The sequence below is a fragment of the Prorops nasuta genome, unplaced genomic scaffold (genome assembly GCF_024137725.1).
Source record: "Prorops nasuta isolate Cenicafe-Biocafe unplaced genomic scaffold, Cenicafe_Pnas_1.2 PNAS00024, whole genome shotgun sequence".
NCBI classification, from domain to species: domain Eukaryota; kingdom Metazoa; phylum Arthropoda; class Insecta; order Hymenoptera; family Bethylidae; genus Prorops; species Prorops nasuta.
The window spans coordinates 3,550,268-3,662,780 of record NW_027116821.1 but is presented as its reverse complement, the minus strand read 5'-3'; the positions used below and the strand labels follow the sequence as shown (position 1 = coordinate 3,662,780).

The 112,513-nt window shown below is 37.6% G+C and overlaps 15 protein-coding genes and 3 long non-coding RNA genes across 49 annotated transcripts; 6 read left to right on the top strand and 12 right to left on the bottom strand.

Moving 5' to 3' along the window:
* Window positions 1-7,556: 7,556 nt before the first annotated feature.
* On the top strand, window positions 7,557-15,871 carry Traf4 (TNF receptor associated factor 4). Its single transcript, XM_066740889.1, has 6 exons — window positions 7,557-8,074; window positions 13,861-13,965; window positions 14,041-14,202; window positions 14,304-14,621; window positions 14,703-14,963; window positions 15,058-15,871. Exons 1-6 carry the CDS (start codon window positions 7,829-7,831, stop codon window positions 15,409-15,411), a joined length of 1,446 nt encoding a protein of 481 aa, XP_066596986.1. The 5' UTR covers window positions 7,557-7,828; the 3' UTR covers window positions 15,412-15,871.
* On the bottom strand, window positions 10,765-12,267 carry LOC136781878 (uncharacterized). Its single transcript, XR_010824012.1, has 3 exons — window positions 12,063-12,267; window positions 11,836-11,984; window positions 10,765-11,762 (listed from the first exon to the last, which is right to left on the bottom strand). It is a non-coding gene; the product is annotated as an uncharacterized lncRNA (long non-coding RNA).
* LOC136781879 (uncharacterized) lies at window positions 12,286-14,143 on the bottom strand. Of its 2 annotated transcripts, none has more exons than XR_010824013.1 (3): window positions 14,047-14,143; window positions 13,843-13,986; window positions 12,286-13,734 (listed from the first exon to the last, which is right to left on the bottom strand). It is a non-coding gene; the product is annotated as an uncharacterized lncRNA (long non-coding RNA). The 2 variants fall into 2 exon arrangements; XR_010824014.1 differs by having other exon boundaries at window positions 14,065-14,087.
* Window positions 15,872-15,906: 35 nt separating the features above from the next.
* Psf2 (DNA replication complex GINS protein PSF2-like protein) lies at window positions 15,907-17,062 on the bottom strand. The gene is made up of 4 exons (XM_066740890.1): window positions 16,651-17,062; window positions 16,341-16,449; window positions 16,119-16,280; window positions 15,907-16,052 (listed from the first exon to the last, which is right to left on the bottom strand). The coding sequence occupies exons 1-4, from the start codon at window positions 16,893-16,895 to the stop codon at window positions 16,005-16,007; spliced, it is 564 nt and encodes a 187-aa protein (XP_066596987.1). The 5' UTR covers window positions 16,896-17,062; the 3' UTR covers window positions 15,907-16,004.
* A 460-nt stretch (window positions 17,063-17,522) lies between these two features.
* On the bottom strand, window positions 17,523-25,422 carry LOC136781662 (adenosine receptor A2b-like). Of its 6 annotated transcripts, none has more exons than XM_066740583.1 (5): window positions 24,650-25,422; window positions 23,071-23,855; window positions 21,304-21,515; window positions 18,362-18,844; window positions 17,523-18,294 (listed from the first exon to the last, which is right to left on the bottom strand). In XM_066740583.1, exons 2-5 carry the CDS (start codon window positions 23,504-23,506, stop codon window positions 17,905-17,907), a joined length of 1,521 nt encoding a protein of 506 aa, XP_066596680.1. In that variant the 5' UTR covers window positions 23,507-23,855; window positions 24,650-25,422; the 3' UTR covers window positions 17,523-17,904. The 6 variants fall into 6 exon arrangements, with proteins under 6 accessions (XP_066596680.1, XP_066596681.1, XP_066596682.1 ...); XM_066740584.1 differs by having other exon boundaries at window positions 25,051-25,422; XM_066740585.1 differs by having other exon boundaries at window positions 25,054-25,422.
* Window positions 25,423-27,131: 1,709 nt separating this feature from the next.
* LOC136781745 (sphingomyelin phosphodiesterase 4) lies at window positions 27,132-30,995 on the bottom strand. 2 transcript variants are annotated; one of them, XM_066740730.1, is made up of 11 exons: window positions 30,866-30,995; window positions 30,361-30,660; window positions 30,201-30,303; window positions 29,892-30,123; window positions 29,613-29,820; window positions 29,275-29,546; window positions 28,902-29,214; window positions 28,335-28,838; window positions 28,030-28,259; window positions 27,559-27,951; window positions 27,132-27,445 (listed from the first exon to the last, which is right to left on the bottom strand). In XM_066740730.1, the coding sequence occupies exons 1-10, from the start codon at window positions 30,929-30,931 to the stop codon at window positions 27,816-27,818; spliced, it is 2,364 nt and encodes a 787-aa protein (XP_066596827.1). In that variant the 5' UTR covers window positions 30,932-30,995; the 3' UTR covers window positions 27,132-27,445; window positions 27,559-27,815. The 2 variants fall into 2 exon arrangements, with proteins under 2 accessions (XP_066596827.1, XP_066596826.1); XM_066740729.1 differs by having other exon boundaries at window positions 27,133-27,445; window positions 29,613-29,826.
* Window positions 30,996-31,175: 180 nt separating this feature from the next.
* thoc6 (THO complex 6) lies at window positions 31,176-32,635 on the top strand. The gene is made up of 5 exons (XM_066740742.1): window positions 31,176-31,308; window positions 31,440-31,667; window positions 31,721-31,888; window positions 31,953-32,115; window positions 32,189-32,635. Exons 1-5 carry the CDS (start codon window positions 31,202-31,204, stop codon window positions 32,507-32,509), a joined length of 987 nt encoding a protein of 328 aa, XP_066596839.1. The 5' UTR covers window positions 31,176-31,201; the 3' UTR covers window positions 32,510-32,635.
* LOC136781746 (dynein axonemal intermediate chain 4-like) lies at window positions 32,507-45,694 on the bottom strand. Of its 9 annotated transcripts, none has more exons than XM_066740738.1 (7): window positions 42,427-43,217; window positions 40,808-40,859; window positions 34,590-34,702; window positions 33,882-34,110; window positions 33,632-33,795; window positions 33,345-33,569; window positions 32,507-33,275 (listed from the first exon to the last, which is right to left on the bottom strand). In XM_066740738.1, exons 2-7 carry the CDS (start codon window positions 40,839-40,841, stop codon window positions 32,649-32,651), a joined length of 1,392 nt encoding a protein of 463 aa, XP_066596835.1. In that variant the 5' UTR covers window positions 40,842-40,859; window positions 42,427-43,217; the 3' UTR covers window positions 32,507-32,648. The 9 variants fall into 9 exon arrangements, with proteins under 9 accessions (XP_066596835.1, XP_066596833.1, XP_066596836.1 ...); XM_066740736.1 differs by having other exon boundaries at window positions 42,814-43,217; XM_066740739.1 differs by having other exon boundaries at window positions 33,345-33,524; window positions 42,814-43,217.
* A 249-nt stretch (window positions 45,695-45,943) lies between these two features.
* Window positions 45,944-49,223, top strand: LOC136781660 (E3 ubiquitin-protein ligase RNF185-like). Its single transcript, XM_066740581.1, has 5 exons — window positions 45,944-46,237; window positions 46,814-46,979; window positions 47,044-47,175; window positions 47,252-47,424; window positions 47,482-49,223. The coding sequence occupies exons 2-5, from the start codon at window positions 46,834-46,836 to the stop codon at window positions 47,577-47,579; spliced, it is 549 nt and encodes a 182-aa protein (XP_066596678.1). The 5' UTR covers window positions 45,944-46,237; window positions 46,814-46,833; the 3' UTR covers window positions 47,580-49,223.
* A 359-nt stretch (window positions 49,224-49,582) lies between these two features.
* Window positions 49,583-51,006, bottom strand: LOC136781661 (selenoprotein M-like). The gene is made up of 4 exons (XM_066740582.1): window positions 50,556-51,006; window positions 50,400-50,470; window positions 50,256-50,325; window positions 49,583-50,198 (listed from the first exon to the last, which is right to left on the bottom strand). The coding sequence occupies exons 1-4, from the start codon at window positions 50,655-50,657 to the stop codon at window positions 50,091-50,093; spliced, it is 351 nt and encodes a 116-aa protein (XP_066596679.1). The 5' UTR covers window positions 50,658-51,006; the 3' UTR covers window positions 49,583-50,090.
* A 1,969-nt stretch (window positions 51,007-52,975) lies between these two features.
* Socs36E (Suppressor of cytokine signaling at 36E) lies at window positions 52,976-55,587 on the top strand. Its single transcript, XM_066740758.1, has 6 exons — window positions 52,976-53,195; window positions 53,525-54,154; window positions 54,229-54,545; window positions 54,616-54,855; window positions 54,940-55,206; window positions 55,294-55,587. Exons 2-6 carry the CDS (start codon window positions 53,686-53,688, stop codon window positions 55,582-55,584), a joined length of 1,584 nt encoding a protein of 527 aa, XP_066596855.1. The 5' UTR covers window positions 52,976-53,195; window positions 53,525-53,685; the 3' UTR covers window positions 55,585-55,587.
* LOC136781764 (uncharacterized) lies at window positions 55,079-55,682 on the bottom strand. Its single transcript, XR_010823988.1, has 3 exons — window positions 55,544-55,682; window positions 55,285-55,430; window positions 55,079-55,213 (listed from the first exon to the last, which is right to left on the bottom strand). It is a non-coding gene; the product is annotated as an uncharacterized lncRNA (long non-coding RNA).
* A 1,795-nt stretch (window positions 55,683-57,477) lies between these two features.
* On the top strand, window positions 57,478-64,502 carry LOC136781763 (THAP domain-containing protein 2-like). Of its 7 annotated transcripts, none has more exons than XR_010823987.1 (9): window positions 57,478-57,808; window positions 58,446-58,555; window positions 58,630-58,795; window positions 58,876-58,951; window positions 59,018-59,122; window positions 59,598-59,702; window positions 61,215-61,475; window positions 62,904-63,072; window positions 63,721-64,502. XR_010823987.1 is itself a non-coding variant. In XM_066740760.1 (9 exons), exons 3-9 carry the CDS (start codon window positions 58,446-58,448, stop codon window positions 62,933-62,935), a joined length of 855 nt encoding a protein of 284 aa, XP_066596857.1. In that variant the 5' UTR covers window positions 57,497-57,616; window positions 57,690-57,808; the 3' UTR covers window positions 62,936-64,502. The 7 variants fall into 7 exon arrangements, 4 of the variants coding, with proteins under 4 accessions (XP_066596859.1, XP_066596856.1, XP_066596857.1 ...); XR_010823986.1 differs by having other exon boundaries at window positions 63,131-64,502; XR_010823985.1 differs by having other exon boundaries at window positions 62,904-63,298.
* Window positions 64,503-65,005: 503 nt separating this feature from the next.
* Window positions 65,006-67,489, bottom strand: LOC136781698 (pyridoxal kinase-like). Of its 3 annotated transcripts, none has more exons than XM_066740659.1 (7): window positions 67,348-67,489; window positions 67,111-67,210; window positions 66,548-66,691; window positions 66,346-66,466; window positions 66,134-66,285; window positions 65,851-66,030; window positions 65,006-65,775 (listed from the first exon to the last, which is right to left on the bottom strand). In XM_066740659.1, exons 1-7 carry the CDS (start codon window positions 67,438-67,440, stop codon window positions 65,666-65,668), a joined length of 900 nt encoding a protein of 299 aa, XP_066596756.1. In that variant the 5' UTR covers window positions 67,441-67,489; the 3' UTR covers window positions 65,006-65,665. The 3 variants fall into 3 exon arrangements, with proteins under 3 accessions (XP_066596756.1, XP_066596757.1, XP_066596758.1); XM_066740660.1 differs by having other exon boundaries at window positions 65,006-65,771; XM_066740661.1 differs by lacking the exon at window positions 66,548-66,691.
* Window positions 67,490-68,606: 1,117 nt separating this feature from the next.
* Window positions 68,607-73,184, top strand: LOC136781697 (uncharacterized). 2 transcript variants are annotated; one of them, XM_066740657.1, is made up of 5 exons: window positions 68,607-69,129; window positions 69,513-69,736; window positions 70,080-70,362; window positions 70,611-70,794; window positions 70,863-73,184. In XM_066740657.1, exons 1-5 carry the CDS (start codon window positions 68,903-68,905, stop codon window positions 72,339-72,341), a joined length of 2,397 nt encoding a protein of 798 aa, XP_066596754.1. In that variant the 5' UTR covers window positions 68,607-68,902; the 3' UTR covers window positions 72,342-73,184. The 2 variants fall into 2 exon arrangements, with proteins under 2 accessions (XP_066596754.1, XP_066596753.1); XM_066740656.1 differs by having other exon boundaries at window positions 70,860-73,184.
* A 146-nt stretch (window positions 73,185-73,330) lies between these two features.
* ATPsyndelta (ATP synthase, delta subunit) lies at window positions 73,331-74,428 on the bottom strand. Of its 2 annotated transcripts, none has more exons than XM_066740664.1 (4): window positions 74,378-74,428; window positions 73,969-74,100; window positions 73,665-73,862; window positions 73,331-73,602 (listed from the first exon to the last, which is right to left on the bottom strand). In XM_066740664.1, the coding sequence occupies exons 2-4, from the start codon at window positions 74,089-74,091 to the stop codon at window positions 73,435-73,437; spliced, it is 489 nt and encodes a 162-aa protein (XP_066596761.1). In that variant the 5' UTR covers window positions 74,092-74,100; window positions 74,378-74,428; the 3' UTR covers window positions 73,331-73,434. The 2 variants fall into 2 exon arrangements, with proteins under 2 accessions (XP_066596761.1, XP_066596762.1); XM_066740665.1 differs by having other exon boundaries at window positions 74,306-74,400.
* Window positions 74,429-75,789: 1,361 nt separating this feature from the next.
* On the bottom strand, window positions 75,790-77,646 carry LOC136781855 (transcription factor hamlet-like). Its single transcript, XM_066740861.1, has 4 exons — window positions 77,440-77,646; window positions 77,084-77,333; window positions 76,266-76,938; window positions 75,790-76,191 (listed from the first exon to the last, which is right to left on the bottom strand). The coding sequence occupies exons 1-4, from the start codon at window positions 77,644-77,646 to the stop codon at window positions 75,957-75,959; spliced, it is 1,365 nt and encodes a 454-aa protein (XP_066596958.1). The 3' UTR covers window positions 75,790-75,956.
* A 5,722-nt stretch (window positions 77,647-83,368) lies between these two features.
* Rsph3 (Radial spoke head protein 3) lies at window positions 83,369-91,626 on the bottom strand. Of its 7 annotated transcripts, none has more exons than XM_066740667.1 (11): window positions 91,357-91,626; window positions 87,894-88,828; window positions 87,567-87,650; window positions 86,455-86,536; window positions 86,086-86,262; window positions 85,830-85,958; window positions 85,556-85,759; window positions 85,320-85,482; window positions 85,147-85,233; window positions 84,243-84,426; window positions 83,369-83,790 (listed from the first exon to the last, which is right to left on the bottom strand). In XM_066740667.1, exons 2-10 carry the CDS (start codon window positions 88,667-88,669, stop codon window positions 84,248-84,250), a joined length of 1,881 nt encoding a protein of 626 aa, XP_066596764.1. In that variant the 5' UTR covers window positions 88,670-88,828; window positions 91,357-91,626; the 3' UTR covers window positions 83,369-83,790; window positions 84,243-84,247. The 7 variants fall into 7 exon arrangements, with proteins under 7 accessions (XP_066596764.1, XP_066596769.1, XP_066596768.1 ...); XM_066740672.1 differs by lacking the exon at window positions 91,357-91,626 and adding an exon at window positions 91,019-91,145 and having other exon boundaries at window positions 87,894-88,761; XM_066740671.1 differs by lacking the exon at window positions 91,357-91,626 and adding an exon at window positions 91,015-91,091 and having other exon boundaries at window positions 87,894-88,761.
* Between the last annotated feature and the right edge of the window lie 20,887 nt (window positions 91,627-112,513).

The window sequence follows — 112,513 nt, the reverse complement described above, 5'->3', positions numbered from 1 at the left end:
TCCGAGAGATAATTTTAAATTAAAAAGAGGGTTCGTTGGAGCTAGAGGTTATAGAATCCCAATAACACTTCGACGTGCCAGAAAAAATAGACTCAATCTAAAAAGTTTAATTCCAAAAGACATAACAGAGTCTTCTGATAATTCCACACGACCTCGGACGGAGCAATCCCACTCCTCTCATGTTTCCGTAAGTTTGATAACAATTTCGGATGAAAAAATCAATTCGAAAAATTCTATGAAAAGCTTATTAGTAGAGGAAGCCTCCGTGGGTATGTCTTGTTGTGAAAATAATTATAAGGGTGAGATAAAAATGATAAAAGCAATTGATAAAACTGAATTTTTCATTAATATCATATGTTCTCAGGTCTGAAAGATTCGTCAGTACAAACATCGGCAAAATTGTTGAATGGCACGAAAAGAAAGAGGTCTAAGAAAAAAAAGATCTTAAAAGAGATAAGACCAACAAATAATCGAACCGAGGAAAAACATACGTTTTTTTCACGATTACTGGAACATTTCGATTATTGTACGATGAACGAAGAACTTGTTGAGACGAATTATCCGCAGGATAAGACTGCTGGAAGGGTACAGGAACCTTCCTTAAGTATTCAAGAGGAAACCCAACGAGTGCTGGCCTCTGCAACACGAGTTCCCATCACTGAAACAAATCCCACCTGCATTCCGTTTCTCGACAATATTTGGAGCATCTTGAATGATCTATTTGTTTAGTAAAAGATGATAAAAATAAATATTAGGATGATAGTAAAAAATGTATAAAATAAAAAAAGTATACAGTGAAAAATTAACGGACAAGATAATCTTAAATGAATATCAAAGTATTTTAAAAAAGGTTTCATGGAAGCCGTAGAACTAAACTGGTCAAAGGTGTATCGGTGCAGGTTTTTCTAAGACAAGAAGAGGTCAGAACTCAGAACTTGTCTCCACCGGAAGTCACTACGAGTACCGGATTACAGCTAGTTCATCACTGGGTTATGATTTATCACGTATCTATTCTCTGTAGAAAAACCATTGATGCCATTAAACTCATTATCCATTACAAATGAATAAAAAAAAAATATATTATACCTTTTCCAAAAATCTTAGAATTATTTTATAATGCAATTATTTAAAACAATTTTAAATAATGTTATGTCGCTGATAGTACGAATTTGAGGCAATTTGGCTAGTGGGATATTTGACATAAAATTACAAAGAGATCGGTGCTTAAGTATAGAGTATTGCTGAGGAAAAATATGCTAGATAATTTTCCTAGGATGCATCATTACGATACATTGGCTCGTTTCGCAGTCAACGACTCGGACTAGTACCGCCCCGGGGTACTGTTGCGTGACGTATCTACAACAGCCTATAAGTGCAAATAAAGAATAACCAATGAAAAATTACCATTACACGCTCCAATACAATCGATAGAATTACAACTTAATTTTACGATGAAAAACTTAAACATTCCAAAATCTCTGACTCTATCGAAAATCCAACTCCAATAATTTGTAGAGTCAGGAAGGAATATTTTGGTAATGAATGTTGATTTTCTTTGAGAATCATTTATAAGGAGAAGATGGGAGCGAGTTAAGTAGCACTGAGTAGTGTGGAAGTGAAGTTACTGGCTTTGGTTAGCTCGAACACGGCGTCCCCGCCTCGTTTCGCAGTCAACGACTCCTGCAATGGCGTTGCTGGTGTATTTTTCTAGAATCGAGAGCTCTGGTGGTGGTTGCAATGGTAGGGGGTATGCTATTCCTGTCTGAAGAACGACATAAGAACTTGCACTGGCTGGAATTCAGCGTTTCATAGACCAAAATCATCGGCATCCTCGCTGTCATCGACGTTATTTTCTTCTCCAATGAGTATTTATCTTAAAAGAATTTTACAATTAGTCATAAAAAAATTGACAAAGTACTCCTAAGAGGACCCACATAACACTATAATAGAAAACATAATAGGATCAAGTATAGCAACGGAATTTTTTCTCAAGCATCTCATTAGTTTTTATTAAATTCAAGGTGTATCATCATTTTCTCCCGACTATCCCCCATTCTTGGTAACACTTATATTACGCTACTCCCTCTCTTTTGCATGGATACCACGCGTCTGAGAGGTATTTGTACTTTCTACCTGTCTCTACCTTTTGTCTCTCTATCCCTCTCCTTCCTCTTCAGTTCCACGCGACCAGTAACAAGACTTCTTTGTCTTGTTTCTCCAGCCTCTTATCCTCTCTCAACTTTTTTTTCTCTCAAATTACGTGTTTTATATGTATTCCTATTGATACTTTTCTCACTTCCCTCTCACCAATGACAACATCCGTTTCGGGTCTCTCTGTCTCTCTCTCTCTCTCTTTCTCTCTCCAGTCAACTCTACTATCTTTACGAGACTTCACGTCTTTGTTTGGATACTTCCTGTGTTCCGATACGCTCACCTGCCACCACCTGCCTTCGTATCAAACGCACGTGAGTCCCTCGGGACTTGTTGCTTGGAGTCACCCACCATACATGCTCGGAGTCTAAGACCCCAGGTAGTAGTCAATGTTACGCTGTCGCACACACCGGTCGCACTTTCCTTTCGCTGCTGCTAATCATCAGCCACGTTGAGTCTTACATCAATTTATTAAAATTCCACATTTAACGTGAAATCATCGAGGCATTCTGGACATGGAGTAAGGGACCTCACGCTCTGACAACAAGATACTTTAGAATGTTCGCATCTTTCGGTGAGTTTTTGTTAGGTTTAGGTGTCCAGAAGATTGGGACAGTTGGGACCAGAAGACTGGCAACCTTTCAGGACCAGAGTTGGTGGCCAACTGAGTCCCAGCCCATTAGGCTACAGCTTTAGTAGCCTTAAACCAATTTGTGGTCAGCAGGAGCTATCCTCGGTATTTAACCAAGCTAATGCGATTGATCCTCCATGCCCTTTTCACGTTTCTCCTCATTTTTCATCCAACTCCTCCTGGGCTTATCTTATGATTGCATTCGTGCGCAACGTGACATTTTCCCTGTGTCAAAGGTGACTTTCTCTATCTAACCAGGAAGACTCGTAAACTGAAAAAATACACTCGCATTGTAAATTGGCTAGTTAGAAAGTATCTAGAAAGAAAATATACAGATTTTTGTTATGAAATTGCAATTTTAGGTTCGATTCAATCGACGTTAAAATGAAGTAATTGGATACTTATAATTTGGCTAGTTTCGAGTATGTGGAAAGTGTTGAGGGGCCTCGAAATCATTAAAGTTGACGCCGATGTGGTTGCAGCTGCTACGACAGCTGCAGTTTTTTCACTCCCCGCTTTAGATTCTATGCAGTTGCCACTGGACTGCAATTTATTTCTCAATGCCAGCAGAATGTGCACAGCAACTTGGTTCCAATTTGCGCTCCAATGCATCACTCCCATCCATGCGAGGCCTGAAAACAGGTTGGAAAAATGAGTTAAACGTGGCTATATCCTCCCTCTGTCGCTGGGGTAAGAATGAATCGGCTAGAAAGATGAAATGTTTTTAGTGAATAAAACGGCAAACTGGTTTACCATTTATAGCGTCACATCCGAACAGCCCGAGATGAACTCGTGCCTATCCTTTCACTTGCAGTCTCGCAATATGAGCGTATGCACGTGCAAGAATATCACACATAATATAAAACCGGTTGCTGTGTCGGACTTCTTATTTATCTTATGACTCCATGTTGAAGAAAGTTAATGCTAATCTATTTTAATGGAGTCGCCCGTTTATTTCGTGGCTCTCTTCAAATTCCTCGTTTGATATGCGGGGGTCGCTTGATTGATGGATCACCACCATTTCTGTATTCAGGGTCAATCCTGGAGATTGATACGACCGGAAACAAATTTTCTGCTCTATATTGATAATTCCAGCCGTAATCGCTGCACTTAACACAGACATCCAACTTGGCAGCCGTGATCTCTATGTAATTGCAACGTATAATTGACCACCTTGGAGCCGTTTTATAATGTTCCCCACTTCCGTTTCTCCCCGTTCTAGCCACTCCGCTAATGTCAGCCTCTTGTTTTCACCTTTTGTTACTAAATTACCAGTACACGAGGATGTATTAACCCTTTGGTCTACTCGAGAAAATTTCTGTCCGCACAATAAGGACTATAAGGATTTTATAGTTTCTCTGTGGCTACATTATGACTCTTCTTAGCTCGTTGAATTTGATTTTATCGCACGGTCTTCTTAACATTGTAACGACTGTTTTGGGTACAATGCCCTGAATAAAATGAAATAATTAGCAAGAATTTTGTGTGTTCTTCGATTCGCCATTTTTAATATATTCGGTGAAAAGGCCATAAGTAGCACTCTTTGTGTATAAGAAGGTAACGGTTTATCGAGAAAACGCAGCAGAAATGCTGGATCACTGCATAATATGGATAGCAGAAGGTCAGAATCTGTATTTTCTTTTCTACGAGTCCACAGAGACGGGTCCTATTGAAAAACCATCTGTTCCAATTCTCAGATTTCCTACCGAGCGCTTTCCACCCTCTCCTATCTACGTCACATCTAACGATAGTCCTGCTCGGGTTCCAAAGAGACTCCGAATTTTTAAATTGAAAAACTCTTTCTTTCTTCTTTCTGTGAATCCTCTCCCGCAATGCAGATTTTGTATTCCCACGTAAAGCTGGTATTTTTGGTCACGATTGGAAGTGCATTGTGTGGAAATTATCCATCGTTTTAGGAAAATTGTGTGTCATTACGAAACAGTGGTGGAAAAACTGTCACAACAGTAAAAGGCGTAATGAATGTGATCTGGTAAGCACAGCGTGACGGCAGATTTCAACGTGTAATAGCGAGGAAATCGTGCAGAAATGGAGACAGGTGTGCAGACGAGTTGAGTTAGGCCAAAAATTCTTCTTCAAGCGCACCTTCTGGGGCAGGTGTCTACCCCAACCCTCTAAATCTGCAAGATGAAATCCTCCACCATCCTTTCTAACCAGTTTCCTGCGGCATCTCACAATTCTGCTCCCTTAAAAAAGTACTACTTAAAAAAAATCCTTTTTATAGGTCAACTTTGCTCTTATATTAACTACTTTACTAATCAATTTATGAAGTTTCTTATACCTGATTTCAGTTATATCCTGTAATACCTGGAATGTTACTGAGTTTCATACACTATAAAATTTTACAATGTTGGAAAAGTGAAAATCGGGGACATCTATGTCGTAGGAGACTTTTTGGTTTTCCAGATTCGGTGCACGTGGGTTATCGCGTGCGGGTTTCTGGCAGCCAGACTTTGGAGCTAACAAAGAAAGTATCTGAGATACACGAAACACCTGGAGAGACGAGGTATTCGAGGATAGCCCGGAGAATATTGGGAAGCCTGCAGCTGTCACAGCAGCTGCAACCTTTCTTGCTCACAATCTGATCAGCCTTTTCTCCATCACCATCACCTCCTCCAACTCGTCCTCTTCCACCTCCACGACCACCACTGCTACATATTATGCAGTGTCAGGAAAAATTCCATCTTCCATTTTCAACTGGAAATCATTCAAATTCAGTTAACACATCCCACAGCCACATACTTAAATATTTTCCACTGTATACTTCTCCCCCTTCGCAATCACCACTGCTACACATTATGCAGTGTCAGGAAACACTATATCTTCCATTTTCCTCTGGAAATCTTTCAAATTCAGTTATCACGACCCTTAGCCATATGGTTCAATTTTTTCCACTACGTCCTTCGCCTCCTACACCATTATGTAGCGTCAGGAAATATTTATCTCCTCCAATTTCAGTCATAAATCTTCAAAGCTCAAGCTCTATTGATCAACAGTCACGTATTCACTCGCAATGGTATGCAATCCTTGAAAATGTTGAGGATCTGAAATAATGTAATTATGCGTTTAAAATGTCTTGCATAGTTCATAAATATCCAAGGAGGAGTTAATTAAAGTGGGAGAAATGCAGGAGCTGGGGAATAAAAAAGAATTGTATTAGAATACAATAGATTAGCAGCTAATTATTGTGGATAGTGAAAAAAACAGACATAACTGATGTAGATTGCTCGAAAGTAATACATAAAAGCGAGCAGGAAATGGTAAATGAAGAGCGTGCCCGTAGGTTTAATGAGCTGCTGTTAAGGGGGCCCTTCGTCTCCAGGCAATCACAAAACATGTGGGTGTATCTAGGATTAGCTTAGAGAAGAGCCATCATCCCCTTTCGAAATCAACCACCGAGACCATCCTCTCCTCTGGAAATGGAATGCTCGCCGGTCAGCTGCCCCTACTGTAAAACTAAACTTCCTGTGCCACGTGCACATCTGCTCTTTTCTCAAGAGAGCACCTCCCCTCGACAGTTTTATTTCTCTTCTCGAAACATTCTCCAAATTATTATCGAAAAAAGACTTTCAACGCTTTGCTCCAATCAGTACAAGACTGTTATAATATTTTCCGAAACTAGGAATAATACCTCTTGTCACTATGAACATGTTGTATACAGTTCTGCAAGAACCTTAACATAATTTTAAACTTAAAAATCTGTCTTTGGATTTCTTAGTATTCCAAATTAACAGATTTTGGTTGAAAGTCTCAGATGGCAAGTTTGATTCTGAAATTGGGAGCGTTGAAATGGGTGACCGAGGTGGTATAGGGGTGGGGGGAGGTACTTAAAGCGGTGTTACCGGTTGCTTCGGTAGAAGGTACACAAGAGAATTGTTGGTGGAGGTGGGGGGAAGGTCGAAGAAGGCCACAGCTGGCTAGATCCTGCAGCTGAATGCTCCATCTACCTGAATGTATACCGCTCCTCATCCACTCCCCCTCTTCTCCGCACCCACGCTTTGCCAATCACATGTCTCCATCATCGAATTCTTCACTCTCGACTAGTTAACTGAGTAGCTTTCGCTATACCAACTTATTGTATTTAGCTTTTCCACCAAACTTTCCAATTATTTTTCGATCCCTTCATTCCCCTTAAAATCTCTTCACGTTGTATTCCTTGAGACTTGCCATGAGAGTCTTGCGAATTGGAGTGAGATAATGAAAGATAAAAATTAACGAGAGTATCCTGTTACTTGCTGTTGAACAACTGTTTTCTTCCAGTTTTCCTTGAAGCATTTATAACTTCCAATTAAGGATCCAAAGTCTGTCTACGTGTATTCTTTTATATTATAATCTAAAATAGAGGATTTTTTAAATTAAAAGGAGCAAACGGAGACGATAATTTAAAAGATTATCATGTTGCTTACTGTTGAAGAATTATTTCTTTCCAATTTTCTCTTCAGAGTTATTATTTCTTTCTATCAGGAATCCAAAATCTAATTGAGATTCTTTTTTAAATTACGAAAGAGGATTTTGCGAGTTGTGGGCAGCAAAGAGAGACGAAAATTAACGAGAGTATCTCGATTCTTCTTGCTAAGTGGCTGTTTCTTTCCAACTCGAGGCAGGTTCGCCTCGACGTGGTCTTTATTGCTCCTCTCGACTGGATCGACCAATCAGGGCGCGAGGATCAAGAGACATGGCGCAGCTGTTTCCTGCAACTGCGGTTGCCTTGAGCTGGCCAGCCAGCAACACTCTTCGGTTTTAGTCTGCCAGCAAATCTCGTCTCGTGGGCTTCGCGCGCTCACGTAATACGGGACCATCGCTCATTTTCAAATTTTCTTTCTTTTTCCAATATTTCCACCAATCACGTGCTGTAAAATTTGTACAAGTCATAACATATTTTTTTTATCATTATTACGAAATAAAATAGATGCAGTGGTACTTGTGAATGGTCGACTCACGTGTCTACTTGTTCACTGTTAATTCTACTCAAAGTTTATACTTTGGTAGCAGGACTGAAGAAAATCTGATTGGATATTCGGCTGTTTTATGACAGAAGTGATTTTATGGAACGGTAAGAAGGGCAGTTTTCTCAGTGACTCCAAACTAACCAGGAAAATGGTTCGCGGATTGTCCCAATGGACGAAGACTCTGAGTTTTCCTGCGAGGGTTTCACCGCAAAGGAGTTCCAAGGATTCTTCCAAGGCTTTTCACGTGAGCCCCAGCGCGAGTCCTACCTCGCCACCAAGCCCGGTCAATGATACCATTGATAAAACTCCAATTATCACTGATGAGGTTAGATTAATTTGTGAATAATAAACATCATTTTAATCATCTACGTTAATAACAAAACCATATCATGCTATCTTCAATGTATCCATAAATAGTATTAACAAGCACAGATAAATCGTCGTAAATAACAAACCTTGGTATGATTTATCAAGTACACAGATTTGTCAATACAACTAGAAATACATCATATTTATTCATTTCCTGCAGAGTTATCTCCAAAGGAACTAATTTCTGAACAAAATTTCGGTTGCGTTCAACAGCAATTTAGTTTTATCGTCGTGCATATTTCAGATAACGGTCCCTCACTGTTCACTTGGGTTCACTCGTCTTTGACCAGCTTGCTCCTATCATACAAATATGAAACATAATACGATATTTTCAACCTTATCTCCTTCTTCGTAGAACATCCTTTCCAGGATATTAGTCATATTTCTCCTCCCATCAGATCGAACAGTGGGGCAAGAAACGTTACCACTCCAATCACGAGAGTTCCAGGGCGCTATTGTCGCCTTTCCATAGTCGATCTTCAATAGAAATAGCCAACCATGAGCTTTTCATCGTGCTCACTCGTAATTTCTTTGCACACCCAACAGCATTTGGTCATAAATTTAATTGTTAGCTCATGAAACAATCGCAATTTCTTCGATTGTACCCGTATGATGGTTGGAACTCGTCAAGTCTCATTTCCTGCATGCCACAGTCAAATTGTACTCGAGTCTGAATGGTTTTTAAAATGTTCAAGTATAAATCAGTAATTCAATGATCCACGTGAGACTGTAACTAGTTCTTCAGCCATTGAAAATAATCAATTCTTCTCTTTGTATCATCGATTGAATATCTGACCAGTTACATATGATTCATAAAATTCTACTTGAGTTTGAATGATTTTAAAAATGTTTAAGTATAAATCAGTAATTCATTGATTCACGTGAGACTTCAAGGAGTTTTCGATTGAAAATCATCGTTTCTTTTTCTTGATTTATCAATCGAATTCCTGGCCAGTTATGCCTGATTCTTAAAAGGGAAGATTCACGAATTCTAAATTTGATTAGTCATAGGAAATCTATCTCTCTCCCTTACAAGCACATTTACGATTCAAACTATGATCAGTTTGTTTTAATAAACTTGATGTAGTTTCGTTCATGCTATGCTCCCTCCCTTCTTCATCTATTCCCCTACATTTAACTTATCCCCTAACTCACGTCAGAAATGTTTGTTGATGCTTCACCAAAATTTATGGTGTTTGCTCAAATTTTTATCAGAAAGTACGAGCCGTTTCTGATTGGTTCTGTAGAACTTTTTGTGTAAAATATGTAGGGCCTTTAACACGAATCAGGTCAAACGTTATTTTCTGTGTTTGCGGTGGATTTTCATGATCTACAAACACGAGGGTCCCCCAGTGCTCGGGTCAAACATGCATGGTCCCATTGTGATATCTCTCGCTTTTAAAACTACTGCAAGCTGGTAAAGTGTGATATTTGCCAGTGAGAGAAATGAAGGCGCATCTGTAAACACTTTTTAGTATGGTTAACAATAGAAAACGTCATGGGGCGCGTGGCTGAAATTAAGAAGGGCTCCCCCTCCTCTGTTTGCCACCTATAACAAGTTTCTATGGAATCGCTTGGACTCAATGACATATGGCCACCCTTCGTAAAAGAACCAATGAATATAATCAGACTATTTATCTCGCTCGATTAACTTTTCCATTCAAAACTGGATCAATTTCCCCCAGTTTAATTAATTCGGGTATTCCCCTAACTTCGTCACGAATAAATTCACAACAATTGCAAAAATGGACTGAATTTCTCGAGGCTTGCTTTAATTCCACATTCGATACTGCAGCGGTGTTCCTTTTATGTGCTCATTCACTTTTTAGCCCATTGACCCACGTAAGCCAATTTACCATAATCGAATCAGTGAGTGAATACAGTTCGATAGTTTCACCTCTTTTTTCTTTCGAGCGCTGCAGTCGAGCTTTTCCGGATCTCCTAGCGGTTTAGGAAGGCCAACCACTTCCGACCTGCAGCGACAGGTTTCAACGTGATCTGGACCTGCAGGGATTTAGCCAGGGGCGTACCCAGACTGATTCTTCCATTTCACATAATTCACGAGTCTTCTTTCGGTAACGGGTGGAAGCTTTTTACGTTTTCTGCAATACATCTTATAGAATTTCAGTATTTGCAGCAAGGTTATTGAATTTTCAAATAACCTTAGAATATAGAAAAGAAGGTACATTAGGCTTTTTTTTCAAGTCTACAGCAAAGTTCTATTTGTGAGTTTTTTGACGTCCAATTCAGAGTGTCATGGGGGGTTTCTCCCAGTTTCATTCGTTATCCATACGTCCCTGCAACGAATAAGCGGAGTTTAGAGACAGCGGGTGTATAAAATAAAACGTGGTGAAGTGGGTGGGGAGTAAGGAAAGGAAAGGAAAGGAAAGGAAAGAAAAGAAGAGAAGAGACGTCTCGGCTGTCGGGCGGGGAAAGGCGACGGCGGAAGCGTGGGAACCACGGCGTAACAGATGGCCTCGGTTTATTCCGACGCAGATCGGTTTTCTTCGGCCTACCACGCTCACCCAACTATTTGCCAACGTTCAAAGCCCCTCTTCCTTCCTCTCTTTACTTTCCTTCGTTCAAGAAATTAGCATCAAAGCAACCTTTTCCTTAAATATATAACACACTTCAAACTGGCTATTCTTTTTTTTTTTGCAAAAATAACACCTTATCCGTTATCTTCCTATCGTATGGACACAGTTTATTTAACAATAAATTCTGTCCCGGCCCTGGATCTGGATTGAAGAATTGCTGGAAACGTTTCGGACAAACGTTTTGTTCAAATACAAGGTTTCAATAATCTGATTTTTTACCATTATAGCATCACTTGCTAGCTTGTTAAGTTTAAATAGTATTTCATTGCCCTATTCTATTTGGCAAAAGACTCTTTTAGGTTTCTAGAACATAAATGGAGAAGCTGACGAAAACTACAGGAAATGCTTGACATTTTACTGGGAAGATAATCTCTTGCAAATCTTTTGATCAAATACAAAATATTCCAGTAAACTTAATTATATCACAAGTTTTACCTTACATTCTAGCTCTTTAGCGTTTAGATATTTTTTTATTACTCTTTTCCATTAGCAAAAGATTCTATCCAGTTACTAGGTCCAGAATGAAGAAACTGACGAAAATTAAAGCAAATGTTTCGCGTCTCACTAGAAGATAATTTTCTGCAAATCTTTTGCTCAAATACAACACATTTTAATGGACTTGATTTTTTACAATAATTCTTTCACTGCTTTCTTGTATTTGGAGATCGAGTATCCAGTTTCTAGATCCTGAATGAAAGAGCTGAGGAAAACTACTAGAAATGTTCTCCTCTCGCTGATACATTTTCCTGCAAATGCTTTCCCGTACAATACAGGAAATTGATATGCGTGATCACCATATTTGGGCATGGTAAATAAATATTCGACTGGTTCTACCCAGTTCCATTTCCTTGTTCGCACGAAGCTTGCATATCTTCCAGTCACAAAGCCCATCTCTCTGGCAGTATCCCAGCTGAATCTGTTCAATTCCAACTGCTCGAGCACGTTCTCGCACTTCAGCTGAAAGTGCCAGCTGGAAGTCACACGCTGATCCAGGAAATCGTGTTGCGTAGTCTTTAAAGCTGGTATTACTCAAGATATCTAGGAGCCCTGGTAGGAAAAAATCGATCAATTATTTTTTGGTATACATACAAAACCATTAATAAAATTGAAATTAAATTGCCTATCAAAATCTCCCTATGATTACTTGGTCTCTTTGAAAATGGATAATTTTGTTCATCTTTATTGGAGTTGGTATCGATGGAATTTCTTTGGTATTCTGCTACTTCCGGAATTAATTATTTTTTGGTACATGTTAATTCCTTGTTAAAACTAAAATTAATTTACCTATCAGAATCTCTGCACGATTGCTCAGTCTCCTTAAGAATAGGTATCTTTTTTAAGCTTTACCGGAGTTCGAGTCGACGGAATTTCTGTGGTGTTCAGGTACTTCCGGTATGTGCGGGAAGAAGCAGAAGGGCGTCTGGTTTTAAATTAACGCAAGGTAATTACGAACTTATCTCGCATTCCTGAGCTGAGGTCAGGTGAGTATGCACACGCCTACGACTTGATAGATATTACTCTGATGATGCTTCTGGAATGGAATGGAACGCAGTTTTTTCCCAAGCTCGTATCTATGAAAAATTAAAAAGGAACGTAAACAAAGAAGGAGAGTATAAACTGTATAAAGGATTGACCGTAGCAGTAGTAGAATACAATAAAGTCGAATGGAAATTTTACCAAACGAAACCGTTAAGCAGGTAAAATATTCGGGACCAGGCCATTATAGCCATGCATCACTAATGGCTACTTTGTGAAAACTGTCACTGGAATCTCACGGATCGTTAAGGTCACTTTTGAAAGGTGACTAAAAATGAGGACAAAATTAGGAGATACCCCTTGATCCATGGGTTGACAAAAATTCCTCCGGTTAAATATGTGATATTTATTGTTAAAAAAAATTACGTAATCAATTTCAAGATTTCTGGGAAAGCACCGTTTGCGACACTCGTTAAAAGCAACGAAATTGGAGTGTCGTCTTATACGCAAAAATGGTCCAGCCGATGACGTCACAAAATAACGGACACTACACGTTCCACTTATGCTTACAGCTATGCAAGATGTGAGGTTCAAATTGAACTTGGAAAATTACTCCAATTTTCTCTCGGTACAAATTGAATGAGCAGCGACAATTTCAAATAATTAAGGGGTCGTTGGATCTGATGGTTTTTTGCACGATCACTGCGATTTTGCAATGATCAGAGGTAATTGATACAGCGATTTTTATCTTGCGTTAAGAAATCATTTGAAGCTGAGGTAGTACTCGCAGTGTTTATATCTGCAAGTTCGTGTTGCGTTAGGTTCTTCGACCTTGCTGGTCGTGCAGGTTTCAACTCGCAGCTCTCCAACACATGGGTCCAAGTGTTTACGTGACTCACCAATACTGACAAAGTAGGAGTGTACTCCAATACGCTCTCCCATCATTCTCAGAAATGTCCAAGGCACCGAAAGTGCCCTGGGAGCGATTTCGATCACGTTTTCTATGGAAGATTCATGTCTCTCGTCAAAACAACTGCGAAGATTAAATTATTTCTATCTCACGAGGATTGTTTAACTCGTGTGAGAAACTAAAGTTTCCATTCGAAATATCCAAAGTATTCTGGAGTTGATTTCTATCGCGTCTCCATGGAAAATCGTGAGCTCCTACCAAAAATAGCAATGAAAATCAAAATATTTCTGGCTCGTGAACACAGTTGAGCTCTTGTGAGACGCCAGCAGTTTCTGTCTTTCACTCCCACGTGGATTCTTTGCACGAGATCTCTCCCACGTGGAGAGTTTTGCCTTAAAATAATTCGTCGTTCTTTCTAAGAATGGCAAGACATTTGAAAGGAATAGAAAAATTCGTTGCCAAATATGATTCTTAGGCATAAAATAGTCGAGACTCGCTGTTGCTACGTGAAACTTGGGTGGCGACTACCTGTTGCTCAATTAATCTACCCACGTTCGAAGGCATCCAGTCCCAAGTAGTAAAAACAACTAATGGAACAGCTTTCAAATTCCTACATTGTTTATCCACACGAATCTGAAATTAAAAATTTTGTAATATCAACCAAAATATTTTACACTTAATTTCTATTCTCTACAAAATCTTATTATTCTTCTCATGAAAATAAGGATCTGAGAGACTTACGTGAGTTTTTTGTTTCAGAACTTTCAAGACTTGGAAGCGGAAAAGGCAATAATGGGCTCGATCGTTTACTGTATTCATCACAAAGACGGCTGTAAATGGTCCGACGAGCTCAGGAAATTAAAGGTAATTTTCTAATTCTGTAGCCTAAAAAAACAAAATTATTAGTATAAAAGCGTGACCAAAAGGAATGATTTTCAGGCCCACTTGAATACGTGCAAGCACGATGCAATTCCTTGTAGTAACAAATGCGGTGCTATGATACCCAGGGTCCTGATGGAGGACCATCTGAAATATACCTGCGCCCAGAGGAGGGCGAGATGCGATTTCTGTGCCAAAGAATTCACAGGTCAAACCTTAGAGGTAATTATCTACTATGTTGATTCCCTTTAAATTTTACATCACAATCGAATAGTATTCCTTTTAAATCAAGAGCCCTGAAACTAATGAGATTTATGTAACAGAAACACACAGGGACCTGTGGTTACGAGCCTTTATACTGTGAGAACAAATGTGGAATGAAAGTACAGAGGAGGCATTTGGGCCAGCATAAATTGGGCGAGTGTGCAAAACGTTTAGTGGCTTGTCGTTACTGCAGCAAAGAATTTGTCTTCGACACTCTGGGCGCTCACCATGCAAAATGTGGACGTTTCCCCGTTGCTTGTCCTCACAGATGCGAGACTGCAGTTCTCCCCAGAGAAGATCTTGAAGTTCATCTTAAAGACCACTGTACTACGCACTTGCTATCCTGTACCTTTAAGGATGCTGGATGTCGTTTTAAGGTAAACATTCACAGCTAAATTACTTTTCCTATCTTCCATTGAATGCATAATCCTTTAATTTCATACTTCTCTTTTCTGTAGGGTAATCGGTTTTGTCTGGAAAAGCATTTGGAAGAATCAGCTAAGATGCATTTGAGTTTAATGTGTAGTGTTGTTACAAAGCAACAACACCAAATTACAAGTCTCAAGTCAGCCATCAGTAAACTGTCTTTAAATTATACTGGCACCCTCATATGGAAGATCACAGATTATACTGTGAAAATGTCAGAGGCAAAAGCTAAAGAGGGTATGGAACTTATCAGTCCGCCTTTTTATACTAGTCAATATGGATATAAGTTACAGGTAAGGTTTTGTTTTCTATTGAGTTAGTTGGTCTTACTAATTCTTGCTTGTACCAATATAACAGTTTTATCATTTACATTTTTCTTCCTCATAGGCCTCTGTATTTCTAAATGGAAATGGAACGGGGGAAGGCAGCCATATTTCAATCTATATAAAAATTCTGCCAGGAGAATATGATGCACTTCTGAGATGGCCATTTTCTCACAGTGTCTCTTTCACCATGTTTGATCAAACTGTTGTGGCAGAAAAAGCCTGTAATATTGTTGAAAGTTTCATCCCAGATCCAACTTGGAAAAATTTCCAAAGACCCAGCCGGGAGCCTGATTCCCTTGGCTTTGGCTTTCCCAGATTTGTCTCCCATGAGATGGTAAAGAAACGACATTTTGTCAAGGATGACACAATGTTTATCAGGGTCAAAGTTGATCCAAGCAAAATTGTTGCTGTTTAAAAAACAAATGTTAACATTTGAATTAATATAGCTGTCAAGAATATTTGTGTGATATAAAATACTTTCATGCTAATAGTACTTATATATTTGAGTTGTAAAACTTACAACACAAGCATTTTTATACAAAATAACTCTTAAAGCTCTTAGGCAGCTTTTGATATTTGACAATAGATTAGTAATAATTTATTAATAATGTCGTATCACCACAATGCATTTCAATGAAAAAGTATTTGCAAACTTTACTATGAATGAATAAAGTTTTTCTCTCTCATTCTCTATAATAAAATCAAAGATTATTAAGGGACTGTGTATATTTAGGATTTGTAAATATTATGAAACATTATTAGAAATTGTACGAATGGTTTGAGAGGAGCAATTTACCAATGTATATACACTTTTTGTAATAATAGAGATAAGGAGAAAATGTGATTGAGATGCTAGTGACTGTATGTAATGAGTTAAAATCTAAAAAGGATAATAAAAAATTTCCATAAGTATTTCAAAATAAAATTGTATATTCTTCTCCAACCATAAACTCAAATACCTTTAAAGATTATCTATTTACATACAACTTTATTCTAAACTATTTAATCCTACTGAGTTCCACCTGAGCTTTGGGATCCAGATGGTCTCTCATTTTCCTGAAAAAAGATTATTAATATAAATGTTAATAATCAATGATGAAACCAGTTTTAAAAATTATTTACAGTTAGAATCCTTTTCATTTGATCCAAGGAATGTGGTAGCAGTGGTCGTACACTGTTAATTTCCATTTGAGTAAGGTGATCTAATCTTGCATGGACACCCTCGTTTTTCAAAAATGCATTTATTGATGTTCTTAACTTAGACATTCTCAAATCCCAAATATCCTTTAATTTTAAAAGATTATAATCCATTTAAAGAGAAAAAATAAAACCATTTTTACTTACCTTAATGGCTGTCCTAATTGTATCACCTTCTGGTATATCATCACTGCCAATGCTTAGAAGAAGATGAGCCTCATCCATATAGTGATTGCTTGGCATTTTGGTAAATAATCTGATAAAATATATTTTTAAAAAATCGACTTCTACACATCTTAGTTAGTTAATACTAATTAAAAATTACTTTTTCTGATAATTTAGCAAACTAGTTTAACAGATAAAACTAATCATTTATAAATATATGATTAATAAAAAAGATGTGGAAGTCAACAAAAAAAAATGTAAGAAATTGAGCTAAATAATTAATTAAGTTTACTTAGATAATTTTTCATCTTCTTTGGCTTCGTTCAATTCTTCAATTTTCATCCATTCTTGGCTGATAATTCGGCATTTTAACTGTTGTTTTAAATTCACTGCTAGCCAAATTGGAACTTTGAGGGGTATTCCGGCGCGAAAAGGTCCAATGGAACCAGAAATTAAATGAATCGTATCAAAATTGAAATTTGGAATGATCGTAACCAATTCCTTTTCACCCAAGAACTCTACTTCACTCGGATCCATTTTTATTTTCAATAATTAATACAAAAAACTTAAAGAAAAACTACTTTAGCAAAGAAACTATCCACTGCTTTCCACAGCCATCTGTGGCCATCTGCCTGCCTGTGCGGCACTGAGCGGTGCTGTGCGGTGTGTGTGTGTGGCACTGTGCGGACTGTGCCTGCCTGCCTGCGGCGGGCGGCCTCGGGCCTGCCCATGCAGCCCATGCCGCATTGCCGCCCCATGCCTGCCTAGCTATAGTAGCTAGGGTGCGTTCACGGAGACGCTATCAACGCTACTGCGCACGTATTTCTCTGCGCAGTAGCACAAATAGCGCTAAATAGCGTCTCCGTGAACGCACCCCTAGTGTCGGTTAAAACGCCATATTGGATTAATTCCGCGCCAAAACTAACGCGCATGCACAGATTAAGAGAGGGAAAGTTCAAAGTACTTTAAGCTGAAGTTAATTTTCAATCCTTTTATACGAATCTAAACAACTGATAAAAATGTAGAAACCCCGTCGTACTTTACTTGTTATTAAATGACTAATTAGAAAATATTAAAGAAATTGACATAAAAAATACAATACCTTAATGATTAACACAACAAAAGAATTAATATATCAATGAAATGACATAAATATTATTCGGTACACACATCAATATCTATTTTATTATTCTCCAATTTGCATACCACGTGCAGAATACAAATAAAGATGATATATGTTTAATACATCACATTCAGTTTCTTATTTCATAAAGATACGCACGAGCTTGACAGCGTGGAAAAGGAAAATAACTTGTCGATTTTAGTTGTTGCAAACAATAAATCACATCTCGCGCAGTATAGCCAAGAAGTATGTTGAGCCAAATGCGAATCCCCCGCAAGCGTTGAGGGAGTTGAAGGAGTGTGGGATAAAAATTCACAAAGATTATCTTTGAGCCATAAGACTCGCGCCAGCCAGTTTGGCGAACTGAAAAAACTGCCTCGGCGGATTTAATATTTTCGACCAGTCAGGATCAACAAAATTTGTCTAACCACCCTCGTCCTGGCGCTCTTTGGGCTCTTCGTCCAGTGAAAGTTTCTCCCGAGAATTTTCAGCCCTGCTGACGTCAGCTTCGATAATAAAAATCGATTCTGGTGTAAATTCCTCCAGTTTGAATTCTTCTTTTCGCAAAAAGGTCGTTAGAGGATAAGTCGTTAATTCCATAGCTGGATCTTGCGAGGCAAAAGTCTCGTTACTTTTCGTCATCGACAGACCATCCTCGTTTTGATGATTTTCGCTACTGGCATTCTCACTATCAAACTCCATTTCCGGTTTCTCACTCGAAGATGAATCGGAAATCGTCACGTTTCTCTCTTCACGGTTGCGTAAAGATGTGCTCCTAGTTAACGAAAAGGCAGGTTTAGGTCTATCGGTTACCTGGAAAGCGGTATAAATGAAATAAAAGACAATTCGGTTAAACAAAAAAAGGATAAACTTAAGTCACCTGACGAAGAAGGTTCGTCCTTTGCGTTCTGGTAGCCAAATTGGTTCCAGAGTGTCTCTGTAAGTTTCTTTGGGATCCAACTAAAGAGCCTCGGTCGTGTATGACGCTAACAACGCTGGCCTTAACATCGTTGTTAGGGAATAGTAAGCGCCACATAAAATTCTTCAAGGCAGCCCGGAAGTCCTTAAGGTGATAAGCGTAGAGAAGAGGGTTACCGGCTGAGTTAAGGTGAGAGAGGATGATGCAAAAATTCAGGAGATACTCGTGCACCTCGCAACGTGGACAGAATGCCATGACACAGTTGATTGTGTAAAGAGGAAACCAGCAGATGATAAAGAAGACTACGATTATCGACAGATTCTGTGTTGCCTTAACTTCCCTCTTCTGTGCTGCTCCCAGAAGCCTCAGCATCGTTCCTGTTGATTGATTGTTTGACCTTTTGTCAGGATTCATCGTCACTATTTGCTGCAACTTTTCCCACAACTAATATCAATAATTATTATCAATCGCTTTGAAATGAGTTCTTTGAGCTTTTTTTAATCAATAAGAAAACAAAATAAAGGGGAACATATAAGGTCTTTCAACAAGGGGTGTCATTTTAATTTTCACGCAATTTTTGAATTCTCAATACAAACCTGTCATTGCGACGATATTTAACAAGTATATATAAGCTAAGAGGTGTTTATACTATGGATTGATACACACTCGCATAATGCAATGAAATAATAAAGACTCCTTAGAAAAATAGTAAAAATATTACAGACATTGTTCATAAAGTTTCAAACTACTTTTGATTAGATTTGGCCAACATCTATAAACGTAACTTAAGCTTAGCACGGCCTTAACTAAGACCAACTATCTCATTCTAACCTTTAATACAATGCTTAGCTCGGTTCTCGCCTTAAGTAATTGCTAAACTGAAATTCGAGCTTATTTTCATTTATAGATTCGAGCCTTTTGCCATCATCAAAAGACATCTCAGATGCACAGATGTAGTAGATTCCCAAGCAGTGCACAATATCCAAATTGCATCTAATGCATATATCTACAAAACGTATGGATATCCTCAAAATGTTTCAAGAATGTTCTTAGAGTGTTTATGTTATTAGGAGTTTAATCAATAAATGTAGCCGTTTTGGACAAGCAATGACGTGGAGATGTTAGATCCCGTGTTCTATAACTTTTATAACAATTTTTAATATCGTAAAAACCAAAAACGGTATTATAGGGCATTTTTCTAATGGCGGAGTATTGTGTTCGAATTGTTTGAGACTGGAGCACTTTCTACTATCACATTTAATGACATCTTAGGGTTTATTCAAACCAGAGCGTTTGTGTACGCACGAAACCAATCATGCACTAATCACTAGTTTGCACAGGTATTCACTTTATGCATAAAAGAGGAAAGAATACTAGAATATTAATATGCAAATAGTACTCGTACGTACACAAATACCGTAGTCGTGAATCCACCCTTTAAAAAACGAATTTTCAATCAAATTAATTCAATAATCTTCAGTATTTATTACAAGAACTATTTTCCATTAATTAATCGCGAACGAAATATAAATTACTGATGTGCTATAGTCAAGCAACATGAAGTCAAACACTACCCACACAGCACACATATGAAAAAGCAGAAATTTTCACATCTCTGCAACATCCCTGATATATAAAAGATAGGCTCGAATCTACAAACTAAACTAAACTCGAGAGAGAATTTCCGCTTAGCAGACACTTAAGACGAAGAGTGAATTGATCATTGTATTGAAGGTTAAAGTGAGAAACAATTGATCTTAGCTTAAGACCGTACTAAGCTTAAATTCCGTTTATACAGGGTCTTTTCCTAACGGCGGGACATAGGATTGTGTTATTTGACTATAGCATTGAAGCACTTACTATACATTAATATAATTAATAAAAGCGTAGATAGTTAAGTTTTAATGGTTACTTTAGTTTAATTGCTTCTATTATTTATTATAAATATCATTTTACTTAATTAATCTTGGTGACTTCCATTAATACTTAAATTAAACGGAAAATAGTAATTTGACTATAGTAAAAAGTACTATAGTCAAATAACACGAAATCTCCTATGTCCCGCCGTTAGGAAAAGACCCTGTAGATTCGGTCCATGGTGTTATATATCAGAGACGTTCCAGAGATCTACAATTGTCCGCTTTTTCATATTTATACTGTGTTGGGTTCTTCTACCGTTAGAAACACGCTCTGTGTAGTTAAAAATTTCGTATTACATTTTGGAATATTCGCCTTTAAAGCGTTGAATACTACTCTAGTTTTAAAAGGATTGCCCGTGGCACGATGATCAATTATTATGTGTACGTAAATTGTTAAAATATTATCTATAACAAATAGATTTGGGTGTATAATTATGATTAATAATTTTTTCTTATCGAGGTCACCGATATCCCCCGTGGAACTCAACGTTTGAACTATAATTAACGATATCGAAATCTATTGGTAAGAAATAACAGAATATTTCTACAAATTGCCAGAAATTGTTCTTTTACTGCTAAAACAGAATCACATATCCCATGTTTATGCATATAATACGTTATTATATTTTTATTAAATTTGGCTGTAAAAGGGCAATTTCTGGCAACTCCGTCTACAGGTGGTGTTCGTTCGGCTAGTTTTCGCTAAAGCTGCTGATGACCAAGAGCAATTTGAAATTTATTAAACTACATCCATGATTCTTCTGCCGCCTTCGTATTGAATTTTATCTTAACAGGCTCTGCGTGTTTCTATCGAAGCATGTCTAAAACCTCTCGAGTTTATATTAATTCCAAATGTCATTGCAATGATAGGTCATGTTGAGAGTTCAAAAATGACGTAAAAATTGAAATGACGTCTCTTTGAAAGCCATAACCTATATACAATCCTCAATACTCACAGGTGGATTTACGTCACGAGTTACTGACCTGCTTCACAACAACCCTATAAATGTGAGCGTAGAAAGCTGCAATGATAAGCGCGGGAAATATGATGGTGGCGAAGTAAAGAAATACCAAATAGTCGTAATCCATTACTTCTGTGAAAATACACTTCCCATCCGACTTTTTCCCGGCGTGCCATCCGAATAATGGTAGAAATCCCACCAGGGTGCCTGCTATCCAGCAGACGCAAATTATTCCTGAAAAATATTATGTAATGTTAATATAAAAGTGAAACATGAGATAAATAAAAACGTAAATGAGAGAAAGCAGGTTACTCGATGGCTCATGATGAACTTTTAAAATCAATGTCAGATATTATTGCATGCATATGCCGCTCTACAAATCTGTGTCTCAAATAGATGACTCGAATTCCAATTTAGCTATTAATAAGAGCGATGGTCGAAAAATATATAAGCTTTTGAAGAGAGTTATTGCAACTGGCTGGATGGTGATCCATAAATTATTCCCACTACACAGACAGTCCCATCAACATTCCGGAATGGGCAGGTGGCCGGTGTCACGTGACTGCGGAGAAAAAGAGATGCTCGAGAAAAATTTTCATCCGCAACTCTAGCGTAAATTGGTAATTGGACTTGTTTCGTAATAACGTGTCGCTTTCGGTGAATCTACCACGTTGGCCATTATCATATACGGAAAACTACACGCGTTTATGTCATCGCGTCGAATAGTCCTGGATCGAATTACCAGCAGAACGGGTGAATCGAAGGGCGGGAAACGCCCGCTGGGAAATCGGATAGATGGCAGATCGTGCATCAGCGTTCGATTTTTTTAAGTCATCTTAGATTTCCTGAGACGTCGATGGAGGACAATTCGTCGATCTTTCATTAAGAAATTTTATATAGCAAAAAAGGTGGATTCCTGGCTCAATGATATATTTCGAGTATTTGAAACGATCTTTCCAACGATCATCTCACGGAGGTTAGAAGCTGAATAGGTTATATCAGTGTAAGCATGGATATAGCAGCACTGTTGAGACTGAGCAGTGTGGTAAGGTCGAGCTGCTACAATGGATGACAACACTCGACAATGCTTGGTAATGACCAGTAAAGCACACAGTCTATCCAATTTTGGCCAAAATCGTGCCGCGAGTATCATATTTCATCCTTCACTAGTAGGCGAGTCAAGATATCCATCTAATTTTTTGTTTACCAGTCTGAGGAATTACTTGGTTTTACTACTTGGAATAATAAAGCACTATACCCTGGCATAGTAATAAGCATTAGATTAAAGCACGAAACAATTCTGCACTCGAAATGAATACTGAAAGTTTATATTTTAATTTGTATAGAAATTCAGTACTTGCTTTAAAGAACGAAAGCAGGTCATATATGGGATGTCCAATATAAAAGTGGCAACCCAAAAAATCTAGATTGAAGAATAGATTTTAAGAGAGAAACTTTTATAAAATTTTAAGGTATATATAAATATATTTTTTTTAAGATTTTAAATTATAAAAATTCTTTTTATTGGAAGCTTTCGATTGGTCGAACAATTCGGTAAACTGATTCTAACGACTAAGTATCGTAAGAATAAACTATTTACAAATAGAATTTCTCCAATGAAAAATGTTTACACAATGCTTGATAACTTTTTAATTAAAGGTTATACATAAAAATTGTATAAAGATTTTTTTCTCAAAATTTTCTTCCCTTTGTAGATTCGTCTCGGTTTGACAATTTTAAACAAAACACCCTGTACTATAGCATTACCGTATTTATTGGGAGTTCTGACCTATGGCAGTTTTAGTTCTGACGTTCCTGGAGTATCCCATTGGATGCAGAATGGCCCAGTAACGATCAACGGAAACGGCGACCAAGCAGAAGATGCTGATGGTGCATAGAACGACCAGAACGGACACCGTGAAGAGGCAGGCGTGAAGATTTGTGGGTAAACCGATGCTGGCCAAAATTGCAAAGGGGATGGCAAAGAGCCCTACCAGTAGATCCGCAGTTGCCAGGGAAATAATGTAATAATTAGTCCTTCTCCGTAGCTTTCTCTCCTTACTAAACACCAAAATCACCAAACCGTTTCCAAACACGGCACATACCGCCACCAGAATCTCGCTCACAGTGTACAAAACATTTAATTCCACTCCCCCAACAGGTGTATTCACCGCGGTCACACTGTAATTCACTGTAAACTCAGTCGAATTCAATGGCTGTTCCATCACGTTCCAGAAAAATTCCTCCAAAACCCACCAGGATTTCGCGAAGCAATGCTAAATAATAATATTGCTCGGATGTATCGTTCCTGGAAATGTTTTTGTAGAATAAGTGCTCGAGATAAGATTGTTGAATAGAGGAAATCCGATTTCAGTATCGTTTCCGGGAATACGAGCCTATTGGACTGTTTATAAGCTTCCCTGTGTCAATATTTGACCATTCTACTTGGAATCCCCTTTTTTGCCTTCCTCACGCTCGATTACTCTCACAAAAAATCGTCCTTGACCTTTTTCAACATCATGGCACAAATTTCCAATCACACAGTTCTCATTTTTACTGCGGTAAAATCAACGGCTATAATCAGATAGGCGTTAAAGTGTGTGCGAAACGGGATCGATCACGGCGTTTATTTCTAATTGATTCCTAATGGCTGTTTTATTGGCTAGGTGCAATAGTGATAAAGCCTTATCAGCGACCTGGATCAGCAAGGATCAGGGGAGTGATGCGTTCTCGCAAGAAAAACACCGTCGGATTATCCGAACGACAGGGTAAACGTGTAAATTTCAGTTGCACTCTTCTACTTTTTCCGGCTCTCAGCAACCAATGAAATCACCCGAATGAAACACACGGAAAGAGTGAAAAGTTACTCTCTGCGGGAACTCATAAGAAAAGTTTTACCGTAGGGTGAAGCAAAGGGAGGATTATCGGAATCGATTACTCGCCATCCATTATCTAACTTTCTTCCAGTTGCCGATGAAAGCTCTCGTATATTATCAGCTGTGGACGAGTCGCAAGATCTTGATGTCTCGATATCTACATATTACATAGCCCGGATACTTAACAGATCTCTCAACAGAAAGAGAACGGTTTTTTTGTGACCACGGTGACTCTAGACGGATGCTGGGTTTTTATATATATTTTTATATATATAGACCGGATATAAAAAATTTTTATAAATCTACTAGATTGCTCATCAGACTAAGGGACGCAAAAATGAATCACGCGAGAGAGAAAAAAGCTATTTTCAGTGTCTACACGTGCCGTTATGAGCCCTCGCGCATTTACGGGGAATAAATCCGTCGTTACACCACGTGAATGTGGCGTGTATGCGCCAGCCGATATCAAAATATTGAAGAAAAACATTTTACGTTTTGCCATGGATGCGTTGCTATATTTATTTATACTTTTGGCATGAGTCTTCCAGTTAATCGTCGCTCTTAGCACTCTCCTTGACATAAATTTTTCTCATGGAGCGCGAATTGTACTACAATAACGCGTTGAAACACTACTTCCATCTACAAAGTGCAACTTATATCACTTCGGACTTTGATAGAAGTAGGGAATAACGCTGTAGTTGCGAATAAACACGTGAAGACTCGCCGGTTAACCGATTTCCAATACTAATTAGAGCAGTGAGAAACGAGAGCAAGGTTTAATCAAGCAAATTGCAGTATGAATCGCTGTTTATATAGGGTTCGTAACTTCCGATTTCACATAGAACAGCCAATAGGAATTGGTGACGGATCGACCAATCGGAACGATTATTCACAACCAATCATCGCTGTTTCTCACGGGAAGCCATTACGGCTTTTTGACTCGATTTTCAGTTTCTTTACGAGGATTTCCCACTTCCTTCATCGCGATACAAAGAGGACGTGCGGCGTCTCAACCCCGTTGCTTGTAACTGACTGCTCCTCGTGACACGGGTATCCCGTTGAAGAACTGGACGAGGTGGGACGCGGGCGGCTTGGAGAGGTTATGTCTGTGTGGAGAAGATACCGTTCACAGGGACGAGAAACACTGCCCACAACCTTCGCTTTACATTTGCAATCAACGGTCTCTCATATATATATAGCCATTTTTGCTTCGATTAGCATAGTTTTCTCTCATTAAGCTGATAAAATTTCTTCGATCCTTTCGCTTGTACAAGACTTACTTCTGCGTATAAGCGAATCTAACTTAACTTGAATCCAGCCATCCAACCAACGACGTAATCAACTTGTTGAAGTTCCTTTCGCACTTGTGCAATTTCTCCCAACTTTTATTCGCGTCCACTGTTATCATTAAAGTGGCGAATCGTGCTTCGAGAAATTATGGCACCTACGCGCCGTCTGAAATTAAACTGAAATTAAGTGGTTGCGCGAACAATACGGAAACGCTTGTTTTCGTTTACAAATAAAAGTCTTTGACCCTTTCGTAATAAAGTTGGCTTCCTGGTAGTAGAATCTAATAATGTAATTGCTTAAATGCCCTGGGGAACAAATGCTGTTAATTACCTTCTTTCGATCGATAAAATACTACCACGAAATTTCTTCAACAGCCATCTTCACTTTTTGTCTTAAACAACTATATAACCTCTTCAAGTTTACATGCTCTTCGATAGTATTTTCCGTTCAAGCGTCATCTTGTTTAGCTTTCTTAAGAATTCCTTCAGTCGAGTATCGACATTAAGTAATATTTACAGATAAGTCTTGGCATCTCTGTCGTCATCATTGAAATGGAGAAAAAGATCGATGTAAGAGTTAGTAGGCACGCGACACCGTTGATGTTCCAGTTATCTCGTGATAATCAGAGTCAAGACACGCGACTATATGGGATAATGAGGTTCTTCTCCATTAACTTAAACATGCCTGTCGTTGTAACGAGAAGTTACGTTTTGTCGTCGAATCTAAGGGATTGTATCATTTCCACTGTACATTTACGCGTACACGAAACTCTTTTTTCTTGGGAGACTTATAACCTTTTTCAGATCATTCTTGGAACGTCGGTCATATTGAAATGGAACGATACCATGGCCGGAAGTTCATTCATACTTCTAACGCGATTAGAGCCTTTATGCAATATCAAACGTCCTGTTATGCCTCAGTTAGGGACAATGAGGCTGCTTGAATTATCCGGAACGGGCTCGTTGACCACTTATTAAGGCGATGATATTATATATATATATATATATATATATATATATACACATTCGTAGGAAAAAGTATCATAAATATTCATTCTGAAAAAACGGTTAGCTGATGTATTTTTTCATATTTAATGCTTACCCTTCTAAAATATTCATGCTAATGCAGTTTTTCATTCATCAGATTATACCGCTAATTTCATTACCATCGATCTCCCTCGAAGAGCTTTTGCCGATCAATTTTCCAGTACGACACGACGTTGAGCCTGCTGGAAGAATTTCTGCAAAGAGATAATTGTGAGATATCTGAGAGAGGCATGACAGTTACTGAGGTGGTAGAATAAAAAGGTCGCGTTAATCCAAGACGGTCACGCATAACACGAGGAAAGAACCTTTTAATTGGATCCCACTTCGCGTCACCAGATCCCCCGTCTTTAATACGGTTCTCCCCAGATGGCAGCTCCCTGAATTTATTACCCATAGCATAACTGCTGCTCATGTTACTTTTTGTATACCACGCGTAGACTACTAGGGTTACCTTCTGACAAATGTTTTTCCTCCCTTCCAGATTTTCCCTGTTTTTTCCTCCTCTCGCACTATATCAGTTGCTCTTGAAAATATAGTACATAACATTTTAACGGCCTTTCGTGTTTTAATGCGATGGCAAATATTCAAGAACTATCGATGATTTATGAAGGGCAATTGGGAGAGTAAAAATGCTTTTAACAGTCCTTCAATCATGCTAGTCAAATAGATTTCTGGCAGCATTTACGAGAAGCCAAACATTTGTGGTGGATAAAAGACGTACTTAGGGTCGATAACCTTATACTGATTGTGAAAATCTTTTTAAAATCGTTGTGGCTCAATGGAAAGAAGCCACGTACTTCACCGTACCCAATTATTCAATTATCGATTGAATATCGTGGATGAACGGGACTGCTAATTATGATTTTCCACACATCCTTCTAACTGGACTTCGTTAACGTCCGTATTGTTGGAAAAAGTGAAACCTCCCATCGAGAAAAAAATTACTGGGCATCTGCAAAACGAAGTCACGTAATATAATATTCTTTTTGTATCTGCATTGAATGTTACCATTATTTATTCTTTTTTCTTTTTTCAAATAATTTACATTACAAATTTAGAACTCACCAGGTTTCATTGTCTTTTAATAAAGAAGCAGTTGTAAATCCTACAAGTCTGACCAAGTAGTGATAAAGTAGAAACAAACATTATTTTTAGATAATTGGGTGTTGGTAATGCCTTATCGATGTGGTAAGATCGGTAAGAAAAATCTCCTAGGAAAATTAGTAGCTTAATATTTTAGGATTTTTTTTTGTTTTTTATTTGACATAATAAAATTTTTGTCATATTATGATTGTATAAGGTCCACGATGCTATAATTCTCATCAATTAATTCTCTCGAAAGAATTATTGGATCTGAATATTTGATTTTGTTGAAACCAGGGTTCGACAGTCGCTCGTGCTATTATGTTAACAAACCAAAACATGAAAAGTAGCAACAGGAAATAGAAGATACCAAAACTGAAAATAAATAAAATTAAAAATGCACAAAAATTGCTCGTCTCGTTAATTATAAATAAACGCATATAACTATCTTACTTTGAGGCCCACGAGACAAATATCCCAAAACCTAATGTAGAAAGCAAAGATTTGTTCGCGAGTAAACGTAAACTAAGCCTTGGTTGAAGTCGTTTTTCTCCTCCTGGTGAAATACCATTTGGCGTCCGTTTCGGAAGCTTAACAACTGTGGTTGGTGGTATCAAAATTTGCCGACAGATCTTTCCAATGAAACCAGGTCTGTAGAACGCTGCTCCAATTTCAGTCTCATACTGAAAGACGTCATCAAATAAAAATGTATGCTCAAGTGTTTAAATAAGCGCGCTTATTTACAGAGAAACTTTTACTTGTTCATTGATGTAGGTGGATAATTTAAAAAGGTATCTAGCTAGTAAGGCACACTCATTGCTTCGAATCGGTAATAGTTCAGGGTCCCCCAGGTACTCGATGTATTTGCTGGTTTGTCTTCCGTCCTTTTGTATATCAAACGATCTCGGAACAAAAACGCCAGGTCTACTAGCGTCCAGACTAAAATCCATTTGCGATTGATGGTGAAATGAGGTTGAAAGGATGCTCTCATGATATTCTTGATCCGCTGTCATACTATCCGCTTCTTGAGGAAAGTCCTCTAGCTGGAAAATATTTCTAAGTTGTTGTTGAGCATTTGCGAGAAATACAGGAACTTTCCGCCTGTCCTCCATATTAACATCATCTGACGAACTTTCTTCACCATTGAAAAATTCCCATAACAAATATAAAAATCTTCTACCACTTCGCCTTGTTTCCAAAGCTTCTATCAAACTGGTTGCTGTTAAATGAGCCTGCTTTATCGAGCTTAAGAAACAAGATACCTAAAATAATATTTGCTATTAATTCATTTTATAAATAAAAAATATTTAAATGAATTATAATACCTGAGATAAAGTTGTTGGCGAGAACAAGGGTACGTATTGATAATTTTGTCCTTCTAAATCGATGATTTGCTGACGAACGATTGGAGTCCATTGGCTTTCAATGGATTTTATCATGTTAGCCAAGTGTGGCTGGTCAAACACCTTAGTCACTCTGAATAACATTAAAGCGTTTTTAGGTGCGACCAAATCTGTTCTCATAAACCTGGGTAGTAATTGTTGGAAGATAGCAGTATACGCTAGTAAATTATTTGCGACAAATGAAATCCATCGAGTCTCATCTTGAATTTTCCCTTTTTCTTCATCTTCTGATTTACTGTTTAAAAGAAATTATGAAAGTAGGGTATGTGATACATTATAATTTTTCTTATTATACCTATGCTTGATGTATTCTAAATTTGGCACATATCTCCAAGGTTGAATAAAGCTTAGCCAGGCTTCTAAAATTAATCTAAATGAACTGTCCAAAGGCCAGTGATGTATCGCTTTTCTAAGGAAGGAATAAATCTTTCCTTGAACTGATGGTAGGATTATCCTCTTCAATTCATCCATGGCACTTTTGTCTCCAATTGTACTATTGGCGAATTCATGTAAAGTTTTTATAAATGCTCGCACTAATCTTATATGCTCCCCAGAATGAATGCTATGCTGTAATAAAGTTTTTCTTAATATTTTGTTATACTTTATTAATTACTTCGAATTATCCATTCTTACTCTTTGCGGTAACGAGGTGGCGTAAGTGGTATTTAATTGGGATGGTGATTGATCTTCTGTGTATTCCAGCCAGAAATCTAAAAAAACTTGGACCACAGTCTCACTTCTCCAAACTTGAGGAAGACACTGCTGCTGAGATACTCCCGTTTGAGGAGTTTGAGAAGCTGGATTCAATATCGAGGATCTTAGTAGCCTTGGCATCTGTAACCTATGACTAAAATCAGAGAGAAGGAAATTAAAATGAAACAGATCATAAATATGACGGAAAAAGATATTTACCTTTTAGAATCTGGTGATTGCAATAATTTTCTTTGTGGAGTTTTTTTAACATAAGGGCCAATAATTGGTAGAACTGGTGAATGGTCTCTTGGCAAAAAATGATACAAGTAGCTGTGAGCCAGCTGTACATAAACTGTTTCCCAATTGATCCAAACATTTTCTTGCTGCTGCAACTGCAGCCATGGATTAGTCAGATGATAAGCGAAATGAAAGATATAGTACTCAAAGGGATCTGTTTCTTAAGTTTAAAAAAAATATGTTTTAAAAAAGTAAAAAAAGGAAGGTACTTATGTTTTTTCAAAAGGATACTCATGCATAAAGCTGATGGAGCACGTGTGGATTGTTCATCTCTGATTTTATCAAAATAAAATGGAGGAATTATTCCTTCTTCCAGCATGGACCTTATTTTACCCTAGAGCATAAAATTAATGAATCTATTAAAAACACAATTTTTTAATTTATTACTCACTGGCAAAAAAGATACTGGGAAATTATATTTTAAATAGCAGTCTGGCAATAACTTATAGCACAATGAAAAGACTGGTCCTTGTGGACTGAGAAAAACACAGAGAGCTTCGTATTCTTGTGGATACTTTTTCAGACTAATATTGTGCAGACCCCAGCCCATATTGTCTGTGATTCCAAACAGTGAATCGATAAGTGCAGGAAATACATGCTGCAGCTCAGTAGTACTTGACTCATCAATTAGGAGAGCTATCTCTTTACAGCGCTGCACTAGTGGCAGATTTAAATAAGTTTGTAATCTAACCTAAAAATTAAAATTCGATTATTAATAATACGTCTTGCATTTTACGAAGAAAAACTGATAAATATAACACATAAATGAGTAGTTGTAACTATGACTAATTATTTTTATCACAATGTAACAGATATTCTTATATTAATATTTACAAGTTTTAAGGTTAAGTATGGGTAATGCATTATGTAAAATTCGTTAGATAAATAAGAATTACCGTAGCAACATCTGTGGAAGTAGCCATTTTTTTATCTTTGTATTTGTGTGCGTGGTTGAGAACCATTCATAAAATTAAAAATTATAAGAAGATACTTTTCTGTGTACACATTAAAACATTGTATACAAACAAAGCAGTCACCCGGGCTGCAAGCCTGCAACTTGCAAGCTGCAATCTGCAATTCCACATTAATCCATATTTCCACACAGCCCGGCTACACTATACATAACCTGCGTACCCTGCACTGTTATCTACTTTTCAAGTCAAATAATAAGCTAGCCGGCAGCCGGCATAACCATTGATCATTGAATCAGTTTACAAGTTGAAAAGTTTAAAATGCAAGAGCACAAATTATTTTATAATACTGTTCTCTCACAAACCTTTTCCAATGATGGGAAATATCTCCTTGCAGGAAATATCTACGGGGACATTTCGGTTTATGAGTAAATACCTTTTATTTTTACCAATAACTACATTTTTAGGTTATAATCAGGCAGGTTATGTTTACTTTCCTTAACATATAATAATTTTCTCAATCTAACTTTTTATCTTTGTGTATAAATGAATCTACCAGTTTGTCTAAAGTCCTTGGTCCACACAAAAATGATGATAATGAGCTACAAGGACCCAGTTACAAGTTTACTGCTTATCCAGATCAATACATTGAAAGTATGCTGGCCACAGAAAATTTTCTCTTAATTGGAACTTCTGGAGAAATTTCTGGCTGGAATTGGAAAACAGTTACCTCCAGCAAAGCTCCAAAAAGCAAAGTGTCATGGACCATACAAATTCCTGTTAATAGGTAAGTTAATAAGAAACTAATTATTATTATTACTAAATTTAAAGTTTTTCCAGGGATGATTTTGATAAGCCAACAGTAAATTATATGGCATATTCCAATCAGGATCATATGCTATATGCAGGATGTGGAGACAATAAAATTTATGTGATAGATTTGGAAGAAGGAAAAATTCTGAGGCACTATAAAGGTCATACAGACTATATTCATTGCTTGTCTTTAATGTAAGTATAGTTGATAAAGTAAAGTAAAACTGAATTGACTAATTATTAATAACTATTTTTTCAGGGGTAATAAGCTTGCATCTAGTAGCGAAGATGGAACTGTAAGATTATGGGATTTGAGAAAAAAAGAAAATACCACTATATTAACTCCTAATTTAGTTGAGAAAGTAGCTAGACCAAAATTGGGAAAATGGATAGGGGCCGTTGATTTTACAGAAGATTGGCTGGTACTAAAAATGAAATAATTAACAAATTACAAAAAAAAATTTCGCTATCACTCAACAATATTTTACATCCTAGCTTTGTGGGGGAGGTCCAAAATTATCATTGTGGCACACTCGCACAATGGAAGCAGCCACAGTATTCGATCTTCAGGACCAAGGCATTCATGTGGCAAAAATATATGAAGAAAGAATAATAGCAGCAGGAGCTTCTAACCAAGTGCACCATATGAATTATCAAGGAGAAACCCTTGCTAAAGTGCAAACCTCCAGTAATACCGTGTACAGTATAATCTATCAGGAGGCAGCTCAAAAAGTACTTAGTATAGCCGGAACGTCTAATAACATAGACATCTGTACAAACTTTAATTATCGCGGACTGACATTAAAATTTGCATAATAACAATATTTATTGTTTTCACAAATATTGAAATAAATATACACGATCGTTAATTATATTAAGTAGACGAAGGACTTGTGCAAATTTGCTGTAATTAGTGAGCAATAATTTTATAATTTTATACAAAAATATACATGAATCACAAAAAGCAATGGCCAGCAATAACAGCTGGGATAAAACCTTCCCTGCCATCGCGAGACCTGACGAAGAACCAGTCATTGACGTGATCGCTGAGGAGAGCTACCACGTCGCCTTTGGAGACGCTAAGGACGTTTCCATTTTGACCTTCGTAATCCTTTCTGATCACGAGTAACGTGTGTCTGTATCCTTTAGTTTTAGCGTTTATTGCTGCTCTCAAATACAATCTATCAACGCTCCTTTCTCCACAGGCTGATATCGCATCCTTGGAACTCCTCCTCATTCTAGAATTCCTCCCTCTGGACCCACACTCAGAACGAGTATCTCTAAGCTTTTCAGTATCTGTCATATTACCAAGTGGTCTTGGAAAGACGTCAGTGGAGTCTTCCCAGCAAGGACCTGTGGTGGGTTGAGGAAGAATTCCCAGAGGAAGACACGCGGAATAACTCACATATCCTTCCTGACCATGTGGAGTTTGAACATACAGCCAACCTTGATTTTTAAACACTGCATTAACTACTGTGCCTAGGGGTAGAGCTATTTCGTCCTGTGTTCCTCCCTGAGTTTGATACAAAACTGAGGGAAACGATAGGACCACTGGAATATTTGCTGGTTTCTCTATAGAAGCCTGTTGAATAAGAATGATATTAAGTTAATTAATATAATTATAAAATTATTTTTTTTATAATTTTCACACCTTTGTCAGGAAAGCATCAAGGTCATTAATTTCATATCCAAATCTGTTGGGTGGTCTGGTCTTGTGTGACCGTTTCGTTCTTCTGTGCTTGTGTTTTTCACGAGCGCCAGGTGTTAAAGTGAACTCTCGACAGACCAGGGAAGGTTCAGAAACTGCTTTCTTCACCTTCTCCTTCACATCCTTCAAAGGATAATTATTTTCTATTGCGTTATCCTTTACAGCAGTCTATATTACATCAAATGAAATTAGAGATTATTATTTAATAATAAATGCAGTAGATGACTCACCTTTTCTATTCTCTCAAAATTTTCAATAGTTTGCAGGATTCTTTTTTCTTTCTTTTCCAGATTTACATTTTCTTTGCTTCTATCCTTTTCTTTTGTGCTTTTCACGCTTCTTCTGGATGATCTCTCCTTGTCTCTGGGTAAATGACCAGGATTGGTGGAAGGACCTATGGATGTATACTGGTTAACTGTGGTACTAGCTGAATTTATAAATAAAAGAAAACAAGATTTTAGATTGTATAGGATATTAGACCATAGTTTAAATTGTTGGGTGTATTTGAGTGGGAGACTGGATGTCCAGTGACGTTTGGATGTTGTTGATTGCGTAGAACCCAAGTGAGGGAAATTTTGGGACGAAGGATGTTGCTAGGACGTTGCCCCATAATCTTAGACGGGCTCGGAGACCTCGACGAGGTTGACGTCACCAGCTGACTTGGACAATCCGCCACCAGGTCCACCGTTTGCACCGCACAGCCATTTTCCTTCAATTTTAAAATTACACACTAAAGTAACAATCACTGATAATAAAAATAAAGAAGAAACCTAAAAAGGAAGAACGATTCATAAAAACGACGGTGGTTGATTAGACGTTTTCCAGGAACTTGTGCAGGGATAAAATCCACAAAAGACTAAACGTTTCTCAAAATCCTTTTTTCCCACAAATCATGGTTATGCGAATTCTCATCCAATCTTCCATCATTTTATTTATTTCCTCTTTACAGCAATAACTAATTTTCCCAAACTTTAAAGTTTTTTTCACTTAATAGTACAGCAAGTCTTTGATTTGCTTTATGCAAAATTCCAATGTTTTCTCGGTAGTCGAGGAATATGCTCGACGAGAAGATTGAAGAAACGAGTGGAGGGTAGAGAAAATTGCACGAAGTTCCTGAGGTTTTACGGTCAGTTAAGTTTTGTGGTAGTAAAAGGAAGCGCTGAATGTACTTTTTGTTATATCTTTTACCTTGTAGGAGTGCCTGTCCTCGTCCTGCCCGGCAGCCTCACCCGAGGTTCCCTCAACTTCCGGTTCTGCTTGGTCCACGCCGCTGCTCCACGAGTAACGTCTCTTCAGCTCGCCTGAAAATTTATTCCATCTCAGTAATGCGATACGATAGAATCTAATTAATATAATTCAGTGTATATAGCGCGGACCGAAAGTCCATCACGAGACCTAATTCGTAGAATCGTTCGACTAATTAAGATAATTGGAACTCGATTTGCGGAGATCCTTGGACTGTGAAAGCAAACAAATGGAATTGGCTTAATTAATTTGATTGACTTGAGAAGATTAAACAATCGGTTAGGGGAAAAATTTAGGTTAACAGATATCCTATAGATTTCATTGGTGGTCGAGAATTATCCTTTGCAATTAATGGCGAGCAACATACAGCAAGATTCCGCTAATGCGTCAGTCAGGAAATCACGAGGTTCATAACAGAACACGCATGTCGCGTTGTAAGAAGAGAAATCTAAAGGAAAAATCTTCCTCTAAAGTTTCTCACTGCTTTTTGTTCGTCTTCTGCATGACTAAACGCGGTAAATCGTCAGTTAGATAGCCGTAGTGACAATTCTAATGACGTTTAAATCCTTCATTCCGCTCGTATTAATTAAGACAACTATTTTCCCCCTCTCTCTTATTTCTTTTCTCCTTTTTTCTTAGTGTCCCTCCTTTTTTTCTATTCATCGGACTCGCTTCATCTGATATTCCAGTAGATAATTCCTTCCGTCATGATGCCTAATTATACAAATCCTTCCCATTCCGAGAAGCAACTCTGCAGGATCTATGCGTTCATTTTAATTAATTCCTCGTCCTTGAACTTATGGAGAGATGCAGAGAGATGCAATCGTAACGTTTAGATTTATATGACTTTTAGCTACTATTTTGGAATTGTCTCTGCAGGTGCGAAAGATAAGAAAGGGGGGAGGGAAGAAGGAGAGGAGTTGGCGTAGGGGGAGGGGGTAATGGAGAGGAGTCAGCCCCGAGGATAAACACAGTATTCCCCTCGTGACTTATGGGATTCGATCAGGTACAGGGGGCGAGCATTCTACCTACAAATTTACTCGTTTACTCGCTTCGTGGAATGCCAACGGCTCTCTCACGGACAGCAACAGAAATAAGAACAACGCCAGCTTCTTCAAATGCAACTCAAAGGGGAACCTCCAAACTATATATTCCTAAACCCACTTCTATTATTCCATTCATCCTACCTGTTATTGTTATCAAAATTTTTCCTTCGTACGGAATCGATGGAATAAAAAACCTGCAATATTCATGAGGATAATTAATTTGTATCTTATTGTTTAAGTATACACGAATATTAAATGTGAAATTTTCTTCCGATCGCAAAGATAAATGTAGATTTTAATGGACAGTAGTTACCATCGAATGAGGATAAGTCTGACGTGTATAAATATATCGAGTGAGATCAAGCAGGAAGATAAGTTTTCTATTGGCGATAAATCTAGTTTTTCTTGAATCCAAATGTAATCTCGCGGGAACTCATTAACATTTAACGTATAATCACCGTCGGATTAGATTAAGTGTGCTTGAAAAGTTGACTTTTCACATTTTTCTCTTGACCAGTCTGGAACATTCGCTTATCTCCAATTTATCCATAAGCTTATGTGCTGCGCCCCCCATGCCTTTGTTCCCATTCCCAGAAGCAGATGTATGGATATTACCAATGAAAGCCGGGTCCGATGTTGTTTATCAACACTCACATTTCGAAGAAAAAATGAAAACACGTTTCAACTGCAAAAGAGAAACTTTCTCAAAACACAGACAGTACCAAAAAGGTTTTTCCAGCTGATTTCAGATTGTGTGAAGTAAATACCGTCGTGTGTAATTCTTTAAATAATATAAAAAGAAAGATTGAGATTTGGTAGAGGCTCACCGTGGAGCTGCTCTGACTAGACTAAATGTGGGACTGGGAAGTAGGAACGTGTTTGTTCGATCTAGAAGACCTCGAGTGGCTCGAGTGAATCCTAGCGGGGGTGAAAGGGGCTGGTGGGGGTTGGGTGAAGAGAAACCCATTCGCGCGGGGGTGATAAGGGAAGGGGAGGAGAACCGATTGGCCGGTGGTTCCCGCGAAAACCATCCGGCCAATCACCATCACTGCCTCCCGTAATTGTTGGGTACCTCGCGATATTCGCAAAAAACCTTTTGCGTTCTTTTACCTCCTCCCATTCTTCTCCTTACTTCCATTCGTACCCCCTCTCTACCCCCCTGCATCAAGAGATCACCTCATTTTTTAAATAAATCAAGAAAAAAACAAATGCTACGAAAGAGGCTACAAATTTATTTCTTAAAGTTCTGATAAAATTTGTTCTCAATCGTTACCAAGGTATGGGAAAAGGAGGTCAAAGTTGAAGTAAAGTACTGTGAAGTGTGTTGCTTTTGAATGGGGTGGGAGGAGGGATGGAGGGGAAAGGGATAAAGGTTACTTTGTGGCGGTTCAGGGTCACTTTACCGGTAACGTAAACGTAAATCACGCGAGTGTGAGTGGGCGGGCATCGCAAACGCGAGCTATAAATTTCATTCGCGTATGCAGCTTCATCCTCGACCAACTGAGATCCTAACGATTTCACGAAAAATTCTCCCACCCCGGGAAAAGCCGCTTGAAGTTGCCGCTGGTTTTCCACTAGTGGACCAATGAAAACGCTCCATTCCTAGGGAATTTCTTTTTCTTTTTGCCGTGATTATTTTCCCTTTATCTATCTTTCCCTTCGCGAGCAGCGTAAATTTTGATTAAGCGAGGCATTCGAAATTTTTATCGAGCACTTTGCCTGTTCCGAGGATTTAAGATCCAGGCAGAGAGCGTGTAATGGTGATTGAATGCGGCTAATGGTCTTTGGTAGAACGTGGAGAAGGTTATGGGGGTGGGGAAAGAGCCAACAGATATATTCGTGAGACTTCCTCCAATATTTTTTCAAGCTCTGGTACTGTCAAAATCCACGATCCTACCGCGATTACATCGGTAATTGCATAATAGGCCGAAATTATCCTCCTTTACCATGCAGAATCCCACCGTTTTATTAAGTAGAAGCTTGAAAATTCCTTCATGAGCGACCTTTAAAGTCTAGCGAATATTCCATATAAGTGTGTGGATCAAAGAGGTTGAGTTTAATGAAAAATTTGTAGGTTAGAAGTTTCGGGGTGGGCCGACAAAAATTCTTTAGGTTCGTTCTTTGCCCTGAGTTCCCAAGGGGGTCAGAGGTCGCGGAACCCTCCTTTGCCTTATTCCTTCCCCTCCATCTCTCTCTCTCTCTCTCTCTTTCTTTAATGTTTTATTTCTTTCTCCCATCCCGTTCGGAGGAGCGTCCGCCCAGACTCAAACTTGCTTACCTTCTCCCCGAAACAATCTTTAATTCGCGCTTTTGTTCTTCGTGCACTGTGATAACTTCTCAGCTTCTCGCTTCCATTTTCTTTTCGAAAAGTATCTAACGTTCGAAAAAAAAATAGCTGTTCGGCGTATACCATCTGGCGAATATCCGTAGACAGATCAAGCAAACGCCTTTAAGATGAATTAAAGAAGAGGGGAAATCCAACTGGGTCAAGTGGATATATTAATTTGCACATAAATTTACCGACGAAGGACTCAAATTTATATATTTATTATAAAGTCGATAATATGGCTGCGACTGGTTTCCAACGAACGCCTTATGACTCTCGTATTTTAAAGGAACGTGCAAAGTTTACACTGACGCAAATGGCAAATATATTTTATTTACAACTATTCTAAGGGCTAACTTAAAAATATTGATTGAAGTGAATGATGAGTGTTTCACTGGACTTGAAACATGAATTATTTAAATACTGAAAGGTTAGCGTTAATCAGGAAAATACACGAAAAGCGTACGCGTATTAATTATATCGTCGTGGTAGGATAATTGGTAATGGGGAGGTTTTAGGACCGCCTCCCATCTTAATCTGAATAGAGGAAGGTATACACGCGTGGACACGCGGGCCTCACGCTCGCGTATTAATTACAATCATTTCCCGCCACTTACTCCCCGGAGAGATTCAAATTATAGATATCCAGAACTAAAGAAGAAAAAAGAAAGAGAGAGAGACCTGATTACAGGGGTCGGGTTTGTCAGGAATCGGATTTACGTCTCGTTAATTTTTTGGCTCACAAGTCAATCTGATCCATAGATCATAAAAATCTTCCAATCAATTTTGATTGTAATATTCAGTAATATAGGAAAAAAAAGCTCACCTCCTCAAATTCGATCGGTAAGAAACTTTTATCGGTCGATAAGAAAGATTTTCGACGATTTTATCGACGGAGAACGGACAAAAAATTAAACCCTTTTGACACACGATGATCGATCTAGGAGAAGAGCCTAAGAACGATTTATGATGCAGGTTGAAAACCAAGGTCATTTTGCGATTTGCTAGAACGCCCATCTATGATCTATCGTATAAGTGGCTGGTTAGGAATCGCTGTTCTTGCTCGTTTATCATTCGGACTCGCATCTTCAATGTTGCCGAAGCCTAAAAGCTCCATCGCTATACGAGTATCGTGAAGTCCTCTCTTGTATTTTGCTTTTGAATAATTTATCACGATCGATGATAGGAGATAAAAAGACACTTTTCCGGTCTCGAAATACTTGAATAGAAACTGCGATGAATCTAGCTTTATTTAAATGGGTTAAACGGTTTCTTCTCCTACGATGACTACGTCAATTCTAAAAAGAAAAAATCATGTCGATAAAACAGACACGAAAGCTGTATAACAGTTATATCAACTTACTTTTCAATTTAATGATTAATTCATTAAAAATTCTATACATGTGTTATCAGATGTATTTTATATTACCCTTCCTATCTCACGGTGAATCACTTCCTGTTTAATATTCTAATGAAATCTCAACTGAACCATCGATCTCCTCTTTACGCTTCACAAACTGGGTCGATGAAAAAGAGGAATCATAGAGCGTTACAAATTGCGCATGCAGCACTCCTCAACGTCTGAACATTGTTTTCCTTTCTACTTATGTGAAATCGTACTTATCGACAGAGCAAAACTCTTCCTTTAGCATAATAATATAATGGTTAGTATATCTTTTGTGTGTGCTTAGGGATCGAAAACTATGTTACGAGTGTTTGTGAACGTTTTAATAGGCCTTACGCACTTTTGGCCAGAGAACGAAAGGATTACAGGGTTGAAGCCGAGTTCGCGTGCCGTGGCGTGGGAAAAGAAACGTTCTGCGTTCATTTTGAAGCCGCGAATTAGCTCTTTTTTGTTTCTCGCGCTTTTCGACGATGAAATTACCCTCTCAGTCTCGGGTTACACGTATGCAGCTCCTTCATGGGACGAGTCAATGTTTATCATTTTTTCATCAGGAATCTCTAGGGTAATTTCATTCTTCTCTGGTGGACATAATAAAAAACATTTATTCACTTTCCAAACTTATCTTGCAATTTAATCAAATAAAAAAGATTGTTATTGCTTCTAAAGAGGACTTTACACTTTATTTAAGGAGCCATTCAAAATCATTAATAGGACTATAATTCTTACGGGAGAGACAGTTAAGCCGCTTAATTTAATTCACTTATTCTGCATCAGAGCTGAATATGTATCCTCTCTTATTTTCCTTATTAACGAGTGGCTTTATTCGTTCACCAAATCCAAAATTAGTGCCTCAATTAATACGGCTTTCTCCTTCAACTGGAGGTCTCTTAGAAATACCGTGAGACGTATACTATAGCGGGAAGTTATGTCTACACAATCGAATAACATAATTATTAAAAGCTTTGGTTAAAAGTTTAATCAGATAAATTGGCTTATAGATTGGAAAATATTTGGAATTCCACAGTTGAGCGTAAAAACGATTTTTATGAGAAATGTGGAGGGAGAGGGGTCACGTGGTATGACCTTAAAAAAGTATCCTCCTCAAAGGGCTCGGCACCGCTTAATTATCATGCTAATTAGCCAGTCGCAAACGACGTGCAAGAAGCCCCTCTCTTTATCTTCCTTCCTTTATCTTGAATGCTGAGCACGATTCGAGCACGCAGTCAATTATTTGATTAACGCAAGAACCCTGTTAACAGTTTGTTTAATATTTATGCCTTCCAAATTTTTCCCTAACCTAAAAATATTTAATTTTTCAACGGAAATCGCTTTTTTTCATTAAAATTAAATGTTTATAAAAAGAAAATTAATGGACTTAGCTCACCTTGGTGACTGTGACGACAAAGCCTGGCTAGCATGTTTGTGAAATACCTAACCTGAAAACAAAGATGTGTATGAATAAAGTGACGAGAATCGAAATGACAGCGTCGATTTAAAGAGTGCTTAAAGATTGCGGAGGTCAGGATCAATTTCTGAGAGAATATAGGTGGAGGAAGGCGTCCTTGCCCGAAGCGAACAGGTTACGTCAAATAGACCCTAACCAGCTTTCGGGTTCGCACGGCCTCTAAATGCCTTTTTCATCCTCCTTCCGCCTAACCTATCATTCCCATCCATTTCCGGGAGCCAAAGAACATCTCGTTTCCCCCCATTCCATTCTAGTCTCATTTTATTCTAGCATTAAATTCCGTTCAGGTTATGTCATTTCATTCAGTCAATTTGACTGCAGAAATATCACTTCTCTTCTTTTTTCTCTCCTTTTGTTGGTTTGCTCATCTTGCAGGTGAGGTTAGGTTACGGCACGAAACGAAACGTGACCGCACTGAGCACTCGGCAAATAGTATATCTCAACATTCTCAACTGCCTGGACACCGGATACTGGCACCGCTGCTTTTACACCGGAAGTGGCCCTTCGAAACCCCCAAGATCAACGACTTTTATGATTTTTTAATATTTTTCAACACAAACCATCTTTTCCTCTACTCTCAAAAGCTAATATTTTATGTTAGAAGATCTGTGGCTTAAAAATGGCAATTGCAAAGAGAGAAGAAACATCTTCGCGGAGTCCGATCAATCTCAGTCAGGTTCATCGGCCAACAAAGAACCGGATTTGCGTTTAAAGAAAAAATAAGGAAACAGAAAGTGGACCCCTCCTCCGCTTTATGTACGCGTCCTCAGAGAGCTTGTCAATTTTTTCTCCTGTTTCTTTATTGCAAAATTACGCTGGAAAATTTAATTAAGACCTTCAGAAGAAAATAACGGAGAAGACTAGTTTACTGGACTTGGTTCATTAACATATGATTCTTTATATCTGTATATATTTGCAAAGGTCGCCCAGTTGCTCAAACTACTTCTCTTATCCCCCCCCCCCCCCCCACTCTTTCCTCTTATTTTACTATTTATTACCATAGTCACAACCCGCTTTAATTTTATTTTATTTAGAAGACTCCTATCTGCTCTAGCGATTCGCAAAAAACGTCTGTTTCCCATTTAAACGATTTAAACTTATACAAACGGCTGATCATTTTTATTTAGTATTTTTGGCTCGAAATTTTTCAATAATATTTTTTCCAACAGCAATGGAAAAATTAATGGCGACCGTCGAGACTTATCCGGGATAACCGGAAGTGGTCGGTACTGGTACCGCATGAGGTTTTTTGATTTTATGACACGTGTTTATCTCGAGATTATGCCAATAACTTCTCGGTAAATGCACTTAACGTAAATTGGACGAGTGCCAGGGTCCCATTCTAACCAAAGTCATTATTTTCCTCGCTTTAATTAGTTTTTCTTTTCCTCTCTCAACCACTCTTTAAAAACGTCATAATTCTTATTCATTCTTCGTCTTTCATTCTCTATGTTTATGCTATTGTTTAAAAAAATGTTGATTCGCAAGTTACAATTTAATTGGAATTGCATTAATACATTTCTAAACAGGCCACTTACTTGTTTAACCGTTACAACCAGCTCCAGTGATGCTCATAGCACACTCAATCTTCTCTCTCTTTCTCTCTCTCAAAGCTCTCTCTCTCTCTCTCCTCTCTTATAACTCCTCGCAAAGTGGTCCCTTCAAGATTTATGTTACCTATCATTTTCCACATCGATTATAATGAAATTCTCGCTGAATTAACACTCCTCGAACAAACCCCCTGATTACATTCCTCTATGAACAATTTTTATTTGTTTACATACTATACTAGTCGATAAAGAGAAAATTCCAAATCTGTGTATCTTTATTGTAAAGATATGAATTACATGGATTTAATGATCACATTTGTTAATTTAAGGAGGTGCAATTTATGGATGATTTTGATTTAATTCGCGAGTAATGACCTTAAGGCTCGTTGAGGTCATGAAGGGACCCCTTGGCGGTCTTCGTGGAGAACCCGCGTGGACGTAATCCGCGTAGTTGACGATGCGGGCGTAATAAGACTGCTTGCTGACGGCGGTAGCAGCGATTCGTGGCCGCTCAAGGCGATGGCAGCAGCTTGGGAGCCCTCCCCCACCTTTAGGAACTCCCCCGGGCACTCTTCCTGTTTTTTTCCTCTTGCATTGCCACGCTCCTTGCTTCAGCAAGACCCAGGGCCTCCAGTCAATCCAATCCCGCCAGGGGTCCCCACGTAACGGCCTCTCGATGATAACTTCTTACTGAATCGATAAAGAAATTTCCTCCTAGTCGAATCGATTAATAAAACGTTTCGAACATTTTCAATTAATCGATAAAAGAGTTATCAATATTCCACTTTGGTCATCATGTACCAAATGGTACACCCAGCTTTTTCAATTTTTTTAATAAATCTTGTTTGATAATCAATGCTTTCTCTATGCACTCCATGAGAACTTCTATTGGAGCTTCAGAAGAAGGAGGCATTCCCTCCAAATGATAAAGATAAACCTGGCCAGCGATGTCGGCAGCTACCAGCTGATTGCCATTGGCAGTGAAAGAAATTTTTGTTAGAATTGCATCGCTCTGGGATTTTGTGACGGATACAGGTTCGTAGACTTTTCTTCTTAGGTCCCAAATCGAAATTTCATTATTAGCGATAGTGGCGATTATAGCTGGATCTGTTGGTGACCATGTAGCACACCTAACACAAGCCATGACAGTGGACAAATTAATAAGGGGCTCTGTAAGACCATCTGCCCAAATTCTTGTGCACCAATCAGCACCACAAGTAAGAAATATTTTGGGACAGAATGGAGAAAATTCCATGGAGTACAAAAGACCATCATGGGCTAGAAAGCTATCAATGTGATGGTGGAGATAATTAGTAGAGCATCTATGAATGCAACCTTCATCCGATGCGACAAAATAAAAATTACTCTTAGGATGTTTGCAAAGCAATACAGCACCAGGATTTACACAGATTGGGACATCCTGCCTTTTGCAGGGCTCTATCCTATTGATTCCTGGTATCTTTCCTTCTACTCTTTTGATTCTCATGATTTCAGTTGCCAGAAAATCCTCTCCACCTCTGAAATGATAAACTCCACCATTCTGATTACTTGTGTAAAGCTGTTCGTGGTAGCCAAATTGTTCATCTCCTGGCCACCACTGAACCTGCCAATGGGGTCCCGCAGTAGGTGCATCTTCTCTGTTACTCACTCTTATAATGTTTGTAATTTCACTACTGACATCTAAAACTTTTACAGTTCCATTGTAAAATCCAATTCCCAATAAGTTTGTTCTTGTTTTACTCCAATCCAAATCTGAAATACTACTTGGAAATACAAATTTTCTACCTGGCTCACTTGGGTTTTTCATGCACCAAATCAGTACAACACCAGTCATTCTCTCTGCAAACTCTTCATGGCTGTATGCAACAGCCAGAAGATCTACATTGCTATAACTCCATCTCAAGGATACAACAGGCATATCCTTAACAAAATCACAAGAATGCTCCCACAATAAATTTAAATTATATGTGAATCCTGAGTCTAAGTTGTTAGGATCCTGTTTTATTATTCCTTTAAACATTTTTTGTGGAGTTATATATAGATTGCTTGCTATTATGCGTTCCACAACTCGTACAATGTTCTTAAAAGAGTCTTGTTGACCAATCTCAGACAACTGATCCTCATAGCTTTTGCCTTGATTAGTGTTTAACAATCTGTATTCCTAAAAAATGACTGGTTTTTAAGGGATAATGGTAAAAATTTAATGATAAATATTTAATATTTACCTGAGGTTTTTCATCTTTTTGATATTCAATTTGCAACCCATTAACCTCAATTAACATTTCTGGATGCTCGTAGGTATCGTATATAATCCAATTGTTGACCAAAGTGCCTTGGTTCTTTCTAATTTTTTGGGGCAAATATGTACCACGCGTTTTGGTCAACGGCTGAATCGTCTGAGTTTCAGAGTCCACCAATTTCCTTAAAGATCCAGGGCCGATTGTGATATAATCGTATCTCTCATTTTCTTCCTTTATCATTATTCCTTCAGGTGTATGTAGATCTGCGATAAGCTGTGGAAGTTCGAATAAAATCATTGTGTCGGTTTCCGTTAAGGTTATGTTAACCGTGGGTGGGGGTTGGTGGAAAATGTCCTCCTCCCTAAAAATAAAATAGTTTTTAAAGATACGAAAAAAATGGCAAAACATTTATAATTACAGATCGAAATAAAATTCTGATGGTGGTTTTTCGTCATCATTGATAGGAATATCATCGATTTGGGTGCTAAAAAAACTTTCTGTAGGGAGATCCTCCCCAGATTGAATCCCAATTACAATAGAAGACGATCTTGACAAACTTATAGAGCTCATTTTAAAAACAGGATGTGATACAGTGTGGGTCAGTGGCGGCTGATTGTTGCCATGGAGACTATTGTTGCTTAACTGAATCAATCCTATGTTTTCAAGAGCGGTCAGTTCGGAATCCATAATGCTTTCAAAAATGTCGTGATTTAAAGGTTTTGGTGTTACGTCCATATCATTTTCAATTACTCGCAAACTCTGTCGTTTCCGCAGGATCTCCGACGTTATGTTTCTCAACGGTACCGCTTTACGACTATGTCCTGTTAATTCCTGGTGAGTTATTAAATTGGAGGAACCAATACTGGATTCGCGTGAAACTAATTTTCGCGGCAAATTATTTTCCTTCATTATTATAGTTGTCCAGTCAATTTTTTAATCTTTGAAATCTTTTTCTATAAACACACAGTTATTGTTAGATGGTACATTGTAACTGAACTAAATGCGAAAGGGCCGAATGTTTGATCAATTTACCCCTGTTCCTATGGAGATTAAAATTTTTTTGCTGAAAACGGCCGATGACGTCATAACGCACCTGTTGCTTTATAGGAATAAAGGGGGGGGGGGGGTGGCGACCGAAACGTTTATCATTGGTAGCTGAGAGAGGGCAGCGCACGCCATTACCGACTCGCGAATGATTGTGTTACTCGATCGGTAACAGCACTTCCCGTAAACCCCCCTATATACTACGTTAATCAGCTAATCTTCTTCTAGAAAGATAATAATTATTTCACGAATCCCGTCAGAGCTCTCAAAAGGCCACGTAAGGAAAATAAAACGCATATGTTGTCATTGTGATCGTCTCGTAAAAGAGTTTTAAATTGATAAGTTTACCTTGCGATTGACGAGATACCATCATTGGCAGCCAGTTGACATCCTGTTGTCGTAAAATCATGAAAATCATCTCTGCTAACTTGCGCAATTTTTTCGGGGTTTGACCAAAAAGTTTTTTGGGATCTCGTGTCAAAGGAAATTGTCACGGCTCGTTCGAAAACATTAAAGTGAGTAATGTGAAATTGCCAATTATTCATTTAACTCGATAAGGCTATTGACTGTATTTTATATTATACACGTTTCGGAAAGAACTCTTATCTAGAGCAACGCAATTGACAATTGACACTAGCCTGAAATTATTTGGTAATTGCTATTCCAATCTTCCAAGACTGGCATTTAATTCCGTTTGTATTGGTATAAGGAAAGAATCAATTGCAATGATATCTTTTTGTACTATTTTGTTCCCCTTGCTTTATCCTTATATGTCTTGTTATCAAACTTGGCCTTGGACCCTAACAATTGGAGTCTGCATCCTGGAAAAACGAAATATGTTGCCAATTGAGGAATTTATTGGGTCTTAGAAAAGTTAACCTTTGACCTTGTTTTTGAGAAATGATTATTTGATACAAGGAAATTCTTAGTATTGACCAATTTATATGATTTCAGTGGACAATATTTTAATAGTTTCTGCTTTCTTATCATAGATTTGGAATTATTTTGTTTGCATAAACCAAAAACATCTAAGCCCCTTTCCCATGAGCTATAACAAAGCTATTATCATATTATATGTTTTTGTTTATTAGTTTGCAGGTTTATTTATGACATGAATATGGCAAAGGAGCAGGCAGGACCATCTAGATCATCTGGGACAACTGAAGAGAAAGAAAAGGATGACCGAATGTTTGAATGCAATATTTGTCTAGATACTGCAAAAGATGCAGTTGTCAGTATGTGCGGACATTTGTTTTGGTATGTGAAGTGTTTTCCTACATTTTCTATATATCATATTTTTAATAATTTATCTGTTTAATAGCTGGCCATGTCTTCACCAATGGCTAGAAACAAGACCTACCAAGCAGGTTTGTCCAGTTTGCAAGGCTGCCATCAGTAAAGAAAAAGTTATCCCACTGTATGGAAGGGGAGCAACCAAGCATGAAGATCCTAGGTAAAATAAAATTTCAAAAATATAAATGTGTTAGAATTTTAAACGAATATTACCATTTATCTTAATCATTTTTTAGAAATAACGTACCACCACGTCCACCTGGTCAAAGGTCTGAACATGAGCCAAATGTAGGATTTCCAGGTTTTGGATTTGGAGATGGTTCATACCTATCATTTGGCATAGGTACATTTCCATTTGCATTCTTCACTTCAACTTTCAATTTACATCCGGAAGCTAGACCTACCACAGGTAAGTTTAAAAATATTTATTTTGAAGTCATGAAACTTAACAAGCTAAATTTTCCAGCCGCTAGAGGTACTGCTCAGTACGAGGAGGAACAGTTTCTCTCAAAGGTGTTTCTCTGGATGGCATTAATATTCATCTGTTGGCTGTTGGTGGCATAACATTCTTCACAGATTGCTCATTGCTCCAAAACATGTAATCGTACCCTTCTATGCAAGCAGTCTATACATGTATCAATACATCAAACTTTTCCCATTCTAAGTATTCTTTTTTAATAATTTTTGTCACTGTTTCCCTGCTTGTATGTTATAAAGATAGTTACTACACAAACAATAGTATGTCACATCTCTACAATTTTAAAGTTTGAAAATTAACACCTGAGAAATAAGATTTTAATATGCAAGCAGGATAAATTTTGATTTTGGTTTTGGATGCTATGTTATAAACATGTATATATTCTACCTAAAGTAAGCTGCTCTTAGTGTATAAAAAATAATATCTTAAGTTTCGTCAAAATAAGTTTGTCAGATAATCAAAGCTTGCACAGTTCACACAGAACTGTATATTTCAACAGTGTATATATTTTAGACATTAAGTTAAATTACTTTTATGAATATATAGTATATGGTAATTTATGTCGTCTAATAACATGTAATATTGTAACATATATTATCACGTGTGGGGCTTTATAGTCGGACGATAATTTGTAGAATAAAAGTTCTCATTATGAGATGAAAGACTTTTTAAAAGTGACAAATCTCTAATTGAGTTGGTTCGTTTAATGCTTTTGAAATTTTTGTTTTGACGTGTATAAAATAAACGATTTGTCTTTTAAGAATATCCACTTACATTCCGGAAAAAAGGATCAATTTATCATAAGACTAAACAGTCAAGTTGCTTCTACAAACTTTATATTATGTATTATACATTGGTTTAAAAAAAACTTTAGGTATAATAAATTATATAACACAGAACGTTATTTTCTTTGTTTAACTTGATAAAGATAATGGCTAATATTAGCGTTTATGGAGTATTATTTATGATACAATACAAAGTACTACTGTAGGTTATTAAATAATATTATTTCATAGATATATTAGAGCACTATAATTATGATAGATTTATCATTAATAGGAATTGCTTCTACATGAATACAAGAAAATGACGAAAACCAATTTAGAAAAAGTGACTTTAGGTCAGTCTATTTGTATATGTTAAACAACGCAGTTTAAACATTGCCAGAAACATATTTTTTTATTAATTTTTAGAGGTCCAAACTAGTCCGAAGTTGCTACACGTGGCCAACAACAATGGTAACAAACTCTCAGTTTGCATTGATCATAGACTGCATTCCGAGTCATGCATATTCGCGCTTAACACGCGCTCAAATTCTATGACATACAAACGTAATGTAAATTATATGCTGCACTTTATACGCGATTCAGAATGCAACCATATAGACTACAATCGCTACAATATTTGTATAACTTATATTTGAAAAAATTGGTAAATTTGTATGAAAAAATGTGCTGGTCCTCTACAGGTAATTACAACTGTTTCAAACAAGAGCGTTTTTTTAAATTTGTTATTAATTTTTCAAATAAAACTTGATATACAGATTCTGCCACTTCATACGCCCTTGAGTATAGATGCAAGACGTGAATTTCCATAAATATAAGAGATGTACAAGCTTTTTATATAACTTATTATAGTCTCATATATATGTATTCATAGAAGCCTTAAGTATAATGTTAATATCTTTAATAACTGCTGACTTAAATATAAATGTTTTCTTAAGTCCATGATTCGGGGCGTTTTAAAAGCGGACCCTCAATATGTATAAAATATAAGAAATAATTATGCCCACAAACTTCTGAGACAAGTTCGACGATAACGAAGGCAGATACTACTTTTTACCTACTTTATTTTAATTGCAAATAATTGTCAAATTTGTAGAATAATTTTTAAATCGTAGCACTTAATGAAAAAAAATCTCTTGCTAAATTTCTGATACATGACCCTAGTAAATTGACTGACGTAAAATAACTTTTTGTTTAAATAGTTGTCATTCATTAGTCTGAAATGTATGTAACATTTGAATGCATCTACTTATTTTTACCCTCAAATATATTGAATATTGAAAGAGAGAGAGAGAGAGAAGAAACTGTATGAAGTAGTACTTTTATTTTGGTAGAAGAGTGATAAGAATATTACTCTATGCAATGTTCAGATTTTTTATGAAATTGCTTTTAAAGTAGCTCAAGCACACTATAATCAACAAGAAAGTTGCATCAAGTGTCTAGTGATTATATCACAGATTGTAGCTCCAAGGAGAAAAGCAAGTATGTTTCCTTTTCTACTTATTAATGAAAAGCTGACTTGTGCATTCATAGAGTGGTAGGTAATTTGTGCAATCTTTGAAAAATACATATATGTTTTAAATTTCAGAAGTTATTAAACATGATTTTTCTATAAGATTTGTATCTTTCTTATAATAAAAAGATGTGCTTGAAATTAATAAGTATAAACCCTGTATAAGGCCATCAGATTACAATTAAGTATAATTTGCTTGATAAATAATAATAAAAATAAAATTATGATAAAAATACTAAGAAACCAGTATATTTTTAAAAATCAACATTTTCTTGTCATAATTTTAAATTATGACTTTTTTAAATTTCATCTTTGGTGGTTCTTTCTTTTTTCTTAAAACCTTTAGATACTAGCAATTCATTACACTCCTCCCTAGTCAATCTGGAGAGCTGCAATCTTTCCACTTCCTAAAATGTTATTAGAGAATTATAAACTTGTCACATTTATTAATTAAGATTGCTCACCTCATCATTATTATTGAATAGCACTAATTCTGGGACAGCACCTTGTATATGTTTAAACTCTACATTTTCACTGCAGTTTTTGTTGAAGAAAATATGAAATAAGTGAAACATAATACTTATAAATATAATAAATTAAAAGGATACTAATCAGGCAGGTCTTGAAAAATAAATTGTTTGACATCTGGTAGACGGTTAAGGGAGCAACCACTACAACTCTGAAATATTTTGATTTAGTATTAGATGTTAAAAGCTAAAAGTATCATTTAAGACACATTTTTGTTATTAAAAAAAATTTTTTACCTCCACTCTGGCAGACGAATAATAATTTTTACTAGTGTTTCCTTCATAAATCACAGTGATTAACAATAAAATAAAAGGAACTGTTATTGACTTATGTGCCATTTTAAATCTAATTAATTTCAATTTATGCAAAATAACAGTTTATTAGACTCTTCTAAAAAAATTGATTTCAAAGTTAGATTTAGAATTTTTAGAAATCAAATACCGAATATAATACGTTTTCAAAAACTTTATTTATTGACGGACGTTAAGATTCGAGTGAATAGTAATAAAATGCAATAAAATGTCTTTAACGGTTACTTTCGCACTTTATTTGTGCCCTATCTTATTATTTAAAGTTCTCTGTACAGTTCTTGTATGCAGTATGTATGTACATAGTACGTGCACAGAATAGGTTGAGGTTAATTGTTATTCCCTGGTGTGTGTTCGTGTTCTGCTGTAGTGTAGTGATGCGATTAGCGATTAAAAATAAAATCTCAAAAAAGAATTTTTGAGGAACATGGAATTCATGGAAACTATTCACAAATTTTGCTATAGTTTACACGGCACTTCTTGTATTATGTAATGGGCGTCCACAACCACAACCCTTCACTTTATTCTTTTTTTATACTTTTGTTAAAAATAAGCCTTAACGGGATCCCTCAAGCCCTCTGTAGCCAACATTACGGAACAAAAAACGAAGGAGAAGTGTCCAGCGCTATTTTTCAACCGATTTCAATGTTTTTGGGCTTGTTGGAGTCGTTAGGACTCGCACCGTGTCATACATAAAGCCGTATTTTCCAAAAAACGTAAAAAAATAAAATTGTTTAAAAAATCGCATTAATAATATTTAAACGCAAAACAAATCGAAAAATCGGGCTTCTTTATGACGAGGTGCCAGACCAAACGATTCCAACAAGCCCAAAAACATTGAAATCGGTTGAGAAATAGAGCCTACCATTGTCCCGCGTTTTTGAGGTGGACGAAAACCAAAAATTTTTAGAAAGAAAGCTAGGCTTCCTCCCCTCTCGCGGCTCACGCTAACGTGTTCCCCCACTCCAGCATCGAAACTTACTGCAAAGCTTTCCTCATATTTACGCTATTCCCCTATCTGTAGCTATACACATATAAATACCGCTAAAATAATGTTGAGAACATTTCATTTCGCCGATATAATGAAATTGCTAAAAATGCAATTATCATTTTGAAATAAAATTGTAGAAAAGGAGATTTCGTAATGCTTGAAATATAAGGCATACGGCGAAACGCGGGACAATGGTACATGCGTATTTCTCAATAGAATTTCATGAGACTAGTCATAACTAAAGCCATTCTTCATGTAGATTGTCCTAAAGAGCTCGCATTTTCGATAAAGCTTATAGTTTTCCAGTTATGAGCGATTGAGGATGGACGTGCGCAACAGCTGATCTAAGCGGGAGAGGAAATATGTATTTGTGCGCCGTGCAACTTCAATCGTTCATAGCTGAAAAACTATAAGCTTTACCGAAAATGCGAGCTCTTTAGGACAATCTACATGAAGAATGGCTTTAATTATTACTAGTTTCATCAAATTATGTTGAAAAATACGACTTTACCATTGTCCCGCGTTTCGCCGTATGCCCTATATTTCAAGCATTACGAAATCTCCTTTTCTACAATTTTATTTCAAAATGATAATTGCATTTTTAGCAATTTCATTATATCGGAAAGATGAAATGTTCTCAACATTATTTTAGCAGTATTTATATATGTATAGCTACAGATAGGAGAATAGCGTAAATATGAGGAAAGCTTTGCAGTAAGTTTCGATGCTGGAGTGGGGGAACACGTTAGCGTGAGCCGCGAGAGGGGAGGAAGCCTAGCTTTCTTTCTAAAAATTTTTGGTTTTCGTCCACCTCAAAAACGCGGGACAATGGTACGGCTCTATTTCTCAACCGATTTCAATGTTTTTGGGCTCGTTGGAATCGTTAGGTTTGGCACCTCGTCATAAAGAAGCTCGATTTTTCAATTTGTTTTGCGTTTAAATATTATTAATGCAAATTTTTAAACAATTTTATTTTTTTTACGTTTTTTGGAAAATACTGCTTTATTTATGACACGGTGCGAGTCCTAACAATTCCAACAAGCCAAAAAACATTGAAATCGGTCGAAAAATAGCGCTGGACAATTCTCTCTCGTTTTTCGTTCCGTAATGTTGGCTACAGAGGGCTTGAGGGATCCCGTTAAGTTTGGAATTATATTTAAATAAAAATTAAAAAATGTAGTAAAATTGGTAAGCAATCGTCGCCCTACTCTTACATTCTTACGCAATTATAATATATAAAACACCATTGCAAATGTTTGTTAAGAAAGAAAAGATTCTTTTTGAAAATATGCCTTTAGATATAACTTCAATTAAACTGTAGTACTTTTTAAGAAACTGTAGACAAGTGAAGCAGACTGAAGCCACTGAAGGGATGTTGCCTGACAGAGTGAAAAAGCTGAAAGTGCATGCGTGAGTAATCTCCATCTTTATCTCTGTTTCTCAAGTAGATGCCATCAGTGAATGTAACATTGCAAATGCACCATTTGGCAATCGTGGGAGAATGGCAAACAATAAGAGAGTTTTATCTACTGTGCAAAAGTGAATAAGCGAAGTGAACGAATGACAGCTGTAAGACAGTAAGTTTTATTCATATAAATTTACCTTTGGCTACCATACACACCAAAATATTTTTATTCCTTTCCCAATGATAATGCTAAAAAATATTTTGTAAACATACAGTTTATCATGTGTTTCTTTTCCAAATCAATTTTCCTTGATCAGTTTTGTTGAGCTTGATAAATTCCAGTCCCATTGCATCACCAGACGTAAGATTTGCTCTCATTGAGCCACAAAGATGAGTCATATTTAGTGACCCCCAACACATCAAAATATTCCTATTTTATTTTTTAATTTATTAACATACTGTTAAGCAATTTATAAATATCAATTTAATTGTTTCTTACAGGTTTACATGGAGATAGTACAAGCTATTTAAAGTTTACTGTGCTTTTTTGGAAAAAAGCATCAGATGATACCATAATGGTATAAAATTAATAAGAGATTTGTACTGATAGAACATAATTAAATCTGGTTGAAACGATAAAATGCCTGTCAATTTAATTAATAATGGGACAGCATTTTGCTAGTCTCAGAGAATTTTTCAGAATGGATGGGGAAAAACAACTTACTGAAATATGTACTAATAGTAATCAAAGGCCCAGCCTAGATTTGGTGAATATTGATGACATAGAAAATCTGCAGGATCTTGAAGCTAATGGAAATGTACCTGCTTTAAACTCTAATGTACTTCCAAATAGAAATGGAAAGTTGGAAAGAAACCTAGACAACGATCATTTAAATTTAGATGTAGATAATCATAATTCAAGATTTGAATCCTTGTATAGTCAACCTGTGGAGAATCAGGATATTAAGCAAATTTGTAGTAATGGAAATATTAACAGTTCTGAATCATTTGCTCAGCAAGAAAATTGTGGAAGCTCTGGAGGTAGCAATAGCAGTGGTAGCTCTGATGACAGCCCTTTAAATCCTCCATTAAGAAGATCTTCCAAAACCTTGTCATTTGGCAAAAGAAAATGTGAGAAATATTTTGATTGATGTAGAGATTATAATTTAAAGATTTCATTAATTACCTATGACTTTAATGTTTAGCGAGTAAACAGCGAAGTAAAGACCAAAGTCCAGTATGTAATCACATTGTGTCTTCTAAGAAGAAACGCAGTAACTGGGTGCTGAAATTCAATTGTGCTAAGAGTAAAGGTTCTAAGAATGTGGATATTATTCCTGGTCAAGCAAACAATAGTTCAGATTGCGTTTGCACAGGATACAGAAGAACTGAGGAACATCCTATGGGAGCAGGAGTAGTTTTCAATAGTCAATCAGCACCACAAAGCCCTGTTCTAGGACCACTGCCACCTAGCCCTGTCATAGATTTATCTAAGTTTAACCCTGAAGAATTTCCAATGGAGGTAATGCATTTAACTATAAAGAGTAGTTTTCCTATGTATTTTATTGTGATTATTCCCATTTTGTCAACAGGACTGTGATGAAAGAGCACGTTTACAGCGTGCACGGGAAATGGAAGAGGGAGTTGAACCTCCCCCAGGATATAGGCCTAATTATCCTTCTGGAATTCAGGTTCATCCAAATGGTCTCACGGTCAATAATCTGGCTGCTTTGTTTCAGGCCCATGCTAGCATTCATGCTGCTGCTTTGACAGCTCTTTCTCAGTTAGACTTTACAATAATACCAAATATTGAAAGACCTGCTCATACGCAAGTAAGAAGAGCAAATCATAAATAAAGTCCAATTGAAATTAAAAAAGTCTTCATCTAACAAATTGATAAATAATTCTCTTTTTAGGTTGATTATGTACATTGTTTAGTGCCCGATTTAAGATCCATTACAGCTTGTTCATTTTATTGGGGTAAGATGGATCGTTACGAAGCTGAACGTCTCCTAGAAGGTAAACAGGAAGGCACTTTTCTACTCCGTGATTCTGCTCAGGAGGAGTTTCTATTTTCCGTCAGTTTTCGAAAATACGGCCGCTCCCTCCATGCAAGGATAGAACAATGGAATCACAAATTCAGTTTTGATTCTCATGATCCGGGAGTGTACGCCTCGGAAACGGTATGATCTTAAAATTTCAATCATTGCCATTTGAATTTGTAGAATTGACTTAACTTTAGTTAAAAACTATAAGAATACATTTTATAGGTTTGCGGTTTGATAGAGCATTACAAGGATCCATCCTGTTGTATGTTTTTCGAGCCAATGCTGACGATTCCATTACACCGTAATTTTGCCTTCCCACTTCAGCATTTGTGTCGTGCAGTGATAGCAACAAGAACCACCTATGATGGGATAAACAAGTTAAAATTGCCAAAGATACTTAAAAGCTATCTAAAAGAGTATCATTATAAGCAGAGAGTTAGGGTAAGAAGATTAGACACTGAAAACGACTTACAAACAGATGGACGATCCATATCGTATTTGCCAGTAATCTGAGTACCGTCCTAAGTATTAAAGTTTTTCTCATTGATTTGTCCTCTTCAAATATTTTCCTAATTATATTTTCCAATGCTGAATTTTTAGCCAGATCTTGGTTTTTTACTGAATTAATGCAATATTAGTAGTTAATATATACGTATGTGTTTAGTGACTTATTCACGGTAGCAGAAGCAACAGATATTACTCTAATAGCTCTGTTAAGTTATGATATTGAGTTAATTAATAATAGTCGATTAGTCAAAATTGTAAATAGACTGTAACAAAAGAGCTTAAGATGCACAACTTATCCTTGTATCTGTAAAAACTTTGTGCTGAAATCCAGTCTTTTTCCTTTCTACCAGAAGAATATAGACCTGGGAATAATCGAGTTATTTGGCTTAATGAAATTTTGTTTATCTGAATTGTTGTAACAATCGAAAAACGTATCAGCGAGTGCGAGGATTAGCCTCGCTCAAGTTTAAATCCAAGTGATGTGTTGTCACTTTTGCACAGATTTATAGGAACTCGGTCGTTGATAAGGATCTGGTCTATTATATTATTCCTGTTGTGCCTATTTCTACTGTCGAATATTTACATACTAAGTATGATTATAATTATGTTCGTAATTGTTACGAAAACCTTTTAAGTTACAAAAATTTTTTAAAGTATATTCATATATATTAACAAATCTTAAATTTGTATATTGTTATCTTTAATTAAATTAAGGTGAATAGTGAATTTTTACTCTTCTTTTTTTGGTAACTTTCATACAGCTGATTTATTTCTATTAACACAGTGTAAAATGAAATTGTTAATCGCATTGACTGATGATTAATCGTGTAATCTATCACTCTTAAGGATAAAAATTCAATATTTATTAATTGTATATATTTTACTGATGTATTAATATCTAATATATTAATTGTTTGAAAAACTGTAGTACTAAACAAGAAATTACAGAGTACATTAGATGAAATTTGTAAGAATATTAAACATTTTTTAAAAAATCGTGATGAAGCTTTTGAAAAAATAAATCTCTCTTCTTTATTAACTGTGAACAACATTAACTTATTGTTGGTTATCAGCATTATTGGATTTTCAGTATTATTATTAACACAAATATGGAATGTGAAACAACATTTTTTGTGAGGGATTAGTTGCGTATAAAACGTTGAACTGTAGGCAGTAGCATCTTGTAGTTGAAGAAGAAGAATGATATAAACATAGTAATGAAGAAAATATCTAAATCGTGTTCAGGGAAATAGATATTCATAAATTGTACCTAAAAATAGATTCTCTAACAATATTAGATTTTGTAGCATAATAAAAAATAGTTAATTAAGCATAACCTAAAATTTACTAAAAGTTTTCTGACTATACTATTATTGAAAGGATACGTATAAAGTTTCTTTCCCATTTTTCAACCATGTAAAGTTCTGTAACTAGTGTATATCTGAAGTACCAATATTTTATAAACGATACAAGTTTTTCCATAAAATTTGCCATAATTGAATTTTGGTTTAAAGCGCCAAATAAAAAATTTTCTTGCAACAAGGCACTGGCAGTGGCACAGTAACACTGTCGAAATTTGGTGATACTGTTAATATAATTAATTATTCTTGAATAGGAGCAATAAAGGAATTTACAATTATTAGTCGTTAATGTAAAGCTATAAATAAAAAAATTCAAAAAAATTGCTCATGCTGGATTTCTGCTGGGTATCGTTTTCACACCATAATACCCATAATACAAATACGGAAAGCAGCGTTGCCAACTCTGGAATGTTGAATTGCTACATTCATCTACATTACATTACATGTCACACAAACTATATATAAATTTGTGTCTGCGACAGCTGTGTGTGTCATGTGTGTCGATTTTCAAGCTATAGCTGGAAAACGGTAAAAAAAATGTGGGCAAATTTATAGGAATAAAATAAACTTCAATAAACACGCTCGCGCTTCCAAATCAAAAGAAAAATATACCCATTGATCAAAAGCTAAGCAATCCAAGAAATCCAAGTATGCATGATGTAGACGACAAGAGTTTGGTAAATAGCGGGAATGGTGTAAAGAAATGAAAAAGCTGAACGTAGTTAAAATATGTAATATTGTAATACAAAGGCCCAGTAAAGGACAACCTGGACAACGTAGTTGTTACAGGCTACAGCGGGATAGTACAAGGACGGTTAAATTGGGACCAGCAACGGACAATTAACGAGTTATTCTATACATTTTTTAAGGTAGTTGGAACCATTTAATTTAAAAAGGAAATCATATTTAAGAATCTAAGTTTGAAGAAATTTTATGTTAAAATTCCAAAAAATTTTAGTTATGTAAATGTATAGAAATATAAAGTTTCTTAGCATGAATCATTGAATAGCTCAAAAACAAAATCTTCGTAATTCATTGACAAACTTTACAGTTTTGAAAAATTGTTAGAATTAAAACAAAAAAAGCAATAGCGAACATAAACATCAAAAGTAGTTCAAGACAGGCGAAAACAGTGTCAGCAAATAGTAAGCACGTTCGTTTCTCACTGCTGGCGCTTCCTTTTTGTGTATATATATGGATTGAATAACATTACGCTTACTTACATCCGCTATGTCGTTTCGTCGTCTGCTATCATCTTTAAGAAGTAATATCGAATTTTTATATATCTCTTTATTCATTTTTAATGTAATCATTAAAATTATTCTAATTGTTACACTTTTATATGAAAATTCTATCTTAAATTTGATATGCAATAATTTTAAAATTATCTAAACGTGATTTTTTATCAAAATATTCTTTTTTTTCTATTAAGATCTGCTTATTTATGATTTTAAACATCATAAGTACAAATTTTTAATATTTTTTGGTCCTAACAATTACCTTCAGATGCGTGACTGCATGGCCAAGAACTGCATGTCTAGAAGAGGTAGCAGTAGAAAAAATATGAAGCAGTTAGAGTGGGAAAGAAAAAATAAAGTTGCCATCACATTTCACAGGTAAATTATAATCACCTGTTTTATTTATAAGTCATTAAATTAGCAAAATTTATAAACCATATTATAATATTCAGATTTCCCAAAGATCCTTTGAGAAGGGAAACCTGGCAAAACATAATGGGCCTAACAGACCAAGTACTTCCTGCTAAAGCTGCTCTTTGTTCTATGCATTTTCGTGCAAATCATATGGACCGCACATCTCTGAGCTGTGTCAGGTTAAAAGCTAATGCAGAGCCTTTTGTAAATATATGTAAAATATTAAAATGTGAAGAATTATTAAAAAAATTCAAATAAATAATTTGCTTTTATCTTTTTAATAGAACGATATTCAAGGTATGAGTGAGTATCCAAGGGAGGGAATGGAAATACCTCATGAGACAGCAAATATAGTAAAAGGTATATACAAACTTTATAGATCCAAAATAAATATATATAAAGTGATAAATTATTTTAATCATAAAGACAATCTAGAGGAGCAGATAAAAACTGATGGAGCATCATCAATGGAAAATAGACCATATTCTCCAGTTAAAACAGAAAAGGATGTGCAATGTGTTTCGGATGAAAGTATGTGTATCTAAGTTTTTTTATTTTAACTCTTTTGATATCTCTATTTTATAGTATTTTCTATTTCTTTATATACAAAGTTAGCCAGATAAAATGACTCAGACCATGGACATAAAATGCTTCTTAATTTTGTAACTATAAGAGATAGTAATTTTTATTATAAGACCTTTTTGAATGCAAATCATCAGACACTTCAAAAAGGTTTTATAACAAAAATTGCTATCTTTTATAGTTATGAACTTAAGAAGCATTTTATGTCCATGGTTTGAATCATTTTATCTACTTAACTTTGTATATAAAAAAGTAAATAATAATTTATATTATTTGTTCTATGTAACATTTAAGCTATAATGTTTTACATAGTTTTTAAGTCACATTTGGATTTAAGTTCTAATCATTTTTGTTATTATAGTACTAAATAAGAATTTGTCTGAAATGAATGTATAATAACAAATTATTTTAATCATATATAAAGGCAATCAACAGGAAGAGATAAGTACTTATACAGCATCACAGTTATATGATGAGCACTCTTATGCAGGTGAGCAGGAAGTGAGTGAACCTCATGTTTTGGGTAAAGGTTAGTACCAAATTTTTTTTCTTTAATTTTTTAAATATTAATTGCAGATTCAGACTTTAAATTTAATTACTAACCATTTGAGTCCCAGGGGCTCTTGAAGAAACCCTGTTAAAGAATCCCAAACAGTGCAACCGTGCCTTCTCTAAATTATGAGAGAAAATCTACACAGTGTTATTACGCTCGAAATATGCTGGGTTATCTAAGATATAACATCTGAGTAGTGCGATCGCACTGCTTGGGATTTTAACAGTTAAGCAAGTAATGTTGCTTTTACACATACATATTTTTAGATTGTTTATTCATTGGACTCATTGCCAGTAACATTAGACTAAAATGTTATAAATTCTGTAAGGATCTTAAAGAGTGGTTTAAAAATAAGAAATTTTACTTTATTTACTAATAGCAAATTATTTCTAGAAGATGCGATTCACATTCTATCGCGTTACCGTTTATAGCAGTACACGAAATTAGTTGCCTTTTTCAATAACTTTGTAGAATAGAACCGCTGTGTTCTGATAGTAATGGAAGTTCGACTTTACAGAGTTATTAAAAAGAAAAACTAATTCTGAGCACTAATTTATCAATACTAATTTTAATAATTAATATTTATACACAAAAATATACAGTGGTTCATTCCATTGAATTTAACAGTTTTCAATCAATTACTAAAGTGAAGCTTGTTAGTGCACTAAACATTGACTCCAGAGGGTGATAGGGATTGAGAATAGTTCCATTTAACAAACTTGAGCAGTTGGACTATTTTCCAACTTGAAAAAATTCGATTTTTTACATTTTTCAATAGTTTAACATGTCTATGTTTGTTTAGTAAATTAAATACTTTAATTTAATCATAATATGTTAATTTCACTTTATTTAGTGTATTAACATTTGGATTTATTTAAATTTTTAAGTAATTGTATAAAAAAATCACGATAAGCAAACATATCATGTTTCTTTAATATAGAAAGTTGAGGTATTATAGGGAAAATACTATAATGATTGGAAATAATTATTAAACAACTGAAAATAAAAGAAAATTTCAAATTAAAGATAATTATAATTTCTCGGGACTACTTATCTTAAACATGTCTACAAAATTATAAAAGCCGTGTGTAACTTGTCGAACTATTACGGATTGAGTACAAAAAGATTTCTGTATGTTCCTAAATAAAGAAAATCTTTGCATTCGAGCAGGGATCACGTGTCTCTCGACGCCAGGAAACCGTTAGGCAATATCTCGTGTATGGCAGTCGCTGCTTGCGTCTAAAAAAATGTAGCACTAATTATATATTTTATTTTGTGTAAATAGATTCATAAATTGTTTTTAATTTATTTTAATAATTTATGTATTTTATTTTCCATTGTAATATTACTTCTCGTAATTTGAATTCACAAGAAAAATTTTATTGTAATTGTCGCATTCACTAATTTCAATCACGTATATAAAAATAATTTCTGTATATTATTTTATTGATATTTAAGGGAACTATTTATTGATTGATGTCTTTTTAGGTTCTCCAGTCACTGTAAAGAAGACGACCGAAGATAAAGGTGTTAACGTTTCACCTCATTTATCTGAAAATACACCACGAAAAGTGTTCTTAAGAACAGTTTTGAAAAATACCAAGTTGAATTTAACTAAGAAAATAAAAACACTTCAACAAAAACAAAGGAGATTGGTAAAACGTTTAGCTAAAGCAAAGGAAGTTTCGAGATCTCTGAAGCAGAGCAATCTTATCAATATCCAACAATTGGAGAATATGATAGACTTGGGTAGGTTCTACAATTATGTATTAAAGTGAACACTTATAAAACAACAGAAAATCTCTACATAAGCAATATTAAGGACACATTAAGATTTCGCGTATACTTTTTTTTTTCAAAACGGACGTATGCAATCGTAAGCAAGAAATTTAATACCTACCTATCTCTCCTAAAAATGATAAGAAACGGTATAAATATATCAGGAGCGGGCCTGGTTTCAGTCAGGTGTCATTACATACAATAAAACAATGTGCAAATCTTTTAAATTATTCATTACTATACTACGTTCATTAATTTTTGATGAAATAGCAATCAGTACATAGAATACATGAATAAAAAATTTAATAGTTATGTATAAATTTAGATGATAAAATTAATAACGATTATGAAATTATTGCTAGTAATACACTTGATGTTTTAGTTAATTGTACTAATGCAACATTGAAAATTCTAATAGGCTGTTTTGTAATTGTTAATGATTTGTTAAATAAAAAATTAATTTAGTCCAATAAGCATTAACAGCTTTGTTCGAGCATAATATTGAGACTCTTGGATGTAGTTTTTATTCAAATAATTTTCGCACAAACTTTTTACGCCTCATCATATAGGAAAAGGTGACCGTTTTTCTTAATTCGTGCTACACGTACTGAAATTAACACAGAGAACGCCACGGAGCTTACTAATGAACTAAAAATAAATTCATCAGTTGTGATTATACACCATAACTTATCTGTTATAGATAATATTTCAACATATATATGTAAACATAATAAAAAATTAATTATGGCTTCACTGGCGATCTTTATAAAACTAGCGTGGCATTCAATGTATTAATGCGCAATTGTCAAGGAGAATATAAAACAATCATTAATGATAATTGCAAAATGAGACAATTAGTATTATTAGTATTTGTATGGAGAATTTGAACGTGCAAGGCTTAAAACTAAAATAAATTGACATTGAAACTAGTAGCCGCGTGCTCTGATACAGGGGCAGAAAATACTGGTGATAACTGCCAGAAATTTTTGCAAAATTCAATCAAAATCGGTTTATTCTCTAAGGAAGATTTAGCAATAGCTCCAAAAAGGTAAAATCGTAAACTGTTGATTTTTTTTTTATTTATATAAGTAAATTTATCTTGGTATTACTTTTAATAACTAATAATGGGGCTTTTTAAAGATTAACTCTACTTTTAATAAACTTTACAATTTGTATGGCTCTCGTCTTACTACTGTTCTACCTTTAAATCTGATTGAACAACTGCTTGTTTTGACTACTAATTTGTGTCGTGTATTTCAGTTTTATAATTGTTTTTCTTTAAACTATCCATAGTTTTTAAATAAATTAGGTACAGTTTAAAATAAATTTGCACAGACCTAAAACAATTAATTAATACGTTAGGTTATACTCATAATTAATTTAAATGTATTCATTTAGGGACTGAATCTCATACCGATGAAGAAAACTGAAGCGAACTTGCGAAAACCGGTGAAGATTTGGCAGAAGAGAGGAAGTATGAGCTATTAAGGAAAATTCTAAATGCCAATGATCCTACCAAATACCAACCTGTAAAAAGATGATCTTATGATATGGAAGAGAATTCTGAGTAAATATTATTATCGCTTTTATAGTTTACTCGTATTTGGATCTTTTATTTTAAACAGTTTTGAAAAGGGTCCATCATAAAGAATTCCAACTGCCAACTCTTCTTGCCAGGATCTTATTAGTTGCAACCTATTATGATGATAAATTATGTTTTTTGGTCAATAATGTGTTGGGTTATACATTATTGAAAACCAGTGAAAATAATTTTTTATGTTTTTCCATGCAGGGTATGTATCTTCTCTTTTTGATCTAATATGGCGTTGTAATGGGAAAAAAGTTTGTAAAATTTCTGTTAGTTTCGCTGCTATGGTCTTGTAGAAAGAAATTAAGCTTCGATGTCACAAATTAAAAGACACAGTCTCGAAGTCCATAATATCGAACGAAAATTCTGAAGCATCGAATATATTTTAGTATTTATATAGTTTTGAGCAACTTCACCCCCCCCCCCCCCTCTCTTTACATTGATGAAATGAATACATCTATTAATTTGGAGCTGTGGATTTTCGCAGATTCTATCCCTACATGTTTTATGATATGATTCCAATTTGTTACCAAATATTAGTCACTGATGAAGGAAATAACATCATTTTTATTTAAATATTTATTGAATTGCCTTGAATGCTCGTTGTAATCAAGATTGTTTTTGCAGAAATTCAGAATTGCTTGATGCTGTCCTTGCAGTAGCTAGCAGAATAAGAAGCGAATAAGACTTATGTAAATATGTACAAGATGAATGAGGTTGTAATAATTGAGAAATATAGTATCAATAGGCACAAACATAATATTTTTTATATTTTACGGGGCTGCAGTGTGTTTGGAAATAAAAATACCATCTTGTTAGTATTCTTAATTAAGTAGAATACAAATTTGAGCAGATTTTTAAACTTATCTTTATTGCAAACATAAACTGTGTATACTAGAATTTGTACATTTTATTAGGATATATATTAAAATACTAGACTTGGCAGTAGGTTTCTTTTGCACTTTATATTTGTATTTCATAACATACGAAAAAACGAGAACAGTAAAGTGAGTTTGGTATATTGAATATATTTTATAGAAATATTCTAATTCTCATGTCAGTCTCTCTTGAGTGTGATCTGTATGGAAAATTTTGCAATTGTAAAGAATTCTCATATAGTGCCCGTCTATTCCTGATTGTTTCAATCTAACTTTGGTTTGTGCTGATATTATCTAGGATAACTGTACAGTTTAAAAAAAAGGCCTTAATATATATAACTAAGATATTTTTTTATAGATTTACATAAATCATTAATTACCTATTTATACAGGGTGACACACACACACCCTGTATATTGTGAGTATTATTGGTATAAATATATCAATAATAATATTCACCCAATCTTACTTTTGTAATGTTGGTATATATTATTAAATTGTAAATTTATAATGAAACGATTAATTTAAAATTGACAGAAATTAAATTCATATATATTTTTAAATAAATTGTTTACTAATAAAAGTTATAAAAAAAATTTATCATTTTTTTATATTCCTAAAATGTATATAGAAACAAGTCATTTGCTTTTCGTTTTCTATAGTTTTTGTTTCATTTTTTATTTCCACTTTCTGTTAAATATTATGGAACTTCTTGTAGAATTTCATCTCGTGTTGCACTTGTAAGTTTTCTGGATTCAAAATAAATACAAACAAATGATATATGAAATAAAGTTATTACCAAATTTATATAGCCATGTATATGTATATGCATATACATATGCCGCCGTTAGGTATATGGCATTTGTGATACATAAAGTTATGAAAGCACAGTAAGATAGAAAATTAGTTGACCATAGAAACTACTACAATAATAAGAAATAGAGTTGACTGATTCTTTATTATCATTGATGTTCAAGGATGTTTTTAAAAGATTTAACTAGGAAGTAAGTAATAATCTTTATACTTAATTTTTATTTGAAAAATTTTATTGTATTTTTTGATTTCTGTTTTACATTATAAACTATAACATTTTCTGCAATAATAATATATTAATAAACAAACAAAGAAAACTAGCTCTATATAAAACCATTATTTCAATGGCAGCATCCAGTAGAGGTAACAGCTATGGGGCTTTTATTTCTCTCATAACTAATATATATATATATATACACACACATAACAAGTGAAAATTTCAAATTTTCAATGTACCTTTTCCTATTATTTTTTCAGGGAGCCCATAAAACTTTGTTAAGTAAAATGGTTATGCAATATATTTAGAAATGCTGCAGACAACCTTTAAATGAATTTAGCACTTGGAATGTTTTCACTGGGCTGTTGGTCTTGGCACATAGAAAACGTTTAGGAAAAATCACTCTTAAGGGAATTTGCACTTAGAAAGTTTGAAATTACTACTTTTAATTTTTTATATATGTAAGTTATATATACCCAGATAGCAATTTTATAAAGCTTTTGGTACTAGATTTAAGCTGTCATAATGACAGTATTTGATCAAAGCGCGTTAGTGGCTTAGGCTTACAATATTTCGCATTCATAGAATATTAGTACATAATAACAAAGTGTTGATTCAACATGCTTAGCTATTTGATTATAGGTAAATTTTCATATTGTTCGTATCACAATGGTTGTGCTATTAAATGTCTAGGTGGATTTTCAATTTCTTTCTTACTTTGTATCAAATGTAACTCAATTTTTTGTGCTAATTGTTCACCTGTTTCTTTCCTTGCTAAAACAATAATAGTTTTTCAATATATATTGCTTTGAAATGACTGTTTATTTGTACTGTAATTTGTTTACTTACATTCATAATGCTTGAATGTTTTAAGAAGTACAGCTCGCAAAGTATTTATAGTTTTTTCAATTGCATCTTTGATATTTCCCTCCAAATGTATATGAGCAAGAAATAATGCAGCAAATAAATCACCTGAGCCTGTGTAGCTAACTGGTATAAGTGGTATATCAATTTTTAAAATTGATTCATCTGAAAAAGAACAGTGGAGAAACTCAATATACGCATTATAGAGTAGTATTTAATATTCAAGCTTCCTTAAATACTAATATATTACTCAAAGTATTAATAATACCTTTTACAGAGCTAACGATTCCCATTAGTTTATCATTCTGGTCCAAAACTTTGGTGGAGGATATAGCGATAATTTCAGGTCCTTTTTCATGCAATTCTTTCACACCCTTTAGAAGTTCTTCAATGCTATCAGTTTTCCTTCCTGTCAATAATCTGTAAAGTATTGTTTATTAATCATTGATGGAAAAATACATAAAGAATTGATATACTTACTCTAATTCAAAATAATTTGGTGTCAGTATATCAGCGAGAGGCACGATTTCATTTTTAAAAATATCTGTTAACTCTTCAGGTACATACATTTTTCCATTATCACCCATTACAGGATCACATACTAAAAATCAAGTATTATGATAATTTTATATTAATACATGCAATGTATTATTTCAATATAAATTTTTAATGTTTAATATACCATATATTAAATTAGGATTTTTTGCTTTTAAATCATTGACGAGTGATGCTACTCGTTTAAGAAAAGAAACGGATCCTATATATCCAGTCAATAAATGTGTATAATTATCTAAATTATTTTCGGATAACCCAGTCACTAAATTTTCTGTAAAATAACTGAATTTAAATAAATGAAAATATATTACCCCTGTAGCAAAATGAGTCCCAGTGTCATCAAAATGACAAGATTTTTGGTCATAATAATATTAAAATTACAATTTTTGCTATTGGAGTATATATATTATTAACGCATTGACTACCAACTAGGAGATAAGTCATAGTTTATGTTATTATTCAGAACACCTATTATGATGAATCATTTCAGACTCTATCCAGGAAGGAAAACTAAAAATTAAGGTTGGCTTACATCAACAGATATTCTTTTTAATCAATAAGAAAATATAAATGTGCAGAGTTTATAGTAAAAATTAAAAAACAAAATAATATTTGTATTGTTTATGATCCTTAAGAGTACTGTGGCAGTCAATGTGTTAAAGATAACTGTGCAAAAGTAATAATCTTTACCTAGATCGCTATCATCCAATACTTGGCCTTTAAAAACTTTATAGCCAGTATGATTTGATAGTTGTACAGAATTAATAGCATCAACTTCGAAACCTAAAAGCTAAAACAATCTATCAATAAGAAATTTTACTGAATTTGACAAATGTCATTAAGTAAAACTAAAGAATGTTAAATAAATAAATTATACGAATATTAATATATAATCATATTGCTTTTAACATAATTAAATAAACTTACCTGAAGGGGGAATGTGGCACTTTTATTTCCTACGTAACCCGAGACAACATGACTTTGAATAGAAAGGACACGTGGATTTTTTGAACAAGACATTTTGTTCCGTCACTGTAATAGCACCAGTCAATATCTATATCTATTTAAGACCGTTTCGAAGTTCTTTTTATTCTTCGTACAAATCACAAACACCGTAAAAGTGAAGTTAATATACAACTGCCAAACTGTTCTGTTAGTTTATTTATAGAGATGTGCATAATATGTATATTACATGGCCTAATTCCAGAATAATTAACAATTGTCCCTTGGATTCTGTATAATTAAACAATGTTGTCTGTTAACGTTATCTAATTACAATGTATGAAACTATCATATATGTACGTACATACTTAGGTCACATCACATGGAGGTACATACTACAATAACCATATAATAATATGAAATTGCACAGGGGCAAATGTTCATCGTTCATTGTTATTCACTGTTTTTCAGTGTTAGAGGCGCCCTCACGGTAACATTATCTGGTAATGTACAACTGTATAGGCTTAGCCGGCTTAGCTAATGTAGGTAATGTGTGTTATCACTGATTTTCGAAATTACTTGAAAGGGTACATTATTCTCTTTTTAGAAGCCGTGTATATTTCTTCTATACAAAATTTTCTAACTCTAACTTGTCGTGAGATATTTGCCAGGCCATTTATAGATGCACATCCTGTATAAGCCTCTCTTTCTCTCTCTCTCTCTCACTCAAAAGCTTTTCAAAACCCTCCTTTTCATTTTTTAAATTCATCCCGTCGTTTACGAGATACTTCGATTTAAAAGAAAACGTGTATAGTATACTGTAATAATTTCTTACGTAATGTAAAGATAACAAGATATCACAAATTCTAGATAACATATCATATTGATTAATTACGGTAGCATTGATAATAAATTAAGGCAAAGTTCAAGATATTATTGATACTAAAAGCGCTGTTAAACATAACAAGCTCTTTAAATTATTATAAATATACCAAATAAATTAATTCGAATAAATTCTATAACATTATCTATAATAGCATAAGATTTCAAAGTCATTTAGAAGATATAAAGTATAAATTGTCTCAATCGTTTCATTAACAGAAATTACTTTTAACTTTAATATTTTCCCGTACAGTACATGCATGTAAGAAAAAGTACACATGTTCTGTAAAGGTTTTTATTAATTGTGTAGTAATTTTCTACAAATGCTTAGGGGGGTCAATATAACTTTTATTCTCACTTCAAATTATACAATTACAGACTTAAATTTTTATAACGTTAGTTCATTCATGTGATTGATTAATTTCAAGTGAAAATTGAAATTTTTTATGTATAAATACATATTTGGTAGTGAATCGAGAGATCATCTCGAGATCGTTCTAATAGTAATCTGTTTTACCCTTCGACTTTATCCATTTTACCGTTAAAGCAGTGCTCAACGTTGAAGTTATTCTCAATGACGTTATTTTAGTTATTTTATACTAGTGATGTTTCTTAAATTGCATGTGGCGTAAGTGGCGTTTCTGCTAGATGGAAAAGTATGGCGACGTGGGTCAACGAAAGGTTTCATCGTGAAGAAAATACCGACAGTACCAATGGAAATTTTGATAATATTCTTGTGACACATGATTTGCAAGATTGCATAGATGACAGTTTGGATTTACCCAGTTTTGGCAAAGTTTATCAACAAACAAATGATTTTGATTATAAAAAGTGTGTGGAAGATAATTCTTCTATGAAAGAGAGGCTACTTGATGACAACACTGGGTATGCTTATTTCAATATCTTTCTATATTTAAACTTCAATTAATTAGTAATAAATATTTTTACACCGCTTTAAAATTGTATTTTATTATTGAAAAATTCTATACATCATTCAGCTTTACTCAACAGAAAATTATATTCCGTTTGTGGTGGCCTTTCCTTATAAGGACATTACATATTTTGAAATTGGACCTTTAAATCCTATATCTTTATCAACCCATCGTCAATGTTTAAAATAAATATTTTTACAATGTATTTAAGTTTTTTTATTATATTATTTTATTTGAAACATTATCATAAATTTCAAATCTGATGACATTCAAACTTTATTAATTTTGTAACAAAAGCAGTTTGGAGAAGCTATGTAAGAAACTAATTTTTCTCAGATACATTCATCATACTATTAGCCATGATCAGATCTATATGCGAATACATCCTGGGCAAAATAATTCTATGCCAGATGATCCATCTCATGCAATTATTACCATTGAAAGCACTGATCCAGATACAAATCAAAAACATATTAGTCGATATACCTGTGAATATGATGGTTGTACTCGTTCATATAGTACAGTTGGAAATTTACGCACTCACATGAAAACTCACAAAGGTAATGTAACACTTAGCTTATTCTAATTGTATGTTATTTCTATACAATTAACTATGTTTCTTACTATAATGTTTTACTGTAACAATTAAAATGTTTACTAATTTACTTATTTGTCACAATAACAAGCATTTCTAACTAGTTGCTTCTTCAGGATTAATTGAAGGTAGGAAACTAGTGCTGTTTTAAAAATTAAATGAATAATTAAATATAATTGCAGTTACTAACTATATTTAAAACTATTATTATCATAAGAGGACTATTGCCTTAAATTGCATGATTTACCCAACATAATCAAATAGGGCATACAGCATTTTTAAGAGTAGGGAATTCTCCAAAATTTCAGGCGAATATCGGTTTAAATGTACAGAGCCTGGTTGTGGCAAGGCATTTCTTACATCGTACAGCCTAAAGATCCATATTAGAGTACACACAAAAGTTAAACCATTTGAATGCAATCATAATGGATGTGAGAAGGCATTCAATACCCTTTACAGACTGAGAGCTCACCAAAGACTTCACAGTGGCAACACCTTTAATTGCGAAGAGACAGGCTGTGTTAAGTTCTTCACTACTTTAAGCGATCTCAAGAAACATATTCGTACTCACACTCAAGAAAGACCTTACAAGTATGTTCCTCTGTACTCCATTTACTCTACCCCGCAGACTTGTTTTTTGCACTTCTAGAAGTTAATACAAAACAAAGTGAAAAGATTGCACATGCAGATATTTTCCACATGTAATTTTTTTCAAAATGGAAACAAACAAAAAATAATTATTAGTATTCTAGGAATATATTTTAATATCTAAAGTTTATTTGATAAATAAATAATAAAGATAATCATATTTTAATCAGCTTTACATTATTTTTTTGAAGGTGTAGAGAAAAGGGATGTGGAAAAGCTTTTACAGCCTCTCATCACTTAAAAACTCACAAAAGGATACATACTGGAGAGCGTCCATATTTGTGTACACAAAATGATTGTAAAAGATCATTTACTACAACTCATAGTTTAAAAAGCCACTTAAAGACTCATAAAAAATTAAGCAATGAAAGAATCGTAAGTATTTTAGCAATAAGGAAATATCCTTTCTGAATAGTTTTAAAAATATGTATTTTTTTTAGCAGCAGAAAGAATCAATATTTATTAAATCTAAGAACCAAAGACATAATATGCTGGGAATAGCAGCAGCAAGTGAAGATAATGATAAAAATGCAGCTGTGACATCTATTACTATAATGCCCATTAATTCTGGTAACGATCAGAATAATAGTAGTTTAGATTATATGGCACCTGAAAGTGAAGATACTGCTATACCAACAGGAGCCTTTAGCATTTTAAACAAAACATCAGTTAACAAAGAATTACAATACAGCTCGGATAAGGATGAAGAAAGGAAATCAAAATTAACAGATGTACCATATATTTCTATGATAGATACTATTGGTGAAGAAAATTATAATGGGCAATCTATTATTGATGAATATAATCCGAAAAAATTTAATGCTGTTGATAATATAAATATTGTACAAAAAAACTTGATGAATGTTGAAAATACTGAAAATATTCAATATTCTTCAATGTCTACAAATAATATGTTGAATAATTCAACTGTAGATCAGCTTGAAACTAATTCAATGAATCTAGAGCAAAATATTTTACAGCATGGTTTACAGAAAACTATTGCACATATTGCTGAAAACACAGAATTTATAAACAATTCAGAATCATACAGTATTGAATCTATTATTTCTGATAAAGACACCTCGAAAACTAATCAAGAGCCAACTATTATAGTAACACATAACAGACAAGAATTATTTAATAATAGATTAGAAGGAATTCCATATACCAATGAAGAATTGGGTCAAAATAATAACATGAAAAATTCGGCATTATTAAATTCTGTTATCAATGGACAATCTGAAGCTCTTGAATTGGCAATAGCATCCGAAGAAGAATTTCCTTCACCATGGATGGATGTAATGGAATTAGCTAGTTCACCTACTTTAAAGACACAGCCTTGGCCGGAAATAAATGCATTTCCAATAGCAGTTCAGTCTTTCGTTGATTTGATAGGACCAGAACCCTATCCGCTAGAGGTAGGGAATCCACTACAGTCAGCTTCACTGTCTCCAGAAATTTTTGATAATATAGATATAGGGAATATTGTAATAAGCGAAGAAAGTATTAGTTTGGAAAATACTGAAAATTCTTTGAAAAAAGAAAATGGAAAGATTAAAAAACGAAATATACTACAAGAAATTACAGCTGAGGCAGATATTTGTAATTGTGAAAATTGTCAATGCAACCATTTGCAAGATTGCCAAAAAAGTTCAACCAATGAATGTACAATTAATAATCCGAAAAAGGAAGTACAGAAAAAAATTGTTAGTGATTTTGTCTCATCATTAAAAAAAGATTGTTGCTGCAATGAAGAAACATCTGCCAGTTGTAATACATGTTGTGTGGTGATCTGTTTAAAAACTTTGCAGCAAATGCAAGAAATTTTTTATCGTGCTTGTTGCAAGAGTAATACTAATTCTTGTGATAAAGAAAAGCTTTTAACATCTTTAATGAAAAGTGCCTTGACCAAAAATAAATGAAGCTACACTTTTACAATTACCTAGTCACATAAAGCAATACAATTTTTTAGTAAGAAAACGTGATTTACAACGTACCTTACTAGATGTTTTATAAAATATAAATCGCCTCTGTAGCAAGTTGAAGCATAAACAAGATAATTAATATCCTTTAATGGTATTATACTATAAAGTGCCATATATTTTTGACTTGGCTATTGTTAAAAACGTATTTCTATTAAAATTTAACCATTGTTAATATAATTAAAAGATTTATAGTATCTTGTCAAAAATTTGCATAAATTTTTTTATGCTAATTTTAATTCAGCAACGTTTTATTTATTCACTTTAAAATGATAGAAACCTCTAGTGTATTGGAGTGCATACAATTAAAAAATTATAATATTTAATGAACATTGCGCTCAAATATTTGTATAGTAGTATTTGACATTAATTAATTAATATGTTTACAAGAAAATTGTATGATTACACCATTCTGTATTTTGTGAAAACAATGTTTTGTCTTGTCATTATTTAGACAGTTATGTTTTTAAAGTTTTTACACATTTTACATTGATCATGTTGTTTTAGCGTGCAATTTATACAATTTAGTCAATCATAAACCATGAAAGCTTTTGTGTATTTTACTGTAATATTGAAACAACAAATTAGAAATAATAAATAATTTATCAAATTTTGTAATTCTTATTTCTCTTTAACTTGCATATGTATACAGGATTTCTCATTCTAATTAATTCAGTTAAATATCTTGAAAAAGTATAAGAAAAAAATGCAAACTTTTAAAGTCATAAATCCCATAAATTTTTGGATTAATTATAATACATTTATATAGTGCTTTGGAAAGTTTTTGGAATTTTTACAAAATAATTTTGCTTTCCTTCCAAGCTTCTTGAGATATTTGGTTGGACGAATTAAAATAGGGGAAACCCTGCATAGGTATAATAGAATTTTGTATTGAAAGTGTTTTATTTTATAAATAAAATCCATATAAAAACAGATTAATATTTTTTATTACTGCATTGTTATACAGTGACAATTTATATAAGATTTCTAGGACTTACCGACAGTTTAAATTATTTTTTATGACTTCATTAACTTATGCAGTAGCTAGTACAAGAGCTTCTGCTACTTCAACGGCTATCGCAGCAGATGCTTTGTCCTCCTCTGATGATGCAGAGGCAAGTTGTTGCTGAGCTTTGCTCAAAATATCTCTAGCAGCAGAGCCATCCAAATGCTCTACCGGATGAGCTTCTTCGGCTAAAATCTATGAATCAAAATTGTTTATCAGAGCTTATGCAATTGTAACAAAAATATTGTGAAATTTACCTGTACGCTGTTATCTTCATTAATTGTGATGGAACCTGATGAGACAAATACTTTTTTTGTTTCACCACTTTCTTCGTATACAGTAACAACTCCTGGCTTGAGGACAGCTAACGTTGGTACATGTTTAGGCAAGATACCAAAGGAGCCAGAAAACGATGGTACATCTACTTGTCGAATTACACTTTGATCATAGAACACCTAATGCCAATTTTTAATTATAAATATTGACTTTGATTAAAATTCATTAAGTTTTCAGTTAATTTGTTATTGACTAATCTTTATGAATTAATAATTGCTAGTTTACCTGATTTGCTCCAGCAAATGTAAATTTCATCTTATCACTAACTGCAGGAGCATCAGCATAGGATCTTGTTTGTGTACAAGAATACCTTAAAACAGGTCGCAACGATCGCAGAAAGGTATTCATGTTGATGTTCTAAAACAACATTTTTGCAATTATAAGAACATTAGCTAGTCAAAGAGTGGACATTAAGGCTGTTACATCACAAGAAATCTATGTATAACCTCAATCACTGTCTTTTCATAAGTTTATAGTGCTTACACGAAAGTTATGTGGATAAAGGGACTTGCATTAACTGAATAATTTAAATATAATCAATGGAAAATATTATTAGACTTACTGTCGGCTTAATTAAACGCTTTATATGTTAAAACTAGGTGAAAAATGATAATTCTAGCCAAACTATACTTACGTATAGAACTGGTTAATTTAAAGTCGTCTGACTGAAGGTAGATGGTTGCGTGCGTGTTGCGTTGCGTTTGTGTTGCGGTTGAAAAGAGCAGCGGAAAGCACGTCTACCACTACGTGGGCGCGCGTTTCCCCACTACAATCACAAATATTATCAGTGTTACCAGATACAGTAATGAAGGCGCGCTCATTCAAACGGCTAAAATTAATGTAATCAAATACAATTTATTCTTAAAGAATGAATACATTTCATTTTATCGATTGATTGTTAGTCGTATTTCGCTTTGAAATGTCTTTTTCTATAACAGTGCACGCTTTCACATGAGCAGTAAATTTTTATTGATATATAACTAAATTTAGTCATTATTATTGTATTAGGCAAGAGAAAAATTATTTTATTCAAGTTTTATTAGTATTTTTAGAGCACTTAAACTATATAATCGCTGAAATTTTCAAATTTAACTATAGCAATTTTTTAGATTTGTATCGTATTAAGGCATGACTTTGTATACATATACACTTGCATGGACGTGCACTTTCAAAATGCAAGCGAGGTGTAATGCTGATCCACTATTCATTACTTCAAGATATTCATTAGTCATCTAATTTCTGAAGGTTTTCTCACTTTAGCTTATCAAAACTAAATGCAAATTGGATTTGTGATCTTTGTGGATTTATGTGTTTGTGTGTGCGTGAAATTTGTACAATCTTTAAAAGGAAATAATTATTATCAATATGAATCCATTATTTCTCTAATATGTATTAAATAACCATTAAAAAAATAACAAAGAACGGATTAATTTAATTTTCAGTTAAATTTATTTCTCCATGATTTTCACTTGCAATCCAAAGATCCAAATTTGGATTGTAACCCCCCCCCCTTTTAGCCATCCAATTATTCTTCTTAAATCAAAGAAATTTGACTGAGCAGATTTACAATTTGATCTAATATAACTTGAAAGGCAAGTAGCCAATGCGCGTAATAAACGTTTATGGCAGTATGCGTAATCATATTTTGTATAAAGGTTATAAGTACTTAAGAAGACATGTCCAAAGGTACTTGCGAAGTCTCCATTAGTACTAAACATGGGTTTTACTGCCAATATAAAAAAAAACAATGTAAAGTAAAACAAATGTTGTAAAATATTAATAATTAATAATGAAATAAGCATATTCTCATTGTTTATCTTTATTACTTCAAGCAGCAACAATTTTTATTTTAATATTTTTTTAAATTACATACTAAGATAACAATTATAAAGTCTTATATAATTTGATATATAAAAATGATTACTTTTTATATGTTTAATTGAATGTTTGTAGATTTTAATTACAGCACAGCTGTAGGACTTTTACGAAGAATTCTTGCATAAATTATCCATATAACACAGAAAATTGTACCGTCTATATGAAAATGTAGAGCAACTCACAGCCTCTTGTAGCATCGAATAGAACTATATGACTAAAAACTAGATGGAAAAGAAATAATCGCATTAATTTTGAACTAACGGCAATACAATGTTCGTGCTTTCTTCCATTTGTTGCAGAAAATTGAGAAATGGAAAAATAGACTCGAGGAAGAATTAGGCATCGATTCCGTCGGACGATGTATCCGACATATGTTCCATATGATTCTGATGCCTCGATTTGATGTGCCTCTCCAAATCCCTTCGCCTTACCAAAACTTTCCCGCAAAGTTCACACCTATAAGGCGTATCACCATCGGCATGCAAACGAACATGCTTATTTAAATTGCTTGGATCTCCGAACGGCCTAAGGCAGAATTTGCATTTTAAGGGTTTGTACCCCGTATGCGTCCTTGAAAAAAGAATCATTGAAGATGACGCGAATATTATCAATGCTGTTTAACTAGAATAATTCTCTTTACATACCTTATGTGAATTTTTAGTCCATATTTTCTGGAGTAAACCTTTCCACAATAAAGGCACAGGTGACCTCCTTTGGATTTGCCAAGGTTACTGACGATGCTCTCCATCTGAGCCGCGTGCACATCCGTTCTTGTCGGGGCTGGAGGGGGTGGTGGTGGTGGTGGTGGTTGTACATGATAGAGGGCGGTCTCTCTCAAAGCGATATCTTCTCTCATCGCGACAGTACTACATTGAAAAGGATGCGCTTGATTCATATAAGGCTTGAAGGCTGAGTGCCTCTGGCTCAAGGTTTTCCTTATAGGCGATAAAGGGGTAGGCGATTTGGGTGAAACGTGCGTGGAGGATGATTTTGGGGAGGGATTGTTGGAGGAGGATGGTGATTCTTGATTGGAGGACGCGGGTGAATTATTCGTTACCGAGGCACTCGAATCCATCGTTTCAACCAAAACAGGTGATATCCTGTTTAGCGAATGATTCAATTCGAATTTGAATGGTGGCCGGGAGGGGAAGAAACTTAGGGATATGCCAGTTTTCAGCGGTGAAAGAAATTCTTTTGCCAAAACGGTCCACAGGTGATTGCTGTCTAGTCTATTGCACTTGAGTGCTAAATGGATCTTTAAAGGATTAGGATTTTCGAAAAGATTATTGCACACGTGACAGATGTAGCGATTTTGACCTACAAATGGAGGGTTTCGATTAGACTTTTGTTTCTTTTCATTATATATATATGTATATATATATATATATATATATATATATATAGATATCTTGTTACAAAACGAATAAGCTATACGTGCCACGGTATTTCTATCGTTTCTTACCTTGAATGTTGGAAGGTGTCAGGAAGGGCATGTTTAGCATCGCAAGGATATTCTCGGTGAACCACATAAGCAATGGCTCCCCTGGTGCGATGCTTCGTATAGTTTTAAGGATCACTCCTTTATCCGTTGTCATGAGCAGTACATTACAGCTGTGACAATCCTTGGCCAAAGTTACGATTTTCAGCCAATAATGCGTGCTCACCAAACCATCGACGCAGTATAGCTTGCCTCCGGCTTCGGCCACTTCGACCTTTGTCAAAAAGTATCGATCAATTATCGGTAGAAAAGAAGTAAACAATAAACAAACAAAAAAACAGAAAAGACACAAGAATATGAAAGATGTTTCGTATACTTACATACTGAATGATGGAGGTGTTTTTTTGCGATAGTTTATTGACATCGATGATCTCGGTAGAAGCGTCCCTTCGGAGGACTCCCGCTGCCCGGACGGAAGGTCGACCGAGTCTTCTTTGGGACAAGGTCGTTCTCTCGAGGGCCTGGATACTCATGGCGAGTGAGCTATCCGCTAAGATTGGGTACATAACTGAACACGCAGCCTCCATTCGCTACTGCGCGCCGAGGTGTGTATGTGTGTGTGTGTATAGGCGTGTGTGTATTTGATCTTGCAAGGTAAACTCGGTACAAGGATCCAAACGCGCCTAAGTACACCTCGCCAGGTGCAAAGAGCGCGAGATCTCGAGTCGCGCGCGAAACGAGATGAAGAAAAATCCAGGCTTTTTCGCCGTCACTGCACAAATTGGAAGCTCTTTGCCCAAGCACACTTGGCAATGTTGGCGCTGAAGCGCGTGGTTCGACCTGTAACGCCACCGATACTCGATCTTGAAGCGGAGCTCCGATCTTCCGAACTGTACGATTCGTATACTCTACGTTGCTTAAATAGATTCGAGGGCGGTCTCCTCTCCGGCGAATAGACTGTTGCCCCCTTCCCCTTAAACGCCGCCATCCCATTGCTTTTCCGACTCCACAGTATACGCGTAATTGTATTTAAAGAGCTATCTAGGGGATAGTCCAACTTTTGCTTTGTGATTTTACTATTGTGGCTCCGGTGGCAGGATCGCTTCTGCCCAATCTCATTGGCGAGGGTTGTTTGGGGGCGGTCGCGCGCGCCTACCGTAAGGTGCATCTAATTTTGTGGTGGGGATTCGAGATTCTCTCTTATCGCGCACTCATCCCCCCATCCAACCCTCGCTTTTATTATTAACAACGATTAACGCAACAATTATTCTCTCGCGTTCTGTCGCAACGATCAAATTCAACAATTTTCCTTTCGTTCATTGATTTCCTCGAGAGTCGTCGCTGTTCGAAATATTTTTCGTTAATTTCAACGATAATTCCATTCAACTTTGCAAACTATGACTATTGTTGTAAAGTTACATTGGAATGCAGCAAAAAATTTAAATAGCTATTATGAAAAAAATTGTTGCGAAATTGAACATTTCAATTGTCGTGGTTTACCAAGTTATTCACGATTGTCGCTGTAAATTTAACATAAACAAAAGAATCATTTCGCCTCGATATTCATTCATTTCCTCTAACTTGAGCCGTTCTTCGGCAAGGGTTTCGCTTTGAATTAACTCGGAGCGTGCATGTCCCTTTGTTAAGTTACCGGTTTTCCACTAACAAATAGAATAGTACCGGTTCTAATTCGGTATATATATACGAATATAAATAAGATGGTAAATCTCGTGTGTTGGAAGAACCAGGAAAATGTGTCATTGGTGGCGACAGGGCGTCTGTCTGGCTATTCGCATCAACTTAATGACATTTTACCTCAAATATTGCTAATCTATTTGACCTGCCAAGAGTTAAAGTCTCGGAATCTACGAAGCAGGTATAAAGTAGGTGCCACGTCGAACTGTTGAGAAATCACATTCTCCGAGGATCTTTGCGAGAGCAAAAAGTATAATACTGCGTGCGCGTAATATATTTTGTAGCTGTACACACGTATATAGTCGTACGGGTGCTCGCAAGGTCTTCCGCGCGAGGATGGAGAATTTTGCTGGGCGTCCCGCGTCACCAACTTACCGGGACGAGATGCTGAAGATTCGATAGGGCTGTAGGGCTGTAGGGCTATAAAAGCTTCATGTGAAAGGACATTGTTTGGCTCAGCTGCAATCCAATGGGCGTCTCGTTGAGTACGGGGGGTGGGGGGATCCTGTCGAAAGGTGCATCTGAATCAACGCTTGATTAGGAAATTAAGTGGTTCATTCTTCTCGCACGCGTGCGCGCGATTACAGGAGCGCGATGTCATCTGAATTTTCCTAATCGCCCACCGATCTATCCACTCTTCGGCCCCACTCGACATAACTGTAATAATGAGTATCCGAAACTTTTTATGAACTCTCTGCTCCCGCGAGTCAAGGATCAGTCGCGCGAGAATATATAAGCACGAAATAAAAAACGACCAATGCCTTTGACGACTTCAATATTCGTGATCCGGCCCGATCGATCTTCAGCCTCGCCGTAGGACATTATGTTTATACCTCGCTAATATTTAGCGAAAGACTGTGCGTAATGACGCAGTACTTATACCGATGGAAAGTTTGGTGTTTAAAACTACAGCCCGCAGGTATCTGAACTAATTGCTAGTACCTACCGTTATTGCTGCAAGTTTTTCATTTGCTATATTACCCGCGATCTTTATCAATTTCTGGTTAGGCGGATTACTTATATTAGTGCTGTTTGGATTTATCTTTCAAAAGTATCTGAAGAACTTTCCCTCAAATCGTAAACTCGTTAACGAAAATGTTATTGCATTAAATATAATAGCGAGTGAGTCAAAGCAATTTGTTGGTATCCTCTTTGTTTAAATGAATAATATTGAAAGAGGGGGGGGGGAGGGATGGAGTTGAAAAGATTGTAATTATTGCCACCCCCTGGAAGCGGACCAGAAGAGAGGCAGGCTATGGTTTCTTATTGGTGGTGAAAATCTTGCATGCCTGACATGATTCATCCCTGGTATATGGTGTTGGACCAGGGAGTGACACGAGTGTTCACAAGCCGTATACCATCCCTAGGACCAACCCCTATCTCTGGTCCCTCAAAACTCTGCTATGAGTGCCCACTGTCTCGCCTGTCTGCGTTTTCTGCCCCCTCCCCACCCTCCCAACCCAACCCAACCCAACCCAATCTCTGTAGCAGGGCCAAGCGACAAGTGCTATGCGGCCTACGACCCCTCACGGTTCACCGGCAGTAAACGGAAGACGCGAGACGGCTGGAAGAGAGAGAGAGAGAGAACTCGAAAGAATTTAATGCGAACCATCAACAACATCAACAATCGAGCATTACCCTCTTGTTTGTTTAAATGAAAAATATCATTAGCCGCGATGACTCTCCAAGTTATTATTATCCGACAGTAGCATGCAACAATATTCTTCATAAAAAATATCGCTCGTTGAATAAAATGTACAAAAGTTTTATCGTATTTTCATAATGTTTTATAGAATATTTTATAAGAATGATTAATTCAGGGGTTCCACCGCGGCACTTGTATCATATACCGGTAAGTTTCCTCCTGGCGAATATTTTGAAACGAGAAGGGTGGTTATTTTGGCGTGTGTGTGGTTGGTTCTCTTTCTAAAATCAGGGTGCATTGAAAGAACCGCGAGGCTACACGAGCAAACGAGCAAGTGTTCCGCCGTGGCCAATGGGTTCTTGCACGCATGTGTGCGCTTCCCAATGCGATATTAATATCGCGATTATCATCTACGAATTATCGCTGGCATGGTCCCCTGTTCTCCGCATGAAATAAGCTTACTGCCTGTGCCCTGTCTCTCCCTCCCTCCCCATTTCTCCTCTTCTTTGCCCAAATCACTATGACTAGCGCGCCCACTACTTTTGTGCAATTGTGCAGCCTGCGCCAAACCACAAATCATTCGGGCCCGGCCAAAACTCTTATCGCTTCATCCGTATTCCAAGCTTGCATGGAAAATAAAATGAGAAACAGCAACATTCGTTTTATTCCATAGAAACTCCATTTGTTTTCACTGTAAACTATATACGTGATTATTCGTTAATGGAGGAGGTTGAGCGAGATTGGGGTAGGAAGAGGAAGACTTGTGTGGATGTAGCAGCATAGTTACATGCTTTTGTCATTAGCTAGAGGGTGGTTTGCGATTATTAAAATACAGGCAGGCAGGCGGGAAGCTGGAAAGCTGATGCAGTTTTGGGTGGTAGCTGCGAGCATTGATTGAGAGTCCGGTGACTCGCACGCATGGAACAAATCTTATTGTCTGAGTTCCCTCCTCGAGGATGCGTATAGCGCAATACTATATATATATAGTGGATGCTGGGGATGCTGCGGGGAGAAGGCTGAGTTATGGTTACTCGTGTAGTGGGGAGGTGGTCGTAAAGGTGATTCGTCTCGGTTCTGCAAGTGTCAAAAGTTTGGCCTTAATGCTACTGTCCGATACGAAACACCGCCTTATGTATTATTAATATTGCCTATATGTATATATATACCATTCGTGTCATTTCATTATTTTTATAAATCAGACTTTCGTCCCATCGACTTTTCAGAATTGTCAAAAAGAGGATAAGCAAAAGCTTCGTAGCTTTTGTTGCATAAAAAGTAATTTATAAGTTGGAGAACAAAAAGATTGGTATAAAATTGAAGGAAGTAATCTTCTTTCAATGTTTGTGTGATAAAGATGTAGAAAAATGCGATAATCCGATGAGTTACATCTTGATTTGGAAGTGTCGGTGTTTGGTTCCTGTGGTCGCGTGCGCGGCTGGAGCAGCATATTGCTGGCACCCGCGCGACCGAAACGAGTGGCATGTAACACGACACGTGACCACTGAATCCCCAACCTTTACCATCCTCAATCCCACATCCATAGCTGTGTTTAACCATTAGTAGCTGTTTGCTTGATTTTAAGAGTCAATTCAATCATCGAGCATCCATATATATATATATATATGTATGCAATACGCCACATGTTCCATCGTTCAAATGATCCAAATCATAGTTTGACAAGACTTTGGCCTTAAAAATGTTTATTATTCATCTCGGACTATGCAAAAATCTCCTGACCAATAAAAACTTAATAAAATAAGAGATGAATTTCAATGTTTAATCGAATATTGGTATTCCTATTTTTCCTGAAAAAAAAAAAAAGTGGTTAGAAATTTTTGGTAATGGCGAGATACTTGTCCATGGTGAAAGGGAAATCGCACGTGGTGCAGGTGACACGGGTCACATGACGAAATAATATTGGGGGCCCCCCACCTCCTTCCCCCCATTGATAGGTTAAAGGGCAGTGGATGGCTCGGTAGGCCACCCTTAAGCACGACTCACTTGGTACACAAGTTTCGCGCGGATCATGTGCGGTACGAGGACGAGCCCCCTGCTTAATTTAATCCAATACAATATGTGACCCCTTCCAATTGCAAAGGGCTATCTTAAAGAGGGGTGTGGGGTGGGTGGCTTTTTAAAACTCTGCTGACCTCAATTCACCGTAAAACCTCATCCTATTATGATTGATCTAATCCTGATTGGGTCGGACAGGTTTTTTTCATCCGCGTTGCTACCACCACTGATCTTTGTGTTTCGATTTAAATAAAAAAACCTCCGAGTTTGTCAAAGACGAAAAATTATTGCGTAACGTGTGACAATAAGACGTTTCATTAAGTAAAAGGTGGGAAATCGGGTTGTGTCGAGCAAAATCAAGTAAGTGTATACAGTACTTGGTAACCCGTAATTGCTGATTTCGTCATGACGTTTGAAACTGTGAGTAGCTAGACTTATTGGCGGCATGTTTGCCCGCCCGTTCGCCCGCCTTATTGGCCCTAAGTCGTAGATTTTCAAAGTAAATCCATTGCTGCCTGAAGATCCTACACCTGTATTCCGGCCAAAGCAGGTACGCACAGGTATAAGGCAATCTAATGAAACCTCATTCCACGCGTTGCTCACAGGTCAAAGGTGTGGCAAAGATAATTCAATATATAATTCTTCATTTCTAAATACACGAATGAAATAATGACAAGTGCTGCACCTTACATTAGCGATTGAAAAATTGCTCACTCTTTCCTATCGTTTATTCATCAATTATGCTTTCTTTGATTTTCGACGACAGTTGATAAGTATATTTGCTTAATGTTGTATTATAAAAGTACTTTTTACGCACGTATGTAATGGGTCGTGTATTTTGATCTTTACGTTTCATTTGCTTCCCGGAAAGATTAACAGGATCTCCAAAGGTTTTGAGAAAACTGTTTTAATGAGCATTGAACGTTAGGGTTTAGTCAAAATGTAATTAACGCGCAAGCGAAAGTTGGAAGGCTGTGAAGGTATATCGTTCCGGTTTCGGGTAGGATCACTATTCTCTTCGAAATTTTTATTATATTTCCTTACCGTACCTTAAAAGCTGACACTTTGCAGGCCTTGATGAAAGATAAGAGCCATTTATAAGATAAAATGGGAGGTACAAACTATGGTACCGCAATTTAGTAAACGGTTATTTCCTCAGATGGTTAATATCAAAATTAACATAAATAATATTAATTGAAATAAACAGTTCTCTATAAATTAAGTACTTCTAGCTTAGTACTTCATCTCATATGGAATATCTCATTTTTATTCATCATCGTAAAGCATGATTATTGCACTGCGTGGGCTTTGGATCTTGAAAGGAATCGATCGAAGTTGAAAAATCTTCTGCTGGTTCATTTCTGGAGTGACGTCGAATCTGAAATGAAAAATATGTAAGTATTGGTCGTGAGATATGTAATTTGTGTTCTATTGCATATAATTTCGGGATAGATCGGGAGGATCGATAATTAACTTTTGATGAATCCTATTCTCCGGTGATGGTCGATGGAGCGGTGAATGTTTGCTGTAGGGATCGCGCGCGCGTACGATGGTGACCTGTCATGGGGTAGAACGAAAGGAGATGGATTTGTCGCGCAGCTGTGTACACCGCTTAAATGGAAAGAAACGAGAGAGGAGGTCGGTCTACTACTGGTCGATGTATCCTTAAATACAAAAGCTAACTATTCTGCCGCACTTTTTTTAGTCAAAATGAACAATCAATGAGGATTAAACTAATGCTCAAATTATTTCGTTTGTACACCAAGTGTCGATAATCTATAATACCGAATATAAATGAGGGGGAAGAATAAATTTTACCGATTATCTTACTTTAGCTAAACATTTGAATCAGGATCTTGCAAAATGGGTGGTGTGTAATTCAGAAAGTTGCAGTCTGTAATGCCACCTCCTTCTTCATCCAGGTCCTGCTCATTTAACTCCCTCGAAGCATCGTATTCTTCCCCCAGTCTTCTGTACGTCTCGGCTCGATTCTCCAAGATTTCTCGCATAATTTCTGAATTGTGGAAGAAAATGTTATTAGTGCGTTATACATATATACAAAAGGTCGATTATAAAGATAAAATGGTAGAAGTAATTTCACACTGGTGATTAAATCAAGCAACAAGCACTGGTGTCTCTTTCCCAAAGCTTGTATTGATGAAGGAATTATTGCAGAAAAGTAGGAGAGAAACACATTTATTTATACTTTTCATCGATGTAGCAATTGAACGACAGATTCGTTTGGTTCATCCTGCAGAGTCGTTAATCCGAATAATTTATGATGGCTATGGGGTCTTGCGGTGGTCTGGGTGGCTCCAAAAATCATCGAGTGTCGCGACAAACTGGCACCCAATAGTTGCCGCCGCCACTGGCCGTACCTGAAGCTTATGAGTCTTACCCTGGCTTAAATCGTCATGATTTTCCTAAAGTTGCTTGTTACTGATCTCTGTGTGCCTCCTATTATTATTTTCTTAGCCAAATGACCAACACTTGCCCTTTGACAAAGCTGTCATTAGCACGAAGGTAGCAGGAAAACGGAAGGAAACTTCCTTTTCTCCTATCATTGATATCACCATAAATGAAATCCGTGACCTCACCTTTTAAGCCCCTGGGTTTAGACTTTTATAAGTCTATAGATCTAATAAATCTACCTTTGCAATAAACCAGTGCTTTTTCTTGACTGAATACTAGTATTACCAGTTACCCAATTTTAGTCAATGTCTTAAGAGCATACCCGTCAATAATTTCTTGTTTTCGCTTATGCTACCCATTTCCTTCTTTACTTCCTGCATTAGCCATGGCATGAAACCTCCTTCGACATCTGTGTTTACAACGAGATTGTAAGGAAAGATTAATAAATTGTGCTTAAATTTCATTTCAATATAGTATAGTGAACGAAGAACCTACCATCTTTGATTTCGTCCAGTAACAATCCTGACATTTGAAGACCTTCTATTACGGATGGTAAGAGCTCCGCTATGTATCCAGTTAATAAACTAGCAGCTGCCATACGTTCCTCGGTTTCTCTTTGGAGCTTCATTGCTTCTTCGTGTTCCCTTTTGCTCCTCTCCTATTTATTTTAATTATATATTTATTATTTAATAATAGATTTAATGCTAACGACATTGATTGAAGAAGCAAACCTTTTCTTCCCGTATCTTCCTATCCTGTTCTATCAATCTTTGCAGCTCAGCTTTTTCCGCATCTCGAATTTCATAAAATCTTCTTTGCTGTTCTCTCAAGGCTGCTATTTCTTCTTCTTCCAATACTTCGGTAAGAGCTTGTTCGATCGTTTTTCCCACCAATATTTCTAGTATGGGTTGTACCTCTCTATCGTAATCGAAAAGCTGAAACGCAAATCCATCATGTTTTCCTTCGTTCTACATAACACGAAATAGGAAAGAGAATAATATTTACGTCTCCCGGCTCGATCTGTGTGCAGACATTTTCGCCAACTTTGGCAGGAATGAAAACTGGCGTAGGAGGACTCTCGAGGTAATAATCCGTTTGAGTGGAGGCTTCGTATTCCAGTGGTTTGTCAAAAAGCTGTCAAAAAAAAAAAAAAAAAAAAAAAAAAAAAAAAAAAAAAAAAATGAAATTAGAGAAAGAATCTATATAGGCGGATTTTAATATATGGATAAGAAGGCAGCTCTGCCACGATGTAGTATATTACCTCTTCAAGATAAGGCTCGGTTTGTACCGGCTCGTGTTTCCTCCCAAAGACTGGTGGCGGAGATCCTGGTCTCGTTAGAATACGGCTACAAGTTAAAGCTTGGATTCGCTTTTTAGCCACGAATCTTCTTCTAGCTTCCGCATGTCTAGCCGCTGTCGATTGATCTCCTGCACCAATCTACGATTCGTACAAATTTTACATTATCATTGTCAACAAACACTTGTTGACGATCGATACGATCAGTTTATTTGCATTTTCCGTAATAGCACAGGTTTGCCATTTATTTATTGTAAAAGTTTGCACCGTAAACAAAATAAGAAAAGTGTAAAAGCAACAGTTAAATCGAACGATAAAAACTTTTCAACTTACAACCGCAGGTGCAGATGTTAGAATACATCCACAAATAACTCGTCGATCGAGCATCATGTTGTCAGTCGAAACAGCCTGCTCGCTGAAAAACAAAATAAGACGGAATTATTTCTTCAAAGGTATATTTCCATTAATTTATAAAAACCTGGTAGAACCTACGCTGTCGCTCCGCTTAGGCTAATAGATCAATAGATCGAAATCAATTGAACTCGAAACGAAGTATCTTGCTTTGATCGTACAGGTTATTCAATATCATTATTTCATACAATTTTTGTTATCGAGACAAACCAGGATTTAAAAATTTCCGAGAATCGTGGATGTATAGCGCTTTTGATTGATCAGGTCTTAGAGGAGCACGTGGCAAAACGGGTTATAGTGAAATACAAAGGAACCATGTAAATATAACCGCAAGACTGATCGAACTGAACGAACGATAGTACCCGAAAGAGGCGCTATACGTTTTCTTTTATTTCCAAGTATGCATTATGCAGATACCTTCAGCTAAAGGTGCCTATGACCCTGCAACACGCAACTTTTTACCGGTAAATGTTGCCGAGAATAATTTACAGTTTTGTGAAACCTTTCTCTTACATCTATATGTTTTTTTTCTCTTTAAATTAAATTTTGTGAGACAGTTTGTAAAACATAATATGAATAGCGATAATTATTATAGTTTTATTACACTGTTTACATTGAAAATTTAATTTTTTTTTTTTTTTTTTTTTTAGCAAAAATGCCAATTTCAGTCGAGTGTTGTTTAACGGAATATTGAGTTGGGATTTTATTTTACACCGACACGAGAGCTGTAGAGAACTATTAACTATTGAAAACACGCTTTTCTACGTTCATTAGTTGTCTTGGTACTACGTGTATAACATTTTATGGGTAAAAAGTAAACGAAATACAGAATGGAATGAGAAATGAGTTTAATATCGATTTGCAACGTGGTAATCGAAAAGCCGAAAGAACGCGACAGTGATCTGAAAAGTTTGCGAATATTACACATATAAGGCTAAAAAGGAATATTTGGAAAACGAGCGAAATAATCGACCGGATCTAACTATTTGGCTATAATTAACAGGTGAATTTATGATATGGGTACTAGTTTTTACCAGCGTAGTTTTGGCTCCATTAACGTCGTGCTGTCGATTGGTTCCAGCTTTTTTGGTAGCACTCTATGTGTCCGTGGATACGAGCTAGAAAAAAAGAATTAATTTCCGCTCTGTATTTCTTCCATGATGGCTAGATTTCGATATGATTGTGTACGAAAGATTAAGGGCGGAGTTTAGTATATTTCGATGGGAGATGGGGAACAGATCCAGCTAAAGTATGTACTTGCGTTAGGACGATGAAGCGCTGCAGATTGTAGGAAATGGGTAATCGGCATTGATAGTGTACAGATATCTATAATAAATACTGCAGGAAAACGACGAGCTTACGTGGAGAAGGTAGTTTTTGATCTTGCATTGTGATCTTGTACGGCGGAGGCCGCCAAGGATGTGGCATTGGTCGTTCCGAGGGAGAAGTCGATGGTGGCCTTGAGCGCGACCTGGCATCGTGCATTATGGATACTGTGACGAACTTCCGGTCTTTTTCCACCGAGGGAGACCAGTGGTTTGAAGCGGGACCTTAAAACACAGGAGTCAGTGTCGTCAGTGTCGGCGCTTGGTACCGTTATACCCAAGAGGGCAGCCACTTCCGGTGGTGGCATTAGAAATTCGCCAGTCTTCACGGTCGTAATGAACGGCTTCCTCTCCGAAAGCACGCTACTCTTCTTTATCACCTTACGACCTTGGCTGATCTCCTCCTGTTCTTGAATCCTCCTCAACTTCGCGTTTAGTACCTCGTTGAAGTTTTCAGTCGACAATGACATACTCGACTTGCTGTGGTACGATTTATCGTTCTCCTTCAAATTTTCATGGCTCCTGCTGTACGCTTTCTTCTCCAGTGGATTTATCTGGTTGGACTGCAAGCTGGCGACGAGCAGATGGTCGTTGGATTTGCTTATTCGCCTCCGACTGTAAAAATTGTTCTTAGCGTTCTCCGTTTTGATCGTCGAGTCTTCTAGGTCGTCATCCCCGTCGATGTGAAGCAGGGGTAAACTGCAGTCCAGGCCATCCCTTTGGATGATCGTGAAGGCTGGTGGATCCTTCTCGTCGAACTTGAAGGCCCCGCTCTCCGTGCAAGGGGCTAGACTCGAAATTCCCGCTGGCATCCCGCTAATTTCTATCGAGATTCGCACTTCTCACCAGTTCATTGTCGATCAAATCAGCCTCTCTCGCGCGAGGTGTTTAACATCGAAACTCTCTTCAAGTAAGAAGAAAACACACAAATTTCAATACTCGAGTTTAATACGCTTCTTTCTTGAATATTTCTGGAATCAACGTTTTACACGCTCTATACACGTAGGATAAAAATATATTTAGCTCGTAGAATTTGGTGCAAGTGGGAAGAAAGGAATAAGGAGCGTTGGAAGAAAGAGAAAGAGACGCGGCAGTAAGGTTCGCAAGTCGCAACCGGCCGATGCAAGTTCAAAAAGTGGCCAATGTCCTGGAATCGAGCGATACACGCGGTAGACACGGAGGATATATTTTTACCGGCTAGCCACTCAATACCGCTGACCAGTGAGCGTTTGCGTTGCGCATGCCTCGGCCCTTGGTCATCGGGCAATCCTAACGCGAGCCATGCGGAGTAACGTATATAGAGTTCCCCGTATGCATGCATCGCCTTATACCTGGCCTACAACAAGGGTCATAGAACTATCCCCCGGCATATACGTCCTATATAGCTCGATCCCACCTACTTGCGAAACTTTCAACCATGCATTGCATCCCTGTACACGATTCAAGGTGAATTAAAAATCTCAAGATCGCTCGAAATAAATTTCTATTTAGACACACTTGCGCGACACCTTATTATATATTCTCACGCGTCACTCCACCAACCTATTGCGAGGAACAAAGCTCGAGTCGCGAGTCCTTATAACGAATTTCCCTAGCGATGAGATGAGAAATTATATATAGATTTGCTAGAATACTTACTATGTATATGGTTAATCTCGGTCATTGTTTCGATCATTATTCAGAATCTCGTAATAACATGGTTTTGCTCTCGAAACGATAAAAAGTGGAACAGCACGCACCTGTTTACCTTAGGCCCGCTTTTTACCTTCGCACGAGTGTCGCTTGGGAGTCGCAAGCTTTCTAAGAAATGCAGGGCTGGTGGTTCATGACTCGGCAGAATATTTTCTATCTACATAATGTATCAAAAGCTTTTATCTATTGCTTTTTTCGCATTCTATTGCGTGATTGATAGGGGCCACCTCTTATCGCGCAACTTCCTACCGAACAACAACGTTTCTCATTTTCGAACCTCACACTTTCTTTGTACACAATAAACGATCGATAAAAACATTTTCATCTAGGTCGTTCTCACCGATATGAATTCGATGAAATCTCGTTTTAACTGCAGGCTTCTCATATTTTAATGTTTTGTTAATTATATATACACGTACTTGCAAAATTTATTCGCGTTAAAATCTAAAAATACTCCTCGCTCACTATTCATCTTGCGTATAGAAGCAATATCTGACCTTTCGTGACCGCGCTAATTTTCGTCTTATTCACAAGTAGTGGCCAATATATAGTAGCTTGAAATAGACGATAAAATCTACATACGTTGCTCGGTATATATATATCTCTCTTATTTATCTTTTCTGTGTTTAGTCTCTACAATCCATGTGTACTTACGTACTATCGATATTCCTGTTTTTCCATGAACGTATGGATTTCGATTTATTTCGCGTTTTAATGGTGAAACATGCACCCCCGGCAATCACTTTAAAGTAAAAAACTAAGTAACGCTAGGGACTGGCATTTTTTTAAATTGCTTCCTTTAAAAAAAAATAGCATGTCTCCGGAAATTTATTTGAGCCTAAAACACAAACAACACGAATATTGATAACGATATAGGATAAAGAAACAGTTAATTCTATACAGCACCTAAATTTTCATATTTCTTAACAACAAATCTACTTGGATCGTGCCAAATGACCATTTGTAAATTAAGCGCACGTGTTTAGGAAACTAGCGATAGATTTTGCATCGGACACAAAAGAATAAAATTAACATGAATTATCTGAGCTGATAGTAGTGTACAATGCAGCAAACATGGAATATTAATTTACAATTATCAATTTCTACGAATTCGTGTAATAGCTACTGTGTACAGTAGAATCGATCCGATCCGCGCAAATATCAGCTGTATGTACAATTGGGAAATCTCGACGGCTCTAACAATCATTACATTTTCATTTATAATCTCGATAGTTTTAATAGAACATTTCTATGACCTAGATGCATACGAATCAAACACTTTTTGGCATTTCAAGTTTTGAGGAACAATTATAATCTTAACATATGAAAGCAGAGTCATTTGTCATGCATTAATTTTCATACGAATACCACTAAATATTTTCCAAATACTCTTTCCCACTATAATGACTATGAACCAGTAGATTCTACACTGTTTTTACACACTAGTTAGATAAACATTACGTACTTACGTAAGAGGGAGCCTGTATCTTTTCTGAATGTGTAAAGTCGCCTTTGAACTTTGGATATTATAGTAAAGGGTCTTTGCTCTTTCTCCATTTCCGGCAGGAAAATTGTTCGATTGTCTCCTCGGATTGGACATTTTGTCACAAGTTTTGTCACCCGAACGCTTATTATTCTTCCTCTTAAATTAAATCTCGCGACGTGCTTAAACAAAAAAAAAAAAAAAAAAAAAAAAAAAAAAAAAGAAAGAAAGAAAAAAGGAAAAACTACCCCTAATACTACTTGTTTTTTCTATCACAACTGCTCAGCTTGTTTTGCTGCATTGAAACACTGCTTTTAGTCATACCATTTTCATAGTTGGATTTTTACAAGAATGAGTAATTCTTATTTCATTCAGGTACAACAAAGGGCGAAAAAGTTTATTGCGCTTATCGTTTGACAAAATGATCAAACAATATTTGTCATATGCAATTCGTATGCATAAATTCTCTATCAAGTGTTGCCACAATCACACTAAAATAATGCGATGTTAGGTTGTTGCTATCCCCACCGCTTTACGCGGTAGTGCCGACGTTGCTGCACGAATCTCCCTGCACCTAAAAGACAATGTAAATCAGCGTAGATGTCAGCAGTCTAGTTGGTACAATTTTCAGTACAGTAATTAGAAGATTAGGATTTTAAATAAACTATTAATTATACTCCGTTTACCTAAACTCATTGAAAATCAAAATACGTTATGGTGTAAACTTTATTTTGTTGTACTAATAACTTTAATAAAAATATATAAACATATTAACTTAAAACAAAATGCGGAAACGTCAAAAAACAGTAGAAGAAAATCTTATTAGATCCTCCTGAGAATGCGTGTATATAAGTTCATAGAAAGTTATTAACGTAAAATGAATATTTTATTTTATTTTAATAAATTGATACTGTAATTAGGTTGACATGTAACATATTACATATAATATGCTTGTATATTAAAAACACGCTTATTATTGATTTAATGCAGCGTTTAATTAATAATGTATAAATTACTTGGTTTAATTTTGCGAAAGTGCATATTATATTTGAGCAATAAAAATTTAAATCATCATTACAATGAATGGAACATGTGGTAAAAATATTAAAATAAAAGGGGCTCCTCTTTTAATGATGCCCATCCCTCCTAAGGTGGGGTAAGAAAATACGAAAAATGATAAACGCATGCGTTAAGCTATAGAACTCTTACACACAAGTTACTATGGCAACTAAATCACAAGTAACACTATTGATGCTGATGATGTTTTCATATATTGATATTAGATTAAAAAGTTGAGAGAACGTAAGTGTGTTTTCGATAGTCGAAAGAGTTTTGCACTTCTTTTATTATTACAAACATTAATTGAAAATTGAAAACTCTGTTATATCGTTTAATTAGAAGACATTGGTCGTCGTTAGGAACTTTAATAATCTTGTTACGAGTGTGCATTGTGAGTTTGCGCAAATAACATATAAAGTGTATTTCTTTGCCAATGTTTGTATAGAATTCAGCAAGTTCTGTGTACATATATAAAACCAAAGTAGACCTCCGTAACATTTAGAAGCTCTTAGGTTAAAATGATTTTTTAAAAAATCTTTTATATTTATATTCTTCCTTTTAAAAATAAAATCTTCCTTACTGACCAGCTTTGGATAATGATTTAATACAGTAGAGGAGGACAATAAGCAGGTATCCCGATGGCAGAATCCGTTCTGCCATCTGGAGTGCCCACGGGATAACATAATGTACTAAACGTTGACCGGTATGGTTGATGCTCGTATTTATCGGCCATGTTTGTCGTAAAACGGTAAAGCAGGGCATCTACAAAACCCAGTGGTTCATCGACGTAGGGTGATGCTGTACAAGTTTCCTTAATATTGGCGCTGCAGTTGATCGTCAGGAAGAGAGATCAACGTTATTTATACTCGTAACAATTAAACAGTAGTTCAAAAATTAGGGTCAATATACCACCAAGCCTCGTTATGGTTCAGTCAAGCTAAAACAGTAATATAATTCTATAAGAATTTAGTGCTTGAAATTTTTTCTTGGATTAGTTGTATACAGAGATTCCACCAGTTAAAGCGTATTAGAGTATATATACATAGGTGCAAGACACGTGTATCTTGGTAACTATAAAAGATATTAAATTTTTAGAGAAGACCTTTTCAAAACGTATTACTATAGTTATAGTTGGAAAGATCTTTTTAAAAACATTGATGATTTTAACGGGATCCCTCACGCCTACTTTATCGACAGTTCAAGTCAATAAACAATTCGTTCAATAAAAGTCAAATGCGAAGCAAATTGAACAATCGGGCGTTTGTTGGACAATGTGCCAGTCCTAACGAGTCAAACGAACTTAAAAACACTCAAATTAGTTGAAAAATAACGCTGTACCATTGTGCCGCGTTCTTGAAGAGAGGTTACTTTTGGTTATTTCCACTTCAAGAACGCGGGACAGTGGAACAGCGTTATTCTTCATCCGATTTAAGTTTTTTTAAGCTTGATTGACTCGTTAGAATTGGCACCTTGTCATAAAGAAGCCCGTTTTTGCAATTTGCTTCGCATTTGAATTTTATTAAACTAATTGTTTATTGGCTTGTACTGTCGGTAAAGCACGCGTGAGGGATCCCGTTAATAGTTACGGATATACACAACTCTTTGCATCTATATTTTGGGATGTGTTAACTGGCAGATCCTATATATAAAGCGTATGTAAATATAAAATATTACAGAGCAACCAATTTTATTCTAATGCATGCAACATCCAGCATATGGATAATAAAATTGAATCTTTTGTACATTTCTTAAAGAAATAAATCTTTTGAAACAGAGCTTAATTATAGGGACCTACGTGTTCAATTTTAGTTAAAAAAAAATAAAATTGTTGTATCAAAGTTTGAAATAAAAGCACGAGCAAGTTCCATTTAGCAAAAATTAAGGTACAGAGACCGTTTGATATCAAGGGGTCGATCGAACCTTGGGTCTTTGGAATATGAAATAGACAAGAGCGAATATTTTGACTTGGAAAACATTAATGTTATAGATTAATGCGTGGGTGTGGATGAAGGGAGATGTTACGAGTATACCGAGCACATAAGTCGAGGGTGCAGGGTTAGGGTCGGGGAGATGATTGTCCCTCGTGTTAGTGGCCGAAGGTGGAAAGCATGGTCTACGATGAAGAAGAAATGAGTGGGGCAGGGGGGGGGGTGGACAGAGAAGGAGAGCAATAGGATGTTGAGCGAAGAGAGGAGGAGGAGGAGGAGGAGGAGGAGGAAGAAGAAGAAGAAGAAGAAGAAGAAGAAGAGAGCCAAGATTTTGGCACCCTGCTGGGTCGCCTAATTGCTTGGCCTTCCTTCACCTAAAACGTTCAACACGCCCTTGAACCCTCTCATAGGACCAACTTTGGACCCAAATGCCCATCGAGCCTCTTCTTTCCACTTTTCCTCTCGCTCCTTCTTCTTCTCTTCCTCGCACACTCCTCCTCCTCCTCCCTTTTACTTCTCGATGCCGGACGCTAAATAAGCAGCATCATCTATCACACTGCGCGAAACGATATATTTGTTTTTGCCGAGCCTCTTTAATTATTTAGAGGCAGTTCAGCAGGGAATCCTAGGAGCCCTCTATGAAAATACTAAACTCGGGGCGTGCACGCTCGGTTCTCTCAACCATCTACTTCCGAGGAGTTTTCCTCAAAACTGAACAAGTTATCATTAACTCCGATGATTGAGATTTCATGCTTTGGCATTTTTCCTTTCGACGGTCCGGTCGGGACATTTGCCTAGCGTTTCCCCGTGATTTATTTAGAGCAGAATAATGCGTATAATTAGGGCATTCTTTCAGGACGCTTGGCATATAGGTATACTCCGAATCTGGAGTATCTCGGTCATCGCTAAATACTCCAAGATAAATTATCTCGTGTTTCCAGTAAAGGATATGGTTTTCCCAAAGATTATGCCCTGAAAGAAAACACATCCTCTAGTGTTATGAGACGTTGCTGAATTTTTGTCGGTGTATATTATATACACACCGTGCATGCAGTATATACATATATAGGAGAAGTATCGCCTTGTGACGCAAAAGCGGCGGTAATAGCGAAGAATCGTTGGAGTTCCAAGAAATTTGTGTACTTTGGCATTGCTGAGTATAATTATCTCTGCGGAATGTTCGCGACGGAATTTGTGATGAAATTCGATCCCGGTATTGGAATCACCAGATAATGACTAGGAAGTCTTGGAGGCGTGGTAATGAGGGCTGGCCCACAGTTCCTTGCTCGAGTCGAGTCTTCTTCGCGATGCCCCCCCTCCCCTCCCTCCCACCATTCTATCGTTTTCCTCTCTCTCATCTTTCTTCATCCACAAAAAGCCCCCCTCGCTCTTTGCCTTCCTCTCCCACATTGTCTCTTCTTACCTATTTTGCGTTTCCTCATTTTCAACCCCCCTCCACAGGTTTCTTCTTCTTCTTCGGGACCAACGTGTCTGCTACAGGAATGGGCCCACCACTTTTCTAGCTGGTAGAGTATACGGTGATAAATTACGGTTGAGATATCGGCACCTCCTCCTGTCTATTCGCCTGGATACGTGCTCCGGTCCGTTTAAAGACACCCTGCCCCCCTCTCGCTTAATCTCTATTCTCCTTCTTCTTCTTCTTCTTCTTCCTCCTCCTCCTCCTCCTCCTCTTCATCTTCTTAACCCACTTTGTCTTCTTTGGCATTCTCATCTCTCGGAGACTTGTTCGAGATAAGACATCAATCTTACAGATTCTTCGCGAGTAAATTAAATCTACGTACTTCTCGCAATCTTAGCTTAGAATCTCGTATATTTCGATTTTAAGTTTCTTACCTTGTCCTCGCACGTAACTAAACATCTGCGAAATTGAATGTCGCGTTTCTCCAGCGAATGGCTGAATCTGAAAAGTGTAAAAAGATTGTGCGTTAAAGCGAGAAATGAAGTTTGTCCTTGAGCTTTTCTTTTCCAAGCAAAACTTTTACTTTGACTTTCGGTGCCACCTTATTGTTTCGTTCGTGGTTTTCGAGAGAGTAAACTGGTTTTGTGGACGTATTACCAGAAATTAGGCGAGATGCGGGTGTGTTTCCCTAATTCGTGTCGGTTAATTTATACCCCGTTTACGCATAAGAATACAGCAGAGTGACACTTTTCTCTCGTGAAAGCGAGACCCTTGCTTATATTGCACCGGTTGTTCGGTCGGGTCGGATTGTTCAGCCGACCGAAAGAAATGTAAACGCACGTTAACAACGAGGTGTACATTGCCAAGACAAGAAGCCTCCTAACAGATACAGCAGCAACCCTCGTTAGTATTCCTCGCCACCCGAAACTCACTTTACACCGACTCCACGAATTGCTTTCCATCTCGGACCTTATTGTTTTTCAAATAGTGGCGCTAAATGTAAAATATTCCACCTTCGAGTATGCAAAATTCATTATTATAGCTTTAAAAATATTTTCCCGTTCTCTGCAGGCTGAAGATTCGTTATAGTCTGGTTGAAAGAGTAGCTCGATCTCCTCGGGTTAAATCTAAAACATGGGACAAGTTGTTTGCTTGTATACACAGACGTGGTTCGATCTATCTCGAGAAAGAAGAAAAAAGTGAAAAAGTGGCTACGAGGTAAAATAGGATGTCTAAATTTTTGCACGTGACAGGTTACTTAGCTTTACAAAGATAGATATTAGATTGACCTGTCCATGGGAGATTCTTAAAATGTACATCACGTTTTATCGCGTTATAATTTACAGTTTGTTGCGAGCGATATATGTCAAAGCTTGTTTTCCGACGTTTATCGCCCGTGACGTTGGTTAACAAGAAGTTGTACAAGTTCGTTTTACGCTTGACCATTGTCTTTCTAGCAACGGGATGTCGCATTCTTCGAAATATGGAACGGGGGCGCGCGCGACTCCTTTTCGAATTTGGAACAAGGCTGATCTGGTACTGGCTCAATGTTAACTGATGAGCGAGATGGACGATGGACGATAGACGATGGGTCCATGTTAGGACAATGCTGTGGCAAGAGAGCAAAGGAGAAAAACAATAGGGACCATTAGCATCTACCTGGCTACTTTTGCGTGGCCCCGTGCATCCACCGGCTTCTTCCCTCTACCTTTCTTCCTCCTTTATCGCTCTTTTTTTCCGCCTATCTTTTCCCTTTTGCTCCTCTCGTCGCCACAAACAAAACGCAGACTCTTCGCAGCACACCACGCTCAGGGTTTGTCTTAGCTTCTCTCCTTTCCTCGAGTTACATAGACTCCTCGGCAAGATTCCCATTTCGAGGTGTCCGAAGGCAGATGAAATATCGTCTCCCTTGGCGAAATGTGCATCGCGCGAAAGGTTAGCGACGATGTATACCGGCTTGGAAGATTCCACTGCGTCTACGAGACCTATCGCTGTTGCAGTTCTCCTTGCGAATCTCTCGTTTGCGTCCTTTTCCCTCTCCTTGCAAGCCGCTTCCGGAGAGTCGGCTGGTAAAATTTATCTGCCTCTACCGAGAGAATTAATTATTTCCAATTAAAGTGTGCTAATATAAATAATATCCCATTGTGATGCGAATTTTTGTTGCCGAAATGTTTCTTTCGGACCGAGTAGCGTCGCATCGGTCGATTTTGTTGCAGCATAGTGAAAGGCGGGACCAAGTACGGGAGGAGCGTCAAGGAAATATCGTTCGACCACGTTGGAGGAATCTCTGGAAAAATCACGGGCACTTTTGGAAAATTTCACTCTTTTCCAAAGACACGTCATACATCCGCGTGTTCCGGAACGCGTGGAAAAGTTTGCGCACTCTTCGGGTGTCCGTCACGCGCGTATCGATCATGCACTACACCGTAAAGTGGCCATAAATCGAGTGGGAGTAGGTTGCAAGGGACGAGATTCTATAATAGAAGGAGCATGGAGTATTCTCCTCGGACAGGTGACCCCGTGGAATTCGAGAATGGTTCGATCCCGTTGGCTTCATTTTGCGCGCGGATCTCCTTCTCGTTCTCGTTCTTCCTGCTTCTCCTCGATTTCTCACGGCCTCCGTGATCAGTTTGACCCGTGAGAAGAAAGGTTCGTCAGCGAATTACACCGAGTGGAGAGACCTCCGGTGGGCTATAATCCACTTTTACGATCGTCTCTCCACTCGAATCTTGGCGCCAATTATTTTTACAATCCGCCACTCGCGGTTATCGGTCTAATAAGAAACTTGTCCCTTTTCGATATGTCTCATTACATTTTCAAGCAGAGTACGCGGCTGCATGGATCATCGACGGGTCGAGGTGGTGCTTTTGCCACCGCGATATAATTGGTTTTTCTCACCGCTGGGGGTCATTGGCGGCGCTCTAGAGCTTTTCCATTGGAAAAAACTCGTCGTAACGTGACGTTGCTTTATTCGTGAAAGAAACGAAGGATCGACTGTCGTGTCGGCGCGGCGTGCCACGAGCATCTTACCACATCCGAAAGTGCAGGTAAAACAGGTAGACGCTTTCAAGGAAGCCGGCAATTAAAATTAATTGATTTGTTTACGGCCCGGCCGTAGAGAGAGAGAGAGAGAGAGAGAGAGAGAGAGAGAGAGAGAGAGAGTAAAAATGTGAATCGACAGAATTCTTATCTGATTCTTTTGCCTATTGGGCTTGAATTATAAACGAAAGCAAAATAAGTCGAGCTTATAGACGAGGCCTTGATGGATCGTAGATTTTTTTGGCACGAGGATTCAGCAGGATGTATATATATATATATATATATGGAGTTTGACCGAAGCCTCGTGTTCCGGCGCTGAGCATGGCGTTTGCCGCTGAAGGACCGACGGAGGGTTGTGTGAGCACACCAGAGTGGGCACTGGGTGCAGGTCCATCGAGGTAACAATAAGTAAGTACCCTCGATTGTTGGAAGATAGGAGCTGGAGTAGCGCGTAGATCATGTAGCAGGATCGCGATCCTCGACAGATAGGGTCACTTGCGTTTTGTTCTTTCGGCGATGAGAGCAAGGATCAGATAATTCGAAAGAAAAAGAAAAGGACAAAACATGCTGGCTCGTTCCGCAGCGGTTCCTGGTACCGGAAAGTATACCGGCACGTCAGCACAGCCCGACGTTGTCCACCTCGTAAGTTTTGCCTTACCGCTGTCAGAATCAGGTAAAACATTGCCACTATCCTATAGCTCCCTAGCTCCTCCGCTCGCTCGTGTCGCTGTGAAAAATGGATTTTCGCCAGGAAGATACGTGTCAGCGAGGAAAGGTCCTATCAGAAGCAGAAACGCGAGTTCGGAGAACGGATGGACAAGGATTTTTCCCGCAACACGGGAGGAGAGAGAGAAGCTTTACCGAGTACTATACGTTATACTCGCGCGACCATTCTCGCACTTTGACATCGTATCCGTGCACGCAGACTCTGCACGTAAAATAGGTTACGTAGCCTGTAATCGTAATATATAAGGCAAAAGTGCTAGGAGACACCTTTTATATAGAGACGCGCGCGCGCCGCAGGAGGAAGAAAAAGCGTCTGCTAGAGTATATATACAGATCGAACAAATTGGTTCTTGCGAGAGAGACACGTAGAAGCAAGGATAACCTGCTGTCATAATTTGATAAGGGTACCAGGTTAACGAAGAAGTTTTTATGGGCGGAAATCGTGGAGTTGTCCCTGCGGGTGAAGCATAAACTGGAAGGAGAATTATAACTCGGAATGATCTCGCCTTGGTGAATATATTATTTATGAAAATATATATATATATGTGAAATACTGGAAGATCTGACATATTGAAAATGGGCAGATTAAGATTGGCATAAGGATCAGGAAGTTAATTTGGCATATTTTTCTATATATATATACACACATGGATCGATCTGTCCACATGTTTTAGTCGAAATATTTTTTGCGCAGGGCGTGTCCAGAGGATAGGAAGGAGCTCGAGGTGGTCCATGAATAGATCTCGTACGATGGCATTTTTTCGAGGCGTTAAGTTGATCAGGAGAGATACATAAATGCATCGTCAAACTCGACTGGCAGCAGAGTCTTTTTCGCGCATCCGCTATCAGAGTTTCATGGATTTTTTAAGGTCTATCTTCGTTCGATTTACTCGTTTCTTATCGAGCCACGAGCACGCGTATCCTATAGGGAGGGCCCTGTCGCGCGTCGGATAATACCGAAACACACATACATTATTCAGATATTATTCGCATGTTACGTCGCGAGACATTTGCGTGACCGTACGTCTTATCAGCGCCATCGCGTATCGGATACTTTTACGCGCAAGAAGCTCCTATTCTTCCGTTCTTTTTCCTCCTCAGCTGCCATTGTCCCTTCCGAAGCACGACGCGGAACAGCGCGATATTAAAAGGCGCGTTACGCTGCTGCGACAAAGTATCCAACACTATAGGCACCCGATCGCTTCGAATTTAACTGATGCGTGCCTATATCCACCATATTGGTTCGCTTCCATAAGAACGCACGCTCGATTTATGTGACAAATCAGATTTTCCAGCAAAGAGACCATTCGACCTGTACGAACTTATGCATAGAAAATTCCAAGCATAAACTTTATCCCATGGCATATAATCTTGAAGAAAAGCAAACAGGAGCCGAGGTTGAAATCTCGCGAAAGGCTGCTGCTGTTTTAGAGTTTTTACGGGGTTGGCTGGAGGGAAAGCGAGAGCGCAGCGCGGATATCGGTGCTTTCTGTGCCCCGTGCAGCACGAGAGACGACGGAAATATATCTGCGGTAAAATCTTGTCGACTTTTGTTTCAGAGTCGATCGAGCCTTTTCTCGTGTTCCGGGGGCCTCGTCCGTCCGTCCATTGGTCGATCTATCGAAGCATCCATCTAAAGTTGGTCCTAGGCCGAGGAGTAATAAAGGGCGACGCAGGACCGGAACCCGCAGAAGCGCAGCTGATACACTTGCAGCTTCCTTGCAGAGGCTGCACGTGCACCGGTTCGCGAGAATTCTCGCGTATCGCACGTAGAATCTAGCACGGGTCTCACCGCGGAAAAAGGCCTTCGGAGCATTTCACTCTTGACACTCTCCCTCCTGGAGAGACCTCTCGTCCCTGGCGATCACGTTTCCCAAAACGTGTTTCTAATAAGCTACGAGCAGCAAGATTCTCTACAAACAAAACTCACACTAACCGAAGAATCAACAATGTTTCTATTATCATAATTATAATCCGGTTTGAGGGTGTAAGTCGTTCGGATTTTGGAGGAAATTAGCGCAAAGTTTTTCGAAAAGAATCTATCGGAAAATTCTTGAAGAGAATCGTCCGTTTGGAAAGCGTGTCAGAATCGTAAAGTGTGATCGCGTTATATGGGGTGCATTGGTCCAAAGGCGATAGAGCCGATTGGTCGAGTGCTGGAATTTCACGAGGAGCCGGGGTCTTGGAAGGAACCAATGGAGAACGCAGTGTGCGTTCCGCGTAGGGTGCGAAATTCCGTAAAAGCGTGGGAGTCCACCTGCAGCAGCTAGGCTACACACAGGCACGGTCGAAAAGTGTAGGTCCGACCCAGTACCCCCCCCCCCCTCGCGCGACGCACGTCGAGCCCATAAATTGTCCAGTTTGGCTATATTTAAGCGATAGATCATATTTTAAACAAAAGTCGCCTTGATCCGCGGCCGCAGAACGTATATATATACACGACGGCGTTCGTTGTTGGAGAGACGACGGGACGGGACGGGATGATGCATATATGAAAGCTGGAGGAGTCGGGGGGGGGGGGGGGAGGCACGCCTTCACTTTTATACACACACCGCGGGAAACACGGTGCCAAAGGCCATAAATCCTTCAGGGCGCGACGGCTCTGCCATCCGCGCGGCTGTTTTCTAATATTTTGATTTATGCCGCTTTCACTGGGCTAATTTGGCGGCCTTTATCCTTTATTTGCGCGTTTAGGGGTGAAATTTGTCCCTCGGAGTCGAGCTGGCCGGTCAGACAGAGAGAGAGAGAGAGAGAGAGAGAGAGAGAGAGAGAGGGCTCGACAATGGCGTTAGTGCGCGCCATCGCTGTCGGTGGATCGGTTTCCGTGGTCTTTTGTTGCTTCGCATGGTCGCATGCACCCTCGTCTCATCCTCGCGCGTTAGCTCTTTCCACGTTTTGTGTCCCGGTCGCATCTCAACAACGGCTCCGTGCGCTCCTCCTGCAGCGTGCCTTCCACGGCCACCGCTTGCGAAATCCTCTCTCAATGCTATCTCTCGGCTCATCCCACTCCCTCCAGCTCCTATATATACGTAGATCGCCCCTCGGGGGATGCCTCTGGCATATTTCAACCCCATTCATCCGTACCAAAAGCGAGTATCTTGACGCAAAACCGTATCGAACGCAGGTCACTTCAAAATGGACTCTCTCTCTCTCTCTCTCTCTCTCTCTCTCTCTCTCTCTCTCTCTCTCTCTCCCCCCGGCTCGATACACTCGCACACAGGTGTGAATAAACCTCTGTGTATAGAAATATGACGAATCTCTCTTTAAACCTCGTCACAATATTTACGGCTGAATCGCGGTGCCGAGTCACAAATCATCTTGGCTGGAGTATAGATACTCGAGAATCGCTTTGGTTCCACGGTGGATTTCGTTTCTAGGAAAATGTTGATTCCCGGTCGTTGGTTGCGGGAGAATAGTTGCGTCATGATTGGAAGAAGCAAATAAGGATGAGAGAGAGAGAGAGAGAGAGAGAGAGAGAGAGACGAGTGGAGAGGGATTCGTGCAGCCTCAGGAAGTTGGAAACGTCCCGTGCTGGATTGAATCGTTTCCGGTTGACGCGTGTCTCCTGCACCCTGCTGTAATATTACCGAGCCATTACTCGTACATGACTATCGCAGTGCAATTTCCCCGACCATGCTACCCTCGTCAGCAACGAAATAAGCGACGATCCCCAAGGACGAAGCAACGCGCGCGCGTTCGCACCGGATCAGAACGAATCATTAGAGTGAAAGGACACAATGGGCGGAACGTGGATCCCCAGGAAGTTTAACGTCCGAGAGACTTTGATCCCCTTTGCGTTGCGTTGCATCGCGCTGCGTTAGGCCAAGCCTCTCTCTCCCTCTTAATTCGCTCTCGTGCAGCCCTTACTCCCACACGCACGACTCTTTCGCTGCGTACCCGCGCGATATCTAAATCCGAGCAGTAAGGAACCGGAACGAAAGTGGATCCACCGTGCGCTACCGGCAATGATTTACGATTTGTTGTTCCGGACGAGCCATAAGTACCCCTCCGCTTCCTGCGCTTCGATTGTCCCGATCGAGATACTTTGCGTGGCGCGTCAGCCATTTTTACTGCGCGGATTTATGATTTATTTCCTCCACTTTTGTCCCTGCCCCTTGACTAATAGCCTCTGATCGAGATCCTGTCTTTATTATCCTGGGCTTATCATGCATCCATCCGCACACGCGTTTTTCTCTTCTCCTTCTGCGCAGCTATTAGTTTACGATTTGCTCGTGAAATGAGGAATTCTTTGGTGCACGCGCACTTACGTATAGGCTGGGAAATGCGATAGGTGTGCGCGGAGGAAAGTTCTTTTTGCTCAGGATATGTCAATGCGATTCGAGGACATTCTTCGTTCCATTGCAAGACGATCCTTTTGACGAGGAGCCGCGGCTGGCTGAAATCGCCTCTGGTGATACTTTGTGCGAGAGCCGGCTCGCGAATTGTAAATCGGAATAATAGAGGGACAGCCGCATTCCAACCGCACATCTGCCTCGAATCATTTCCAAATTGTATTCGTATATATATGTATCATCGGAGCGACGAGAGCTTTGTTAGAATTAACGATCGAAACCTATCGGAAAATGTTCTATCGCATTTTTCTCGGAGGAATAATGTGTCAATAAGGTGCTGGTTATAAATTTTGAAACAACGTCGTCCGATATAATTATAATTGGAATAACCGCGACGAGGCCATCTCCATAAATTAATTCGGTCATATATAAAGAATTTTAATAGGAATTCGAGCGGCCCGATAGCTTCCTGCTATATACCAAAAGTTATTTTACTTCTCGCGTGTTCGGGCCTCTAGAATTTCGAAGGACCCTCGCCAAGGATTAATTTCATCTCTGAGATTTTTTTATTCGTCAAACGATGATTCGTCTGCTCGGTTGCAACATTCGCTCTAAGAAAATCCCATTGGGCCCCTCCGGCATTCCGGGCCTCGTCACGAAGAATGGACGTCGTTTATCAGCTGGGCGTGGGTGCTCGGCCATTTGTAATAAATTATTTAATTAGTACGGTATTTAATCAACGCTCTCGGACCATGTATATAAATCGATATAGATTCTCTCAACTGGATAGATCGAGATTGGTCCCCTCGAAGGATACAGGAATCTAATTAAATTACGCGATCGTCATGCTTATTATTCATGAGGAAAACTCTCAAAATTATATCGTTACGACTCCTTGAAGTACGAAAGTAAAGAATATTTTGCAATCTGTAAAGTCGTATATACGACTGCTAAAATACTCGAGTATCAAAGTATTGTTCGTAATATACTGCATTATAGGCTCAAAAGTGCAGTAATTAAATAAAATAAAACAACTGAATTTGCATTGCAATGTTTGCAAAGTTAGTATTGCCAACATATTACAGCGTGACATCAATAAATTAACGATTCTGTACCGTGTGAATGATAGATCGACTGTTTTTAAAACTCTAGTGATTGCCGTCTCGCGCGGTTCAGAGCATTTGTATTTCAACAGCTTTCACTCTATTAACTTTTATGCGATTAGTTGCTATTACAGTTATATATATATATATATATATATATATATATTTAAGTAGTTTATTCGTAATAATTATTACGTTAAAATATTTAAAAGTGCTTTTAACGTATTATAAAGGAAGAAATAGATTAATCTTAACGAGCGATTGATAATAATTTATACTTTATGGTTTCGCTTTAACAATCCAGTGAATTGCCTCGATGAACATGTTAATGTCTCTAGAGTCCTTTTTTAATTAATTGTAGATTTGAGAAAATGACAACGATGCGTGCATCGTTCATAAATTGATTTCGCAAATATTATCAGCTGCTATTCCAATAAAGTTGAGTGAGAAGTGCGACACACGAGTGACATGCGAGTATGATGCAGCACTCGCTGCAAGTGTCTGTCGCGTGCATGTTTTTTCATAATATCGCGTAGTGGGCCGGTGGATGCAGGTTGCGCAAGAATGAAGGAGGGAAAAGGGGGGAGGCGCCCCGCGCGCGCGAGCGCGAGTACCGAATACGTCGGTGAGCCGTGAGCGAGAATATCGGGATAATGCATCGGGGTCCGGAGAGGCCTTGTTTATAATGGGTTGAACAAGGGTGCTAGAAGCCAGTGGGGGCCCGAGCCCCCCTAAGGCTCGGGTCTTATGGGGCCTCATAGCCGAACCATCGGTGTTAACCGGCGGGCAGTCTCACTGCGGTCGGTGTTTACTCATGAGCTGCGCGTGGTATTTAGGGATAACAAGAGAGCCACTTCATCATCCACAGAAATGGTGACCCCACGATCTTTCTCTCCCAACTCCTCCTATCACCCCCGCCGCGACCGCGCCGTACGTCTCTTGTGTGCTCTCTTTCACTCTCCCCTAATATAACACTTTCGTGTGTATATACCTACGTCTCTCTCTCTCTCTCCTTTTCTCTGTGTTCCATCTCCATCTCCTCCTCCTTCTCCTCCTCCTCCTCCTCCACTCCTCTGCTTCATCACCCTTTTTAATATTTTATTCCTCGCTTCGCTTCGCTCTTCCCGACCCATGATCGGCCAAAACTATACCTTGTAGTTTGTCTATTCCGCTTGTACGAAACTTAATACAACAGATGCCTGAAATTTTCGATCTTGTCTGATTGTACCCGTGAAATCATCATTGAATTATGAAATATGTTTATTTCCCCTGGTAAATTATTGGTCTAACGGGATATAAAAGGTTTGGAAGTTGTAGGGGGTAGAGTCATAGAGATTAAATTGAAAACTTTTCGGACAGTACTAAATCTGTTTGCTCAATATAGACAAATATAGTATATATACCTACGTGTATATTTCGTAGAATATCAAGCAGGCGCTTGGACCTTTCCTCACACACACATATATATGTACATGTGCCTATAGGCATTTGTCGAAAAAGAGACTGTACTTAGCGCTGAAAGTCACGGAAGGTCAGCGACGATTGGACGATAAACGAACTGCGTGAACTATGCACCGAGTGGCCGCGGTGCCTGATGAATTTCATCATATATTGTCTTTCGATATTCAAGGGTGTCCATTGCGTCGAGCTGTGAGAACCTCGCGAAAGCTAATTTGCATCTTCGAAGCGGTATTTCGGGACTTTCTTGATCCGTGACCCGAAACGTGATTTTGTAATGAGCCGCGCCGCGCGCGCTGTGATCGTTCCAAATCGATTTTGTAGGAATGGGGGGGGGAGGGTGAAATGGCGCAGAGCGGTCGGTCGGACAGTGTCAGCGGTGATCCAACGTGCAAGCCGTTAGCTCGCTTGACATGTGGCGTCGCGGAGGTCATCGCTGACCGGAGGTCCCCGAGGTCCGACGAAAATCGAACCTCCTGGATGGATCCCTTTTATGCTAATGGTGTGTTTATGCGTTGACAGTCGTTCGAGCTTCCGAAGCAGGAAAACTATGCAAATTCGATGTAGACAAAGATTGAATTTCATTTTGGTGGCTGCGAGACCTTGTTCTTCCAAGTCGCTCGCTCGCTCGCTCGCTCGCTCGCTCGCCCGCGCGCGCGCCAAAGATAACCTTTTGACCCCGCGATTGACTACCATCGACCTCCGACGATAACTATAGTCGTCTTTTGATTTCCTTTCCGAAAACAACAATTATATACGTTTCTATGTGAAACCTAAAGTGTACAATTCCCATACATATGTGATACAAACCTATACACACAGGATCAATCCGATTCAAGCCTCTTATTTTTACCAACCGATAAACGTATAAAACAATTGCTTTAATGGTATTAAAAAAACAAAAAACAAAAAAAAAAAAAAAAAAAAAAAAAACCACATTATTTTGAAATTCTTCCAAACGAATGGATAATTAGACTAAAAGTGTAATTTAAGAGACAAAAGTGCGACGTTCGTCAATTTTTCACATTCCTATCGTAAAGAGTCAACCGAGGGATGAGCTAAAATGTAAAAGTTACGATGCGCGTAGCAAGGGGTTGGGTTGGCGCAAAGTGCAAGATGATTGTAGTTATAGATAAGCGCTGCAGCTGCAGCCGGGGCGAGTCTCGGTAGCCACTCGCGGTACCTTTGTTCGGTGGCGTCGACGTAAGCCGAGCATCAATGTTTATTTAAATGATTAAAATCGGTGTAGGTATTTCACGGTTGAAGGGTAGAACGACTTAGGTGGGCATAATTTTTCGATTTAGTCTCTCGACTGCTGTCAATCCAGCGATCGTGAGATCTGCTCTCCCTGGTCTGACAAAACACGTAAATAAATGTACGCTAATGCGAACTAATGTCATCGGCAGCAAAACTAATGACCTCGCTGGAAGTTTTCACAAAGTGCGCGGCTATAAGGAAAGGTGCTCTCGGGAGGGTTAAAGTGATTTTGCCGTCTGTGAAGACAGCCATCGCCGCGTCGCGTCGCGTCGCGTCGCGTCGTCACATGGACTATTAGTTCCCTTCGCATTCTTCTCGAAGATCAGAGTCCAACGATCTGTCATTGAAGATCCTTACGGGTCTAGATATTGCCGAGATATCGACGAGCCACCCCCCTTTCGGAGCATATACATCTATAGATGGACATGCTTCGAGTTTCACCTTTCCACTCGTTTACATGGACGAAACTCCTGTCAACTGGCCACCCTCTCTGATTTCCATCGTTATACCTATCGCCCGAAATTTTTACATTCTTCTACCAGTGTTTTCATTGACGAGTATAGGTATGTCACGCTTCGCCGTACCGTATCGCTTCAGGATCGTGGGAGCTGTCAAACGCCACTTCCTCTTATCGCTCTTTATAGTTTTTCAAAGAATGCAAGTCTATATACCTCTATAGAAACAACTGTCATACATATACACTCTACATGGAGGCTGTTATACACTTGTCCGACACTCAACGTTAATCTCAGCACGAGACTCTCGTGCATTCAATACAATAATTTGTTTATAGTAACAACGCATAGTACAATGGGAAATGTATCGAACGTTGAATAGATTTGAATGAAATTCGACCTTTGACCCTTTTTCGGGTGATCCCCTTCCGCGCACGAAGCAGAGATAAGGCAGGATCGTTTATATACAGAAATGCGAAGGAAATTTTAATTATACATGACGCGCGCGCGTCCGTACGGAATCAGATTGAAGTTGGAGGCGAGGCACGTGAGACGATCGACCAAGTGTATCTCACGGTCTGTCGTGCAGAGATGACCTTGGTCGTCCGGAAAATCTATCGATATATCGGTTACGGGGCAAGCAGCAGGCGGAGTGCGGTCGGTGGGGAAATTTTAGCGGCGGAGAAGCGATTGGAGATATTGCGCGCGAGCTATTTCTCACCGTTTTTATTAATACCCCGATGACCGGGGCCCGTGGCAAATTAGGACGAGGCGCCGCCGTTCACTCGTGAATCTCCGGACCCTTCGTGAAAGGAGATGACTATCGTTTTGTCCTCGAGGACTACCGTAGCTACTGCCCGTGGCTTTTACTATCCTCGGCTCTCTCTCTCTTTCTCTCCTCCGAGGAAACTATACTCATGAATTCGGTATACTAATTTATCGTCCTCGTCCAGCCCGTTCCTATATTTAATGCCCTTATAGACGAACGCGTCCGGTCGAAACGCCGCCTTTCGGCTTCGCCCGTCCATGACTCGATCCCGCTCGACATGTATTAATCGCAGATGTAACTCTGACGTCATCGGGAATTTTCGCCATCATCTTCACCGAGCACAAATCTTTCCTATCGATTTTTTTTTCTCCTTTCAATCTGCAGCAATGATGCTTTTCCGTGGGCCTGTGCAGCTTTCTCTCTCTCTCTCTGGGTTTCAGCGCAGAGGAGCCTTCTTCGCCGAGGAATCTTAAATGGCAGAGTGTGGTGGGCTGAAAAAATCGGCCCCCGTGACGCACTCGTGATTCCCTTTAGGCTGCGGCTGCAACGCATCCGCGATATTCGGCCCGGCATCACACACACGAGGGCTATAATAACCAATTATTTTCGAGTATATAATTAGAAAATTACCGAGTCTGCCCGACACGACGAGGGAGGGAGAGAGAGAGAGAGAGACTCGTTCCTTCTCACTCGAACTATTCATCCTCTTCGTATGTATAAGCGACGTCGGAATTGAGATACAGATACAAGGACGGAAAGTATACATATAGAGACGAGGTGTATATACGCTTGATTCGCATGTGGATGATCCTCCCGTATAACACGTACATACATATATACAGGCGCACTAGCTCTTTCTCTCACCTTTTCTTCCTCTTTTACATTTACTACCTTCCTTCGCCTCGCGCACTCTTCTTTTTTGCTCGGAACGCTCGTATGTGAGGGTGTAGAGGAGGGCCGACCTTATGGCCCTGGGCTACCGGGCTTCGTAACTAAGCTCTGCGTCGTCTTGAAAAAATCCCTGCCTCCATCAGAAAGACTGAATAAGGTACTCGAAAGAAAAAATCGACGTATCGAGCTCTTTGCATCATTTTTTCCCGCACTCCGTATAATAATAATGACAAAATAAGAATATAACCAATTGAAAAAGTTTACGATCGTAGTTTTTTTTCACTTTTCGAAGAAAATTTAATATCCATATAATTGGAGTATAGAATAAGAAAAAGTGTGTTCGGGGCACGTGTATATTACCGTAAATTCCAATTATCGTTCCGCTTAACCATATCCCATTCTCGTTGGGTGACAGGTTGCGTGCGGTATGAAAGTAAATGATTATGGTTGTTCGCAGCACCCCCGATTATCCTAATTTCAACAAATTCGCCTCTAATCGACGCGTGCTCTCGCCGATGGACCAAAAATCTCGGACCTTTGGCGCGCGATGCTCTATTACTAGACGCGTATATCGAGGGGTGTTGTACATGCAGGTTGCATCGGTAATTTCGGCGAGGTATAAAATTATTTCAGCGCTGTTATTCTTCGGAGATGATTCATCGTTTCGATTTAGTTGTATCCATCGGACGGTGGGCCGCCATGAAGTCGATACTGCTAATTTCTACAGCAGCTCCTATATATACGTGCATGCCTATATATATATATGCATCATAGCTAGATTTAACATGGACTTATTGTCCCTTCTATTCGATCGTGTGGTTGGAGCCTTCGTGAGAGCCAAACGGGTTATTACAGTAGAGGCTCCTTTCGTAACGAAGAATCGTAGCACAGTTACGATTACCGAACGGCCAGGTCCCGCCAGGTATGAGACGATAAGGAGGAGGAAGAAGCGGATGCACAAGCAAAATCAGAAGAAAAAGAGGAAGATTCTAGTTACCCAGCAGGTAATCGCCCGAATCTCTCCTCACTTATACGTTACACCATAGTTTTCCAGACCAAAACTCTCCTAACCTTTTCAAGTCTGCAATTTACCTGAAATTTTAGCGTGACTTCTGTCCAGGCTATACTCTCGACTCGACTCGTAATTTTTGGATCATCGACTCTAGCTTTCACCGTACGCTCTCCGTGTACATATAATGTACGTTGTTGGGAAAAAGTTTGGAAGGATACAATTTGTTGGTTCTTCGCGATGATGACACGCGTGTATTTCAGTTGGGATATTTAATTAGTCGTGCGTTGCAGTTTGGAGCTATATATATATATATATATATATATCGAAAAGGGGAAGGGTATGGAGGAAGAATGGCTCCCACTGGCCGTTGCTCGCTCGGGAAGAAAGAGGACCAGCCCCGACGGATCGTGATACCCCCCGGACTAATGCCGATAATTGCATTTTGCAGTTCGTGAATTCCTTCTTCCCTTCCTTATCCGCTCCGCATCTCTCTCTCTCTCTCTCTCTCTCCCTCTAGCTACAATCTTTTGGTTCATCCGCGACGAGACTGTATATATACGGTGTGTTGTATATAGCATCGGCTACCGGGTTCTTTCGCGGCTATCGCTATATGTACCACTGCTCTCCGTTCCTCGTGCTCTACACAGAAGCCCACAATGTTACCGAGAAATCTTTCTTTTTCTCTTTTCAATATGGCAAGACTGTGACGTCGACGACGCCCGCACTGTTCCGACCCGAAAAAGGAAACCCGCTTGTGCCAATAGCGATACTCTTTACTTAGCACGCACGAGATGGCAAGAAATATAAGGCGCGCGGTAAATTCAATTAGCCTTACATCGCTCTCTGCCGAGGAAGAAACTCGCTGGAATAAAGCGGAAATTTAATTATAGCGCCGAAATTCGAGCAACCGGATCGTGGCGAGGACCTCGCGGATAATCGGCATATTTTTGCAGGAAAATCTGCAAGGTCCCTTTATACTCGAGAGTGTTAGGATTTCGTTTATGGCCGTGGTTCGAGAGCTATCGCGGACCACCGTGAAGGGACGCGGACTTCCCACGTCGTTTCGGTGGTTTAGTGTGGATTTAGTGGCGAAACTCCGATTTCCTCGGCGGTATTGAATTCTCGTTGCAGTATAGGTGCCGGCATCTGCGAGCACTTTGTCCGTTGTCCACCCACGCATTATGCGCGGCAAGAATCATGCGTGCACGCCGCTTGCCCCCATCCCCCGGAGTTCTCTCCACGACTACCTGCTCGCTATATATTACGTTCGTTTAAAGAGCCGCTACGATCATTCGTTGCACCCTCTATATATATATATATATATAGATCGAGGTATGCGCTATCGATAACGGATGGACAGACTCTCGCTGTACCGGTGGAGCGTCCTTGAAATCCATTTACGCTAATTGGCCGATACACGACTGGCCAAATGAATTCTGCGCGTCTACTCTTATTCCTATATATATATATATATATCGATATTGGATTGGACAACTCGTTTCGCATGGTTTTCGTTACACCGGAAGATCAGGCTGCTCGATAAGCGTGCTCGATCGCTAGAGGTGGATATCTTTCACGCCTCGTGTCGTGTGTACCGGCGTCATGTTCCTCGAGCTATCCAATCGCGTATGTATATATATATATATATATATATATATATAGGTGCTATTTGTAGAGCTATCGCGTTGCATGCACCGGACAACAATACGAGCCTGATTAGAGGCACGTGGTGCAAGTGCCATTAATCGGCTTCGATCCTTTTTAATTTCTCTCGGTCGCTCCGCGTTCCAATTTCCAGCGTTGATTTTTGCAAACTTCGCACGGCCGCGACTGCCGAGTCGATCGAGGTTGACGCGTAATGGATCCGCGATTTCAGCCAAGCCAAGTTTTATACTTTCGTGTAGTGCATATATATATATATATATATATATATATATAGCTACTCGCCCGTCGACTTGGACACGGCGTCATAAATACAAACTAGACGTCGACGGCACGAGTGGTCCGCCTTCTTTTGCCTGCAACAACACTTGACCCCCCCCCCCCTCTCCCTATTCGTTCTACAGCACCGG

What these genes read in the sequence shown, in the direction of transcription:
- LOC136781746 (XM_066740732.1), bottom strand. Translation starts at nt 45,587, where the DNA reads ATGAAGGAAAATAATTTGCCGCGAAAATTAGTTTCACGCGAATCCAGT. An exon ending in TCAGAATTTTATTTCGATCT is followed by an intron (nt 45,040 to 45,096) that starts GTAATTATAAAT and finishes TTTTATTTTTAG; the next exon opens with GGAGGAGGACATTTTCCACC. An exon ending in AAAAAGATGAAAAACCTCAG is followed by an intron (nt 44,600 to 44,663) that starts GTAAATATTAAA and finishes GTCATTTTTTAG; the next exon opens with GAATACAGATTGTTAAACAC.
- LOC136781698 (XM_066740659.1), bottom strand. Translation starts at nt 67,440, where the DNA reads ATGTCTTGTTCAAAAAATCCACGTGTCCTTTCTATTCAAAGTCATGTT. An exon ending in CCAAATTATTTTGAATTAGA is followed by an intron (nt 66,286 to 66,345) that starts GTAAGTATATCA and finishes AATACTTTACAG; the next exon opens with ATTATTGACAGGAAGGAAAA. An exon ending in AATCGTTAGCTCTGTAAAAG is followed by an intron (nt 66,031 to 66,133) that starts GTATTATTAATA and finishes GTTCTTTTTCAG; the next exon opens with ATGAATCAATTTTAAAAATT.
- LOC136781697 (XM_066740656.1), top strand. Translation starts at nt 68,903, where the DNA reads ATGGCGACGTGGGTCAACGAAAGGTTTCATCGTGAAGAAAATACCGAC. An exon ending in TCACATGAAAACTCACAAAG is followed by an intron (nt 69,737 to 70,079) that starts GTAATGTAACAC and finishes CCAAAATTTCAG; the next exon opens with GCGAATATCGGTTTAAATGT. An exon ending in ACTCAAGAAAGACCTTACAA is followed by an intron (nt 70,363 to 70,610) that starts GTATGTTCCTCT and finishes ATTTTTTTGAAG; the next exon opens with GTGTAGAGAAAAGGGATGTG.
- Traf4 (XM_066740889.1), top strand. Translation starts at nt 7,829, where the DNA reads ATGACAGAAGTGATTTTATGGAACGGTAAGAAGGGCAGTTTTCTCAGT. An exon ending in ATGCTGGATGTCGTTTTAAG is followed by an intron (nt 14,622 to 14,702) that starts GTAAACATTCAC and finishes TCTTTTCTGTAG; the next exon opens with GGTAATCGGTTTTGTCTGGA. An exon ending in AATATGGATATAAGTTACAG is followed by an intron (nt 14,964 to 15,057) that starts GTAAGGTTTTGT and finishes TCTTCCTCATAG; the next exon opens with GCCTCTGTATTTCTAAATGG.
- thoc6 (XM_066740742.1), top strand. Translation starts at nt 31,202, where the DNA reads ATGCAAGAGCACAAATTATTTTATAATACTGTTCTCTCACAAACCTTT. An exon ending in GGGGACATTTCGGTTTATGA is followed by an intron (nt 31,309 to 31,439) that starts GTAAATACCTTT and finishes TGAATCTACCAG; the next exon opens with TTTGTCTAAAGTCCTTGGTC. An exon ending in ATTCATTGCTTGTCTTTAAT is followed by an intron (nt 31,889 to 31,952) that starts GTAAGTATAGTT and finishes CTATTTTTTCAG; the next exon opens with GGGTAATAAGCTTGCATCTA.
- Psf2 (XM_066740890.1), bottom strand. Translation starts at nt 16,895, where the DNA reads ATGGATCCGAGTGAAGTAGAGTTCTTGGGTGAAAAGGAATTGGTTACG. An exon ending in CAATTAGGACAGCCATTAAG is followed by an intron (nt 16,281 to 16,340) that starts GTAAGTAAAAAT and finishes TTAAAATTAAAG; the next exon opens with GATATTTGGGATTTGAGAAT. An exon ending in AAATGAAAAGGATTCTAACT is followed by an intron (nt 16,053 to 16,118) that starts GTAAATAATTTT and finishes ATCTTTTTTCAG; the next exon opens with GAAAATGAGAGACCATCTGG.
- Socs36E (XM_066740758.1), top strand. Translation starts at nt 53,686, where the DNA reads ATGGGACAGCATTTTGCTAGTCTCAGAGAATTTTTCAGAATGGATGGG. An exon ending in GTCATTTGGCAAAAGAAAAT is followed by an intron (nt 54,155 to 54,228) that starts GTGAGAAATATT and finishes TTTAATGTTTAG; the next exon opens with CGAGTAAACAGCGAAGTAAA. An exon ending in GAGTGTACGCCTCGGAAACG is followed by an intron (nt 55,207 to 55,293) that starts GTATGATCTTAA and finishes TACATTTTATAG; the next exon opens with GTTTGCGGTTTGATAGAGCA.
- LOC136781662 (XM_066740583.1), bottom strand. Translation starts at nt 23,506, where the DNA reads ATGGAACAGCCATTGAATTCGACTGAGTTTACAGTGAATTACAGTGTG. An exon ending in CAGAACTAAAACTGCCATAG is followed by an intron (nt 21,516 to 23,070) that starts GTCAGAACTCCC and finishes AATATTTTTCAG; the next exon opens with GAATAATTTGCGTCTGCTGG. An exon ending in ATAGGGTTGTTGTGAAGCAG is followed by an intron (nt 18,845 to 21,303) that starts GTCAGTAACTCG and finishes TATTGATATTAG; the next exon opens with TTGTGGGAAAAGTTGCAGCA.
- LOC136781745 (XM_066740729.1), bottom strand. Translation starts at nt 30,931, where the DNA reads ATGGTTCTCAACCACGCACACAAATACAAAGATAAAAAAATGGCTACT. An exon ending in CTTCCACAGATGTTGCTACG is followed by an intron (nt 30,661 to 30,865) that starts GTAATTCTTATT and finishes TTTAATTTTTAG; the next exon opens with GTTAGATTACAAACTTATTT. An exon ending in TTAGAATACATCAAGCATAG is followed by an intron (nt 29,215 to 29,274) that starts GTATAATAAGAA and finishes TCTTTTAAACAG; the next exon opens with TAAATCAGAAGATGAAGAAA.
- LOC136781855 (XM_066740861.1), bottom strand. Translation starts at nt 77,646, where the DNA reads ATGGAGGCTGCGTGTTCAGTTATGTACCCAATCTTAGCGGATAGCTCA. An exon ending in ACACCTCCATCATTCAGTAT is followed by an intron (nt 77,334 to 77,439) that starts GTAAGTATACGA and finishes TTTTTGACAAAG; the next exon opens with GTCGAAGTGGCCGAAGCCGG. An exon ending in GACACCTTCCAACATTCAAG is followed by an intron (nt 76,939 to 77,083) that starts GTAAGAAACGAT and finishes CTCCATTTGTAG; the next exon opens with GTCAAAATCGCTACATCTGT.
- LOC136781661 (XM_066740582.1), bottom strand. Translation starts at nt 50,657, where the DNA reads ATGGCACATAAGTCAATAACAGTTCCTTTTATTTTATTGTTAATCACT. An exon ending in TTTCAAGACCTGCCTGATTA is followed by an intron (nt 50,326 to 50,399) that starts GTATCCTTTTAA and finishes CAAAAACTGCAG; the next exon opens with TGAAAATGTAGAGTTTAAAC. An exon ending in TATTCAATAATAATGATGAG is followed by an intron (nt 50,199 to 50,255) that starts GTGAGCAATCTT and finishes ATAACATTTTAG; the next exon opens with GAAGTGGAAAGATTGCAGCT.
- LOC136781660 (XM_066740581.1), top strand. Translation starts at nt 46,834, where the DNA reads ATGAATATGGCAAAGGAGCAGGCAGGACCATCTAGATCATCTGGGACA. An exon ending in ACCAAGCATGAAGATCCTAG is followed by an intron (nt 47,176 to 47,251) that starts GTAAAATAAAAT and finishes ATCATTTTTTAG; the next exon opens with AAATAACGTACCACCACGTC. An exon ending in GGAAGCTAGACCTACCACAG is followed by an intron (nt 47,425 to 47,481) that starts GTAAGTTTAAAA and finishes TAAATTTTCCAG; the next exon opens with CCGCTAGAGGTACTGCTCAG.
- Rsph3 (XM_066740667.1), bottom strand. Translation starts at nt 88,669, where the DNA reads ATGCCAGCGGGAATTTCGAGTCTAGCCCCTTGCACGGAGAGCGGGGCC. An exon ending in ATGGAGCCAAAACTACGCTG is followed by an intron (nt 86,537 to 87,566) that starts GTAAAAACTAGT and finishes TTTGTTTTTCAG; the next exon opens with CGAGCAGGCTGTTTCGACTG. An exon ending in GGAAGATACGGGAAGAAAAG is followed by an intron (nt 85,483 to 85,555) that starts GTTTGCTTCTTC and finishes TAAAATAAATAG; the next exon opens with GAGAGGAGCAAAAGGGAACA.
- LOC136781763 (XM_066740759.1), top strand. Translation starts at nt 58,446, where the DNA reads ATGCGTGACTGCATGGCCAAGAACTGCATGTCTAGAAGAGGTAGCAGT. An exon ending in GTTGCCATCACATTTCACAG is followed by an intron (nt 58,556 to 58,629) that starts GTAAATTATAAT and finishes TATAATATTCAG; the next exon opens with ATTTCCCAAAGATCCTTTGA. An exon ending in ACCTCATGTTTTGGGTAAAG is followed by an intron (nt 59,703 to 61,214) that starts GTTAGTACCAAA and finishes ATGTCTTTTTAG; the next exon opens with GTTCTCCAGTCACTGTAAAG.
- ATPsyndelta (XM_066740664.1), bottom strand. Translation starts at nt 74,091, where the DNA reads ATGAATACCTTTCTGCGATCGTTGCGACCTGTTTTAAGGTATTCTTGT. An exon ending in CATTTGCTGGAGCAAATCAG is followed by an intron (nt 73,863 to 73,968) that starts GTAAACTAGCAA and finishes AATTGGCATTAG; the next exon opens with GTGTTCTATGATCAAAGTGT. An exon ending in ATGAAGATAACAGCGTACAG is followed by an intron (nt 73,603 to 73,664) that starts GTAAATTTCACA and finishes TTTGATTCATAG; the next exon opens with ATTTTAGCCGAAGAAGCTCA.